This window comes from Coregonus lavaretus (genome assembly GCF_964263955.1).
Source record: "Coregonus lavaretus genome assembly, chromosome: 17".
NCBI classification, from domain to species: Eukaryota; Metazoa; Chordata; class Actinopteri; order Salmoniformes; family Salmonidae; genus Coregonus; species Coregonus lavaretus.
Window position 1 is genome coordinate 24,103,528 of NC_140004.1, and position 121,896 is coordinate 24,225,423.

General features: G+C 44.9%; 3 protein-coding genes across 3 annotated transcripts in view; 1 reads left to right on the plus strand and 2 right to left on the minus strand.

Moving 5' to 3' along the window:
* Positions 1–12,846, minus strand: part of LOC311144604 (tetratricopeptide repeat protein 28-like) — a gene marked incomplete at its 5' end in the record, with an annotated part of 335,073 nt that extends 322,227 nt beyond the window's left edge. Inside the window, 2 exon segments of the mRNA XM_084180641.1 lie at positions 9,910–10,209; positions 12,817–12,846. Of these exon segments, the coding sequence (XP_084036767.1) occupies positions 9,910–10,209; positions 12,817–12,846 (330 nt within the window).
* A 10,459-nt stretch (positions 12,847–23,305) lies between these two features.
* Positions 23,306–26,907, plus strand: LOC311144210 (L-serine dehydratase/L-threonine deaminase-like). The gene is made up of 7 exons (XM_084180217.1): positions 23,306–23,381; positions 24,039–24,201; positions 24,534–24,573; positions 24,737–24,968; positions 25,623–25,850; positions 25,990–26,114; positions 26,246–26,907. Exons 2-7 carry the CDS (start codon positions 24,043–24,045, stop codon positions 26,443–26,445), a joined length of 984 nt encoding a protein of 327 aa, XP_084036343.1. The 5' UTR covers positions 23,306–23,381; positions 24,039–24,042; the 3' UTR covers positions 26,446–26,907.
* A 5,581-nt stretch (positions 26,908–32,488) lies between these two features.
* On the minus strand, positions 32,489–99,470 carry LOC311145189 (putative E3 ubiquitin-protein ligase HECTD4). The gene is made up of 75 exons (XM_084181399.1): positions 98,819–99,470; positions 83,466–84,022; positions 73,657–73,746; positions 73,421–73,548; positions 71,498–71,606; positions 65,641–65,779; positions 65,356–65,526; positions 65,064–65,256; positions 64,691–64,852; positions 64,460–64,573; positions 64,211–64,351; positions 63,820–64,052; positions 63,577–63,719; positions 63,370–63,440; positions 63,130–63,235; positions 62,774–62,894; positions 62,500–62,628; positions 62,043–62,167; positions 61,633–61,786; positions 59,814–59,920; positions 59,456–59,660; positions 58,990–59,214; positions 58,689–58,852; positions 58,283–58,528; positions 57,811–58,003; positions 57,620–57,724; positions 57,444–57,532; positions 57,155–57,321; positions 56,825–56,960; positions 56,557–56,701; positions 56,273–56,439; positions 56,017–56,163; positions 55,660–55,844; positions 55,016–55,169; positions 54,591–54,871; positions 54,322–54,511; positions 54,151–54,232; positions 53,794–53,996; positions 50,544–50,679; positions 50,262–50,444; positions 49,902–50,066; positions 49,564–49,733; positions 49,320–49,435; positions 49,080–49,183; positions 48,764–48,925; positions 48,484–48,632; positions 48,276–48,355; positions 47,923–48,086; positions 47,576–47,813; positions 46,737–46,873; positions 46,496–46,622; positions 46,177–46,314; positions 45,813–45,949; positions 45,534–45,694; positions 45,270–45,451; positions 44,498–44,703; positions 44,253–44,383; positions 43,929–44,134; positions 43,611–43,790; positions 42,008–43,398; positions 41,676–41,883; positions 41,346–41,569; positions 41,070–41,209; positions 40,558–40,661; positions 39,653–39,776; positions 38,878–39,068; positions 38,546–38,692; positions 38,192–38,311; positions 37,948–38,103; positions 37,735–37,838; positions 37,254–37,475; positions 36,722–36,888; positions 36,317–36,512; positions 35,695–35,917; positions 32,489–34,607 (listed from the first exon to the last, which is right to left on the minus strand). The coding sequence occupies exons 1-75, from the start codon at positions 98,963–98,965 to the stop codon at positions 34,471–34,473; spliced, it is 13,350 nt and encodes a 4,449-aa protein (XP_084037525.1). The 5' UTR covers positions 98,966–99,470; the 3' UTR covers positions 32,489–34,470.
* Between the last annotated feature and the right edge of the window lie 22,426 nt (positions 99,471–121,896).

Sequence of the window (121,896 nt, forward strand, 5' to 3'; positions counted from 1 at the left end):
CTAGCCAAGTGCAAAGCTAGCCAATGAATTGACTCAGCCAGTTCGCGTCTGTTCGCTATATAGCTGTTCCAGCTATTGTTTAGTAGCTATCCAGGTAGCAACAAGCTAGCTACATTTCGAGCACAGTAGCCACTTACTACCTAACGTTAACGCTTTAGACAATGAGGTTAGAAAAACAGCTGAATGGTAGAAATTATTGTATGTAATTATTGTAGGCAGCTAGCTGGCGTAATTACAGGTACTCTCAGGCGTGAAACAACTATCCACAGTTGCTAATAGTTACCAGTAGCTACCCGCTAGCTAGTCCAGGTAGTGGGTTAGCTAGCTTCGTGCTTCACCGGGCTCAGCCGAATACAATACTTACCTACAATAATTACAAACAACAACCCACGATAACTACCTACAATACCTAACTACAATCTAAATACATAGTTTAAGCTTTACTCGACAAAGCTTAAACTATGTATATAAGCCATATAAGCCAAGCTTACCTCCCGCCAGAGAGAGACACAAACTCACCCGACCACGACCACGATCACGGCGTAGTGTGTTACCAATTGTTTTCTTGGTGACTATGGTTCACTAATAGTCACATTAGTTCGCATTCACAGTTGCATTCACAGTTGTGTCGGTATTCTAAGACAAACTGCTATTCAGTATTTTGGTTTGCATGCATGAATAACTAGGCTACTACTTTCAGCATTTAGTTTGCATTATTTTGGTAAGACAGCTGTGTGTACGGCTACATTGAATTCACATAGGCTGTCTGCAATAGGGTAATTGCCCTATCTATCTTGTAGCCTATATTCATTACCAAAACAGCCTAGCTGTAGGGTGCTGTCCATTGTGCTGATACAGCACAGCAGAGACAGGCTACAGATTTCAAAAGCACTCAATGATCTCGGAGTCTCTGCATTTTAATTTTATGTTTACTGTGGTATAGTGTGATTATATAAGCAGAATTCAATATAATTCCATTGCAAGAACCCCCCAAAATGTTGCCAGCTCGTCGATTTCAACTGCCCCCTTAGTCACTTTATCCAGGCGCCGGGTCTGCCTGAGAGGAAGGGCCAACACGGCAAGAAAAGGGAGCATGAGAGGGATCCAGGGGGCTAGAAGGACTGGGAACAGGTTCCTTCCTGTTGTGTTCCACTGTCAGAGGCAGGCCATTATGCCACAAGCACTGCACTGCAATGAGCAGCATTTCTCTTGGATTTCAACAGATCTGGTCAAATAGTAGCCAACAAAAATATATTGTTTCCTGCACTGAATGCATTGTTCTCTCGTCTATATCATATTTTGTCAAATTTTTTGTAGGCTTGCAATGTTTCATAGCTTCTTAACCTACAAACTAGCTGTATTTTAAGGACTGTGAATGCTCTCTGAAATGAAAAGATATCAGTTGATTCTTGAAAAACTCTAAGCTCCTTTTTAAGTGACAGGAGATCAAGCTACTCATAAGCTCTTCTCTGCCATAGGACTAAATAGATTCTCCTCAGGATGACATCAGCTCCCTGCTCTGACTCATCCGTCCCCTCTGGACAGTCCAGTCTCAGACAGCTGTGGGGTGGCTAAAAGGTCATCGCACATACTACGTCAAATCACATGACATCATCTGACACAAAACCCTTCCACTCTGGAAAGTGGTGGGCGTCAGAAAGCCCCCGTAGAGTCAAACACTTATGTGATTTATTTCATCCAGACATCAACCATGTCCAATTTTCCAATTTACTCGCCTATTTCAAAAGGTGATGTAACTAGTCTGGTCAGTGAAGACAAAACCAGACAGACAGGGAAGTGGTGCTGAAGAAGAGGGGAAGGAGAGGTGATGAGGAGATAGGGACCTTCAGACAGAAGGGCATGCAGACAGACAGTGTAGTGGTGTGAATTGAAATAGCAGACTTAGTGTGTGGTTACAGCTTCATCTCACCCAACATAAACATTCATATTCTGCTCAACTTTATTCTGCTCAATGTATAGAGTCCTATAGCCACACATGGCCCTCCACAGCAAAGAGCAGTACTAAGCTAGTCCACTTTTTCCAGACAGATAATTTGAGGTTTGTGCCCACTAGCGCCGACCCTCTGTCGGTCCTGCTTTCTCTAACCTGTAATTACATGCCATTCATTTGATTGTTCATTAGTTCAACCCTCGCATCGGCACAGCCAAACAGGAACCCCCTTATTAGTGGTTCATGACTCCTTTCTCTCTCTGTGCCGGGCTTTGGGCAGGGGTGGAAAAAAGCATAGTGTGTAGCGGAGGGGGAGTGGTTTGAGAAATGGTGGAGGGAGAGGTGTGGAGGGGAGAGATGTTGAGCAATGGGGGTAAGAGGGGGGAGACCTTGTTTTAACTCTTTGCCCTGGCACGGCTACAGGAAATCCGGGCCTGCACTGGGGCAAAGGAGGGAAATTATGTCATGGTCTGGCTGGAACTTCTCTTATCCAGAGCACACAGTGGATTGAATGGTTCCCCTTTATTTTCTACATTTACTCAACATAAAAATAATAAGATTTTGCCTAAGCACCAATAAACTTTTTTCCCTCTACAGAAAAACATCCAGTTACTCAAACTACAACAGGATGCTCAGAACAGGTGCAGGAGGATACCAACAAACCACTGTTCACAACCCTGGAGAAACAGAGAGTCCTTCCAAGTAATTAAAAAAATTCCCCAAAGCAAACAGATCCACACTGGATCTACATTAGGGCTGGTACAATTACAGTATAATCGCGTAACCGACAGCTACGAATGAATACAGTCATGAAAATAAAATAACCGTCATAACTGTAAAAAAATTAAACTGGGTGTGGAACGAACAGCTGACTGAAAACAAGATGGGTGTGGTAGAGTCTGTTTCTGCCATAACATGGACTCTTAACAAAGTGATGAAACTTTGTTGCTCCTTGTTGAAAGAAGCAAACAAGTCTTCGGTTGCCTAGGCAACGCCTCCCACAATGCAACAGCAGCACACATAGAAATATAATTAATAGAACAGGCTTGGAACCTCTAACCCTGGCAATTGACTCTTCGCTAAGCCCCACCCTAGAATTTTCGACAACCAATCGCAGCGCTCCAATGGATAGTAACCGTCATCAAGTCCGACACCTCAAACAAGCTCGCGTTTTAAATCGCATCCAAGCCAATGGGGGCTATGGCACAAATTGATAAATAATTGAACAGTGCACCAGGAGTACTTGCTACTGTGATTTGTGAAATGCAGAGCCTGTTGATGGAGTATTTTTCAAATCCTACTTTTGTTACATTATTTGCTAGCTCAGCTGGTTAGCTAGCTCTTAGCTGAGGAATGTTCAACTCCGTTCTCTTGAGCATTGGACCAGTAACCGAAAGGTTGCTGGTTCGAATCTCTGAGCCGGCAAGGTGGAAAAATCTGCCCCCTTGAGCAAGGCAGTTCATCCCCAACAACAACCGCTCCCAGGGTGTCGATGACGTCGACATCAATTAAGGCAGCCCCCCACACCTCTCTGACATTTCGGTTGAATGAATTCAACTGACTAGGTATCCCCCTTCCCTTTCTTATACCGAGGCTGAGTTGAGTATTGGTAACTGGTCGTGTGATTTGCTAGCAATAACATTGAGTCACCATCAGTCGATACTTATAAAAATGTCAATTCTAAAAACGCTTAAATCACAGGAGGTTGGTGGCACCTTAATTGGGGAGGACGGGCTCGTGGTAATGGCTGGAGTGGAATCAGTGGAATGGTATCAAATACATCAAACACATGGTTTCCATGTGTTTGATGCCATTCCATTTACTCCATTCCAGCCATTATTATGAGCCGTCCTCCCCTCAGCAGCCTCCACTGGCTTAAATGTACCTATGTTTGTCCTGTACAACTGCGGTCCTTCTACGGGGTGCTGAAATTAATAATTTTCATTAAAACTTTGATCGAATTCAACCACCGACTTTTTCCTCATTTGTGTTGCTCAACTCATCGCGAATGAGCTTGTGCCAATTGAATCTCAGCTTGCGTAGCTAGTACGTCAAGGCCGCTACGTCTCCTGTTGAGCAAAACACATTTTTAAAAAGTTGGTGGTTGTGTTCGATAAAGGTTTTTATTAAAAGTATGAATTTAAGCACCCCACCCACGGAAGGGCCGCAGTTGTACAGAGCAAACATAGACCTGTAAAGGTCAGCATTTTTAGAATTAGACTGCTGGTGACTCAACGTTGTTGCTAGCAAATCGCGCAAACAGTTATCAATACTCAACTCCGCCAAGAGAACAGGGTTGAGCGTTCCTCAGCTAGTTAGCTCTAAGTATCATTGACCACGTATGTATGTTAGATAGCTAAGTTAGCAATGTTATGAATACAACTCACATCTGCTGTTGACATCAGGATACGATTTGAGAGCAGTAGTTTGCTCCAAAGTCGTTATAGCTTTGACTGCATTCTGACAGTGAATTCAGAGCCATTCAGTGGCTAGCTACACTACAAACATAATTTTATCAGGTTCCCGTGAAGCAATTGTAATGACAGTCCACCACAACATACCAAAGAGTTTCCTGATTAGCAAGGGGTAGTCTGTGTTTAATGTCATTGTGTATTAGAAAGACAGTTTGAAATCATTGTGATGGGATTTTGCCAATGGTTGAATGGGGAATTGGGCTTCCCGTGACAGATACACTAAAACTCTAGCCAGTGTGTTACGGTATGTATAACTACTGCAGCTCTAAGTCCCACAGCTACAGTACTATGTGTGAAAATGCTGGGACAGGTAACCCCTGTGAGTGAAATAAATATTTCAGTCTGGGAGAATGAAAGTGTGAAGAAAGAAGTGGGAGCTCCATGTATAATAATTATCCCGGTGACATCTAAAGTCAGTTGTTTTATTATTCACACACACTGAGATCAGATGAGTGCTGATTTAACACTGTCATATCAGAAGGGCTGGATTACACCCTGCACTGGCACTTTCTCTTTCACATGAAAAGCAGAGCGGCGTTGAGAGGGCACGGGGTGAGGCGTTCAAATCGTTCCTTCATATTCCATGTAGCATCAACAGGCGGTGTCATCACCCTGCGGTGTTGAACAAAAGCGCCATGCCTTGTCAGGGTGACAGTATGGCGACACTGGCTACTACTCATACTGTATAATTACTGATGTGCTGCTGTAATTAAAGTCCCCCGTCACAGTCCTCATAGCCCTCCACTCCCTCCCCTCCCCACACACTGACCTTTACCAACGCAAACACCGTCTCATTGTCTCAGCTCGCCCTATACACCTTCCACAGGGATACAGGTAAATGTCTGTGTGCATGCGCACGTCCAAGTGCGCGTGCATGTACAGTATGATCAGATTTATGTATGCCAATACCATAAACCTCAACTTCAGCACAAGTACCAATCAAATGTTCTTCTTCCAACTGACAAGATGGTGTGTTGTCATTGTGAATTTAAGCCCTTTAGATTGGAGGAGATTGAAGACCCTTGATGGGCAGATCATAATGATGCAGAAGATGGAGTTGGATACCCTTGACACAGAGCACTGCCACTCTACCTCCGCTTCCCTTTGAGCTTTCAGTCCTGTCTGTCAGTCCTCAGTAGAGCAGACAGCCTGAGACAGGGAGTGGAGGAGTGATTCTGCAGAGGGCTGCTGTTTGTTTAACATGTCACTGAAGCAGCAGTGTTGTCTGTGAAGGGCCAGATGGAGAGGAGTTGTGGCTGTGGGCAGCATGCCAGCTGAAAAGACACTCCGACACTCCTACAGTGCTCTGACAACAGCAGTGCATGAGCAACGGGTCGCAAAGTACTAACTCACATCTACAGCTGTGCGGTTTCTACCTTTCATAGGCACACTACCACACACACACACACAGTATTTAATCTTAAAGTGTAGACGGGGGTTCAAGAGTGTGACAGAATTCCATTTGCAAAGAATGAAGCCTGGGAAGGCAAAAATGGAGTCACACTAACACACATTCATACAAATCGTTTCTCTTTCTCACTCATACAGACGCACACACACACGCATACATACAGTGGGGAGAACAAGTATTTGATACACTGCCGATTTTGCAGGTTTTCCTACTTACAAAGCATGTAGAGGTCTGTAATTTTTATCATAGGTACACTTCAACTGTGAGAGACGGAAACTAAAACCAAAATCCAGAAAATCACATTGTATGATTTTTAAGTAATTCATTTGCATGACATAAGTATTTGATCACCTACCAACCAGTAAGAATTCCGGCTCTCACAGACCTGTTAGTTTTTCTTTAAGAAGCCCTCCTGTTCTCCACTCATTACCTGTATTAACTGCACCTGTTTGAACTCGTTACCTGTATAAAAGACACCTGTCCACACACTCAATCAAACAGACTCCAACCTCTCCACAATAGCCAAGACAAGAGAGCTGTGTAAGGACATCAGGGATAAAATTGTAGACCTGCACAAGGCTGGGATGGGCTACAGGACAATAGGCAAGCAGCTTGGTGAGAAGGCAACAACTGTTGGCGCAATTATTAGAAAATAGAAGAAGTTCAAGATGACGGTCTATCACCCTCGGTCTGGGGCTCCATGTAAGATCTCACCTCGTGGGGCATCAATGATCATGAGGAAGGTGAGGGATCAGCCCAGAACTACACGGCAGGACCTGGTCAATGACCTGAAGAGAGCTGGGACCACAGTTTCAAAGAAAACCATTAGTAACACACTACGCCGTCATGGATTAAAATCCTGCAGCGCACGCAAGGTCCCTTTGCTTAAGCCAGCGCATGTCCAGGCCCGTCTGAAGTTTGCCAATGACCGTCTGGATGATCCAGAGGAGGAATGGGAGAAGGTCATGTGGTCTGATGAGACAAAAATATAGCTTTTTGGTCTAAACTCCACTCGCCGTGTTTGGAGGAAGAAGAAGGATGAGTACAACCCCAAGAACACCATCCCAACTGTGAAGCATGGAGGTTGAAACATCATTCTTTGGGGATGCTTTTCTGCAAAGGGGACAGGACGACTGCACCGTATTGAGGGGAGGATGGATGGGGCCATGTATCGCGAGATCTTGGCCAACAACCTCCTTCCCTCAGTAAGAGCATTGAAGATGGGTCGTGGCTGGGTCTTCCAGCATGACAATGACCCGAAACACACAGCCAGGGCAACTAAGGAGTGGCTCCGTAAGAAGCATCTCAAGGTCCTGGAGTGGCCTAGCCAGTCTCCAGACCTGAACCCAATGGAAAATCTTTGGAGGGAGCTGAAAGTCCGTATTGCCCAGCGACAGCCCCGAAACCTGAAGGATCTGGAGAAGGTCTGTATGGAGGAATGGGCCAAAATCCCTGCTGCAGTGTGTGCAAACCTGGTCAAGACCTACAGGAAACGTATGATTTTTAATTCCTTAAAAATCATACAATATGATTTTCTGGATTTTTGTTTTAGATTCCGTCTCTCACAGTTGAAGTGTACCTATGATAAAAAATTACAGACCTCTACATGCTTTGTAAGTAGGAAACCTGCAAAATCGGCAGTGTATCAAATACTTGTTCTCCCCACTCCACTCGTCTACTGAATGACACCTCATTTTGTTCTATTTTCAGCCTCTTTGCATTCTGTGGGAGGGTGAAGGACAGAGGGCCTAAAGCTGTCTCGGGTCATTACGCCACACATTTTCTCTTTTAGTTCAGAGAGAAAGAAAGAGCTCTGGTGCTTTACAACAGCGGGATAAAACTGACGGGTTAGACAGGGCTTCCTCTCTGAGCAGATCGGAGTGCTTTCTGGCTATGGGCTTCCAGAGGCCGGGCTGCTCAGCGGTGCGTGGGGCGGTGGGGTGGGTGCAGCCGAGCCAGCCGAGCCTGTCAACCTGACGGGCCCATCCGGAGGTGCAGCCATGGTGAGGGATGATTGATGATAAACATGTACTCACACAGGATCTAAATGCCAGCACGCTCCTGTGATTTAATTCCCCCTCCCTCAGCAAACACACAGCCTTTACTGATTGATCTTATGCCTGTGTAAACCAAACCCCCTCTCCTCTCTCTCCCTAAAGCCAATGACAAGCGTGTGAGGAGTGTGAGAAGAACTGCCATTATAATAGTCACAATGCATTTAGGTCTTCTAGACTGGTTGGTAACAGAGGTTAAGAAAAGTTGCATTACTTATTGATTACTTCATTAGGCCATGATCAGCTCTATGTCATTCCACTCAAGCACATATACCAATTGGAGACCAGCAATGTTCATAATTGATTATTACCACGTGTAACAAATAGATCCAGGCAAGCCAGTATTTCATACAACTGACTGTTGAAGAACTTAAGGCTGTTATATCTTTGTTTCTTTATTTTCTTTGTCTGTACCAGACGAGAAGAACTTGAATCTTGATTTTTCTTTATGCAATCATCATAGAATTACAAATGTATCATCACTGCTCAATCATCCATAACTAGCCAACTGTATTACTGCCACATCCCTATATCAAACACAGACTTGTAAAGCTAGGAGGGAGTCATTACACTTTTTTCTGACCAATTGGCAAGATAACATTGAATAAATGTATTTTGTATTTAATTAATGTAATATCTATTTCCTCATTAATTAGAGCACTATGGTGAAATTGCTACAGATCCCATGTAGCCTGACTGAGAATAATCTCAGAGCCATGTACTGTACAATGGCTCTGAAGAATATGTGACAAGACTGTCTCCTAGTGGTGATCAGGGAGAGGATAACAATTCAACCACTGCTTAATTGACTCACACCTGACCAAAAAGACTGATCCTTGACAATCAGATCTGGGACTAGACAGAAGCGGCAGTGTTGTAGTGCAAGCAGAAGCTAACCAAAGCATCAGATATAACATTGTGTGTAATAGGCTAGACTATGTGCAATAATCTGGCTCTGGATTAACCATCCCCCAATCAGAGACCACAAAGAGGTCATTGTGCTGGCCTATCAAAAAGAGAGAGGGGAGAGATTTTGGCAATGGTTTTCGAGTGCAGCTTGCAGGCCTGTTCTCTGTCTGAATAGTTATTTCACACTGTTTATTTAGATGCACCGATGTATTGTGATTTATCTGACATCAAACAGAACCACCACAATGTTTCTTCGCCTCTTCCATACCATTCCCATCAACTCCCACCGTGGAAATTGCTTTGACGCTGCTGGACTCTGTTCAATTTAAAAAGTACTCGGAAGTTTACGGACGAGAGCAATGTATCAACATTTTTGAGCCATGAGAATGTGTTGGAGAATTGATTGATACAATCAATATGATAAATCAATGTTACCTTTGTGAAACAAAAATAAACTTACCTAGAAATCAATAAAATACTTCCCTTGATCTCAGTCAGATGAGCTGTGACCTGTGACTTGAGATGAGCTGAGATGAGCATTAAAAATCTATCACACACACACACAGGCACACACACACCCAAACACATGAATGTACACACTTAAACACACACACACACTAAACACACAGCTAAAATACAGCTCTTTCTGCCTAATCATTCAGCCAAGATGCAAGTTGGGTGCTGAGAGGAATGGCCCCCCTACTCAGCCTCTGTGGGTGAGCAATGTGAAATCTATGGTAGGTCAAACCACATGCCCCAGACAATACCACAGATAAGACCTGGCAAATCTTCTACCTTACCTTCCTCAACCTTACATTGATCAACTCTGCTGATGCACAATCAAATCGAGAAACAAATAAATTATTCAGCAAGCCATTGCACATAGATACTAATACCAAGTGGACACCCATTTATGTAACTCAGACTTGTGCACAAGTCTCCCATAAATATTCAGTTCATGTGCAGATCTTTAACCCATTAACAGTATATGTGTAATACAAAACCATGCACTGTTCTGTTTTGGAGTGAACTTAGCTGTGTTTCTATTCTCACATATCCTCTTGTCCAGTTTGAGGTTAAGATGTAGTGGGTGGTTCAGACAAGACTCACCTTGGGCCACTTGGGGTTGAGTAGACGGGCCTTGACAGCGTCATCCAGGGCAGCCTGGTAGCGTCCCAGTTTGAGAAAGGCTGCTGAGCGGTTGCTGTAGAGGATGCAGTTCTGTGGGTCGGCTCGCAGGGCATCGCCATAGAGACTCACGGCAGCCTGGAAGTCACCGCGTTGGCACGCCTCGTTGCTCTGCTGAACTCTCTCCATGAACTCTGCCTTGCTGAGGCCACATCGGCCCCCTTCCTCTTCAGCTACACGCCGTGCAGCTCTGCCAACTGTCCGTGAGCCGAATATCGAAAACTGGAGATAAGAGGGCAAAGAGGTGGTGAAGTTCCATAATTAGGCAGGCTGAAAATGTTGCACCAGTAGAAAATTATAACCTTTCAGAGTAAGGCAGATCAAAAGGATTGCAAAGTGAAATCATTAAATACAATTTAAAGACGGAGATGAGAGCAGAAATGATAGTTTTCTGCTTTTACAGAGGATTTGGGTTTAATTTAACACTAAGAGAGCGCTTGTCCTATCATTGATTCAGCTAATTTCAAAGCCATGTTGGCAGACCAGCAGAACCCCCTGACTCAGCATGAAATAAACAAAGACAATATCTTCAGGGAGTAGTTCACAATAAAACAACTAAAGATTTAGAATTACTCCAGTACCATCGCAGATACCAAAAATACAGCTCTGTTTCTTTAAAACTATTTAGGAAGCAGAGGAGACCAAAGTCTTTTTAGAAAATGACTCGTTTGGAAATGTTTTGTCAGCTGACCAGAGATGCTTTGTTAAGCGCATTATTGAATGAAAAAACTATCTGGATTGTCAATCTGATGAAGCCGCTTCCACAATACCTCATTCATACCACACCTCCTCCAGCTGAATTCTGGGATAGGACAGAGCGGCAGTCGGCCTGCCTGGTAATTACTTCCAGAGGGTGAGAGAGTGAAAGGGGAAGATAGGAGAGGAAGGATAGACGTTGGCTATGACTGAACTACATTCAACATCACACTATTGTGGAAAGTGTGGTTTTGTCATTCCACACTTTGCATCCTTTTCTTCTGCAAAATGTTAATCACGGCAATTACAGCATCAGTTAAGGCAGTAAAAATGCATGAAGCTCTGATCTGAACAAACTGTACGCTAACTACTGTCCTCTGTTAAATGTCCTCCTTCACTCCCAGTGCTATTTGGTTGCATGCTGCTTCTGAGTGTTACAACTGGAGTGAAAGCACGTTGTAGAAGGCTAAGATTGGGGAAATGTAGACTAAGTGGGAGTGTGCATACAGTAGCTGGTGCAGCCACCCACTGGTAAGAGCTGTTTATGATCTAAGAATGCACATCAACCATTGGTTAAAAAAAACAGACTGGGGCCTAGTGTGGTTTGGGGGCTGTTTTGTTGCTGTTCGAGTGCATGTGTTTGTCATTGCATTTGTGTTGTGAGCTTGTGCATGTGAGCTTTTCTCTGGGTGTCTGAAGGGGGAGGAACACTGGAAGCACAGTCAATTTTAAACACTTACCCATCATCATCGGAGACAAATTTGCATGTTTGTTATCAAAAATAATATACTGATGACAAATACCATCGGCCGTCATTGTATTCTTATCAACCACTTTCAACACAATCTAAATTGGCTAATGGATTTGTGATTGAAGGTCCCCTCTGTGATCTAGACTAGGGTACGTTCTGGTCTCTGGCCCAACACATCCTGGGGTATCTGTGTGGGCACTGCACTGGGCAGGAAGGGTGGAGAGTGAGGGAGAGAGAGCTGAGATAATGAGAACCTAGACAAGTAGGGGTCCCTATAGACCAGATGGAGAAAACTCTCTAACATGTCATTCACAAAGGACTACAGAACAGAATGAAGGAACACATATAGGCTACACACACACTAATGGACCCACCCATGCACAACAGGAGGGGCTGTGTAACCAGTGAGAGAAAGCTATTCAGATATTGAACTCAGGGTGAGTAAGACGGACACCTCCACCAGAGCACCAGTGTGGTAGTTTATGCCTTCCGACCAAAATGAAAACATGCCACATGCCAGTGATCACTTGATCTGCAACAAATTGAGAGCATAAAAACTGGAGGGAATATGAATTGTTAATCCATCAATCTAAGAATCAAACTCAATTTTGAGGTGCTTAGCAAATTCCTTAGCTGTGAAATGTTGCATGTAGAATCAAGAGTCCCACAGGCATATGGTTCACCAAGACTCTGTATTTACATAGTAATAACATTGAAAGATATACATAGTGTGGCTACACATTTGTTGCGCTTGTAACGCCAAGGTAGTGGGTTCGATCCCCGGGACCACCCATACACAAAAAATGTATGCACGCATGACTGTAAGTCGCTTTGGATAAAAGCGTCTGCTAAATGGCATATTATTATTATTATTATTGTTAGGCTACTGTAAATGTATACATATATTATTATTACAGAGAACTGTCTGCAGTTTCAGTCATTTCGAATACTTGCAAATCAACTCACAATAACAGTGTAGAAATCAAACTAAAATGATGTAGGCTTTGTGAAAAAGTAATAGCTTTAACAATGTTTCCCTGCACTGTTTCACCCTTGTAATAACTTAGTAACAATGTTTCCCTGCATTGTAGTTACATCGTGTCTCGAATTCTGATATGCAGCATTAATAGCGTCATCCAGGACCATTGTGAGCATTGCCCTGCATCCTTTATGTTAAAAACTGACTTCGTCGACTCATTTCATCTGTAGCCTAAGCATGAAAAATCGATAGAACGTTTAAGAAGTTCTCGCAGTGACTATATACAGTCGACAGTGCAATAGTTAATGTGATAGCTATTTGACAACTATTCACTAACAAAACGTACCAATATGGTATATCGTTGTAAGTCATGTGACTTTATAGCAGTTTTTGTGCTCTGTACCTTTTCCTTAAAAGTTGCTTGCTTCTCCATCCTGTGTTTGTAGGCTACTTGGCTTCTGCAGCAGGCTTCTCTCATCCCATGATAAAAGTCACTAAATACAATGCCAATGTATTCTTCAATACGTCTTCAATTCTTTCCGAAGGCTGTCCGGTACAAAAGTATTTTTTTGCGTTCTATAGAAACTTTTCTCAAGGAAAGTGCGCCATGTTGTCAAATTCTTTTTCTTTTTTTCTTGCCTTTTCCCCTGTTGCCATAGCAGATTTCTGTAATGCAGACGTATCTCGAGACAGTTTACTGCTGGCTACCTCGTGACATCAGAGGGTAGTTAGTTAGCCTACATTTTCTTTATTCCCTACACCTGTGTTTTTATTGGTTTAATGTGTGCTATTTATTATAATCCAAACCACGTTGAACTTGAAATTCATATAAAGAGTCCTCAATACATTACATTTATCAATATCCCCATGCATGCCAGACAGTTAGCAATGGCATAGCAAACACCTATGGTCAGCCACCCAGCTGTCATAAGCATAGCCGCAGGGAGTAGGGGTGCTGAGGGTGCTGACCAAAGGTGTTTGCTGAAAAATCAGGATAAAATAAAATAATAAAAAATTAGAAAAACATATTTTCACAAAAGTAGTGCACTGGGCCTTTACTAGTATTAGCTGACCAATATAGACCTCTGTAGAGCTGGCAACAACAAAAAAATCTGCATCTCCACTTTGGCAAAAAGGTAGTTGTATAATTAAGAACAGGATCTTGCAGGATTCAATAGTTGGAATTGTAAGAGTTGTTGCCCTGGCCCTTTCTCTGAGATTGTCATTCTAATGGAATTCAGAAAGAACAAAACCCTGTCCTCAAACATTTACATCAAAAGGTGCAAAGTTATGGGCAAAGACACAAATCATCCACATCAAATTATATATGTTTCTTGATCAAATAACATGGAAAACAACCACCTTTTTGTGCTGTGTTAATTTACCATCCTTACAAACCACGTAATGTAAATGTACATTACTGTATTGTACATAGGCTGGTCAACTAGGTTTGTACCTGTAGACTTTCCATCACCATGAAGAAAAACAATGCACAATACAGTAATTGAGTACATTGAGACATCAAGTGGTTTGTGATGATGTGATGTGATGATGTGCCTCAGTTGGTAGAGCATGGCACTTGCAATGCTAGGGTTTTGGGTTCGGGGGACCAGTACGAAAAAGTATGAAAATGTATGCACTCACTACTGTAAGTTGCTCTGAATAAGAGCGTCTACTAAAATGGAAAAGGAATGAATAGACCATTTCAGTTTTCACACAGAAATAAGTTGCATTTGCAAAGTGTTTCAAGAAACTGGAAAACATACAGTACTAGTCAAAGGTTTGGACACACCTACTTATTCAAGGGTCTTTCTTAATTTTTACTATTTTCTACATTGTAGAACAATAGTGAAGATATCAAAACTATGAAATAACACATATGGAATCATGTAGTAACCAAAAAAGTGTTAAACAAATCAAAATATATTTTATATTTGAGATTCTTCAAAGTAGCCACCCTTTGCCTTGATGACAGCTTTGCACACTCTTGGCATTCTCTCAACCAGCTTCATGAGGTAGTCACCTGGAAAGCATTTCAATTAACAGGTGTGCCTTGTTAAAAGGTCATTTGTGGAATTTATTTCCTTCTTAATGCGTTTGAGCCAATCAGTTGTGTTGTGACAAGGTAGGGGTGGTATACAGAAGATAGCCCTATTTGGTACAAGACCAAGTCCATATTATAGCAGCTCAAAACAGCTCAAATAAGCAAAGAGAAACGACAGTCCATCATTACTTTAAGATATGAAGGTCAGTCAATACAGAACATTTCAAGAACTTTGAAAGTTTCTTCAAGTGCAGTCGCAAAAACCATCAAGCACTATGATGACCGCCACAGGAAAGGAAGACCCAGAGTTACCTCTGCTGCAGAGGATAAGTTCATTAGAGTTAACTGCACCTCAGATTGCAGCCCAAATAAATGCTTCACAGAGTTCAAGTAACAGACACATCTCAACATCAACTGTTCAGAGGAGACTGTGTGAATCAGGCCTTCATGGTCGAATTGCTGCAAAGAAACCACTACTAAAGGACACCAATAAGAAAAAGAGACTTCCTTGGGCCAAGAAACACAAGCAATGGACATTAGACCGGTGTAAATCTGTCCTTTGGTCTGATGAGTCCAAATTTGAGATTTTTGGTTCCATCCGCCGTGTCTTTGTGAGACGCAGAGTAGGTGAACGGATGATCTCCACATGTGTGGTTACCACCGTGAAGCATGGAGGAGGAGGTGTGATGGTGTGGGGGTGCTTTGCTGGTGACACTGTCAGTGATACAGTGGGGAAAAAAAGTATTTAGTCAGCCACCAATTGTGCAAGTTCTCCCACTTAAAAAGATGAGAGAGGCCTGTAATTTTCATCATAGGTACACGTCAACTATGACAGACAAAATGAGAAGAAAAAAATCCAGAAAATCACATTGTAGGATTTTTTATGAATTTATTTGCAAATTATGGTGGAAAATAAGTATTTGGTCATTAACAAAAGTTTCTCAATACTTTGTTATATACCCTTTGTTGGCAATGACACAGGTCATTTCACACACTGTTGCTGGTATTTTGGCCCATTCCTCCATGCAGATCTCCTCTAGAGCAGTGATGTTTCTGGGCAACACAGACTTTCAACTCCCTCCAAAGATTTTCTATGGGGTTGAGATCTGGAGACTGGCTAGGCCACTCCAGGACCTTGAAATGCTTCTTACGAAGCCACTCCTTCGTTGCCCGGGCGGTGTGTTTGGGATCATTGTCATGCTGAAAGACCCAGCCACGTTTCATCTTCAATGCCCTTGCTGATGGAAGGAGGTTTTCACTCAAAATCTCACGATACATGGCCCCATTCATTCTTTCCTTTACACGGATTAGTCGTCCTGGTCCCTTTGCAGAAAAACAGCCCCAAAGCATGATGTTTCCACCCCCATGCTTCACAGTAGGTATGGTGTTCTTTGGATGCAACTCAGCATTCTTTGTCCTCCAAACACGACGAGTTGAGTTTTTACCAAAAAGTTATAGCTAGGCTAGGGGTTAAGATTAGGGTTAGGGTTAAGGTTAGGGGAAGGGTTGGCCAACACTCTAAGTAGTTGCTAATAGGCTAAAATTATAAAGTTGTCTGTGATGTGTTTGGGTTGCTACACAAAAAAAAAGGTGCTATCTAGAACCTAAAAGAGTTATTTGGCTGTCCCCATAGGAGAACCATTTGAAGAACCCTTGTTGGTTCCAGGTAGAACCATTTTGGTTCCAAGTAGAACCGTTTTGGGTTTCATGTAGAACCCTTTACACAGAGGGTTCTACGTGGAACCCAAAATGGTTCTACCTGGAACCAAAAAGGGTTTTACCTGAAACCAAAAAGGGTTCTCCTATGAGGACAGCCGACTAACCCTTTTGGAACCCTTTTTTCCAAGATTGTAGACGTTCGCGTTATACGCCCACCCATCCTACCCAACCAACCTACCTCCTTTCATTTTTGGCTTAAAGTACATGTACTACATGTAACAATTCAACAACGAACCGTCTCTTGTTGTCTAATTTATATTGACTGGGGCCAGCAAATCTCTTGTTGTCAAATTGACTGGTCCGTTGTTGAATTGACAAAAATAATCAGAATCACCTTTATTGTCAAGTACAGTTCTAGTCGGAAGTTTACATACACCTTAGCCAAATACATTTAAACTCAGTTTTTCACAATTCCTGACATTTAATCCTAGTAAAAATTCCCTGTTTTAGGTCAGTTAGGATCACCACTTTATTTTAAGGATGTGAAATGTCAGAATAATATAATTATTTATTTCAGCTTTTATTTCTTTCATCACATTCCCAGTGGGTCAGAAGTTTACATACACTCAATTAGTATTTGGTAGCATTGCCTTTAAATTGTTTAACTTGGGTCAAACGTTATGGGTAGCCTTCCACAAGCTTTCCACAATAAGTTGGGTGAATTTTGCCCATTCCTCCTGACAGAGCTGGTGTAACTGAGTCAGGTTTGTAGGCCTCCTTGCTTGCACACGCTTTTTCAGTTCTGCCCACAGGTGTTCTATAGGATTGAGGTCAGGGCTTTGTGATGGCCACTCCAATACCTTGACTTTGTTGTCCTTAAGCCATTTTGCCACAACTTTGGAAGTATGCTTGCATTGTCCATTTGGAAGACCCATTTGCGACCAAGCTTTAACTTCCTGACTGATGTCTTGAGATGTTGCTTCAATATATCCACAATTTTCCTTCCTCATGATGCCATCTATTTTGTGAAGTGCACCAGTCCCTCCTGCAGCAAAGCACCCCCACAGCATGATGCTGCCACCCCCGTGCTTCACGGTTGGGATGGTGTTCTTCGTCTTGCAAGCAACCCCCTTTTTCCTCCAAACATAACGATGGTCATTATGGCCAAACATTTCTATTTTTGTTTCATCAGACCAGAGGACATTTCTCCAAAAAGTATGATCTTGGTCCCCATGTGCAGTTGCAAACCATAGTCTGCCTTTTTTATGGCGGTTTTGGAGCAGTGGCTTCTTCCTTGCTGAGCGGCCTTTCAGGTTATGTCGATATAGGACTCGTTTTACTGTGGATATAGATACTTTTGTACCTGTTTCCTCCAGCATCTTCACAAGGTCCTTTGCTGTTGTTCTGGGATTGATTTGCACCAAAGTACGTTCATCTTTAGGAGACAGAACGCATCTCCTTCCTGAGCGGTATGACGACTGTGTGGTCCCATGGTGTTTATACTTGCGTACTATTGTTTGTGCAGATGAACGTGGTACCTTCAGGCGTTTGGAAATTGCTCCCAAGGATGAACCAGACTTGTGGAGGTCTACACATTTTTTTCTGAGGTCTTGGCTGATTTCTTTTGATTTTCCCATGATGTCAAGCAAAGATGCACTGAGTTTGAAGGTAGGCCTTGAAATACATCCACAGGTACACCTCCAATTGACACAAATTATGTCAATTAGCCTATCAGAAGCTTCTAAAGCCATGACATCATTTTCTGGAATTTTCCAAGCTGTTTAAAGGCACAGTCAACTTAGTGTATGTAAACTTCTGACCCACTGGAATTGTGAAACAGTGAATTATAAGTGAAATAATCTGTCTGTAAACAATTGTTGGAAAAATTACTAGTGTCATGCACAAAGTAGATGTCCTAACCGACTTGCCAAAACTATAGTTTGTTAACAAGAAATTTGTGGAGTGGTTGAAAAACGAGTTTTAATGACAACCTAAGTGTATGTAAACTTCCGACTTCAACTGTACATTTACACATACCCGGAATTTGCCTTAGTGAGAAGATGCTGTCAGCAATACACAATATACAAACAGAATACAGACACAAGTCCACATAGACATCATACAGAATGGACAATATTGGAACAGTAAACATAAAACACAAAACTATAGGCAGATGACAGTGGGAATTTACAAAGGGGATATATCTTTATAAGCAGCTGGAGGGATGCTGCTGTGGCGAATATATATAGTGTTGTGTGGAGGTGTACATAGTGGAAACACAGTATAGTGCAGATTTGTATTAGAGGTCAAGAGATTTTCTGGCCCCAGTCAATTTGACAACAAAAGCCGGTCCGCCTTTTGTTGACCAAAAGAAGGCTGCACCATTAGAATGCAATTTTGTGGGGCCCAATAACATTTTTGGGAAAGACATATTGTGAAACACTATCATTTCACTTTTACTGTAGATATATTAAGGCCATTTTCTGAAATTACAATGCAAAAATATTACATATAGCTCCTTTAAGTAACCTTCCCAGCTAGCACATAACCCCAGCTACCACATAACATTCTGAGAACCATCTTTCTTAGAGCTTGGAGAAAGCTAGGTTGTCCTATGGTTATTTTGCATACAACCTTCCCACAACTTTCTGGGAATGGTGCAGGATAGTTGCTTGGCTTTGGAACATTCTCAACACATTTATGGAAATTGAAAAAAATTACATTACTTTCCTAAAAGTTCAAACTTGGTTACATTTAATTTCAATTTTGGTAATGTTCTACTAATGTTCTCTAACTGGTTTGACATTGGGAATGTTCCAAATAGTTCAGAGAAGAAACAACGTTCTTCTGTGGGAATTTCAGAACTTTAGCATAATGTTTCCTACAAGTTTCCTCATGGTTCTAAAAGTGAAAAATTAAAACTTTCCATTAAAAAAAACACAAGAAAACTTTAGTAACGTTCAGAGAACGTTCTAAGAAGGTTATTTAAAAACATATACATTCTGTTTTCAGCATCAACAAAACTCTCTCTATCCTCTATCTTGTTAAGCCACTCCCACTAATTGGCCACACCTGATCTTAATGAGTGCTTGTTTCCTTTGAAATGGGGTCTGCTTGAATAGACAAAAATGAACAGCTTTGTATAAGTAAAAAAAAACATGGCATGCTAGCTCCATCCTGGTGGCACAGTGAACTAATTCCATGGATGGTAAATAGAAGATCATCGTTTCGAATATCACTCACGCCATGTCAGAATGAAAAAGAAATGTGTTTGCATGATTAATGCCTAAGCAAATGAATTTCTATCTGTGCTTGGAGTTCAAAATAGTTAATCTAAGCTAGCAGTGTTATTAAAAGTCTTATTGAAATATGTTCTCAGAACGTTATTGAATTACCTTTAAATAACCTATAATTTCTTTTCTCAGAAAGTTAATAAAACCTCCCAGGAAAACTTTCAGGGAACCATAGTAAAACGTTCTCAGAACCTCACTGCAACCTCAAAATTAAGGTTCCCAGAACAGGTGAACATTTCACTTCTGTTCTCAGAACGTTTTTTGGACCCCGGGAAGAGCAGCTGCTGCCTTCAGCTAATGAGGATCCCTAATAAATACAAATACTGGTCAGGAAACGTATGGCTTCATTACCCAGAACCAATGGGATAAAGTAGCCTACACTGGCCACCAGAGGACGCTGCCAGCCATACACCTTGTCGACCTGTTGTAGATGTCTATGTCCTGAGCCTGGCCTCCCTCTCATTTTGCCATCCTGTGTTTACTGCATTGATTAAACTTCAAGATAAAGCTAGAATTGGGCTATATGATAATGAAAACCTCTAAACATTTGCCGCTGATGAATTTGCAGCCAGTTAGACCTTAACATTTATAAAATATGCCTACAGCCTAATATAAAATGGCTTTGAATAAAGCAATATTCAACCTCCCCATAGCATAATTCAGAGGGATTCAGGAAAAGTTCAGATTCTGATTCTGACTCAGCATTTCAGTTCACAAAGTTCAGACATCTAGCTCAGCTCAGACATCTAGGCCGGCAAAAGCCTAGTCCTACACATATGCAGTCATATTACACATAGCCCTAATCACTTGAAAGTAGACAGAAATCAGATTGAACATTCATTGTCATGAATTGTTTATGGAACTGTTTGCACAATGTATGCTCTCGGACTTTCCTAGAAATACTGAAACTAAAATGATGCGCTGTTGGGTAGCCTATTGCGCGTACTAGGCTACACAAGCATGGAGAGATCACAAGGAGAGCCTATTAGATCACTTTTTACGGTCTATTGGGATCATTACAAGTGTAGCCTATAACATACAATCAGTCAGAAACTTTTACATATTATTTTATCAAATGTTCTCATCATGGGGACAGTATTTGACAGAATGCCAATACGTTGTCAGTGATTGTTTATCTTTTTTCCACTGAACCTCTCCAGACGCACGTGAAATGTGCGCAGCTTTTACCTAGTTCTAACCGCACATAACGAGTTGTGATTTTAGACATTGATCACGTCTGCACCAACATGTATATTTTTCTAATGTTCATCGTGAGAGACTCATACATTTTATGCTGAGACAGAAAGTGCTTTGTGGAAGACTACATTTATGTGCGTAATCGTTGGATAGTGTAGTAGGTCTGTTCGTTTTCCATTATTTAGGACAATTTGCAGATGTCATTTGATACAATATAATAACTTTAGTTCAATGTTTTTATTTTAGTTAGAGGTCCATGCATGATATAACTTTAAAGATAATGCTTAGGTCTAAAATATGTAAGTACTCTGTGATTGCAATTAGTTAAATAGTGTAGGCTACAGCAATTCATTTCTTAAGTCTAATAGCATGATAGAGTCTATTTAACTTTGACATTTTGCGATAGGCAATTTTACAGCGAGATATACATGCGGACAGCGAGATTAGGGTTCATATGGATCATTAATTTATTTATTTTCAGCAAAAATGTATCTGAATATATAATAATATGTCATTTAGCAGACGCTTTTATCCAAAGCGACTTACAGTCATGCGTGCATAAACATTTTTTTGTGTATGGCTGGTCCCGGGGATCGAACCCACTACCTTAGCGTTACAAGCGCCGTGCTCTACCAGCTGAGCTACAGAGAACCACATAAACTTGGGTTGTTCCAACAATTCAGTGCCTTTTGAGAAGTGTAACTTGGTCAAAAATATCTTGATTTCACCTGATTTAAACATTCTGTCATAAAAAGCACATGTTCAACTTCATTAAAACAACTATTTCCCATCTCAAGAGGTTATTAAATAAAACAATTACTATAGTAAGTGCCAAATAAAGTAACAGGGTTGACCATAACAGGGTTGATGATTTAATCTTAAATCAACCATAAATCCCCTTGTGACAGGGGGAATGGAAGCTGTGTGCAACAGGGAGGCAATTGAACGCAAGTGTAGCACATGGGGATGTGTGAAACTTACTCCTCAACCTGAAGTGTCCCCACTTGCGCCAGCTAATAGCTAGCTTTTCACATGGCTCAGACTGGTAAAACGCTTCAGGAGGGCAGTCACGTGTGCTAAGGCAGAAGTCCGGAGTTCCCGCCAGATATCGGGAGGAAGTGGTACACACACAACAACAAAAAATGTTTTAAAATGTCTAGGCTGTCTATCTATGTGTAACAGGGTTGACGTGTTACGCTCTACCCGCTCAGTTTTTCACCACAAAACACCAGCAAAGAGTAGAACCAGCTGACCTGCTTTTACACTATTAGATGTTAAATGTTTATTTTGAAAAAATATATTTCAAAAGGATAGCTTCACCATATTAAAATAAGAGTTCAGTTTACATAACATTGACCTTAACATTAGGGACAGAAGTAAATTGATCACTAATCACATTAAATAAATACTAATCTTCAGAAATGACTTTGTCAAAGCAACAACAATAACTAGGGCTTTACAATGATGGTGAAAACCTGGAGAAATGTTAGGGTTAAGTGAGTTAAAAACTTGTCAAAATGCAGAATTTTTGCACTAGCAAGTCTTTATTCATATAAGAAATCTGATTGATTGAATTCTGCCTGTGATCTATATTAAAGGGCACTTACTTTAATATAACAGGCTTTTAAAATGCAATATTGGTGCACAGTTTCTACTTCAAATATCAAAGGGATGCAAAGGGAACTCTTTTTGTGGAACGACCCATTTGTTATAATGCCTAAACTCTCGGGCTTCTCTTTCCACTCCAAGCCGGATCAGTCAGGTTTGAGTCGTCAACATGACATTTGCTGCGGCTGAGGCGAGGCCACTCGCCTAGATGCGTTCGGTCGAACCCGCCGCTTTTGGTAGTGCAGAGTCAAAATAGTCGCGACTCTTTTGGTAAGGCCAATGATATGGACTCCTGCAGCAAAGCCAGCGCAGTCAGAGGACACCGTGTAAAAATGGTCAGTACACTTATCTATAGACTGACCCAATTTTTGACCCCATGTTTAAATAAAGAGTGGAGTAATTTATCACACGCTGTCAATAACGTAAAATGTGAATAAAACTAAAAGCAAGGGACATAAAAGCAAGGGACACAAACGTGCATTTGTGAATATAAGCAAGGGACGTTTCCTTTTGTATTGGGTATTCTCCTTCTAGGGAGGGGAATGTAATATAACGTTGTTTCCATTATCCAAATTATGACCATCATCATTTTAGCAATAGCTACGTATTTTTGTAGGCCTATCTAGGCTTATTTGATCATGCATGATATAAGTTGAGTTGCCCATTAAGAGTTACTACAGTTCACAGCCTATAGGCCCAGCAAATCTAAATAACATGTATCATAATGTGCAGGACAATTACTACATATTTCCTCTAATTTCGAAAGGCATCATGTTTATCCTATTTTGTTGAAATGTAGCGGTGATCATATGGGTTAATCAATTTGACTTCATCAACATGCTAGCCTAAAATCTATATATTTAACAGAAATGTACAAAATATTATGTTGTCTTAGACCTTATTATGGGAAGGGGGGGGGGGGGGGGGTTCCTTATTCGGTGACAAAAGCTCTTAAATCCCCACTTGTATCGTTTAAGGAAATTGGGCGTTGTGTGACAGCGGAAGAGTACCCAACGGTGATTGGTTCCCGCTGCCAAGCCCCCTACTGTAGCTATAAATCCATCTTCTAATTCCCATCAGGGAAACCTCTACTGGAACTGTCTATTGTCCCGCTTGACCTGACTGTTGAGAAGTTTGCATTTTACACTGAAACAGAAGTCTACTAAGGTAAAGTGAAACTTTACTTTGATTGTGTTGGGTCTTAAAACCTGCAACATATGTGCTTGTTTGGATTATTCGTATTTTCTATTTATAGGGTCATAATAATAGGCCTACAGAATTAATTTGGTGTAAGAAATATTATTATATTTAAGCACCTATTATAAGCACCTGTTTTACTTTTTTTTTTAAACTGTATTTATCACTACGTTTTTATTGTCTTAGAGTGGCAGTCTACTACCTTGCTTGCTTATAGGTTTATATTGATGTGCTTTCTGTAGTGCTAATAGAGTGATATTGAACTCAACCTTTAATGAGGGTGACATTCATTGATGTGAAGCTCTTCCTCTAATGCTTGTATCCACTGCTGATCTTTCTCTGTGAATTAACACTAAAGTGTAGCCTAGCGGTTAAGAGCATTGGGCCAGTAACCAAAAGGTGGCTGGTTTGAATCCCAGAGCTGACTAGGTAAAACACCTGCCTATGTGCTCTTGAGCAAGGCACTTAACCCTAATTGCTCTGGATAAGAGTGTCTGTAAAATGTGGTGCATGAACACAAGAGTACATGAATGTTAAGCTCTTCCTCCACAATTGTTGAAACATATGAATTCATGTGTGTTCACACTTGTAACACACTAATTAATCAACTTGTCTGTCCTCAACTAGAGAAATGAAGAGCCCACAGGAGAGAGCTCTTCACGTGGCCACCCCACTGAGGGAGAGCCTTGCCCTGACCAAAGTGGCAGGCACCTCTGTCTACCTGAAACTAGACTCATCCCAGCCCACAGGATCCTTCAAGATCAGGGGCATTGGACACCTTTGCAAGACAGTGAGTGAATCACCCATACCTACAGTCTTACGCTCATGAGTTAGAAAAGGATGTGGAGTGAGGGGGTGCTTGTGGTAAGATGGGGGGATGTTGTTACATAATGTTGTGCTAGAATGCATGTTAGGGGCCCCAGAAAAACAATGTGTATGTGCAGGGGGATTGTATATAGCATGTTCCCAGTAGGATCAGTCCAGACCAGTTTGAGGTGGTCAGTCCCTGTCTGAACACTGGGTTGTGATGGCATGTGTTCATTTCTGAGGGGGTCCTTGAACTCTTCTCGTAAAGGGGAACAGAACTGTGAGTCATATCATGTGCTCTTTGTTGTCTTTCAGTGGGCTGAACGAGGCTGCGAGAGATTTGTCTGCTGTTCAGGTGAGTAACCAATCACAGCCTTAGCTTGAAATGACCACTGAAAAATCTTTATCACAATACAAGAAGCATAACATATCTCCGAAATCTATATGCTTATGGGATCTTTCAGAAAAGCACTCTGTATAGTTTTCCTAAAGTGGCCAATGTCATTTCTCCATCACAGGAGGAAATGCTGGTATGGCGGCTGCCTACTCTGCCCGTAAGCTTGGGGTACCTGCCACCATCGTCGTGCCCAGTGTCACCCCCAAACCAACAGTTGAGAGGCTGAGGGACGAGGGCGCCAATGTGGTCATTCATGGCAAGGCGCTGAATGAGAGCATTGAATATGGACAACAGCTTGTAGCCAACAACCCTGGATGGATCTTCATCTCTCCCTTTGATGACCCTCTCATCTGGTGAGTGACAGATACCATATCAATACACTTCAGCAACATCAGTGTTGCTCTATTTCCTGTGTATGTAATATTAGTCAAAGTAAGAGTGTCTTCCATGAAATGATAAGGAAAGCTGATAAGGGATAATAAACATTCCACTCTATTCCAATCCAAATGAAACTTTGCATGGCATCTTTTCTTGTGTACATTTATGATGAGTAGTATCCTGAGTGTTACCATGCTTTACTGAGTAAAATTTGTACACCATTCTCTGTGCTATGATAGGATGATTGGCAGAATCTATGAGGATGTCTTATCTTGCATTTTTGTGCTGCAGTTAACAAGAGGAGGGATTGAAGATAATCTAATTCTACAAGGTTACTGAACCCTCATGGCAAACAAATGTTTATGGTTGATTTCACAGCCAAACCCTAACTATTTCAGCTGAATAGACTTCAATGTTATCAGCAGCATTATAGCAGAACCAGCAGGCTTTTCATGTCTCATGAAAATTACAACATAGCTTAGTCCAAAAGATTGTTAGTGTTCCATTCCAGTTAACATAGAACTATGTATACAAAGCAGATTCTAAGGACTGTTTTGCAATTCATCATAAAATGTTTTGTGAATGAAAACTGAAAACCTTTTCTCAATGTGTTTTCAATGTGTGTGTAGGGAGGGCCACACGTCTCTGGTGAAGGAGCTGGAGTTTGAGCTGCAGGAAAAGCCTGGGGCGATGGTGTTGTCTGTTGGAGGTGGAGGCCTCATGAACGGGGTTGTCGAAGGACTGCGTCGCGCTGGCTGGGACGATGTTCCAGTCATAGCGATGGAGACTGTGGGGGCACACAGCCTCAATGCTGCTATGAAGGCTGGGAAGTTGATCACTCTGCCTGAGATCACAAGGTAAGAAATCGTAAGAGTCACCCTCACACCGACAGACCAGGATTGCTGAAACATTACAGCCAAACAGTCATATGTTAGCACAAAAAAAGAAGGCAAAGCCGTTTGCCCAACAACAATTCTATCATTTTCATCTACACAGCATTGCCACAACGTTGGGCCTGACAAGAGTATCTGCACAGACTCTGAAACTTGCTGGCGAACACACCGTTTACTCCGAGCTGGTCACAGACCAGGAGGCTGTCAAAGCTGTCGAGCGCTTTGTTGGTGAGTATCACAAACAGTAGGCTACACCTGTGTAGAGGGTCATATGATTACTACTGTCTACCTAAACATGCCCACAAGCCTCTCTGATGCTGAATTCCTCTTCCTCACTTCTCCTCCTCCTGCATCTCCAGACGATGAGAAGGTCCTGGTGGAGCCTGCGTGTGGCGCTGCCCTGGCAGCTGTGTACTGTGACATCATCCCCAGACTGCAGAAGGAGGGCAAGCTGGCGCAGGACCTGGGCCCTGTGGTGATCGTGGTGTGTGGAGGCAACAACATCAGCATGGAACAGCTCCAGAAACTGAAGCAGCAGTTGGGTGTGTCATCTAGCTAGGCAGACAGACAGCTTTAGGTTCTGCTGACTCTTTCTCCATCACCCCGATCTTTCCAGTTGTAGATCCCCTACTTCATTGTGCACTACCAATAAGGGCATTTGAATAGGAGTCATGAACACCATTGGGCCAAATCATTCCAGACTGTGTGCAATATACTCCTGAAGGGGGCTGACTGGCTGAAGGATGAACTGACTTTGTATTCATCAATAGCCTACTGTTAAGATAGATAAGCATTGAAAGGCATTGATAGGCATACAGATAGTCTACTGCTCTGGCAGTAGTAGTCTTTGAATTGAATAGCCTAGATGATTAACTTCTTGGTTTAAAGTTGACCAAGTAGAGTTCTATTATTGTTTGTATTTAGTGTGTTTTATGTTCATGTAAAATATATCATTGGTTGTATTTTCATCACCCTCTTTTGTACTGTATGAGTGATTAAAAAAAATATATATAATTATGTACATTTTTCCTGGATATCCTGTCTGGAATACCTTTTTTTATAATCTGTGTTATGAATTTACTATTTAGATTATGGTGAGGCTTCTTTATAAGCCCACCCTGGGTTTTCAACTTCCTCAACTTATTTCTCTACTTTGTGCAAATAAATAAACTAAAACGACAAACTAAATTTTACGAAACGCAACTAAAACTTGAGGGAAAGATGAATGGAGCAAAGTACAGACAGATCCTTGACGAAAACCTACTCCAGTGCGCTCAGGACCTCAGACTGGGGCGAAGGTTAACCTTCCAACAGGACAATGACCCTAAGCACACAGCCAAGACAATGCAGGAGTGGCTTCGGGACAAGTCTCTGAATGTCCTTGAGTGGCCCAGCCAGAGCCCGGACTTGAACCTGATCGAACATCTCTGGAGAGACCTGAAAATAGATGTGCAGCAACGCTCCCCATCCAACCTGACAGAGCTTGAGGGGATCTGCAGAGATGAATGGGAGAAACTCCCCAAATACAGCTGTGCTCAGCTTGTAGCGTCATACCCAAGACGACTCGAGGCTGTAATCGCTGCCAAAGTTGCATCAACAAAGTACTAAGTAAAGGTTCTGAATACTTATGTAAATGTGATATCAGTTTTTTATTTGTAAGACATTTGCAAACATTTCTAAAAACCTGTTTTTGCTTTGTCATTATGGGGTATTGTAGTTGTGTAGACTGATGAGGAAAAAACAACAACAATTTAATCAATTTTAGAATAAGGCTGTAACGTAACAAAATGTGGAAAAAGTCAAGGGGTCTGAATACTTTCCGAATGCACTGTATATCATCTTGACAAGTCAGGATTTGGTTCAGGTGATCCCTCAATTTACAGGGTCATAAACCCCTTCTAAATGACAAGTTTGAATGGAGAGTTTTCTTGATGCCCTTGATAAGATGGTGCACATAAGGAAAGGCACTTTTATTGGCCACTGACAAATTATCAGAATAGTGTAGTCTGCCCATTGAATATACAGCTTTAGGCTATTTGTCAAATATAAATGGCAAAAACAGTTGCCATAATATTGATATTGAAGTACACAGATGGTTACACTTAGTGAGAACGTGCTTTGGCCTTGTTGCTCCTCTAATCTTATCTGTGTCCCTGCCTGAGATGAGCTGTTGCAGAGGAAGTCTTAAACTTTTTTCCCCCTTCCTTCATCCAATTGGCCGGTTATTGTGGGCTGTGACCCAATTCTGTTTCCTCATTGGCTGGCAGGTTTTTTAAAAGGAGGTGATCAGCCAGCTGTGAGAGGGGAGATTATAAGGACACAGCTGACCTGCAAAATGACTAAAATCAAAAACTGACCCTTACCTTAACCCTAACCAAACCCTGACCATTACCTAATTTTAACAAATTCTGAAATAAAATATTTTTTTCAGGTCAGGAGTGTCCATATAGCCCCTCTGAAGACAGGCTTCAAATTACCCAAAACGCCATAAGAGTCCCGGCACAAAACATTCTCAGAGTTCCTCACATGCAGCCCAAGATACACGCAGTCTGGGCTTTATATAGCATGCAACAGGTCACAATGTATAGCGTACCAAGGGTGGAATGGGGGGCGGTGACTGAGGAGAGGCACAGATCCAGCTGGAACTGGCCTGGCCCGGCACTTGCTGCTCTGAAAAGGTGTCTGGTTTATAGCAGGCAGGGGTGATGTAACACGTGTTGGAGTTGGGACTAGAGCGCTTACATAAAACACACGGCAGAGGGACGGAAATAAGGAACCAGAGCAGCCAACTTCATCCGTCATGGTCAGCACCCAACCTTTCACAATAGTCTGTGGGACCACAAGACAACCAGATCCTTTATCTTTCAACACCCTTTCAGTAAAGTTTTTATTTGTCACACGTGCCGAATACAATGGGTGTGGACTTAACCGTGAAATGCTTGCTTACGAGCCATTCCCAACAATGCGAAGTTAAAAAATACTAATAAAAAGAAAAACAGTAACACAAGAGAAATAAAATACACATGAACGGAGCTACAGTATTTACAGGGAGTACCTGTACCAGATCAATGTGCAGGGGTATGATGTATTTGATGTAGATATGTACATGACATGAAGGCAGGGTAACGTGACTAGGCATCAGGATAGATAGTAAAATAAAGAACAGAGTAGCAGCAGCATATGAGTGTGTGTATGAATGTGTGTATGTAATGTATGTGAATGTGTGTGGGTTTTGTGTGAGTGTGTCAGTGTAGTGTGTGCATATACCTGTATAGTTTGTGAGTGTGCTTAGAGTCAGTGCAAAATTGGGTCAGTGCAGATAGTCTGAGTAACCATTAACTATTTAGCAGTCTTATGGCTTGGGGGTAGAAGCTGTCTCTGAGCCTGTTGGTCCGAGTGCCGATGCACAGGTACCATTTGCCGGAAGGTAGCAGAGTGAACAGTCTATGGCTTGGGTGGCTGGAGTCTTTGGACATTTTTCAGGCCTTCCTGATATAGAGGTCCTGGATGGCAGGGAGCTCGGCCCCAGTAATGTACTGGGCTGTCCGCACCACCCTCTGTATCGGTTTACGGTCGAGGCTGGTGTATGTTTTCAGCCTCCTGAGGGGGAAGAGGCACTGTCGTGCCCTCTTCATGACTGTGCAGGTGTGTGTGGACCATGTTAAGTCCTTAGTGATGTGGACGCCAACAAACTTGAAGCTCTCAACCTGCTTCACTACAGCCCCGTCAATTTGGATGGTGGCGTGCTCTCCCCTCTTTCTCCTCTAGTCCACAATCAGCTCCTTGGTCTTAATGACTTTGAGGGAGAGGTTGTTGTCATGGCACCACACTACCAAGTCTCTGACCTCCCCCTGTAGGCTGTCTCATCGCCGTAGGTGATCTGGCCTACCACTGTCGTGTCGTCAGCAAACTTGATGATGGTGTTGGAATCGTGCGTGGCCACGCAATCGTTGGTGAACAGGGAGTACAGGAGGGGACTAAGCACACACCCTTGAGGGGCGTGGCGGGTTGAGGGTCAGCGTGGCGGGAGTGTTGTTGCCTACCCTCACTACCTGTGGCCGTCCCGTCAGGAAGTCCAGGATCAAGTTAAAGGGAGAGTGATAATGTGTGTCATGACCAGCCTTTCAAAGCACTTCATAATTACAGATGTGCGTGCTACAGGGTGATAGTCATTTAGGCAGGTTACCTTGGAGTTCTTGGGAATAAAGACAATGGTGTTCATCTTAAAACATGTTGAGATTACAGACTGGGACAAGGAGAGACTGAAAATGAACGCGCCCCGGTATTCCGTCTGGCCCAGCGGCCTTGTGAGTGTTAACCTGTTTAAAAGTTTTACTCCGGAACAACAGCGGCTTTCACGCAGGACTCAGTGTTGTATTCCTCGAAGAGAGCATTAAAGGCATTTAGCTCGTTTGCGAGTTCTGCATCACTGGGCATCTCACGGCTGGGTTTCCCTTTGTAATCCGTTATCATTTGCAAGCCCTGCCACATATGACGAGCGTCGGAGCCGGTGTAATAGGATTCCACCTTCTTCCTATATTGTCCTTTTGCATGTTTGATGTCTTGTCGGGATTTCTTGTACAGTCGTGGTCAAAAGTTTTGAGAATGACACAAATATTAATTTTCACAAAGTCTGCTGCCTCAGTTTTTATGATGGCAATTTGCATATACTCCAGAATGTTATGAAGAGTGATCAGATGAATTGCAAAGTCCCTCTTTGCCATGAAAATGAACTTAATCCCCCCAAAAACATTTCCACTGCATTTCAGCCCTGCCACAAAAGGACCAGCTGACATCATGTCAGTGATTCTCTCGTTAACACAGGTGAGAGTGTTGACGAGGACAAGGCTGTAGATCACTCTGTCATGCTGATTGAGTTAGAATAACAGACTGGAAGCTTTAAAAGGAGGGTGGTGCTTGAAATCATTGTACGTCCTCTGTTAACCATGGTTACCTGCAAGGAAACACGTGCCGTCATCATTGCTTTGCACAAAAAGGGCTTCACAGGCAAGGATATTGCTGCTAGTAAGATTGCACCTAAATCAACCATTAATCAGATCATCAAGAACTTCGAGGTTCAATTGTTGTGAAGAAGGCTTCAGGGCACCCAAGAAAGTCCAGCAAGCGCCAGGACCGTCTCCTAAAGTTGATTCAGCTGCGGGATCGGGGCACCACCATCTACACGCACAGAGAGGCGAAGACTTTTGGAGGATGGCCTGGTGTCAAGAAGGGCAGCGAGGAAGCCACTTCTCTCCAGGAAAAACATCAGGGACAGACTGATATTCTGCAAATGGTACAGGGATTGGACTGCTGAGGACTTGGGTAAAGTCATTTTCTCTGATGAATCCCCTTTCCGATTGTTTGGGGCATCTGGAAAAAAGCTTGTCCGGAGAAGACAAGGTGAGCGCTACCATCAGTCCTGTGTCAGGCCAACAGTAAAGCATCCTGAGACCATTCATGTGTGGGGTTGCTTCTCAGCCAAGGGAGTGGGCTCACTCACAATTTTGCCTAAGAACACAGCCATGAATAAAGAATGGTACCAACACATCCTCCGAGAGCAACTTCTCCCAACCATCCAAGAACAATTTGGTGACGAACAATGCCTTTTCCAGCATGATGGAGCACCTTGCCATAAGGCAAAAGTGATAACTAAGGGTCTCGGGGAACAAAACATCGACATTTTGGGTCCATGGCCAGGAAACTCCCCAGACCTTAATCCCATTGAGAACTTGTGGTCAATTCTCAAGAGGCGGGTGGAAAAACAAAACCCCACAAATTCTGACAAACTCCAAGCATTGATTATGCAAGAATGGGCTGCCATCAGTCAGGATGTGGCCCAGAAGTTAATTGACAGCATGCCAGGGCAGATTGCAGAGGTCTTGAATAAGAAGGCTCAACACTGCAAATATTGACTCTTTGCATAAACTTAATGTAATTGTCAATAAAAAGCCTTTGACACTTATGGAATGCTTGTAATTATACTTCAGTATACCATAGTAACATCTGACAAAAATATCTAAAAACACTGAAGCAGCAAACTTTGTGAAGACCAATACTTGTGTCCTTCTCAAAACTTTTGACCACAACTGTATACGTCCATCTCCGTGTCCCGTTTCTTTTAAGTGGTAGCTCTAGCCTTTAGCCCAGTGCGGATATCGCCTGTAATACATGGGTTTTTGGTTTGTATTAGTTCGTATTGTAACTGTGGGGACGAGGTCTATGCTCTTATTGATGACTCGTGGTAAACTCCACAAACTCCTTAATCTTCCCCCTTTGGACTTGCCCGATGCCGCATTCGTCCGATCGTGCTGCTGCAATGATGCCGCTGCAATGATGTGTGAAGAAAATCGTCAACATTTTATCTGCTAGAATAGCATATGCCAAACACACATCTAATCAAAGACTGGCAAATTAAGTGGATTTACGCTATGATTAAATGCCAGTGAATGTGGCTGGGGAAAAAACACTCAAATAGAAAAAAACGTTAATATATCAAATATTGATGTGACTTAATCCTTTCTCTTAGCCTCCTTGGGCGCCCACCATGTGTTTTTCCTGAGTGTGTCTCCTGACACTGACAAGAGAAATAAATCAACACAACATACATCAAGAAATGTTTTATTGTGACACAGAAATCTCAAACGCCATTTTATTCTTTACCCCTCTATAATCAATTTTAGAGATCTGTGTTATGTTTCTGATGTGCAGAGGTAAGACAGTAAAAAGTTAAGTTAATGCAAACATAAATAATTGTAATAAATATCAAGTAAATGTACAGCACACATTTTCTTATCGCAACACCCCTTTGTATGGATCTGTCCCTTTTGAATGGTCTATTCTAATCCGCCAAGAGGTAAGAACAGAAAGAGTGTCCTTGTTAGCAGCGATTTACCCTTTAAAAGAACAAAACCAAAACTAATTTGGCAAGCAATCCAAACATCCATCTTAAATATTTTGTGGTAGCTCTCATTGTGTTCTTCAAGTCCCATCCAAGTCAAATGTCTGTTTAAGTCACACAAGAAAACATGTTTCACCATCGAGCAGAAGAGAATGAGTGGTAGAATCCATCTGAGTTCCAAGACATTAAGGTGATATATAACTAGTCATTTCAAAATTGGTAAAAAATAAAACCCCAACAAACTGGATATCCAATAAAGAATATCCTAGCTAGCTCATTTTTATAATAATATTTTTTCCCTGGAAGAACAGCGCAGAACAAAACAAAAAAATAATTGGTGAAGTGAAGCAGCAATTTAGAAAAAACTGCCATCAAATATAACGTAGAAGTCTATTTACATGTTTTCTTCTGTGAAGTTTTTACTAAAACATTTTGGTTATGGGTCAAATAAAACAAAACAAAAAAACAGCAGAAACCCTGGTCATTCGTCACAGGAAATATATAAAAAGGCTAAACTAAAGTGAATCCGACCCCCTGGTGAGTTGATTGTGTGTGTTGGGCGAGGGGATTCGGCGCACATTCAGTAGTACACAAGCAGTGTGGGAGGGCAGTTCGGGAGAACAACATCTCCCTCCCATTTCACGAAGCAACACAAGTTTCGCAACCTGAAATGCAAGTATAGCCGACCTGGCAACCCAGAAGGCCAGACCTGACAACCAGGTAGAGCTTTAGTCTGTTAGTCCAGCTTCAGTGTACCTGACTTACCCTGCTGCTACAGCTACTAGCATAGTTTCAAAACTCAAAACTGCAACCTCACGTAATAGATTAATATGACTTTTTACATGACTTATATACATACCCTCTTTATAGACTTAAATTCACTGTATATATAGGCAGACAGTTAGTTTAGTCTTTTAGCAGTGCATCTTTACAGAGCACTTGTCAACGTTTTGACCTGGTAAGAAATCATAGAGTTCCTTTTAGATATTTAGTGGACTTCTATCTCAAACATCAAACAATACTCAAGCCTTGATTCCAGAGGAATATTTGGGGTTTCCTTTTCACACAGAGCCTCCCTCCCCTTCTTGTGGTAAAGGCATGCCTTTGACAGAGTACCCTCTGGAAGGGTGGGAGGAAGCAGTAGGGACTAGGCTTAAAAGACCACACCAAGTCTTCTGAAAGAGGGATGGGGAGGATGGGGAGAATAAAGAAAAGTGAGGGGAAATAAGGTGGAAGAGAGAGTAACTTTCCCTATAATCAAAAATGGTATGTGCCCTGTCACAGTTCCCTCCCACTATGTGTGTAGTGATCAGTCACCTCAAAACAGAAGAGATACCAACGTCAGTGTCAAGGCAAGTGGGGCTGAACACCCCTACATCAGCTCTGAAAAAAATTGTCAAAACACACTCCTGAAATGCTCAACCTGATTAGAATGTTATTGAAATTAAGCGCTGGCACAAAGCCAAACATAAAACAAGCAGAAAAAAGAAAAACTTCAGTGTCTTCTTGGTGAAGCAGGTTGGCCTTCTGCTGTGTGGGTAGTCCTAGCTGAAGGTCCAGGAGAGGGCGGAGGTAAAGTTGGGCAGGGGAGGGGTTGAGAGGGTGGGGCTGTATGGGTAATAAATAGTAGGGTTGGTGTTGAAGCTGCATCATATGGAGGTGGTGTACTCCATCCATCAGGTCCCTTTAGCCGCTGAGAGGGTCCTCACGGTAGTGGATGGCGTAGCGCAGCTTCTCCAGCATCACATCCAGGGAGCTGTACTGGGGAAGCTTCACCATAAACATACAGGTCTCCACCCGGATGTAGCGGGAGTCTGGCGAACCTGGCAAACACACAAATAGGTAAACATACTGTATGAAGAAAAAGCATCTTAAAACATTAAATGAGCAACATGTAATATTTACATTTGAGTTTTTTTTAAGGACACTGGCTTCTTACCTTATCATCATTTAAAAAACATCCATTGCAAGGATGTGAAGAAGTTTAGTATGGCTTATGTTTTTGCTTTTGTGAACTCGTGAAGTTGTCCACACAACAGCTGGATCAGCTAGTCACGGTAAAAACGTGGGTATGTTTTACTGGTGTTTCTATCCCTTTGCTACTACTAGTATGTCATTGGCATTTGGCACTAATTGCATGTGGAAATGTTACATGTATAATATAAAACTTTCAAACATTAAACATCTGCAGAAAGAGTCACTGCACTTCTACCATGTTCAAATTCTGTTCTGCTGAGAGTATTATGTGCAGTCTAGAAAGTTATTTTCCATCAATTCCATGTTCTCCATGTCAATAATGGCTCATTGTCTGATTGTTATTGCCTGGAACAGAAGCAGGCTGTCTTGTTTAGGGACACTAATCTCTAATCTATGGAAGCTACTGTACTCAATCTAGATTTACTGTTCATACTGCTGTGGTTAGAGTCTGACATTAGTTACGTTTTTTTATTGGTCAAAAATCCAAAACGTGGGGTAAAAAGTCCTTTGAGCAGTTCTGACACTTTGGTCTGCTCTAACTCTTCTTTGGAGCTTGATAAACAACAAGCCGATAAACAGTTCCCTTACATCAAGGCTATACAGTAAACCTAATACACATACGGTCTGAGGTCATTTGTTTTAAGATAACAGCGCTGCATCTTCTCCCCATAGAACATCCCCTACTAATTTACAGACATAATAAATCCAGGAAGGGTAAAAATAGCAAATACATTTTTCAAAGTCTGCCCAAGTTTTTAAGACAGTGTGCGCTAATAAGGATGATAAACACAATCCTTCCAAGAGTTTGTGCACCAACAGCACAAAGAGGACATCAAGCAGATAGCAACCCGCGTGGCTTTGACTCCTGTGTCTGATGTCCCACTACACTCTCCTTCTATGACACAAACCACTAGAACTTTTCCTGGCACTTACCTGCTGCCCCGTCCGGAGGGGCGATCTTCATGGGGTAGGGGGGTACGTGGGCAGTGTCCGGGCCCCCGTCCTTGCAGGGGCAGGTGAACGGGATGCGCTCCTGGTTGCAGGCAAACTTGATGAACTTGCAGAGCTCCTCCTGAGTGAACACCTCCAGGGCCGTCCAGAAGAACTCAATGTGCTGGTCTGTCTCCATCAGACCCACCTGATACATGGTGTGGGCCTACCGAGGGAGAGGTAACAGGGGTTCATGCAAAACAGGGACAATTATGGGACTCTTCTAGGCAAAGACATTCACTATTACTGCCCACCAAAAATATAATCTTCTCATTACTCTATACCGTAACTCTTACTTCTTAGTGGTGGATGAGGATGGTGGAGTGATGATTGAAGGTGTGAGTGTCCTAGGGTTTCAGAAGGGGATGTGTACAGTAGGTGTGAGGTGGCAGGGTGGGTGGCGTATATGCGTTAGCTACCTTGCACTCTCTGCAGGGTCGGAAGAAAGCGGATGTTTCCGGTTTTCAGGGATATAGTATTTTCAACTTAACTTCCGTTTCCCCTGAAAAACGGATGTGGGGACTCCGCTAAGGCATTTTTACGCTTGCTACGTTAGGATAGCTACCTTGAGGAACTCCAGGTTGATGTACGGCAGGCCACAGGTTCGTAGCTCCACCTCCAGGGGGCTGAGCATGGTGAGGAGCTGTAAAGGAATGATGGAGCCCAGGCCCGCTCGCACCGCTGTCATACACTCCACATTCTGCAGCTCCCGCAGACGCAGACCCCGGACTGCTTGCGCATACACATCCTTATTCTGCCAGCTACACAGACACACACACATACAGGACAGACAGTGTCGAGGGATTAAACAGAGATAACACATTCTGTGAAAGTCAGAAAGTACTGTACTGAAAGTACAGAATTATTTGGAGAAAAACTGACGGCTAAAGGGAATCGTATAGAGAACATCAACAGAGACCCATATGAACTAAACACGTCCCCGGGCCATAGAGGCAGAATGTCCCTGTACCTGACACCGAGGTTGTGTCCCCCCTGGCACAGGTCTACCTCCTCTCCGGTCATAGTGATGTAGGTGAAGGTGCAGCAGGGCCGGCTGGGGGAGTCAGGGCTCTCTCCTGAGTGGTGCTGGGATGAGATCTCTGCACACAGGGCCTCCAGATCGTCCTCGTCGCTCACCTGGGGTGCAGAGGCCAAAGGTCAGGTAGAGGTCAATGGAACACTGGGCTTGGGAACAAGGGTGGGAAGTGGTATGGCAAAACTACAGTCTGGGTTTGAACTGTAGAAAGCAGAAGTCAGTTGTGACTGTACTGGCGTTCACAGTAGAAAGGTCAACCAGCTAGCTATTTGCAGAACCATGGAAAACCTGCAAACCTTATCACCAGTTTTCGGAGTTTTCAAAATCTCCCTTCCTTTTTCCAGAAAGAGGAGTCATTACATTACAGTAATTTAGCAGAAGCTCAACTTACAGTCCTTTTACTTTCAATATCCCCAACTTCTCCTGAAACTGGATCCATATGAATGTCTAAATGACTGTCTCTTACACTCTCAAACTTCTTGACGTAGTTGTATGTGAGCAGGTCGGCCTCCTGCAGGTCCTGCTCTGGGTCCAGAGGCTCGCCCACCAGGCCCTTCCAGAAAGAGCCCAGCAGGTCCAGGGGCAGGGGCACGTCTGCCCGGATGGCGATGCCCAACAGCTGGCCAAAGAAGTGCAGCAGCTGCTCCTCCGCATAGCTGATCGGACAGGGCGTCAAAATATACTTCCCCTTTGGAACAAAACAGCACATAAGCACCACAATCAAGTTAGAAACTCTTCTAGCCTATCAGTAATGCAGTGATCACTGCCCATGCAGTGCCCAACTGGTTTGCAATCTAGACACGGTTTATACTCCTAGTATATACCGTGTGGAGCAGGATTAATACATATGTACACAAACTATTGAGGCATCATAATTTTCGTTCCTGGTGTTAAAATGGTGCTGCGACCAGGGCATACTGTGAAGGCAGATGGGAGGGTCACTGTACCTTGTTGCGGTTCGCTGCTGCACTGGGGCAGGGTAGCAGCAGGGAGAGGGCGGAGCTCTGGAGTTCCTTACACACCTGCCACAGGAAGTGACGGAAGGAGCCGCCTGGGGGAGTCACAGAGGTCAGGGGACAACTAAGACAGTGTTTCAGTCTGATCAAACATCAGAGTTTATTCCTAGAGGACAAATGTGGGAGAAGAAGGCTGATACTAACTGGTGCCATGGACCTCCTCTCCAGTGAAGCGGATGTTGAAGGCATAGGTGGGGTCTCCTCCGCTGGCCAGCTTCACACACAGCTGGGACGAGGGCACACAGGCCAGCTGGCGTGCCGCCTGGCAGAAGTAGGTGTTCTCTGAGGAACGGATCTCTCCTGGAGGAACACACCATCAACACTCAAAGTAAAAGGCATAATGTGAATGAACATAAAACAGGGCTTTGGGCGTGTCCTGTGAGCTCACCTCCTACAATCTCAAGGGGGTCCAGTGTGATCTCGGGGGCAGCGTGGTCTGCAGTCCGCTGTACTGTGGCGTTCAACACCTGGTTCATCACTATCACTTTGTTATCATAGAACACCAGGCCTGCATAGAGAAAGGGTGGATGTAAAATTGGTAGAAGGTCAGCAAGACTCTGCTTTAATCCAGTTCATATGCCCCAACTACAGCCTAAGAGGCAGTAAAATGTATTAAAAGATTTAACAACCGGTCAATTCCCTGATACAACACCACTCCTTAATGACCCATACAGCACATTGTTGCTGTGTGCCTTTGACCTGATAGAGCTGTGCTGAGATGTTATTTTTGTGTGTGTGTCACCTTTGGCCCCACAGAGCAGCGCTGCGATGCTGTTCTGGTAGGTGTGTGTTTGTCTCAACTCCACCAGTGGCAGGAAGAAACTCTCCAGGGTGTTGTTGAGAGACTGCAGTAGAGCAAAGCGCAGACGCAGGCTCTCCACAGGCACATCTACACACACACAGGGGAAATGTGAACACAGCAACACACATACGCAAATACACATACCCACCCACTCACTCACTAACATGCGCTTACACTCAAGATTACTGACGTCCAATACCACACAAACACGTGTAAAAATAGATTGTGTATGTAAACTGATGATGCGGTATGTCAGTGAGTAGGTCACATACTGAGAAGACAGGCCACGCGCGGGTCAGCGATGTCGTTAGGCTCCAGGTAGGCCTCATGGGGGTGCAGCCTGGCAGGTGTGATGGCCAGATGACCACACAGCCTGTTGATGTACTGCACCAACGCTACATCCATCTCCAGACTCCATCTCCTACAGGCCTTCTGGGCGTGCCGCGTGTCTATACAGGTACATCTGCAAAGCAGAGGAAAGGGGGGACAACAGAATGGTTAACCACTACATATGAACAGATCCTCTTCATACAGATGTAGGATCTTCATTTGATCACCATTGTTGCTGAGAATGTTCCTGCACCTCAGGAAATGCAAACTTGTAGTGTATTTGATGTTTAAAAGGCTTCTAAAGTTTGTCATTTCCACTTTAAAAATGTCAGACTTGATTTTCCCTTACGAAAAAATGTATCAGCCCTTACAAAAATGTAAATTAATTATAATCCACATTTCCTGTTGCAAACTGGCTCAAATCAAGATCCTACATCTGTATATAATATGACTTAATCTGGCACCAACTGGCTTTCTCTAATTACAGAGATTACATGTACTGTACAGTGCAGTATAGTGTGTGATTCAGATGATTAAACATGACATTTCTTAGAGTACATCATGTGTGTTGACGTAACAATCACAGTGTGTTCCATGCTCTAAATGTTTACAACCTGCTCCAGTCATGTGTGTTCCATTCCACACTCTGCTAGGAATGTGACCTACCAACCAAAGGCTGACTGCAGGGGCTGGAGGGGGGCGGGTCGCCAGGCTCACCTTTCAAAGTGAAGGTCGTAACCGCAGGCCAGAATGGCCCTCCACACGCTACGGATGTCCTGCTTGGCCCGGTCCACAGCAAATTTATGGAAGCCCTCCAGAGTCAAGTACTTCTCCTCTGGGACTACATGAGAGACGGGTGAGGGAGGAGATAAGACATACACTACCGTTCAAAAGTTTGGGGTCACTTAGAAATGTCCTTGTTTTTGAATGAAAAGCAATTTTTTGGTCCATTAAAATAACATCAAATTGATCAGAAATACAGTGTAGATTAATGTTGTAAATGGCTATTGTAGCTGGAAACGGCTGATTTTTAATGGAATATCTACATAGGCATACAGAGGCCCATTATCAGCAACCATCAGTCCTGTGTTCCAATGGCACGTTGTGTTTGCTAATCCAAGTTTATCATTTTAAAAGGCTAATTGATCATTAGAAAACCCTTTTGCAATTATGTTAGCACAGCTGAAAACGGTAGTGCTGATTAAAGAAGCAATAAAACTGGTATTTTTGAGACTAGTTGAGTATCTGGAGCATCAGCAATTGTGGGTTCGATTACAGGCTCAAAATGGCCAGAAACAAATAACTTTCTTCTGAAACTCGTCAGTCTATTCTTGTTCTGAGAAATGAAGGCTATTCCATGTGAGGATGTTATTTGATGTTATTTTAATGCACAGAAAAATTGCTTTTCTTTCGAAAACAAGGACATTTCTAAGTGACCCCAAACTTTTGAACGGTAGTGTATATAAATATATGCACATGCACAGACAGACAGATGCATGGACTTTATGCTCTCAGCTTCCATCTAGTCATCTACATTCTAACTGGGGGGAACTCTTACTCAGCTCCAGAGAGATGTTGGCTAGACAGACGGGTAACATGAGAGGGTACAGAGTGGTCAGTACCTTCAGGCTTCTTGGCAGGAGATTTCTCTGTGTCTTTCTCATCAGGCCTGGATTTCTCAGGGGACTTGGGCTTCAGTACAGTCTTCTTCTCACTCAGTGCAGTTCTGATAGAGACATGGAAAAAGGTCAGGGACAGGTGTCAATGGAAAATGTCGGTCCAAATGAGTACTGACGAATATCATAGATGACATGACAGCATACTGAACGAGTCTAGATTTTACGATTAAGCATAACAAGCAACATTACTCTCCATTTTCCTTCTGTAAGTGGATAAATAATCCATAGGGTACAGTTTCTATTGCTATTTTTGTGTTTCTAAACATGAGAAATTAATTTCAAAGACTTGCTATTTTAGTAACACATTTGAGCGTGGGAAGCACTAAGAGAAGGATCTTAGGGGGGATTGTAATTTTGAAACCCACTACTTTCCGTAATTACAGGTGTGGGTGGAAACTATTTAGGAAAATGGTGTTCAGGGTGGCATTGTGTGTGTGGTGAGGGACAAAACTGACCTGTTCAGCACAGACTTCTCCTTGGGGGGTGGTTTGGTGATGGGTCTCTTGGTGCTCACCACCTTGCCTGCGTGCTGTTCCTTACCTGCCTTACTGTATTTGTTCTTGTTGGGCTTGGGGGTGCCATATTTACGCAGAATCTGTGAAACATATAACAATGCTCAGACAAACTTGGTTGCAGATGCAAATAGATGAGTATGTGTGTGTAAAATCATGTGGACGAGGCAGGGTCAATTATGTGGACGAGGCAGGGGGGGGGGGGGGTAGTGTATCAACCTGCGTCAGTTGGTCCTCCAGCACCTTCTTGGGCGGCCGTACATTAGTGAAGAAGACGTGGAGGAGGTTTCCAGTGGTCTGGGAGGTGATCTGCTCCTTGCTCAGGTAGATGTCCGACACTTTGACAGGCTTGGCTGGTGTGAGGCTCAGCATCTGCTCTGAGTGGACACAACTCTTGAAGATGTCCATCAGCACGTCTCGCGCACTTGGAACCAACTTGTCCCCTGGGAACATAGGAGGAGAAAAGATTAAGACCCCTCCATTATGTAGGACTTTTACTGTATTGGTAGAGTACAGATGATTGAGCCATAGTTGGAGTAAACTACTTACCTCTGAGAGACTTGTTCAGGAAGTAGTCCTCAAGGGCGGAGCTACCCTGTGTGTCGAACAGGCTTTGGTTGACACTGGAGGCTGTGAGGATCTCCTCATTGGTCAGCTCCATCAGCTCCTCCTCACCCTCCAGGCTGGATAAGCCAATCAAGTCGCTGCTGTTGAAGAGGCTAGCGCGGATCTTCTCCACTTTGGCTCGGGCGCGAACCTACATTCAGGATGTGCAAAACAGATGAAGGACATGTAAGTCTATCTCAATCAAAGCAAATAAATAAATAAACAAACAATAGCAGAATTTCAAGTTTTCATTGTAAAATGCACTTGCGACTCACCTCTATGACAGCATAGCCCTTGATGGGCCGGGCCAAGATAGCGTTGCTGTCCAGAGAGGTGACGGTGTATATGGAGCCCCCGTCTGACACAGAAGCTGTTTCTGCGCTGTCCGGGGGCTCCCCCAGGCTGCCCAGGCTCCCCGTGCTGCACAGGGAGATATCCAGGCTCTCCTGGCTAGACACCGTGTGGGGATCCAGGGGCCCTTGCTGTGGGGAGGGGAAGGTCGAGGCTGCAGCCACGGGGGTGAGAGGTGGGGCAGCCAGCAGCTCCTGGTCCACAGATTCACTGGCAGTGCGGGACACGCCCCCCTGAGAGGAGCTGCAGATGGAGGTCTGGCTGGTGGAGGCCGAGGCCGAGACACTCATGGCTGGAGTCACGCTGCTGGAGCTGTCTGGGCTCTCATTGCCCCAATTGCTGGGGAAGGGGAGCCCAGTCTCGGGGGCTGCTTTGCCATCCATGGGGGTGGACACTCCGGCTCCTGCCTTGGGCTTCTTAGGTTCCTCCTCCTGCAGGGGGATGAAGATCTCATCCTTGAAGAGCCCTCCGTGGGCGTTGCAAGCCCTGCGGATGGCGCTGCGCACCACAGCCTCCTCCAGGTGGGTGGGGATGCCAGAGAGCACCAGCAGGCGGCTGTGAGCGGTAGGTCCCACCAGGGCCTGGCAGGCGTCCATCACAGCATCACTTGTCACACTCAGCCCCTGGGAATCCTTGTTGGCCAGGTGACGCAGGATCATGAGCAGGGTGAGGCCACGGTGGAACCACAGCATGTCCTCAGGTTTACTACCGGCCATGTTGAGCAGAGCGCTGTCGCTCTCTGACAGACGAGCCCCTCCAGCAGAACCCCTCTTCCCTGAGGCCACCGCCGCCACTGCTGCTGCCGCACGCTCCCTCTTCATCTTCACCTTCTTACGCTTGGAGAGCAGGCTGGGGCTCTGGGGGGTCTGGCCTGGGGAGGAGGAGGAGGATGAGGAGGAGTCGCTGAGGTTAGGGGCACTGGTGGAGGACAGGGCTCCCACTCCTGAGCACCCCATGTTGAGGGGGATGGTGACCTCAGCTACAGCCAGGCACACCTCCATCAGGGCATGGAAGTAGGTGGAGAATCTGCTCTGCTCAGCCCCCATGGCCAGGGCACTGCCGCCAGAGGAGCCCCCTGCTCCGGCCCCTGCAGCCACCCAGTTCTGGGTCTCCCGGTCATACAGCTTGCGGAGCTCCGTCTGCAGGGCCATGAGCACGGCCAGGCAGGGGTTGAGCAGCAGGGCGATGGAGCTGGACAGGCCTGCAGGGCTTTTCCGCTGCTCCAGATGGTGGATCTTACGGAAGAGCTCAGCCAGCAGGTGGAAGGAGAGTTCCTTGATGCAGGGGGCCAGATCTGTGGTCCATAACAGCCCACCTAGAACACCACAGACAGGAAGAGAGAGGGAACAGAAACACTCAGAAAATAGTGACCAACTTGTTGTCAGCACAAAACAGGATGCAATATTAGTCACATACAGCGAGTGACCGAAGGTTATGGAAAAGGTTCAGACATGTTGGACACCTCATGGATCGCCATGGATGCAGACATTTCAAAGAAAACAGATTTGATGAAAGTGTAGCACATACCCAGCAGCTCCACCACCTGTAGCAGCACAGACGAGGGCACAGTGTCCAGCTCCTCCTCAGAGTGCTCACTATTCTCCCCTAGCTTCCACGTCAGCAGCTGCTCAGCAAACGCCATGGCCAGGGGGAACTCCAGTGGCAGGGAGTGCAGCACCAGGACCGCACCAGGAGGGGGCGACACCCCTGAGAGAGAGACAGTGAAACAAACCAAGCTATTATAAATACATGTTAATCATGTGAAACAGAGAGAAATATAATTAACATATATATGCTGAAAAAAGCTATTACTGTATGTATGGACTAGGTTGATCAAGCACTCACCCAGTTTGATGTGGACTTTGTCGTTCGGGATGATGACAGTGGGGTACTGATTGGTGGTGGGAGGGGGGGTGAGGCCTGTGTTGGAGGGTGAGGCGTCCAGAGGGTAGCACACCGCCTCCATCAGGTTGAGCTGGCCATTCCTGCGCACCTTGTGACCAAGGCCATAAACCATAACCCGTGCCCATGGGGCTTTGTACAGGGAGGAGCTAGCGGAGAGGAGAGGGAAAGAGAGAGAGGCAGAAAATGGGGGCACTGTAAGACATCTAGGGTCGTCAAGGGTCATGGTTTTAACTTAGATAAAGGTAATAGTGTTGAATTCCTCACTCTTTGCGGTAGCCTAGTTGGCTCTCTTTGCAGGAGACGATCACGAAGGCAGCACCCGGGAAGTTGACATCCATGCTGACCTTTGACTCTGATACCGGGAAGTCCTCTGAGGTGAACTGCTCTGGTGCATTCTACATAACGGAACAAGGGAAATAAAGATTAACCATGTTAAAACAAAAAGATCTCCGTCCCTGGAGAAATATACATTCAGCCAGATTCCGGTCATTAGTTAACCCTGTGCCGACCTGTAGGAAGCAGCAGATCTGCTTGGTGAGCTCCAGCAGGCTCTCCTCCCCCTGGTGCAGGGCACGGGTGATGGCCACGGTGAGCCACTCCCGGATGGGCTGTGCATTGCCCTGGTAAAACAGGTCTGTGGGAGAGCAGCTCTGGCCCTGCAGGTTGTGGAGTAGAGACTGGGCCAGCAGGATGGAGCTGGAGCTGATGGTGCCATCTGCAGGACAAACAGAGAACACTCAGCACATAAATCAAGGAAAGGTTGCCTAATAAATCAGTCTGTGATCCCAGCTCTGGTAACACAGTCCGAAATAAAGCACTGCAAACATTTTGAAAGATTTCTTACAAACCAGAATGTCACGTGCCTTAGGTGATGAGCAAACAAATCATGATAGCCACACACAGAGACCTGCGTTTTGAAGTCGGTTTAATAATATTTTCCTGTGGATATTTTGTCATAAATTTCCACCGGCAGCAGGACAAAATCGGTGGACAATAGGTAGAGTAAGTTCAAATGAAGTTTATTCAACATTCTGACTTGTAAAGGGACTGTTTGGAATTTTGGAATCTAAATGTTAGAGACGATAATGGATGCTTGTGCAGTTCACACTCGGATTGTTAGAGGCTAGGGGAAAGGCAGACTCCAAATCACTCCATTCAGTCAATTGTACACCTAAATATCCATGTGTTAATTCAGTCCATTCCATTCCATTTTCTAACTTTATTCTATTTAACCCATTACTTTCCGTGGATCATCATCTCATCCAGAGAGGGTCCACTCACCAGGCAGAGGCGGAGCCAGCAGCTGATTGGACAGCAGCTGTAGGTGTTCCAGAGTGATGTCTCTAATGGCTGGGATGTGGAGGAGGCGGGTGAAGGTGTGGGGGCTCTTGGGGGCAAAGATGTTGAGTAGGGCCATGCGGCAGTAAAGCCTAGCCAGGGCACTCTCACAGCGCAGTAGCTCTCTGAAACACAGCAGGCCACAGGGGATGATTTACAGTTCATAGCAGTGTGTTATTTCACTGTGTGTGTGTGTGTGTCAGTTACCTATGGATCTGGATGTTACTGCTGTCTAGATTGACAAGGCCATTGGCAGCAGTACGGCGGGATCCAACAGGGGGACGCTCCAGCATCTCAATGGGATACCAGTACCTCACCAGCACCCCCTCACTGCGCAGGTACGTCTCTACCTGAACCAGCTCATTCACCTGGACACACACAGTAAGTCATGAGTGAGAGAAACCATTGACACACTATCAAGAGACAAAGCTTAACTTCTTATCGCTTTGTTTCTATGACAACTGAAGTTAAGTGTTCCACACTCACAGAGTCCACGTCCAGAACCACTCCGTGCAGGCCGAAGGTTTTCAACATGCCTCGGATGGCGAACTTGGGCAGGGCTGTTCCGCCTGTGGTGCTGTTGGTGTTGTTGCTGTCTGGACAGCGGATGACCACGGTCAAACCTGAGAAGAGGAAACATACGGTATACGTAAGGGCAAAGCCAGGTAACACTACAGCCTATCAGTGTTCATAATGATAATGTTTAGACATCTATATTACAAAAAATGCTAAAAATAAAATAGTGCTCCTGTGTTTACTAATGTGTTTACAGTGAGGGTCAAAGATGATGAAAACAAACGGTTCAATAACCGAGGCCTCTGGCATGGTGGTGAGTGCAAGTGCAGGGTACCTTTGCGGACTTTGTCGATGGTGAACTTGTTGGCCTCATCCTTGATGTCCTCGATGGTGGGGAGGTAGAGGTCCCTGGGGATACCCCCGTTCTCTTCATACAGGAACTCCACTGTCTGCCGGGCTATGTCAACCATGCCTGCACAACATTTCAAGCAATAAAAACACCACAAAGAACAAACGTCAAAAAACATCCCTCTCAAAAAGGTCAAACAGAGCTACAGGGTTGATCACCTCTTTTACCACCTGGTTTTCAGCGAGTGAGTGTCTCAAGCTGCTCAAAGAGCAGAGAAGCAGAAACGAGAGACATAATTCCTCACCCAGCTGCAGTGCTCCCTTGATCTGGTCCAGACCAGACTTCCTCTCTGCCTCGTTGCGGAAGCGTCGGCGGATGGTGGGGAACACCTTGGTCTCCCAGGCCTTCACCAGCAGGGCATAGTGGTCCTCCTGGGTGGGGGGAAACAGTACATTCATGCCAACAGTGGAAAAAACAGGATACCAAAAAGTTAATGTGTTATTTGAAGGCTCTTCTCAGAACCATAAGCAAGATCTTCAACTCACCCTGTGGACATCGTCATCATCTTCGTCATCACTTTCATCGTCAGCGATAAGCGGGGGGTGTGCTTCAGGCCCTGAGGTGACCAGGTTCTCGTAGCTCAGCTCTACCTTGTAGAGGCACGACGAGTCACTGTTGTACTCTGTCCCGACAGGGGAGGACAAACAACAAAGCAGTTCTTACAAACGCTACCAACTAGGAGACACTTATACACAGACCAGACAGTGAGGAGGGTGAGGGTTAGCACTGTGGTGGCAAGGTGGGGTTGACCAAACAGCAAACATGACAGAGGACTGAAATCACACCAGGTTAAAGGTCCAATGCAGCTATTTCAATATCAAATAATTTCTGGGAAACATTTGTAAGTACCTTACTGTGATTGTTTTCAATTAACATTTTAAAAAAGAGACAGAAATTGCTTCTTAGCAATCAAGCAATTTCTCAAGGAATAATTTAGCTAGGACTGTCTGGGAGTGGTCTGTGTGAGGAGGGGAAACGTTCTTATTGGTGATGTCACCAGGAGAGCCAAATCACCATCCCACCAAAACAGTCAAATTCATTTTCAAACATCTCTTACACTAAAAGGGCATTATCATCATTTACACAATTTTACAGTATTATTCCAACCTCATAGTGTGGTAATATATATAAAACACAGGAAAATCATGTTTTTGACAGCACTGGGCCTTTAAGTAAAACAATATACTTTATGTTAAGTGACCAGATGGGACCACTGTCCAGAACATCATGCAATCAGACAATGGCACACCAAACCAAATCAAAGGTTTTAACTGAGACACATGCATTTCGTGCAAGGGGAAGGGGGAAGGTGATAGGAACATACGTTGCTGGGCAACTGCTACCGCAGCGATCCGACAGGGGGGTCCGTGGGACCCAGAGTCAGATGCCACACTAGCACCCGCATCATTGTCGCTGTCGGATGCCATGGCGAAGGGGAGGGCCTCGAAGTTAGCACTGATTTCCTCTGCCAGGTCGACACAGAAGTCTGCAGCATTGCGGTGTGCTTGGCCCTCTGCGTACGCAAATGCCCGGCAACCAAAGTTGGCACGAATCTTTGTGTTCTAAACAAAATGCAAAACACACCATGATGACACACAGCAGCTGAATCAATTAGGCTTTATTTAGTTTAACTTTTTATCTTGTTTTACATGTCCAGGCATAAAGACCCACCTTCTTCTGAATGTGCACCAGAGGCCACATGCCCCCTGCTACGTCCTCCAGGAAGGGGCTGAGGCGCTGGCCACAGTAGGTGAAGTAGACCCGCCCTTTAGGGGCCTGGCCAGGGGGTGGAGGGGTGCCCTCGGAGCGCTCCCAGCCAATGCCCGCCACATCCCCTGTAAGCAGGAAGAGAATGGTCACCATCCAAGATACAGTACATGTTGTTCAAAATCAGATGTTTCACCAAAATGTGATAAATATGCGATACACATTGGTTCCATAAGCAAAAAAGTCAAATGAATGATGGAAAAATAGGAGGTAGGTGATATTATGAAACTAGATGAGAGGATTGTTTCCCATCTCACCAGGAAGTAGGGCCACGTCCAGCCTCACACTCTTCCACTGCAGCAGACTGGAGCCATTATAGTGTACCGCCCTACCATTACTGAAGGGGAGAAACACAGAGACAGAGGGGGAGGATGAAAAAGAAAGGAGAGAAAGGTCAGCACTCAGTCATAGACAGGGCAGTGGGAAACCTCACAGAGATTACATATGTAAAATAGGAGCACATACTTGTGAAAGAGGCAGGTGCCAACAGGGTTGGTCCATGCTCCGTCTCTCTTCTCCGCCTCTGTGGCAAAGCCAAAAGACGCAATAGGGCCGCTGTCGTCTTCCGAGTCTCCATAGGAGACAATCTCTATTTCCCAGTAAAAGGAAGGAGCCTACAGGAAAAAGAGGGAGAGGAAGATGAATTAGTCAGCCTGCTTCATAACCATGCAAAACTGAATTATCATTCATATAAAACCTAGCATGTGCCATTCCCAAGACATCCAGTAAATGCAGGGGTGCCCACCTGAACAGGTACAGGTGAGGTGGCATAGATGAAGGTTCCCCTGGGCAGGCCTCCTCCAGCACTGGGGTCGGCCAGGAAGGTGACGGAGGTGAGGCGGGATGAGAACATGCAGGCACGCACTGGAGGGAACACTCTGGATGGACTCCATGTAATCTCCTTGGGCTAGGGAGAGGTATGGAGCGGAGCAGAGAGCATAAGGAAGCCCCTCAAACTGAATCCCTTCATCCCTCAAAAATTCCTAGTATGGTTTTATGTCAGTTATTAGATCAGTAGACCTCAGTAGATCAATGAGTAGAGAGGCTTCAGTGACACCCACCTGGCACTTGTCTGTCTGGAGGGGAGGGGGTGGCGGTCGAGCGCAGTCTCGGTACAGCATCCTCACTCGCTCACACTGTGCCTCGACCATGCCCAGACGCTCCCCTGCACAACACAGCAGAATCAATACTATGGTCATATAGGAAAATATGGCCGGTAAAAGTACAGTCAGGCTGCATTGCAGAAGTTGTGTGTCATCATTGAGCACTATGCTACTGGGTGAGAGTGGGCGGTCACTCACCAGGACTGCACTCCTGGGCCACTAGGTTAAGCACCTCCACAGCAGCAGGACACTGCTGGATGAACTCTTCACAGAATGAGCTGTCCTCCAGGAGCTGGGCCATCACCAGACATGCCCTGGGAGCCAAACACAAATTTAAACCTCCATACTAAGCAAAACAAATATATGACGTACAGGTGCAGAGAGACACTTGGCGGAGCAGCAAAACTTCTTGACTGAGGTAATGTCCTCATTAGTGATTTACCTGGTCCTGATTTCAGCCAGCAGGCGGACAGCGGCCATGACAGGACTAGAGCCATCTCCTGAGGCGGGGAGGGAGGTGTGGATGGACAGACTGCCCTCCTGTGGCAGGAGCATGGAATGTACCGCCTGCACCACCTTCTCTGTGATGGACAGCTTGTAGAGGGGCAGCGCCTGGGAGAGAGAGGGGAAGGGGAGAGGGACAGGGATGAGAAGAGCACATTAAATGAGTCTACCATCATACATTAAAGCCTTATGTGCACTTGCATCATTTCCAGTCGAGTTACATGCGTTAGTCGCGTGCATTAGTCGCGTGTGACTTCTCTAACCTGCCGTCCTTACCTCAGAGCGGGGAGTGCAGAGGCGGGAGATGGGCACCGTCAGGATGTCGGAGGACTTGCAGGCCTTCCTGTACTCGCAGGAAGGGAACTTAACCGTGGCCAGGCCCTCCTGCTCGTTGATGGACATGACCAGGCCCACGCTGCCCAGCACTCCTTTCCCCACCACCTGGGGGAGCAGATGGACCATGAAGAGAAACATTCACTGACAGACCATTCACTGCTATAGGTCTTTCTGCCCACAGCACTGTTGGCCTGGTATAGTGTTGTTGGTAGCCAGCATGTGAATTTCACCAGAAACAGGTACAACAACTTATATTGCTAAGTCTTCTAATGGATCTATCAATTTATTCTCCTAACCCACCTGGACCTCTGAGCCGATCTTGATGGTCTCCTTAAAGCCTCCGAGGGCGCAGAGTGCCGCCACAGCCTGCCTGCCAATGGCCTGGAGTTTAGCCAGCTTCCTGCTGCTACTGCTTCCGTTCTCCAGGATGCTCTCAGCATACTTCCCCAGCTGAGGGATGAACATCAGCGCTCTAGACAGCACCTGGCACAGTCATCAGCAGCGTTAAGTCCATGTGTTATAACTATGACCTTAATATACAGTATATTCTTAGAATGACATGGAACTGGCATGGTGCTTTACCTTCTCTGCAGTGCTGGTCCAGATCTGGGCGGTGTTGGATTCGGGTGCTGTGAGCAGGCTGTGCAGCAGGGCAATAACCTCAGCAGCCATACTGTTGGCCACATGGCCACTGATGAAGGGCCTGATTGGGTCGGACCTGAACAGTGGAGGGAGAGAGAGGAGACTGGTCAGAACCACTCTCCCCAGTGGTTAACTAAAACTAGTACAGCAGATTCAATTCCGATAGTATTGATTTATTTAATTTTTTCCCCACCTCCACACATTTGGGGGACTAAACTATATTTTATTATTAAAAGGTTTCTTTATTATAAAAAATACTTTGACATTTTTGGGGGGGTATTTCTTTCCTAGGCTTTTTTGTAGTACCCTTCAAATCTCCCCCAGAACACCTCACCCTCTTCAGCCCACTACCTCGGTGTGGTAGACACACACAAGTGGACAAACAAGCAATTACCCTAACAAACTACAAAGAACATAAACATGAATTACATACAAAAAACAATATCACAATAAATACAACTAAACAAACAAATGAACCAACAACTGGAATTGCCATACAACTGGCGATCAAGGAGCACCTTTCCTTTGTCTATGAAATAAAATCAGGCCCCACGACCTCCCACTTTCTTTTGCAATCAATCATTCTAGTGTATAATAGTGTTTGACAGTTATTTTTAAAGAATCCAATACGTTTTTAAAATGAAAAACTTCCCCAGCTGAATCAAGAGATTGTATATCGTGTTGCATCTGTCCCTTAAGTCACCCAATATAACTGTTTATGAAGATGTCACAAAAACATGTAAAACAGGGAGTAACCACTCTTGTACTTTTGCACAAAAGTGAGCAACTATGGGTCAATACCAGAAGATGTGTAACAAAATCAACTTCAACTGAAACATTCGGATAGTGGAGTCTAATTATGTTTTATAAATCAAACCAAAAGCCTGTTTCCTAGGGATAGGAGTATCAAAATTATACGTCTTTATGAATTTTATCTGTAGTTAACCATCTGTGAGATTTAATATGTCTACAAACAGTTTCTCTTTTCTTTCCCTGAACTTTATCTTCCATTCTGTTGGTATTACTGCCAGTAACTGATTTTAATTATGATTTGTACATACAGCGCGTTCGAAAAGTATTCAGACCCCTTCCCTTTTTCCACATTTTGTTACGTTAGAGCCTTATTCTAAAATGGATTAAATCAATCTTCACACAATACCCCATAATGACAAAGCGGAAGCAGGTTTTTAGAAACAAAACAGAAATACCTTATTTACATAAGTATTCAGACCCTTTGCTATGAGTCTCAAAATTGAGCTCAGGTGCATCCTGTTTCCATTGATCATCCTTGAGATGTTTCTACAACTTGATTGGAGTCCACTTGTGGTAAATTATATTGATTGGACATGATTTGGAAAGGCACACACCTGTCTTTATAAAGTCCCACAGTTGACAGTGCATGTCAGAGCATAAGCCATGAGGTCGAAGGAATTGTCTGTAGAGCTCCGAGACTGGATTGACACAGATCTGGGGAAGGGTACCAAAACATTTCTGCAGCATTGAAGGTCCCCAAGAACACCGTGGCCTCCATCATTCTTAAATGGAAGAAGTTTGGAACCACCAAGACTCTTCCTAGAGCTGGCCACCCGGCCAAACTGAGCAATCGGGGGAGAAGGGCCTTGGTCAGGGAGGTGACCAAGAACCCGATGGTCACTCTGACAGAGCTCCAGAGTTCCTCTGTGGAGATGGGAGAAACTTCCAGAAGGACAACCATCTCTGCAGCACGCCACCAATCAGGCCTTTATGGTAAAGTGGTCAGACGGAAGCCACTCCTCAGTAAAAGGACTCTCAGACCTAAAGGACTCTCAGACCATGAGAAACAAGATCCTCTGGTCTGAAGAAACCAATATTGAACTATTTGGCCTGAATGCCAAGCATCACATCTGGAGGAAACCTGGCACCATCCCTACGGTGAAGAACGGTGGTGGAAGCATCATGCTGTGGGGATGTTTTTCAGGGGCAGGGACTGGAAGACTAGTCAGGATCGAGGGAAAGATTAACAGAACAAAGTACTGAGAGATCCTTGATGAAAACCTGCTCCAGAGCGCTCAGGACCTCAGACTGGGGCAAAGGTTCACCTTCCAACAGGACAACGACCCTAAGCACACAGCCAAGACAACGCAGGAGGGGCTTCGGGACAAGTCTCTGAATGTCCTTGAGTGGCTCAGCCAGAGCCCAGAATTGAACCCTATCTAACATCTCAGGAGAGACCTGAAAATAGCTGTGCAGTGACGCTCCCCATCCAACCTGAAAGAGCTTGAGAGGATCTGCAGAGAAGAATGGGAGAAACTCCCCAAATACAGGTGTGCCAAGCTTGTAGCGTCATACCCAAGAATACTCGAGGCTGTAAATGTTGCCAAAGGTTCTTCAACAAAGTACTGAGTAAAGGGTCTGAAAACCTGTTTTTGCTTTGTCATTATGGGGTATTGTGTGTAGATTGATGAGGGAAAAAAACAATTTAATCAATTTTAGAATAAGGCTGTAACGTAACAAAATGTGGAAAAAGTAAAGCGGTCTGAATACTTTCTGAATGCACTGAGTATACCAAACATTAGGAACACCTTCCTACTATTGAGTTGCACTATTCTAAGTGCTAAACATTTTGATAGAATACGGGTGTCACAGCACAATAAAGTGAGCAGTCTCCAGTTTTTTTTTGGCCATTTGCCTCCTGCTCCAATAGTAATGTAATCAGGCACTGTCATTGGGTTGTTGTTAGTTCACCCTGTTCGAATGAAAAACCAGGCGAGCAAAGGTTCTTTGATTTCTGTAAAAAATACCCTGTACACGTCCATTGGTATACCATCAAAGCCAGGAGATTTGCCCGTTTGGAAAGAGTTCATTGCCATTAGTAGTTCATCATCAGCGGTCAACCCCTCATAGGATGCTTTTTGTATTTATGTTAAGTGGATATCATCATAGTCTTCAGTGAAGATGACATTACAGTCAAGTTCTGATAACGGGTTTGGATTCTCCTTGAAAGAAAACAATTCTAATGAAATATTGTCCTTGCACCTGTAATATCTGGTGGGGTAATAATAAATTAAGCCCTTCAGAGGAAAGCAGTTTTGTGACAGTTTTCTTATGTTCTACTAGTGGAGCAGTTTTGTGACCGTTTGTAATTCCACTAGTATTACTGTTATGAAAAATGCATAATCTAACGTTTGCACAGCTCGAGTGTCAGACTGACCTGGCCAGTTCAGAGTTCCTGTCCCGACACACAGCGGTCTGAGCGGTCTTCTTCTTGTCCCCCGTGGTGACTCCTCCAGCGGCCTCCTGGGCCAGAGCCTCCACAGGCGGGCCCACGCTCACTATCAGCCCAGACTGGGACCACTTATTGGCCTTCCTCAGGGCGGCTGCAGCCTCCTCTGTGATTACCTCACAGCTCCCACTCTGGTGGGGTGAAGAAGGACAGAGAGAGAAGGAGCAGATCAGCCAGGAATAATGGTATGATTAATGAACATGCCTTCACAAGTTTTAATTCTTCACTATTCTTTCACTTAGTCACACCCAAATGACATATGCAGCCACATTAAACAGGCCTTACCTTGGTCATATCTCTGTCCATCTTCACCACCTTCTCCATGTTGGCTCCAGTTCCAAGGCGGAATGGCCGGCCCTCTGAACTGCTGCTGGCCACCAGAAAGAAGATGTCAGGGAAACTGCATGGATGGTTTGGCACACAAAAGGTGTCAGGAGATATTATGATGAGTCTTACCTGAGCAGTGGCTGGAGCACCTCATGAGAGGACTGGTCCTCCCTCTTGTGGATAAAGATGGACAATTTGCCATCCACAGCCTCGCTCTCCTCCCCAGCGTCCTTATCAGACTTCAGGGTTCCCTTGGGGCTGGAGCGGCTCAGGCTGGTGTCTGGCTCTGAGGAGCTGGGGGACAGCAGGGTCTGGCAGCCTGGTGAGGGACATGGTGTTAGAAAGAGCACTGAGACCAGAGATCTCCTGACCAACATGTCGAGACCAAAGGGTCCTACCTGGTACTACGTAGTCAGCCAGCTTGGCCAGCAGCAGGGCAGCGATGCGCGAGGCGGGGTCGGTGGCGTCCTGCTGCTCAGCATCCAGGGTGTTGATGGAGTAGCTCCAGGAGGGTAGTGCCACGTTACCACAGTCCTCCACACTCATCAGGGGCAGGGCAGCACGGCACAGCTGCAGGATGATCAGCACCAGCTTGGGAGACGGCCGCTGGTCCAGCAGCAGGGACAGGAGTTTGGACACACAGGCTGGCTGGCTCAGGATGGCCTTCCCTATGTGGCTCCTGGAGAAGCAACAGACAATCAGGAAGAATTAGAAGACAACACCCTAACAGTAATTTCTAAAACACAGTACACAAAATAACATCGAGCCCTCATGTTGATCGGAGTTTGTTTAAGGTGTTGTCCTGTTGTCTGGTGGTGTTTACCTGGACAGGTCGTTGAGCAGGCTGAGGACATCCTGCAGGGCGTCGTTCCCTGCTGCCTGGTTACCACAGCACTCTGTGGCTCTGGCCAGGTGGTTGGTCAGCAGGCTGGACACCTGCCGGGCCAGACCTGAATGCACCGCATCTGTTGAACCACCTTTAGAGAGGGGTAGAGGGATTTCTGTAGTAGCTAGAATCACCACACACTGATTGTTACTGTAGAAAAACACTGATGTGAGGTTGCATCTTAAAGTCTGATTATCTATATGCAAAGATCCTCAAAGATGAAGTCATACTTATGTTTTTGAACATAAGCTATTTTAAGTCTACCCATCTTTCCTCTGGTTTCTGAATTATTCGCCTAACTCAACTTTTGCCAAGCTTGCCTAACTTTTACCTGCAACTATTCTTCTGCATCTTGTCCTCACTTTGGTAGTAGACCCTAAAGACATTAAGACAGTCTTTCAAACTTTCCTCTTTAGCTAAAGGCTCAGTGCAGTATCAAGACATTGGAAACATCTGACTAAAATGTACTTATACAGTATGTTCTGCTTGAGCGCAGGAAGATCTCTTAATTTTTTAGAGTGAGCTACCTGCTTCACATGCTGATAAGTTCCTACCCTCCCAAAAAAAACAATATTGCATACCTTCCACCTTCTCCCACTCGATGCAGCGGTTGGCAAGCACCTGGAAGGCAGCCCAGGCCATGGTGGCCACCTTCTGCTTCTTGGTCTGCTTCTCATTGGAGCTGCAGTCCCTCTGGCCACTCAGGCTGCACAGGCGGTCCATCAGCTGGACCAGACCACTGCGCACCAGGCACTGCTCCTCACTCCTACAGGAACACAGGGCCAGACGGGTGGGGGTTTATAGGATGGCAATTCTTGGAAGTGAGGCATTTTTGGGTGCCAAGAGAATGAGGTGAGTTGTTTGTTACAAAAGCAGTTACAAAGCAGTTTTCCAAGAGTAACATGAGGATTTCAGAAGATAGAGAATAATTGTCTTGCCTGGTATAGGGGATGGTGCAGAGCATGCCGATACTGTTAGCACAAGCAATGGGGTAGCGGGCACATAGTGACACTACAGACGTCATGGTCTCCCCAAAGGCCTCCTGCACCTGCTCCACCATTCCCCCACATGTCAGCTCTTCGATCCTGCAGAGGACACACACAGATACACATACATTTATAAAACAGAATTTTCTTTCAGAATGTTATATTCATGGTAGGTTTGTGTGTGAGTGTGTCTGTGTCCATCCCTTACCTTGGCCCTCCCTGCAGCACCATGGTAACAGGGCCCACCAGGTGAGTGACCCCGCCCACCCTGACTGCAGCGGTGAGCAGCTCCCTCATGTGAACCAAGGCCTGCTTCCTCGTGCTGCCCCGCCTCCACCGTGTCTGAGCTGCAGATAGGAAACTGCTGCTGGACACCTGGAGGAGGCAGAATTAGGGTAAAATATGGGTAGACTCATCTTCTCTAATCATTTTGCACCAAAAACAATTCCAGTGTGTATGTGCAGTGACTTTGTGGAAGAGGGCTGGACTTACAGACTGGTTGGGCGTGGTCCCTATGAAGGCAAAGAGCTGTCCCAGCAGCACACTGTACGTTGGCTTGTCCCGGCTGTCCTCCATGGCTAGAGACTGCAGCAGTGTGAAGGAGCTGCTGCGGTGACTGGTGGGGTGGTGTCGCCTCCTACAGTAGGGGAGGACAACAAACTGGAGAGGTGAGTACTCTCTCCATTCATCATCAACTTAGTGTAGTTACACTTGTAATCCACTTTCTCTGTATCATCAAAAATGTCAGTGTACAATGAACCTTTGGCTGCTGTGTGTGAACTCCAGGTCCTGGTTGGCAATCATCTCCAGGTCGGAGGGTGCAGACACGCTGCGCAGGAAGACTGGCTGCTTCACCCCGGGGACCACCGTCTTAGTGTCTGACACAGACTTACAGGCTGCAACAACAACAAAAATAGTATCGGTTACCTCTATTTCATCATACTACATGCAGGCAGTCAAGGTAAATCAGGGGAGGGCTATAGAGGAGCAGGTGTAAGCTAGGGAAGTGTAGTAGGCTGGGGAGGTGCAGGCTGGGGTTGTGTAGTAGGCTGGGGAGATGTAATGTAGGAAGGTGTAAGCTGAGTTGTACCTGGTGTGCCAGAAGGCGTGGTGGTCAGGCTCCTGCAGTGAGGAGCGATGGTGACGTGGAGCAGCAGCTCTGTGCGGTTCATTAGGCTCTTCACCAGGGCTTTGGTTTTGGCCAGCGGCACAGCACCTTTCAAGTGGATGGAGTTCACCTCCTGGAAGAACTTCTCCCTGTGGACAAATTCAGATCACAAACCAGAAGACAACACGAAGGAAAATGTATCAACTAAGCAGTGTAGATGTTACCTCAGCAGACATCTGTATTATCAATTCGCTCTTCTCCAATGTCTTACCTCAGTGTGAGGACAACGTTTTCCAAATCACTGCAGTCCAGTGGGACCTCCTTTAGTGAACACAGCAATTCTAGTTCCTTCATTTTGTTCTGGGGAAACAAAAACGAATTATGTGAGCTGAACAGTGTACAATTTTAAGAGACTCTGTGGAGAATTAGCAGTAGAGGGATGTGTACCTCAAAGAAGTGGTAGTCATGGAAGAAAGGAGCATTGTTCTCCAGCTTTCCCTGCTGAGCTTCCTCCACCTCGTTCTGCCACTTCTGTTCCAGCTCTGCTACACTCTGGGGGGGGGGGGGGGCAACAGACCAAGTTATACACGCATACACAGACTTGGAGAGGGAAAAGCCGACTTGTGCCACCTGTGTACCTGCAGCTGGCGCTCCATGGAGTTGATCTTCTTGAAGGTCTCGGCCATGATCTTACAGAGCAGGTCATACTCCTCAGCGTGCTCCTCACGGTACTGGAAGTTGACGAGTGACTGGAGAGCATCCACCAGTGTCAGGTGCTTTATCACACACGACACTATGACTTCCTCCATAACGTCTGGCCTGATGACCTCCCTGACAGGCAAGTCAGAGAGAAAGGGGGAGAAAAGGATCAACAGTAATGACTGGTTAAAATGGAATTAGGATGGCAGTTGTGCAAGCCTGTCGTATATATAATAATAATATAATATGCCATTTAGCAGACGCTTTTATCCAAAGCGACTTACAGTCATGTGTGCATACATTTTTACGTATGGGTGGTCCCGGGGATCGAACCCACTACCCTGGCGTTACAAGCGACATGCTCTACCAGCTGAGCTACAGAGGACCACATATATCGTCACCCCTTCTTACTTGATGCTGGGACGGAACTGTGGCCGCGCCCTGCCGGACACCTCTCGTAGCCGGCCCATGATTCCTGGAGGCAGGCGGATACGGGGCAGGTCAAAGTAGGCCCCAGGCATGAGGCCCGGTGGAGGGATGAGGACGTTAGAAGGGTAGGTGAACTCCTGGTCCTCCTCAATGGTGAGGGGTAAGGGCGAGGGGCTGGGGGTGAGGGCTGGAGAGAGGGCACCATTAGCCTCCACCTGCCATTGGCACCTGAAGGAAATACAAAGCAGTTAGTCTCTGCTGTGTCACCCGTGTTATTTTACTCTTATTACGTTGATTATAGCCCTATATGACTGTACTGCTACATTGCAGTGTATTTGTGCCATCTATAGTGTGTGCTCTGTATCATTCTCCATTTATGCTGTGTCACCTTTGGAGCAGCTTGGAGCAGAGTAGGTCATGGCAGGCGTCCTCCTCTCGTGTTACTTCAGGTCCGTTGTAAAGGATGCGGAGCATGGAGCAGGCTAGTACAGACAGACCCAACGCCAGGTCTGCCAGGAAGGGGAGACCCCCAGAGACATCCTCTGATGACTCCTGGAGTGGGAAAACAGAAACTGTTCAATGTAACAATATAACAACGTCTGGGTGTGTATGTCCAACATGACAGCAACATGCCAGAACTCATGCTGTATTTACAACATTGTGTCAGTGATCCAACTCCACAGCTGTACCTGGGCTCGGACAGTGCAGGAGAACCCCCACATGGCTTTGTCTGGGGTGTTGTGCTCGCGCCCACTCCTCATCTCAAAGGAGAACGTCACTGTGTCCCCCTCCACCTTGACCAGGTCTTTGGGCCAACCTGTCCCCAGGACACTGCGACTGCCATAACCCAGAGTGTTGCCTCCATACTCAGTCACCTTGCGACTGTTTGTGTTGGGCCCGGCATACATCACCAACTGGAACACAGCAGAGAAAATATCAAGAAAATACTCTTCCTCATAGAGCTTTGCAATACAAAATCAAATCCAATTTTATTTGTCACATGTGCCGAATACAACAGGTGTAGACCTTACCGTGAAATGCTTACTTACAAGCCCTTAACCAACAATGCAGTTCAAGAAAGAGTTAATACTATGTTATGCCATAGCTTTAACAAGGAAATGTGATGTGGGGTGTAGAGGTGCAGGGATTGGTCACCTTGTCGTAGTCGTACTGTGAGGAGCAGCGGGAGTCGAAGCGCAGGTAGAGGCAGCGTGCTCCTGGAATGTGTACCGTCTCTTTGAACTTATAGTTGTCTCGCACCGGGTGGACCGTCTCCACCGTCTTCCCAGCAGCCCATGGGGCAGGGATCTTCAGGCCTGTTAGGAAGCCTGGCTCCTCCCGCTCATCTAGGATTCTAAAGCTGAAGTAGGACAGACCGTCATCGGGGACAGAGGAAGAGTCATCGGGGACAGAGGAACAGTCGTCAGGGACAGAGATACACAAACACACTTGGAAAACAAGGCTTCTGGTCCTGATAAACTTGGCCAACAAAGAGGAAAGTGAGTGCACTTACCTGTCATCAGCAGCAGCAGCAGCAGGCGTCTTTTGGCCCAGCGGCCCTCCTACCAGTGGAGTGCTGTCAGTGAAGAGAGGAGACTGGGTCTTCAGCAGCAGAGCAGTCTGGGAAATGACCAGGAGAAACCCATATAAATATACACTACAAACGTTTTAGACCACCTACTCATTCAAGGGTTTTTCTTTATTTTTACTATTTTCTACATTGTAGAATAATAGTGAAGACATCAAAACTATGAAATAACACATATAGAATCAAATAGTAACCAGAAAAGTGTTAAACATATCAACATATATTTTATATTTGAGATTCTTCAAATAGCCACCCTTTGCCTTGATGACAGCTTTGCACACTCTTGGCATTCTCTCAACCAGCTTCATGAGGTAGTCATCTGGAATGCATTTCAATTAACAGGTGTGCCTTCTTAAAAGTTAATTTGTGGAATTTCTTTCCTTCTTAATGCGTTTGAGCCAATCAGTTGTATTGTGACAAGGTTGGGGGGTATACAGAAGATAGCCCTATTTGGTAAAAGACCAAGTCCATATTATGGCAAGAACAGCTCAAATAAGCAAAGAGAAACGACAGTCCATCATTACTTTAAGACATGAAGGTCAGTCAATACTGAACATTTTAAGAACTTTGACAGTTTCTTCAAGTGCAGTCGCAAAAACCATCAAGCGCTATGATGAAACTGGCTCTCATGAGGACCGCCACAGGAATGGAAGACCCAGAGTTACCTCCACTGCAGAGGATAAGTTCATTAGAGTTACCAGCCTCAGAAATTGCAGCCCAAATAAATGCTTCACAGAGTTCAATTAACAGACACATCTCAACATCAACTGTTCAGAGGAGACCGTGTGAATCAGGCCTTCATTGTCGAATTGCTGCAAAGAAACCACTACTAAAGGACACCAATAAGAAAAAGAGACTTGCTTGGGCCAAGAAACACGAGTAATGGACATTAGACCGGTGGAAATGTGTCCTTTGGTCTAGAGTCCAAATTGGAGAATTTTGGTTCCAACCGCTGTGTCTTTGTGAGACGCAGTGTGGGTGAACGGATGATCTCCGCATGTATATTTCCCTCAGTAAAGCATGGAGGAGGAGGTGTTATTGTGTGGGGGTGCTTTGCTGGTGACACTGTCTGTGATTTATTTAGAATTCAAGGCACACTTAACCAGTATGGCTACCACAGCATTCTGCAGCGATACGCCATCCCATCTGGTTTGGGTTTAGTGGGACTATCATTTGTTTTTCAACAGGACAATGACCCAACACACCTCCAGGCTGTGTAAGGGCTATTTTACCAAGAAGGTACATTGAGATGGTTTGGGATGAGACGGACCGCAGAGTGAAAGAAAAGCAGCCAACATGTGCTCAACATATGTGGGAACTCCTTCAAGACTGTTGGAAAAGCATTCCAGGTGAAGCTGGCGTGCAAGTGTGCAAAGCTGTCATCAAGGCACATGGTGGCTATTTGAAGAATCTCAAATATAAAATATATTTGTTTAACACTTTTTTGGTTACTACACGATTCCATATGTGTTATTTCATAGTTTTGTTGTCTTCACAATTATTCTACAATGTAGAAAATAGTAAAAATAAAGAAAAACCCTTGAATGAGTAGGTGTTCTAAAACTTTGACCGGTAGTGTATACTTATTCTCCTTCCCAATTATCATCAACCTTCATTTAACAATCACCATATGTCTACCCATATTCCAACACAGAAACTAGAGATGACAGCCACAAGTTCTAAACCAGATAAGAAATATCTGCATTGAGGTGAGACTGGTCACTGTTTGTTTGAGCGCCCCCACCTGGCTGGTGTAGAGGACTAGCTGCACTAGTTGGGGCATGAGGGCGTCGGCGAGTGCGAGTGTCTGCAGGTTGGGGTGCATCAGAGAGGTGAGCAGAACCGGCAGCAGGTGCCCCAGCATTGTAGCCTTGGTAATCTGCTCCAAGCCCTTCAGCCTGCGGCCCAGGAGGAGAGAGGAAGAGGAGAGAGGGGGAGGAGGAGAGAGGAAGAGGAGGAAAGAGGATGAGAGAGAAAAGTGGGATGAGAGGTATGTAGAAGAAGAGGCAGATAGAAAGGGAAATGCAAACAAAGGAACTACACAGGCAACAGGTTGAGGGCTAGGGGTAGGCAGACAACGGGTAAAATGACAGGTAGATAGGTAACAGGTAGACGGGTAACAGGTAAAGCAGAGAGGTGGGGGGAGATGGTCACCTGGTCTCTCGGTCGGTGATGTCACTGTTGATGAGGGCGGTAGTCACCTGCTGCATGGTCTCCAGCACCTCATCACACCCCACCAGGATCTTGGTGGCCAGCGACAGGATGCTGGTCTGCAGCTCCTGGAAACCACACACAGAAAAGGCAACGCTTCCGTAACAGTGCCTACTTGCTTCCAACAGGAAAAACAACCACATATACTCTAACAAAATGTACACTCGCAGCTCTACTATGTGCCTGTGGGTAAGAAAACAAACACCCATAGATAAAAGCACTATCTGAGCAAAAAGGACTTACTGTTGAATATGCTAAATGGGGTGGCTATGCTGTGTCATGATTTAACATTTCCTCGCTCAGAGAGAGGGAGAGCGAGAGAAAGGTAGAGAAGAGAGGGGTGGACATATTGACTCCACATGGACAGACAGCAGTAGGGGTATTTAAAGGGGGTGTTTACCTGTACCTTCATTGTTTCCCCTTGTAGGGAGTTGTCACTGTCGTCGTTGTCGTCGGGGCGGATTAGAATGGTGTTGCTAAGCAGGTGGTTCTGAACAGCCATGAGGTAGCGCAGGCTTGATGAGGCCACCTGGTAGAGGGGAAGGAGGGAAGGGGACTACAAGTCAGTATACAAGAGCTAACACACAATCTACTGTTGATTAGACAACAGACGGTCTGACCAGACAAAGCCCAGCTGATCCTTGGTGTAGTTGAGCAGCGACAGAGACACATACTGGCACAGTGGAGAGAAGCTTCTGGAAGTCGTCCCTAGCGACAGTCTGACATTTGGTGATAAGGCAGCAGGATTCACGGACAACGGTCTTCAGGATACAGTGCAGGAGTTCATCACCGAGTCTGAAGGGGAAACACAGGAGAGAGATGTTCAGAATGATTCAGCTGAACAACCCTCTTATACAGAGAGACAGTGTCATATTGCATTATTATTAATGGGATAGAACATTTTATGGCATCAGGTTACTCAGTGAAACCCTTTAGCTCTGGTTAGGGGAGGAATTGGGAGTTATTTTTCTAGCAGGAATACAAGAAATTGCAAAGTGTTGAGCAAATCTCTGCAATAGCTGTGCTCTACCTGTAGAGGTCATCTTCGTCACTCCCAAAGCGATTTTTCTGCAGCTGGTCAGCCAGGTTGGTGAGGATGACATCACGGAGCTGAGACAGACCACTGTTCCTCTCACCTAAAGATCACACAGATGCATACACACAGACCACATTCAGCAACTCCATTGTACCAGATACAAGCACTATACGAAAATTATTAGTATGTGTTAAGAGTGTGCATAAAACCCAATGAGTAGGTTGCAACTATCACCTTCTGTCAGGACCAGCTTCAGCAGGTTGTTAAGTTCAGACTCCCCCTGATACAAGGTATTCAAACCCGAGCTACAGAGAGGGAGAGATAGACAGAGACGAGACCGTAGATGTCAATCAAGGGACTGATAGTTGTCTCAAAGTTCATGTCTTTATGTGTGTCCTGTGTTTACGGTTATGGCTTTGTGCTGTACTGAGTTGTGTTTACCTGATAGCCAGGCACACTTCTGCCTGGATCTCTGCTCCGATCTGATCCACAGGCGCCATGAGCAGCTGCCACAGGAGCAGACCTGAACGCTGCACGCTCTCCCTGTTCTTCGCCGACTGAGGGTTGAAGAACCTGAACACCACCTGAACAACAAACACCAATGTGTAAATATGAGTGATTTAGACGTCAGTTGGGCTACAGGTAGCATCACAGTAGCAGGCTGGATCTCCAGCTCCACCGTACCTGGAACACCACCAGGATGCAGTGGATGATGCAGGTGTCCCCATTGACCATGGCTTTCTCCATGATGTCACAGATGCTGCTGAAGTGGCGAGCATCGATAGGGTGCTGCTTGCCCAGGAGGGTGCCCAGGGGCAGGCTGCTGCTGGCTGCCAGCAGGTTGAGCTGGTGGATGCACATGGCGCCCACATGGTGAAGCAGCTGGTTGATCACCTCACCGGTGGCCACAGTCTCCTCTGCAGCAGGGAGAGAGGAAGGGAGGGTAGTAACTATTAACTGCCTGATCTGACATGAATGGAGAAGCTGGTTCAGACACTATTTAGCCTATGATTCTGCAGCACATCACTTGAGGTCAATGTTGATTGGTAAACAGGAGTAGGGCTGTTTTGGTTACCTTTGGGTTCTTTGATGACATGGCTGACGCCAAGCCTATGGCACACGTGATGGAAGGCCTGGTTGCCAGGGTTACACCACTGGTCCATGTAGTCACTGGAGCAGGTCCAGATCAAGTTGTTGAGGGCGTCATAGCAGGCTCCTACAAGCACATAGGAAATGGTGCAGGGGTTACAACACAAATAAGTGCTGCACTTATCTATACATTTCAGTTCACACTGAAAAAAATAATTCCTGAACAGGAGCTTACCTAACCCTGACACCTGGGCACCCCTGCCCAGAGAACTGCCAGGGGCATCAATGAGGTCTGCCCGGCTGCTGAACTGACCATCAGCTAGGTTAAACACCAGACTGGAGGAGAGGACTGGTCAGAGAAAGAGAGGAAAGCAGTCAACAAATATACCACTGACAGTAGAGAGAAAAGAGACTTGCTTAAAACACAACAGAGATTCCCAGTGAAGATGAAAATGTCTGATCTTACTCTTCAGGGAGGACAGGCCGCTGGTGCCTCCAAACAGGGAGCGTGTGGTAGAGCTGCCAGACACGCCGGGCGGAGACGCCAGCATCACCAGAGAGGTCCCACACACATACATGGGCGTCTTCCTCAGAGTCTTCAGAGGGAGGCCACAGCTAGTGTTCACTGCTATGGAAGAGGAGCAAAGACCTGCTTCAACACACAACATAAATATACAGGCCTACGGACGTGAAGTGTGAATCGCAGAATGTGCAATGTGATGAGGATAATGGATTCAATCATAATTTTCACTGCCTGGTTATTACACATTTAACTGAGTGTGAAACAATATTTATCTAAATAGTGTGAGCGTATTATGAGTACTGAGTGTGTGTATTACCGGACTGCTCCTCCTTGACAGTGTTGGAGATGGCAGAGCCGGTGAGAGCGGCCAGCGTGGCGGAGTGGGAGGCGCGGAAGCGCGACATGCGGCTCAGCAGCAGCTCGTTCAGACACTTGGAAGACTCGCCCTCCTTCCGTGTCAGGATCACCCTCTCCTGAAGGACGTCTGCCACACACAACCCTGTCTCCGTCTGCAACGGGGGGAGGAGGGAGAGAGGGGTGAGAGATGGGAACGAGAGAAGAGCTTTGCTGAGCATTGTTGAGAGGCTAGGGGAAGCATGCTCACTCACCGACAGCTGAAAGACATCCATGAAGACGGAGTGGCCTTTCTGGGTCTTCTCGTTAAGGCTGGCGGGAGACCACACCCAGTACAGGTAGGTTCCATCTGAACACAGGTGAAGCGTTGTCACGCTGCTGCCCACAGGGAAGTGGTGGGCTGGCATTGGCACGATCTGGCACACCTGAGACGGGTAGAAAGAGCACAGTCAGTATTTTAGTGGAGATACAGTATTAGATCACCCACTGTGTAATTGAGTCATGTCATGAAGCCTGTTGCTAGATGCCAGCTGGCGTACCTGAAGGGTGAAGAGGTCGATGACCTGGCACAGCTGATGGGGCTTGAAATCAAAGGAGGCTGGGCGGTGGAGAAGGCGGCCACTACTGAACACCACCCAGCCCGGCTCCAACTCCTCATTCCGACAGTACACAAACCCCCTGCACAAACAAAACCAGACTCTCCATTTCCTATGACATTTTGCTCAGAAAGTGAAATAAGTCAGAGGAGGAATACAGTAGGGCAGAAGAAGGGACAGGAGTTGTCCCTGTGGCTCCGGGATGCTGACCTTCTAGGCAGAGTTGCAAAGAAACAGACATATCTCAGACTGCCCATCTTAATCTTTAATTTTTATTGGCCAGTCTGAGATATGTATTTTTCTTTGCAACTCTGCCTAGAAGGTCAGCATCCCGGAGTTGCCTCTTCACTGTTGACATTGAGACGGGTGTTTTGCGGGTACTATTTAATGAAGCTGCCAGTTGATGACCTGTGAGGCGCCTGTTTCTCAAACTAGACACTAATGTATTTGTCCTCTTGCTCAGTTGTGCACCGGGGCCTCCCACTCCTCTTTCGATTCTGGTTAGAGCCAGTTTGCGCTGTTCTGTGAAGGGAGTAGTACACAGCGTTGTACGAGATCTTCAGTTTCTTGGCAATTTCTCGCATGGAATAGCCTTCATTTCTCAGAACAAGAATAGACTGACGAGTTTCAGAAGAAAGTTATTTGTTTCTGGCAATTTTGATTCTGTAATCGAACCCACAATTGCTGATGCTCCAGATACTCAACTAGTCTCAAGAAGGCCAGTTTTATTGCTTCTTTAATCAGCACAACAGTTTTCAGCTGTGCTAACATAATTGCAAAAGGGTTTTCTAATGATCAATTAGCCTTTTAAAATGATAAAGTTGGATTAGCAAACACAACATGCAATTGGAACACAGGACTGATGGTTGCTGATAATGGGCCTCTGTACGCCTATGTAGATATTCCATTAAAAAAATCAGCCGTTTCCAGCTACAATAGCCATTTACAACATTAACAATGTCTACACTGTATTTCTGATCAATTTGCTGTTATTTTAAAATGGACAATTTTTTTTCTAAGTGACCCCAAACTTTTGAACGGTAGTGTACAGTCGTGGTGAAAAGTTTTAAGAATGACACAAATACTAATTTTCACAAAGTCTGCTGCCTCAGTTTTGATGATGGCAATTTGCATATACTCCAGAATGTCATGAAGAGTGATCAGATGAATTGCAATTAATTGCAAAGTCCCTCTTTGCCATGAAAATGAACTTAATCCCCCAAAAAATATTTCCACTGCATTTCATCCCTGCCACAAAAGGACCAGCTGCCATCATGTCAGTGATTCTCTCGTTAACACAGGTGAGAGTGTTGACGAGGACAAGGCTGGAGATCACTCTGTCATGCTGATTGAGTTAGAATAACAGACTGGAAGCTTTAAAAGGAGGGGGGTGCTTGAAATCATTGTTCTTCCTCTGTTAACCATGGTTACCTGCAAGGAAACACGTGCCGTCATCTTTGCTTTGCACAAAAAGGGCTTCACAGGCAAGGATATTGCTGCTAGTAAGATTGCACCTAAATCAACAATTTTTTAGATCATCAAGAACTTCAAGGAGAGAGGTTCAATTGTTGTGAAGAAGGCGTCAGGGCGCCCAAGAAAGTCCAGCAAGCGCCAGGACCGTCTCTTAAAGTTGATTCAGCTGCGGGATCGGGGCACCACCAGTGCAGAGATTGCTCAGGAATGGCAGCAGGCAGGTGTGAGTGCATCTGCATGCACAGTGAGGCGAAGACTTTTGGAGGATGGCCTGGTGCCAAGAAGGGCAGCAAAGAAGCCACTTCTCTCCAGGAAAAACATCAGGGACAGACTGATATTCTGCAAAAGGTACAGGGATTGGACTGCTGAGGACTGGGGTAAAGTCATTTTCTCAGATGAATCCGGAGAAGACAAGGTGAGCGCTACCATCAGTCCTGTGTCATGCCAACAGTAAAGCATCCTGAGACCATTCATGTGTGGGGTTGCTTCTCAGCCAAGGGAGTGGACTCACTCATAGTTTTGCCTAAGAACACAGCCATGAATAAAGAATGGTACCAACACGTCCTCCGAGAGCAACTTCTCCCAACCAGCCAAGAACAGTTTGGTGACGACCAATGCCTTTTCCAGCATAATGGAGCACCTTGCCATAAGGCAAAAGTGATACCTAAGTGGCTCTGGGAACAAAACATCGACATTTTGGGTCCATGGCCAGGAAACTCCCCAGACCTTAATCCCATTGAGAACTTGTGGTCGATCCTCAAGAGGCGGGTGGACAAACAAAAACCCACAACTTCTGACAAACTCCAAGCATTGATTATGCAAGAATGGGCTGCCATCATTCAGGATGTGGCCCAGAAGTTAATTGACAGCATGTCAGGGCGGATTGCAGAGGTCTTGAAAAAGAAAGGGTCAACACTGCAAATATTGACTCTTTGCATAAACTTAATGTAATTGTCAATACAATCCTTTGACACTTATAAAATGCTTGTAATTATACTTCAGTATACCATAGTAACATCTGACAAAAATATCTCATAACACTGAAGCAGCAAACTTTATGAAGACCAATACTTGTGTCATTCTCAAAACCTTTGACCACGACTGTATATACACATTATATATACAGTGAGGGAAAAAAGTATTTGATCCCCTGCTGATTTTGTACGTTTTCCCACTGACAAAGACATGATCAGTCTATAATTTTAATGGTAGGTTTATTTGAACAGTGAGAGACAGAATAACAACAAAAAAATCAGGAAATACGCATGTCAACAAAGTTATAAATTGATTAGCATTTTAATGAGGGAAATAAGTATTTGACCCCTCTGCAAAACATGACTTATTACTTAGTGGTAAAACCCTTTTTGGCAATCAGAGGTCAGACGTTTCATGTAGTTGGCCACAAGGTTTGCACACATCTCAGGAGGGATTTTGTCCCACTCCTCTTTGCAGATCTTCTCCAAGTCATTAAGGTTTCAAGGCTGACGTTTGGCAACTCGAATCTTCAGCTCCCTCCACAGATTTTCTATGGGATAAAGGTCTGGAGACTGGCTAGGCCACTCCAGGACCTTAATGTGCTTCTTCTTGAGCCACTCCTTTGTTGCCTTGGCCGTGTGTTTTGGGTCATTGTCATGCTGGAATACCCATCCACGACCCATTTTCAATGCCCTGGCTGAGGGAAGGAAGTTCTCACCCAAGATTTGACGGTACATGGCCCCGTCCATCGTCCCTTTGATGCGGTGAAGTTGTCCTGTCCCCTTAGCCAAAGAGCTCGATTTTGGTCTCTTCTGACCACAACACTTTCACCCAGTTCCCCTCTGAATCATTCAGATGTTCATTGGCAAACTTCAGACGGGCATGTATATGTGCTTTCTTGAGCAGGGCGACCTTGCGGGCGCTGCAGGATTTCAGTCCTTCACGGCGTAGTGTGTTACCAATTGTTTTCTTGGTGACTATGGTCCCAGCTGCCTTGAGATCATTGACAAGATCCTCCCGTGTAGTTCTGGGCTGATTCCTCACCGTTCTCATGATCATTGCAACTCCACGAGGTGAGATCTTGCATGGAGCCCCAGGCCGAGGGAGATTGACAGTTCTTTTGTGTTTCTTCCATTTGCGAATAATCGCACCAACTGTTGTCAACTTCTCACCAAGCTGCTTGGCGATGGTTTTGTAGCCCATTCCAGCCTTGTGTAGGTCTACAATCTTGTCCCTGACATCCTTGGAGAGCTCTTTGGTCTTGGCCATGGTGGAGAGTTTGGAATCTGATTGATTGATTGCTTTTGTGGACAGGTGTCTTTTATACAGGTAACAAGCTGAGATTAGGAGCACTCCCTTTAAGAGTGTGCTCCTAATCTCAGCTCGTTACCTGTATAAAAGACACCTGGGAGCCAGAAATCTTTCTGATTGAGAGAGGGCCAAATACTTATTTCCCTCATTAAAATGCAAATCAATTTATAACATTTTTGAAATGCGTTTTTCTGGATTTTTTTGTTGTTATTCTGTCTCTCACTGTTCAAATAAACCTACCATTAAAATTATAGACTGATAGTCACTTTGTCAGTGGGCAAACGTGCAAAATCAGCAGGGGATCAAATACTTTTTTCCCCTCACTGTGTGTGTGTATATATATATATATATATATATATATATATATATATATATATATATATATATATATTTAGTCAGCCACCAATTGTGCATGTTCTCCCACTTAAACAGATGAGAGAGGCCTGTAACTTTCATCATAGGTACACGTCAACTATGACAGACAAATTGAGAAAAAGAAATCCAGAAAATCACATTGTAGGATTTTTAATGAATTTATTTGCAAATTATGGTGGAAAATAAGTATTTGGTCACCTACAAACAAGCAAGATTTCTGGCTCTCACAGACCTGTAACTTCTTCTTTAAGAGGCTCCTCTGTCCTCCACTCGTTACCTGTATTAATGGCACCTGTTTGAACTTGTTATCAGTATAAAAGACACCTGTCCACAACCTCAAACAGTCACACTCCAAACTCCACTATGGCCAAGACCAAAGAGCTGTCAAAGGACACCAGAAACAAAAAATTGTAGACCTGCACCAGGCTGGGAAGACTGAATCTGCAATAGGTAAGCAGCTTGGTTTGAAGAAATCAACTGTGGGAGCAATTATTAGGAAATGGAAGACATACAAGACCACTGATAATCTCCCTCGATCTGGGGCTCCACGCAAGATCTCACCCTGTGGGGTCAAAATGATCACAAGAACGGTGAGCAAAAATCCCAGAACCACACGGGGGGACCTAGTGAATGACCTGCAGAGAGCTGGGACCAAAGTAACAAAGCCTACCATCAGTAACACACTACGCCGCCAGGGACTCAAATCCTGCAGTGCCAGACGTGTCCCCCTGCTTAAGCCAGTACATGTCCAGGCCCGTCTGAAGTTTGCTAGAGTGCATTTGGATGATCCAGAAGAGGATTGGGAGAATGTCATATGGTCAGATGAAACCAAAATAGAACTTTTTGGTAAAAACTCAACTCGTCGTGTTTGGAGGACAAAGAATGCTGAGTTGCATCCAAAGAACACCATACCTACTGTGAAGCATGGGGGTGGAAACATCATGCTTTGGGGCTGTTTTTCTGCAAAGGGACCAGGACGACTGATCCGTGTAAAGGAAAGAATGAATGGGGCCATGTATCGTGAGATTTTGAGTGAAAACCTCCTTCCATCAGCAAGGGCATTGAAGATGAAACGTGGCTGGGTCTTTCAGCATGACAATGATCCCAAACACACCGCCCGGGCAATGAAGGAGTGGCTTCGTAAGAAGCATTTCAAGGTCCTGGAGTGGCCTAGCCAGTCTCCAGATCTCAACCCCATAGAAAATCTTTGGAGGGAGTTGAAAGTCCGTGTTGCCCAGCGACAGCCCCAAAACATCACTGCTCTAGAGGAGATATGCATGGAGGAATGGGCCAAAATACCAGCAACAGTGTGTGAAAACCTTGTGAAGACTTACAGAAAACGTTTGACCTGTGTCATTGCCAACAAAGGGTATATAACAAAGTATTGAGAAACTTTTGTTATTGACCAAATACTTATTTTCCACCATAATTTGCAAATAAATTCATTAAAAATCCTACAATGTGATTTTCTGGATTTTTTTTTCTCATTTTGTCTGCCATAGTTGACGTGTACCTATGATGAAAATTACAGGCCTCTCTCATCTTTTTAAGTGGGAGAACTTGCACAATTGGTGGCTGACTAAATACTTTTTTCCCCCACTGTACATTTTACTCTCACGCTGCATTATCACTCTCTCTACATATGTAGTCAGGGGTGCCATGTTACCTCAGTGTCCCGTGCAAACCGGAGCCCAGCTTGCTGATTCCTCTCCCAAAGGAGTTAGTGGTGTAGAGATAGAGCCCGTCTGTGGCCAGGCAGCGCCCCAGGTCTGTGTCTGCAACAGCAGGGAGGGAGGGAGGAAGAGACGGGGTGAGAAACAGCGGAGAGAGAAAAAACGGAAGGGGGGGGGGGCAAAGAAACAGGGAAGGGGGGAAAGAGGGAGGACAGTATAGAGAGCAAGGGACAATAACAGTGGAAGGGGTGAGACGACATGACATAATGTCCATCCATTTGCTTTCTCATATCTTCTCCCCAGTGTGAGGAACCATGGTGCAGACAGCAGGGACAGTCATAGTATAGCCCTAAATGTCCAATTGATAATTTGTGTTTGAATATAATATATAATAATAATAAATAAACTACATGACCAAAAGCTTTTTAATTCTGTAATAATTGTATTTCCTATTACCACGTCATTTACGATTTCTATGCCTTTAGTTTTCCATGTGGGCCAATTTATCGATTAATTCTGAAACGCTATCCAAGGATTGTTCCATAAAGCTGTGTTTTTAGGGAGTGATAATGTTTTTTGTAGAATCTGTTTAATTTTCTTCCATACTGTTATAGTGTTCTTAACTATGAAGTTGTTAATGTTCTTAGCTTTATCCTTTGAAAATAGACACGTAAAAAGATTCTGGGGATGCGCATGCGCATCTTCAATATGTACCCATAGTTCCTCTTTAGTGCATTTAACTATATGTCGCAAGTAAAAGTCTAGGGTGGCAAGTTGATACAATTCCAAGTCCGGATGGTTAAAACCACCCTCAGACTTAGGAAGATTTAAAACGTTCCTTTTTATTCTAGGAGTTTTATCTACCCATATAAAGTCTGTTATGACCAAGTACACTTTTTTAAAGAATGTCTTTGGTGGGGTAATTGGTATTACTGAAAATAAATCTAAAAACTTTGGGAGCCATGCCATTCTAAAAAGGTTTATTCTACCTGAAAGATTTATGGGAAAATGGTTCCATTTAATTAGATCTGTTTTCATGTTGTTGAGTAATGGGATAAAGTTATCTTTATATATTTGTTGTCACTTATTAAGCATCTTAAGTACTGTATATGCCATTTAGCAGACGCTTTTATCCAAAGTGACTTACAGTTATGCGTGCAGACATTTTACGTAGAGAAGGGATAAGGCCCCCAGCCCACAGCCAGCCAGCTCTAATATATTCTTTAGCTGCCATGTTTCTGCCTCTCAACTGGCCTCCTATAGTGGGAGCTGCTGAGGTCCTATCGCCTTACAGGGCTCTCCAAGGTCAGCCCATCGATTGGAGGAAACAAGCCATCACCCTCACTTCCTCTTTCTCCCCCTAACTTCTGCCAGTCACCAACACATGATGACCTCCTCAGCAGCCTCAGCCAATGAGACAGAATGAAATCAGCACATGATGACTCCATGTCTCCCTCTCCGGCTAAATGTTGGAGTTCTTACTGGCTCCAGACAAAGGATCAAATATAAAAGATCTAAAGAGGTGAATGAATAAATCATAATGAGAGGCAGTGAGGATTCTGAGGGCCAGCAGAGTCACCCCATGTCACCATCACACAATACTTGTCACTTAACAGCCAGAAAATCACAAAATAAACATGTCTAGGCCTATTCACTTCCTGTATCCACACAAAGGAAACACACCTAACAACTGCACATACAGAGCACTTCCATACAAATTACTCTATAATGGTACTGTGAGAATGGAGAACAATCTGACAGCACAAAAATGACCCATAGATCAATAGACCGGAATATCTTTTGAGCTTTCAAAAAAGCAACCTCTGTTGAAACCTCTCCCAGGTCCAGTTTAATTAAGGTTTTCCCCCTGTCCCAAGGCCAATGGAGCTATTGTTCTCATACACACACAGGCTTACCTTTGCTCTCTGCCCCTCCAGCGCTGCTGTCAGGCGTAGGCAGCATGTCCTCAAAGCCCCAGGAGACGCTGTGCTTGCCCCCTAGCAGACAGGACGGGGAGCCTGGCCCCCCCTCCAGCACTAGGAGTCTGGGTGGGACAGATGGGGAGAGAAAGAGGTCACAACCTCAGCAAGACAGGGAAGGGACACAAGGGAGTCTCATCAAGCACATCCAGACATGAGGATACTAGACTCACCTGTAGAGCACATCAGCCACAGGGAGCTGGCCCAGGTCTGTTTGTTTCTGCAGCAGGTGAACAGTGTGGATGAAGGTCTTCAGGGACCCCCTGGAAACACAAAGCACATGTGTTAAACCAGGGAATTGGAGGGAGTGAAAGTCAGTGCAGTTGAGAGGTCTCATCAGGTAGGTCTAGTTGTGTGCACTAAAGGGAATGTTATGCCATGCTTCAGCTGTGTCGTGTATGTGTGTGTATGCATGCTTCTAGGATAGTACAGTATAATACAACGCGTGTACTTTCTGCTTCAGCATTGTCCACAGTCATAGGAAAGTATTCAGACCCCTTGACTTTTTCCACATTTGTTACGTTACAGCCTTATTCTAAAATGGATTCAATTAAAAATGTTCCTCATCAATCTACATACAATACCCCATAATGACAAAGCGAAAACAGGTTTTTAGAAATGTATTACAAATAAATAGGTAGCTTAGTGGGTAAGAGCGTTGTGCCAGTAACCGAAAGGTCGCTGGTTCTAATCCCCGAGCAGACAAGGTGAAAAATCTGTCGATGTGCCCTTAAGCAAGGCACTTAACCCTAATTGCTCCTGTAAGTCGCTCTGGATAAGAGCGTCCGCTAAATGTATAATAAACAAATTAAAAAAAATTAAAAAACAGAAATACATTATTTACATACAGTGGGGGAAAAAAGTATTTAGTCAGCCACCAATTGTGCAAGTTCTCCCACTTAAAAAGATGAGAGAGGCCTGTAATTTTCATCATAGGTACACGTCAACTATGATAGACAAATTGAGGAAAAAAATCCAGAAAATCACATTGTAGGATTTTTTATGAATTTATTTGCAAATTATGGTGGAAAATAAGTATTTGGTCACCTACAAACAAGCAAGATTTCTGGCTCTCACAGACCTGTAACTTCTTCTTTAAGAGGCTCCTCTGTCCTCCACTCGTTACCTGTATTAATGGCACCTGTTTGAACTTGTTATCAGTATAAAAGACACCTGTCCACAACCTAAAAACAGTCACACTCCAAACTCCACTATGGCCAAGACCAAAGAGCTGTCAAAGGACACCAGAAACAAAATTGTAGACCTGCACCAGGCTGGGAAGACTGAATCTGCAATAGGTAAGCAGCTTAGTTTGAAGAAATCAACTGTGGGAGCAATTATTAGGAAATGGAAGACATACAAGACCACTGATAATCTCCCTCGATCTGGGGCTCCACGCAAGATCTCACCCCGTGGGGTCAAAATGATCACAAGAACGGTGAGCAAAAATCCCAGAACCACACGGGGGGACCTAGTGAATTACCTGCAGAGAGCTGGGACCAAAGTAACAAAGCCTACCATCAGTAACACACTACGCCGCCAGGGACTCAAATCCTGCAGTGCCAGACATGTCCCCCTGCTTAAGCCAGTACATGTCCAGGCCCGTCTGAAGTTTGCTAGAGTGCATTTGGATGATCCAGAAGAGGATTGGAAGAATGTCATATGGTCAGATGAAACCAAAATAGAACTTTTTGGTAAAAACTCAACTCGTCGTGTTTGGAGGACAAAGAATGCTGAGTTGCATCCAAAGAACACCATACCTACTGTGAAGCATGGGGGTGGAAACATCATGCTTTGGGGCTGTTTTTCTGCAAAGGGACCAGGACGACTGATCCGTGTAAAGGAAAGAATGAATGGGGCCATGTATCGTGAGATTTTGAGTGAAAACCTCCTTCCATCAGCAAGGGCATTGAAGATGAAACGTGGCTGGGTCTTTCAGCATGACAATGATCCCAAACACACCGCCCGGGCAACGAAGGAGTGGCTTCGTAAGAAGCATTTCAAGGTCCTGGAGTGGCCTAGCCAGTCTCCAGATCTCAACCCCATAGAAAATCTTTGGAGGGAGTTGAAAGTCCGTGTTGCCCAGCGACAGCCCCAAAACATCACTGCTCTAGAGGAGATCTGCATGGAGGAATGGGCCAAAATACCAGCAACAGTGTGTGAAAACCTTGTGAAGACTTACAGAAAACGTTTGACCTGTGTCATTGCCAACAAAGGGTATATAACAAAGTATTGAGAAACTTTTGTTATTGACCAAATACTTATTTTCCACCATAATTTGCAAATAAATTCATAAAAAATCCTACAATGTGATTTTCTGGATTTCTTTTTCTTATTTTGTCTGTCATAGTTGACGTGTACCTATGATGAAAATTACAGGCCTCTCTCATCTTTTTAAGTGGGAGAACTTGCACAATTGGTGGCTGACTAAATACTTTTTTTCCCCACTGTAAGTATTCTTGTATCCAAAATGGCGTAGCAGTGCGGTCGTGTACTCTTGTGTGTCCGTGTAAATAGCCTGTTTTTTTGTAATTTTTTTGTATTTTTCGTACATATTTCCCTATCACACTTTTCATCCATCTACTAAATATACTTTCCTGCAACCCGCCTCACTCAATGTGGAACGGATACTATTACTGACTTACCTTTTATCTAGAATATCCAGTTGAAACTAGCTAGCCAGCTAACTAGCTACTTGCTAAATAGCCACCGTTAGCGGTTTTTCACCCAGAACATACAGTTTCTTCTGCCGGAATCACTGAATCACTGGACCTTTAACACCGGATCATCGCAACTAGCTAGCTGCAACCAAATGGATGTTGTTGTTGGCTAATCAGCCTTGAGCTAGCCTTGAGTCAGGCCCATCTCCCGGCTATCTACCTCTCTATCAACCGGACGGGACCTCCTAGAGTCGACACGGAGCCCCGCCGATCCATCACGACTGGTCTGCCGACGTAATCGTCTGTGGTTTCAACAGGCGTTGCGACGACCACAACATCCATCTGCTAGCCCCGGCCGGCTAGCACACGCAAATAACAGCCGAGCTTCCTGCTCGCCTGTGCTATAGCACCAATTCGAACTGCTCTCGGACTCACATATTGCTGTTCACTGGACCTTATGATCACTCAGCTGCACAGCTGATGCCTGCTGGACTGTTCCTTTACACGGTACCGTGTCCTGTTTATCTGTTTAGCCTCAGCCCAAACTTTCATCGCCATTACCAGTTGTTGTCTTAGCTCGAATAACACCTGTGATTGCTTTATGCCTCTCTCCCATGTCAATATGCCTTGCCTATTGCTGTTCCAGTTAGTTCTTATTATACAATTTCACTGTAGAGTCCCAAGTCCCTCTCAAACTGCCTCAAATAGCTCCTTTTTCCACCCCCCATACACGCACCTCCACTGTACTCATATCCTTCCATATCCTTGTCTGTACATAATGCCCTGAATCTATTCTACAACGCACGGAAATCTGCCCCCTTTATTCTCTGTACCCAACGCACTAGAAGACCAGTTCTTAAAGCCTTTAGCCGTATCCTTATTCTACTCCTCCTCTGTTCCTCTGGTGATGTAGAGGTTAACCCCTGCAGCCCCCAGTATCACTCCTACTCCCCAGGCGCTATCATTTGTTGACTTCTGTAACCGTAAAAGCATTGATTTTTTTGCATGTTAACATCAGAAGCCTCCTCCCTATGTTTGAGTTATTCACTGCGTTAGCACACTCCGCCAACCCTGATGTTCTAGCAGTGTCTGAATCCTGGCTTAGGAAGGCCACCAAAAATTCAGATATTTCCATCCCCAACTACAACATTTTCCGTCTAGATAGAACTGCCAAAGGGGGTGGAGTTGCAATCTACTGTAGAAATAGCCTGCAGAGCTCTATCATACTATCCAGGTCTGTGCCCAAACAGTTTCAGCTTCTACTTCTAAAAATCCACCTTTCCAGAAATAAGTCTCTCACTATTGCCGCTTGCTACAGACCCCCCTCAGACCCCAGCTGTGCCCTGGACACCATATGTGAATTGATTGCTCCACATCTATCCTCAGAGTTCGTACTGCTTGTTGACCCAATCCAAACTAGATGCCCTCAATCTCACACAAATTATCAAGGAACCTACCAGGTACAACCCTAAATCCGTAAACATGGGCACCCTTATAGATATCATCCTGACTAACTCAGCGATCACTGCCTGCGTCCGTAACGGGTCCGCAGTCAAACGACCACCCCTCATCACTGTCAAACGCTCCCTAAAACACTTTAGCGAGCAGGCCTTCCTAATTGACCTGGCCCAGGTATTCTGGATGGATATCGATCTCATTCCGTCAGTAGAGGATGCCTGGTTGTTCTTTAAAAGTGCTTTCCTCTCAATCTTAAATAAGCATGCCCCATTCAAAAAATTCAGAACTAAGAACAGATATAGCCCCCGGTTCTCCTCAGACTTGACTGCCCTTGACCAGCACAAAAACATCCTGTGGCGTACTGCATTAGCATCGAATAGCCCCCGCGATATGCAACTTTTCAGGGAAGTTAGGAACCAATATACACAAGCAGTTAGGAAAGCAAAGGCTAGCTTTTTCAAACAGAAATGTGCATCCTGTAGCACTAACTCCAAAAAGTTTTGGGACACTGTAAAGTCCATGGAGAATAAGAGCACCTCCTCCCAGCTGCCCACTGCACTGAGGCTAGGAAACACTATCACCACCGATAAATCTACAATAATCGAGAATTACAACAAGCATTTTGCGACGGCTGGTCATGCTTTCCACCTGGCTACCACTACCCCGGCCACCAGCTCTGCACCCTCCGCTGCAACTTGCCCATGCCCCTCCCGCTTCTCCTTCACACAAATTCAGACAGCTGATGTTCTGAAAGAGCTGCAAAATCTGGACCCCTACAAATCATCTGGGCTAGACAATCTGGACCCTTTCTTTCTAAAATTAGCCGCCAAAATTGTCGCAACCCCTGTTACTAGCCTGTTCAACCTCTTTCGTAACGTCTGAGATCCCCAGAGATTGGAAAGCTGCCGCGGTCATCCCCCTCTTCAAAGGGGGTGACACTCTAGATCCAAACTGTTACAGATCCATCCTGCCCTGCCTTTCGGAAGGTTTTGAAAGCCAAGTTATCAAACAGATCACCGACCATTTTGAATCCCACAGTACCTTCTCCGCTATGCAATCCGGTTTCCGAGCTGGTCATGGGCGCACCTCAGCCACGCTCAAGGTCCTAAACGATATTATAACCACAATCGATAATAGACAGTACTGTGCAGCCGTCTTCATCGACCTGGCCAAGGCTTTCGACTCTGTCAACCACCGCATTCTTATTGGCAGATTAAATAGCCTTGGTTTCTCAAATGACTGCCTTGCCTTGTTCACCAACTACTTCTCAGATAGAGTTCAATGTGTCAAATCGGAGGGCCTGTTGTCTGGACCTATGGCAGTCTCTATGGGGGTGCCACAGGGTTAAATTATTGGGCCGACTCTTTTCTCTGTGTATATCAATGATGTCGCTCTTGCTGCTGGTGATTCTAAGATCCACCTCTACGCAGACGACACAATTTTGTATACATCTGGCCCTTCATTGGACACTGTGTTAACAAACCTCCAAACGAGCTTCAATGCCATACAACACTCCTTCCGTAGCCTCCAACTGCTCTTAAACACAAGTAAATCTAAATGCATGCTCTTCAATCGAACGCTGCTGGAACCCGCCCACCCGACTAGAATCACTACTCTCGACAGGTCTGACCTAGAGTATGTGGACAACTACAAATACCTAGGTATCTGGTTAGACTGTAAACTCTCCTTCCAGATAAACATTAAGCATCTCCAATCCAAAGTTAAATCTAGAATCGGCTTCCTATTTCGCAACAAATCCTCCTTCACTCATGCTGCCAAACATGCCCTCGTAAAACTGATTATCCTACCAATCCTTGACTTCGGCGATGTCATTTACAAAATAGCCTCCAACACTCTACTCAGTAAATTGGATGTAGTCTATCACAGTGCCATCCGTTTTGTCACCAAAGCCCCATATACTACCCACCACTGTGACCTGTACGCTCTTGTTGGCTGGTCCTCACTACATATTCGTCGCCAAACCCACTGGCTCCAGGTCATCTATAAATCACTGCTAGGCAAATCCCTGCCTTATCTTAGCTCATTGGTCACCATAGCAACACCCACCCGTAGTATGCGCTCCAGCAGGTATTTCTCACCGGTCATCCCCAAAGCCAAGACCTCCTTTGGCCGCCATTCCTTCCAGTTCTCTGCTGCTAATGACTGGAACGAACTGCAAAAATCTCTGAAGCTGGAGACTCTCCCTCACTAACTTTAAGCATCAGTTGTCAGAGCAGCTTACCGATCACTGCACCTGTACACTGTGGTCCTCTGTAGCTCAGCTGGTAGAGCACGGCGCTTGTAACGCCAAGGTAGTGGGTTCGATCCCCGGGACCACCCATACACAAAAATGTATGCACGCATGACTAAGTCGCTTTGGATAAAAGCGTCTGCTAAATGGCATATTATTATTATTTATTATTACACAGCCCATTTGAAATTAGCCCACCCAACTACCTCATCCCCATATTGTTTTTATTTTGCTAATTTGCACCCCAGTATCTCTATTTGCACATCATCTCTTGCACATCTATCATTCCAGTGTTAATACTAATTGTAATTATTTTGCACTATGGCCTATTTATTGCTTTACCCCCATAACTTGCTACATTTGCACACACTGTATATATATTTTCTGTTGTATTTTTGACTTTATGTTTTGTTTTAACCCATATGTAACTCTGTGTTGTTGTTTTTATCGCACTGCTTTGCTTTATCTTGGCCAGGTCACAGTTGTAAATGAGAACTTGTTCTCAACTGGCCTACCTGGTTAAATAAAGGTGAAATAAAATAAATAAATAAAAATTCTAACCCTTTGCTATGAGACCTGTTTCCATTGATCATCCTTGAGATGTTTCTACAACTTGACTGGAGTCCACCTGTGGTAAATTCAATTGATTGTACATGATTTGGAAAGGCACACACCTGTCTATATATAAGGTCCCACAGTTGACAGTGCATGTCAGAGCAACAACCAAGCCATGAGGTCCAAGGAATTGTCCTTAGAGCTCCGAAACAGGATTGTGTCGAGGTACAGATCTGGGGAAGGGTACCAAAACATTTCTGCAGCATTGAAGGTCCCCAAGAACACTGTGGCCTCCATCATTCTTAAATGGAAGAAGTTTGGAACCACCAAGACTCTTCCTAGAGCTGGCCGCCTGGCCAAACTGAGCAATCGGGGGAAAAGGGCCTTGTTCAGGGAGGTGACCAAGAACCCGATGGTCACTCTCACAGAGCTCCAGAGTTCCTCTGTGGAGATGGGAGAACCTTCCAGAAGGACAACCATCTCTGCAGCACTCCACCAATCAGGCCTTTATGGTAGAGTGGCCAGACGGATGCCGCTCCTCAGTAAAAAGGCACATGATGGCCCGCTTGGAGTTTGCCAAAAGGCACCTAAAGGACTCTCAGACCACGAGAAACAAGATCCTCTGGTCTGATGAAACCCAGTTTGAACTCTTTGGCCTGAATGCCAAGCGTCACGTCTAGATGAAACATAGCACCATCTTTACGGTGAAGCATGGTGGTGGCAGCATCATGCTGTGGGGATGTTTTTTAGCGGCAGGGACTGGAAGACTAGCCAGGGTTTGAGGGAAAGATGAACGGAGCAAAGTACAGAGAGATCCTTGATGAAAACCTGCTCCAGAGCGCTCAGGACCTCAGACTGGGGCAAAGGTTCACCTTCCAACAGGACAACGACCCTAAGCACACAGCCAAGACAAGTTGCTTCGGGACAAGTCTGTATGAAAATGTATGCACTCACTAACTGTAAGTCGCTCTGGATAAGAGCGTCTTCTAAATGACTAAAATGTAAATGTAAGTCTCTGAATGTCCTTGAGTGGCCCAGCAAGAGCCCGGACTTGAACCCGATCGAACATCTCAGGAGAGACCTGAAAATAGCTGTGCAGCGACGCTCCCCATCCAACCTGACAGAGCTTGAGAGGATCTGCAGAGAATTGTATAGTCATACCCAAGAAGACTAGAAGCTGTAATTGCTGCCAAAGGTGCTTCAACAAAGTACTGAGTAAAGGGTCTGAATACTTATGTAAATGTAATATTTCCATTTGTCATTAATAATAATAATAATAATAATAATAATATGCTATTTAGCAGACGCTTTTATCCAAAGCGACTTACTGTCATGTGCGCAGACATTTTTACGTATGGGTGGTCCCGGGGATCGAACCCACTACCCTGGCGTTACAAGCGCCATGCTCTACCACCAATTGAGCTACAGAGGACCACATTATGGGGTATTGTGTGTAGATTGAGGGGAAAAACGATTTAATCAATTTTAGAATAAGTCTATAATGTAACAAAATGTGGAAAAAGTCAAGGGGTCTGAATACTTTCCGAATGCACTGTATTTGAAAGATATTGAATGTATCATTGTGTGTCAGTGTTTTTGTCTGTGAGTGTGGCTTAGGTAACTGTATTCAAATGAGTCATGCTGGTTCCCACATGTAATAAACAACAGATGATTCAGCCTGGAACCAGCATCCCCCTTCCCACCGCAGACCACGTTACACTAAAACATAATTCTCACCAGCTGGTGACGTCACACTGACGAGAAACAGTTAGCATACTCTGCAGCGCTTACACAAAAACACAGTGATACGGCACACCAATACCATCAGAGGGGGAGACAGAGGATAGCCTAGCTCTTTAACTAGCCACCACTGTTGGTGAAAGACAGAGCACTAGGACTGGATGGTTCCCTGACACAATGGGCTCTCAGGCTCTACAGAGGGCACACAAAGGGGGATGGTTCTGGTTTTGACAAGTCAAGCTCAGTTGTCAACAGCAGAAGCCGGGCTGCAGCCAGTGAAAGAAAAGGGTGCTTTCCTATGTGACCTAGGTGAAACACAAAACACCCCAGTGCAACAAGCATCACGGACAGGGGCTAGCTAGGACACTGACAGGGGCTAGCTAGGACACTGACAGGGGCTAGCTAGGACACTGACAGGGGCTAGCTAGGACACTGACAGGGGCTAGCTAGGACACTGACAGGGGCTAGCTAAGACACTGACAGGGGCTAGCTAAGACACTGACAGGGGCTAGCTATGACACTGACAGGGGCTAGCTAGGACACTGACAGGGGCTAGCTAGGACACTGACAGGGGCTAGCTAAGACACTGACAGGGGCTAGCTAAGACACTGACAGGGGCTAGCTAAGACACTGACAGGGGCTAGCTAAGACACTGACAGGGGCTAGCTAAGACACTGACAGGGGCTAGCTAAGACACTGACAGGGGTTAGCTAAGACACTGACAGGGGCTAGCTAAGACACTGACAGGGGCTAGCTAAGACACTGACAGGGGCTAGCTAAGACACTGACAGGGGCTAGCTAAGACACTGACAGGGGCTAGCTAAGACACTGACAGGGGTTAGCTAAGACACTGACAGGGGCTAGCTAAGACACTGACAGGGGCTAGCTAAGACACTAACAGGGGCTAGCTAGGACACTGACAGGGGCTAGCTAGGACACTGACAGGGACTAGCTAGGACACTGAAAGTGAAAACAGAAATGGGATGACACTCAGTTGGTGTAGCTCAGTTGGTAGAGCATGGCGTTTGCAACGCCAGGGTTGTGGGTTCGATTCCCACGGGGGGCCAGTATGATTATTTTTTTAAAATAAAAAATAATGTATGCACTCACTAACTGTAAGTCGCTCTGGATAAGAGCGTCTGCTAAATGACGTAACTGTAACTATAGGGCTTGCCTAATCACCATTTGGGCAGTATTAGGAAGCTGGAGTAAATGAGCCAGACAGCTAAGCAGAATCAGATGATCCAGAATACTACTCTATCCTCTTATACATTTTAGTCACTTGTGGTGTCTGCTGGTGTTAAGGGTGTGGTCTCACCTGGCACATGCGAGGGCTACCAGGGCAGCGGCAGCGTTCTCCCTCTGCCTGTGTGCATGGAACATGTATGTTGGAGCCTGTCCCTGCTGTGTCTGTGCTGTCTGCTGGACCCCCTCCTCCAGCCAGGAGCAGAGCAGCCCCTCCAGGCCGTTGAGGCAGTCGGCGGGTTCCTTGCTGAGGCTGAGGGGCTGGCAGTCACGCAGGCAAGACAGCAGCACCTCCGCCGTGACCCCACAGAGCGCTGGGTCACTGCGTGTCTGGGACTGCAGCAGGGGGAAGACCAGTAGCAGGCCCACGCGGGAAGTGAAAGGCGCCTGTTCAGGCTGCTGCAGCAGGCCCTGTCGTTTTAGCAGGGCCAGGGCCTCCTCATCCCCACCTCCGGCCCCCTCCCGGTCCTGCTGTTCCTCCAGGGCCAGCTGACGCTGAGCCCCCCACAGGCCCCGCAGCGCATTCAAACGGTACTCAAACAGGCGGGCATACGCATTGCTTTGGTTACCACAGATGGCACGGAGACGCTCAGCCAGCTCCGCAGGGTTCTTCGTTTCGAATGTGAGGATCTAGAGAGAAAGAGAAGGAGAAAATGTGTGAGGGATACATCAAATAGTAATGAAGATTTGTAACCAACAGGAGAAAGTACAAATCCTTGGGGAAACAATGGGTAGAGATCTCAAAGTGATGACGGCATCCAGTATAGTGCACAGACTGTAAATCTCCATCTAACTGGGGTCTGGCTACCTCTAAATCCAATTTACAACAGAGAACTGCTTCACTATGAGATATCAAATCTCATTTGTCACATGATTCGTAAACAACAGGTGTAGACGAAGAGTGAAAGGCACACTTAAGGGCTCTTCCCAACAATGCAGAGAGAAAAATATAGAACAATTATAATACGAGGAATAAATACACAATGAGTAACGATAACTTGGCTATACAGTGCATTTGGAAAGTATTCAGACCCCTAGAGTTTTTCCACATTTTGTTACATTACAGCCTTATTCTAAAATTGATACAATTATCTACACACAATATCCCATAATAAGAGAGCGAAAACAGGTTTAGAATTATTTTGCAAATTCAATAAAAATAAAAAACAGAAATACCTTATTTACATAAGTATTCAGACCCTTTGCTATGAAACTCGAAATTGAGCTCAGGTGCATCCTGTTTCCATTGATCATCCTTGAGATGTTTCTACAACTTGACTGGAGTCCACCTGTGGTAAATTCAATTGATTGGACATGATACTCCTGAGTGGCGCAGTGGTCTAAGGCACTGCATCGCAGTGCTAACTGTGCCACTAGAGATCCTGGTTCGAATCCAGGCTCTGTCGCAGCCGGCCGCGACCGGGAGACTCATGGGCGGCGCACAATTGGCCCAGCGTCGTCCAGGGTAGGGGAGGGAATGGCCGGCAGGGATGTAGCTCAGTTGATAGAGCATGGCGTTTGCAACGCCAGGGTTGTGGGTTTGATTCCCACGGGGGGCCAGTATAAAAAATATATATACAGTGAGGGAAAAAAGTATTTGATCCCCTGCTGATTTTGTACGTTTGCCCACTGACAAAGACATGATCAGTCTATCATTTTAATGGTAGGTTTATTTGAACAGTGAGAGACAGAATAACAACAAAAAAATCCAGAAAAACGCATGTCAAAAATGTTATGAATTGATTTGCATTTTAATGAGGGAAATAAGTATTTGACCCCTCTGCAAAACATGACTTAGTACTTGGTGGCAAAACCCTTGTTGGCAATCACAGAGGTCAGACGTTTCTTGTAGTTGGCCACCAGGTTTGCACACATCTCAGGAGGGATTTTGTCCCACTCCTCTTTGCAGATCTTCTCCAAGTCATTAAGGTTTCGAGGCTGACGTTTGGCAACTCGAACCTTCAGCTCCCTCCACAGATTTTCTATGGGATTAAGGTCTGTAGACTGGCTAGGCCACTCCAGGACCTTAATGTACTTCTTCTTGAGCCACTCCTTTGTTGCCTTGGCCGTGTGTTTTGGGTCATTGTCATCAATACCCATCCACGACCCTTTTTCAATGCCCTGGCTGAGGGAAGGAGGTTCTCACCCAAGATTTGACGGTACATGGCCCCGTCCATCGTCCCTTTGATGCGGTGAAGTTGTCCTGTCCCCTTAGCAGAAAAACACCCCCAAAGCATAATGTTTCCACCTCCATGTTTGACGGTGGGGATGGTGTTCTTGGGGTCATAGGCAGCATTCCTCCTCCTCCAAACACGGCGAGTTGAGTTGATGCCAAAGAGCTCGATTTTGGTCTCATCTGACCACAACACTTTCACCCAGTTCTCCTCTGAATCATTCAGATGTTCATTGGCAAACTTCAGACGGGCCTGTATATGTGCTTTCTTGAGCAGGGGGACCTTGCGGGCGCTGCAGGATTTCAGTCCTTCACGGCGTAGTGTGTTACCAATTGTTTTCTTGGTGACTATGGTCTCAGCTGCCTTGAGATCATTGACAAGATCCTCCCGTGTAGTTCTGGGCTGATTCCTCACCGTTCTCATGATCATTGCAACTCCACGAGGTGAGATCTTGCATGGAGCCCCAGGCCGAGGGAGATTGACAGTTATTTTGTGTTTCTTCCATTTGCGAATAATCGCACCAACTGTTTTCACCTTCTCACCAAGCTGCTTGGCAATGGTCTTGTAGCCCATTCCAGCCTTGTGTAGGTCTACAATCTTGTCCCTGACATCCTTGGAGAGCTCTTTGGTCTTGGCCATGGTGGAGAGTTTGGAATCTGATTGATTGATTGCTTCTGTGGACAGGTGTCTTTTATACAGGTAACAAACTGAGATTAGGAGCACTCCCTTTAAGAGTGTGCTCCTAATCTCAGCTCGTTACCTGTATAAAAGACACCTGGGAGCCAGAAATCTTTCTGATTGAGAGGGGGTCAAATACTTATTTCCCTCATTAAAATGCAAATCAATTTATAACATTGTTGACATGCGTTTTTCTGGATTTTTTTGTTGTTATTCTGTCTCTCACTGTTCAAATAAACCTACCATTAAAATTATAGACTGATCATTTCTTTGTCAGTGGGCAAACGTACAAAATCAGCAGGGGATCAAATACTTTTTTCCCTCACTGTATATGTATTCACTAACTGTAATTCGCTCTGGATAAGAGCATCTGCTAAATGACTAAAAATGTCAAATGTAAATTTGGAAAGGCACACACCTGTCTATATAAAGGTCCCACAGTTGACAGTGCATGTCAGAGCAAAAACCTAGCCATGAGGTCGAAGGAATTGTCCGTAGAGCTCCGAGACAGGATTGTGTCAGGGCACAGATCTGGGGAAGGGTAACAAAACATTTATGCAGCATTGAAGGTCCCCAAGAACACTTTTGCCTCCATCATTCTTAAATGGAAGAAGTTTGGAACCACCAAGACTCTTCCTAGAGCTGGCCGCCCGGCCAAACTGAGCAATCGCGGGAGAAGGGCCTTGGTCAGAGAGGTGACCAAGAACCAGATGGTCACTCTGACAGAGCTCCAGAGTCCCTCTGTCGAGATGGGAGAACCATCCAGAAGGACACCCATCTCTGCAGCACTCCACCAATCAGGCCTTTATGGTAGAGTGGTCAGACAGAAGCCACTCCTCAGTAAAAGGCATGACAGCCCGCTTGGAGTTTGCCAAAAGGCACCTAAAGACTCTCAGACCATCAGAAACAAGATTCTCTGGTCTGATGAAACCCAGTTTGAACTCTTTGGCCTGAATGCCAAGCATCACGTCTGGAGGAAACCTGACACCCTCCCTACGGTGAAGCATGGTGGTGGCAGAATCATGCAGTGAGAAAATGTTTCAGCTGCAGTTACTGGGAGACTAGTCAGGATCGAGGGAATGATGAACGGAGCAAAGTACAGAGATATCCTTGATGAAAACCTGCTCCAGAGCGCTCAGACTGGGGCGAAGGTTCACCTTCCAACAGGACAACGAGCCTAAGCACACAGCCAAGACAACGCAGGAGTGGCTTCGGGACAAATCTCTGAATATCCTTGAGTGGCTCAGCCAAAGCATCTCTGGAGAGACCTGAAAATAGCTGTGCAGCGACGCTCCCCATCCAACCTGACAGAGCTTGAGAGGATCTGCAGAGAAGAATGGGTGAAACTCCCCAAATATAGGTGTGCCAAGCTTGTAGCGTCATACCAAAGAAGACTTGAGGCTGTAATCGCTGCCAAAGGTGCTTCAATAAAGTACTGAGTAAAGGGTCGGAATACTTATAAAAAATAAAAGAACGGAAATATAACATTTACATACATTTGCAAATATTTCTAAAAACCTGTTTTTGCTTTGTTCTTGTGGGGTATTGTGTGGAGATAGGTGAGAAAAAAAAGGATTTCATCCATTTTGAATTCAGCCTGTAACAACAAAATGTGGAATAAGTAAAGGGGTATGAATACTTTCTGAAGTCATTGTACATATAGGTAGGGGTAAAGTGACTAGGCAACAGGATAGACAAACAGTAGCAGCAGAGTAATATTTTTATTTATTCAACCTTTATTTAACAAGGTAAGACCCATTGAAGTTAAAAACCTCTTTTGCGAGGGCGACCTGGCAAGAAGGCAAAATTGGGAAATAGCAGCGTGTACATAAAATCTTACAAAAAAATACAAAATACACAGAAAAGAAAGTGTCACAAGTTATGGATACATTTGAAGATTAGAAACGACTGCAGCTATCAAAAACAGTGTCGTCAAATCAGAGTCTTCAAAACAGGCAAGGACACTTACTTCCTTAACTTTAAGGGGCATTATGGGAAAAATATTGTTTCCCCATCTCAGTTCTAGCTTTAGGAACAAACAAGGACAGCAGCGACTGCGAACGAAGACTGTATTGAGTGACTGATCTGGTCAGTAAGGAACAGAGTTACAAAGGGAGTTTCCCTATCAATGCTTTGTACACAAAAGTGTACCAGTGCTTTAGCCTCCTGGTGGAGAGAGAGAGGTCCATTGCATCATCTTGCTGAGGCATGCTTATAGACAATATCAACATAATCCAGCACCGATAAAAAAGTGCTTTGAGCAAGATCCTTTCTGACTGACATTGAAAAGCAAGATTTGTTCCTAAAATAGAAACCCAATTTCAACTTCGGTTTCTTGGTCAAGTTATGAATGTGCTGTTTAAATGTGTAGCTACATTGAATATGAGGGAGGAATAAGAGGTTAGACCCTTTAAACCCAATGATATGCATTCAAGAATCAGAATGCATTAGTGTGGAAATAAACTACTCCTTGTTGTATTACAGTAATTTCACATCACAATTGTATTCATGTTGCAGATGTTCTTACCCAGAGAAACAGTCAAATACAACACTACATAATTTTCCTAAATAAGCGGTATGAAAAATTTAGATTGTGGGGTTATTTCAGAGATAAAAATAACAATTGTGCATCATCTGCACTTAGGCAGCACTTCAGCCAGGTATCGATTACAGTGTGTAGCCCAAGACTCCATTACACCATTTAGCAGGCACTTTTTTATTGATTCAATTTCAGATATACGACTAACGTTACGGTAACATTCATTAACTGGAGGCTGGGATTGTGCGCCAACCCTCTCCACCTTGCTCTGCAGAAAGGCTTCTCCTCCATGATACTGATATAAATAGCCAGCATCTAAGCACCCATGGGGCTGGAGGGATGCAGGATGACCTGATCAATCATGAGTTTGGCTACGTTAGCCCAAATAGAGGCAGGTCTTAAATGATCCACACTAGACCATAAGGTCACATGACATAGGGAAACGTAGCCAACGTAGCCTTAAACGTAGCCTTAAAAACGCCCACAAAAGTAGAAATCCACTTTTTCAAGCGGAAAGACCACGGCCAGAGTTTACCCATGATGTTGTACAACGATTTAAGTAAATAAGTCATCATTTTAGTCAAAGTATGATATATTTGGGCTTGTGACCAATCCAAACTACCCAATTCGTGCAAATCTGTGTGAAAGCGGTGTCTTTTCCTATGATATGACATACAAATTATGTTTTGCCTACATTTCGTTTCAGGGCTGGGTTTTATTTTTATGTTACCACCCACCAGCATGGCATTGTTTATTAATCAGAAACAGCTGCAAAGTTATTCATCTCCGTGACTGTGAGGAGCCAAACAGCCTTGTGTCCACTTGGCCACCTGAGCCATGGAGCAAATAAAAACTTTTTTTTAACCAGAAAATTATCCTAATCCATTGGATAATTGATATATTTTCACTTACTTTTGGTTTAGTATATATATAAAAATTAATATCTCTGAGCATTTTATAAATGGTATAATTGCCTGATATGATAGCATTTTGCAAACCCGGTCCCCCACTCACCCCAAGATGAATGGTTTTGTCCACTAAAGTTTTGCTTCTTTTTTTTTTTTTTTTTTCACCTTTATTTAACCAGGTAAACCAGTTGAGAACAACACTTCACTACACGCTCCACTGCTTTGATTAGTATAACATTAGCTAGAAACAACAAGTGTTTATCCAGATAATGAAAAGGCACCTGCGAAAGAAAATTCAAGGCTCTTATAGTTACATGTCATGATCATGAGCCAAGTAATTGTAGCCTATCATTTCACTTCCCCTGTGAGAACCATGAGCACGGGCTGACTTGGCTTTGCTGTAAACACAGCCGAAGCCTGCCAGCAGCCTACCAAAGGTTGCACCATGTCCAATACAATGTAGAAAAACGTATATCAGCTAGCCTATCTTTCAATAGTTATCCATATTACCGGAGCTTCATCTTATTCTTTCTAACTATTTCTATGACGGATTCGGGGCCACAATTTATGGAAGATGCCAAAACTTGAGATAACAATAGATGGTGAAGTCAAAGATAGGCCAGTGGTTTCCATCTAGATACTCTCGACAGTTTGACAAGAACATGTGGTAGCTAACTAGCTTGTTTACTGTTTACAAACAAAATGTGTGAATGTGTTAGAAAGATAAACAGCTACCTAGCTAGCTAAGTGACTGCTGTGGTTAGCCAAAAAGGAGTCGTTTTGAAAGTTGGATCATCTTATCCTTTGAGGCTTTAAAGTGTTCTTACACTATGATTTTGAACATTCAAAGCAACTGAGAAACTCCATGGCAGGCATTGTTGTCCCCTTAGCTTACTACATATATTCTAAGGGATAGGAAGCACGAGCACCACCAAGCAGCATACACCACAGCACACACCCGCCGTTACTATAACAACTAGCGTAGTCATGTCAGCAAATCACTGCTGTCTGACACACACAAATCCGATTTGGTCACTTGTAACTTGCTGTTTGGACAGTCAGTATTCGAAAACGGATTTGAAAAACAAAACTGATTTGAGCATTAAGGCCTGCAGTGTGAACAAGGCTATAGAGCGAGCTGGCTAATTTTGCCCTATTTGTCGATGTTTATCAACTCCACATGGAAATTCCCACACCCAATTCGCAAATATGTATAAGCAGCCTTTGTTATTCTTTGGAGGTAGAACCTAAACATGCATTTCATCTCTTGGACACGAAATAACGTTGAAATAGTGGCGGCAACTTCCTCGGGGGGGGGGGGGGGGGGGGGGGTCCTTAAATGCATTTCCTCTGGCTAATGGCCCATGTAGATGGCCTCCGGAGGGACTAGAGGAAGCTGCTTGGAGAGGCTGGAGGACTTAACCGAACCACACATTTTAATGCTTACACTTCCTGTTAGGAGAATGACAATGTCCACAGACCACCCCAACAACCCCACCTCATCATACAGTAACTCGTGCAGCCCTGTTTACCTCCTCACATAAGAATGAGGTTAGTGAGAGCAGGGGGAGGGTGAACGGTGGTGACAGTACAATAACCAGAGACACACTGCAGATGCTCAGGTTACATTCCATCCATACTTCCACTGCAGAGAGGACAAGCAACACATACTTGTCCTGTACTGCCATTGAACCAATGGTACTGGGCTATTCTGAGGAGTGGCATGGGCAATAAGGGTTTTGCTTTGACCCAGAGCTAATCCAGTCCCACTATGAAGCAGCAGAATCAAGATGTCACACTACTGCGCCTGGGGCACAGGTCTAGAGCTAGCTATCATAGCTGCTCCATCGCCCTGTCATTGCTCCATCGCCCTGTCATTGCTCCATCCTTACAAAAAATAAGAAAACTTCAGAAGCAGGAGATGTACGCAGTGAAGTCTAGTCCTCTCAGGTTAATTCATTCTCAGTGTCGATCTGTAGCATGCCATCTGTCTGTTACTCACTTACCATCTATCAATCTCTGTCCCCTTTATTTGTCTATGTTTAGGTCTACCATCACTCCTCCTTGTCTCACGCTCCATCTGTGCACCCACAGTAGCAAACCCCAATGTCCTTGTTCTCAATCATTATTGAGCTCAAAGCACACTGTTTTACAATCACGATATCTGAAATGGCTTTGAAATAAGGAACGTGCGAAATTGCGCATCGTCCATCACACGTGCACTAGGCTTCATTGCAAAGTTTATTTAGGGACATTACATTTACTGTTAGATTAATACATGGCTACTAGCAGTAGGTGTTCTAGAGTTAGTGATCGAGCTAATGTGTTTTGAGTTTTCACTTCCTCAGGTGGTGAATTAGCACCAATTGAATTAGGTCTATATATAATATTAATGCAAATAAAGATGAAGGCAAATTCATGTCTATTGAACAAACAAATCTGACCCTAATTTGACAGTAAAATAACTAAATTAACCTAATTGTCAACCCAAAATTCATGACAATCACTGGATTAGTTTGCACAACAAAATATTTTGAATAAAGCATTCCTGCTTGGAAATGTTAGATGTAACAGCTTATTTATTGAATACCATCTCAGTAGTCTATTAGACTTCTTAAAGTATTGTGAATGACTTTATAAGATGACTGAAATTAATTATATTGTGTGACGCTGCAAAACTATTTTTTGGGTGCCACCAAATCATGGGCTGGTCCCACCAACTGAAAAGGTTAGTGACACCATTGACACCAGGGGAGAATGTTAGTCTGGAGCCATGATGTCAGGGTTGACCTGGACAGGGCCTTTTAACACTAGAACCGCCTGGCATTTCAGCCTACAAGTACCCGCTAGAGAACGTTGCTGGGTGTCCCATTTAGCATATCAGATGCACATCAACCCGCAAGTTGCGCGAACATAAGCACCAACACTTGATAAATAGTGCATAAACTATTGTAAAGGATTAATTGAATGAAGAAATATCAATATAAAAATATAGTTATTTGTTTAGATCGAGTCAGATATGTTACGTATAATTCTACAAAGTCCTCGAAAAAAACGTAGGCCTATAGCTTATTTTTGTTTCCCTTACAAAAAAAGGGAAATATCCGATCCTCCATCCTACTCCAACTCATCTAAATGCTGCAGCATATGCAATGCTGTCAGTGCGTCCATTAGTTTGGTTGGTCTTGCCATTGTGAACTACACACATTGTGTGTTGTACTCAGTGTCTGATTTGATTCGCCGAGGATAAATTATATACAATTTCCAGCCTTTCATAATAAAATAATTAGACCGCCCACAATTCTTCATCATCATTACACTATTGTTCTAAATTCAATCATCCTCTTCACCCTCATCATTCAGATCAATCAAATTCAAATAACTCTTCACCCTCCTCAATATCATTCAGTTCATTGAAGTCACATGCACCATTATCAGTTTCTATCTGGTTTCTATCGCCCACTCATCCATTGACAACAGAATAGCATATTTTAATTGTATTATGTTACTAGTTTTTGCTTAGTAGCCAGAGCAATGCTACCGCACGAGTGGTCATGTGCTGAATGCATGGACAGCATGGATATTCTTGCAAAAAGTGACATTTGGAAATAGAATTACACCTCTTGAATTTTGAGTTATTTGATAAAGGTAAGTGTCATAGAAACTGCAGAATATGCTCTTTCTGATACTATAGAAATCAAAATATTTTACCTGCATGTGACTGAAGGAGGATTTGATAAAGTGATGCTCCTTTCACTGCATCTCTCAATTACAAGATGCGACAATTTCTTCATGTACAATTTGACAACTGATAGGCCTAATATTATCAGTCATTAAATTATTGTCAATTGAATCTTGTCTACAGGCTAACTCATATTGTGTGTGAAAATAGTTTGGGTATAGTTTGTGTAGTTTGGATGGGCCGGCTGTGCAGGCTGACTGGCATCATTTGTTTCCTGCTCATCAACTTGGATAGAGTCAAGGATTTGTTTTGCATGTTTTCGCATCCCTTACAATACATTTGATTAGTAAGAGTTACAGTAAATAAAACAGTCCTGTAACAGCTTCTTTTTACAAAGTAAAACATAAAAGAGAACGGTATCAACACGTAAGGCACACGGTCAAATTATTAACATGAGCGCCAATGCTGATAAATAGGCATAACAAACTCATCATTACACTATTGTGGTTCTAAATTAAAATCAACCTCTTCACCCTCATCATTCAGTTAGGCCTAATTTAAATTTGATTGTGAAGTAATATGCACAATTAATCGCCCATTCATCCATTTGTCATTCATTCAGTGAGGAGTGAGAGAGACGCATGTGCGCCTGGCTGGGTACCAACGTCCTACAGCACATCGTTTTGGCGGGTTAAGTTGGGAATAGGTGGGAAAAAAACTAACAGGTAAATACTTTTCTGTTTGTGATTTCAAAATTCTGACAAATGAGCAGTGTAAAATACAAATATTTAGGTAAAGTCAGGGAAGGAGCAGGACATAGCTTATTTTTTGGTCAGATTTTTAAAATTTACAAAATCAAACTTCAGTGGCCGTTGGCCTCTGTCGGTTCTAATTTTAAGAGTGAAGCACATAGTAGGCTAGCATAAATCAATATTTCACTGTTTACGGTTGAGTAACAGGTGTAAACACCAGAGGACGCTCCCTCTCCTTTCCACACAAGAGGCTGGGTATTGAAATCATTACAATGGCTGACTTCATAACTGGGTTTGGGGTAATCCCTCACAAAATAAACCAAATGAAAAAGGAACACTGGAGTTGTACCAGCTTTCATTTTATTGATGTGAATGAGTATTGTAATCTGACTTTCAGAGATAAAACTGCATGTGAGGAGGGTGTGTGAATATTGAATAATTAAAAAAGGCTTAGTGAGCAGGCCATTGAATTGTGGCAGTTACTGCCTTCAGAAAGAATTCATACCATTGACATATTCCACATTTTGTTGTGTTACAGCCTGAATTCAAAATGGATTACATTTATTTTTTCCCCCTCACCAATCTACACACAATACCCTATAATGACAAAGTGAAAACATTGAGAAATGTTTGCAAATTTATTGAAAATGAAATACAGAAAAATCTCATTTACATAAATATTCACACACCCGAGTCAATAATTTGTAGAAGCACCTTTGGCGGTGATTACAGCTTTGAGTCGTCTTGGGTATGTCTATCAGTTTTTACGCATCTGGATTTGGGGATTTTCTCTAATTCTTCCTTGCAGATTTTCTCAAGCTCTGTTAAATTAAATGGGGAGCGGCGGTGAACAGCAATCTTCAAGTCTTTCCACAGATTTTCAATGGGATTCAAGTTTGGGCTTTGACTGGGATGCCATTCCAGCGTTGCTTTGGCTGTATGCTTGGGTCATTGTCCTGTTGGAAGGTAAACCTTCGCCCCCAGTCTAAGGTCATTTGCACTGAAGCAGGTTCTCATCAAGGATTTGCCTGTATTTGGCTCCATTCATTGTTCCCGCTATCTTTACCAGTCTCCAAGTCCCTGCCGCTGAAAAGCATCCCCATAGCATGATGCTGCCACCACCATGCTTCACGTTAGGGATGGTGTTAGACGGGTGATAATCTGTGCCTGGTTTTCTTCAGAGAGCACTTTGCATTCAGGCCAAATAGTAACATTTTGGTCTCATCAGACCACAGAATCTTTAGCTTTATGCTCTTTCACGTGCCTTTATGCCCACTCCAGGTGTGCCGTCATGTGCCTTTTTCTCAGGAGTTGCTTCCGTCTGGCCACTCTCCCATAAAGCCCAGATTGGTGAAGTGCCGTAGTTCTGTCAGAGTGGTCATTGGTCACCTCCCTGACCAAGGTCCTTCTCGCCCGGTTGCCCAGTTTGGTCTGATAGGCCAGTTTGGTCCACCAACCACTGTGGAAGGTAGATTTACAAATCTAACAGCCACTCAGATTTCTTACCAGCCAAAATATTTATTTTTTTCGCTACAATTACACAAAAAAACCACAAAATAACAGATGAGCATGCTTTGTAATGTTTCTAAAACAATACATGTATTACTTGTAAGTAGTAATGTGGTATATTGTTTAATTTCATATTTTGTGAGCTGAGTCTTTTAACCATAATATCACAGATGAGACAAAAATGTTCACTTGCCCCTCTAAGGGCGGGAGGTTACCGTGGTAACGCGACTTGAGTCATGTTTGTGCCTGTGAGATCGAGAGTCTGACTAGTAGCTGCATTGTCTTCTCTTCCCTAGCAGTTGAAACTCAAACTTTTAAAAACAACCTAGCTTGTGAACAAAACAATATATACCGAACAAAATATAAACACAACATGCAAAGTGCTGGTCCCATGTTTCATGAGCTGAAATAAAAGATTCCAGAAATATTCAGGTACAAAAAGCTTATTTCTCTCAAATGTTGTGCACAAATTTGTATTTCATCCCAGTTAGTGAGCATTTCTCCTTTGCCAAGATAATCCACCCACCTGACAGGTGTGGCATATCAAGAAGCTGATTAAACAGCATGACCATTACACAGGTGCACCACTGCACCTTGTGCTGGGGACAATAAAAGGCCACTCTAAAATGTGCAGTTTTGTCACACAACACAATGCCACAGATGTCTCAAGTTGAGGGAGCAATTGGCATGCTGACTGCAGGAATGTCCAACAGAGCTGTTGCCAGATAATTGAATGTTCATTTCTCTACCATAAGACGCCTCCAACGTCATTTTAGGGAATTTGGCAGTACGTCCAACTGGCCTCCCAACCGCAGACCATGAGTATAGAGTCGTGTGGGTGAGCGGTTTGCTGATGTCAACGTTGTGAACAGAGTGCCCCATGGTGGTGTGTGGTTATGGTATGGGCAGGCATAAGCTACGGACAATGATCACAATAGTATTTTATCGATGGCAATTTGAATGCATAGAGATACCGTGAAGAGATCCTGAGGCCCATTGTCGTGCCATTCATCGCTCACCATCACCTCATGTTTCAGCATGATAATGCACGGCCCCATGTCGCAAGGATCTGTATACAATTCCTGGAAGTTGAAAATGTCCCAGTTCTTCCATGGCCTGCATATTCAGACATTTCACCCATTGAGCATGTTTGGGATGCTCTTGATCGACGTGTACGACGGTCTCAGACGATCCCGCAGGTGAAGAAGACGGATGTGGAGGTCCTGGGCTGGCATGGTTTACACGTGGTCTGCGGTTGTGAGGCCGGTTGGACGTAATGCCATAATCTTTAAAACGACATTGGAGGTGGTTTATGGTAGAGAAATTAACATTCAATTCCCTGGCAACAGCTGTGGTGGACATTCCTGCAGGCAGCATTCCAATTGCACGCTTCCTCAAAACCTGAGACATCTGCGGCATTGTGTTGTGTGACAAAACTGCACATTTTAGAGTGGCCTTTTATTGTCCCCGCACAAGCTGCACCTGTGTAATGAGCATGCTGTTTAATTAGCTTCTTGATATGCCACACCTGTCAGGTGGATGGATTATCTTGCAAAGGAGAAATGCTCTCAAAAAGGAGTGTAAACAAATTTGTGCCAAAAATCTGAGAGAAATATCTGGGATCTTTTATTTCATCTCATGAAAACATGGGGCCAACACTTTACATGTTGTGTTTATATTTTTGTTCAGTATACATAAGTATTCACACTCCTGAGTCAATACATGTTTTAATCACCTTTGGCAACGATTACATCTATGAGTCTTTCTGGGTAAGTCGAATAGCTGGATTGTATAATATTTGTACATTGTTATTTTTTTTAATTCTTCAAGCTCTGTCAAGTTGGTTGTTAATCATTGCTAGACAGCCATTTTCAAGTCTTGCCATAGATCTTCAAGCCGATTTAAGTCAAAACTGTAACTAGGCCACTCAGGAACATTCAATGTTGTCTTGGTAACTAACTCCAGTGTATATTTGGCTTTGTGTTTTAGGTTATTGTCCTGCTGAAAGGTGAATTTGTCTCCCAGTGTCTGTTGGAAAGCAGACTGAACCAGGTTTTCCTCTAGGATTTTCCCTGCGCTTAGCTCTATTTTGTTTTCTATCCTATAATAACTCCCTAGGCCTACTAAGTGGTGCAGTGGTCTAAGGCACTGCATCGCAGCGTCACTACAGACCCGGGTTCGACCCCAGGCTGTGTTCAAGCAAATGTTTACTCCTGAACTTATTTAGGCTTGCCATAAACAAAGGGGTTGAATACTTATTGACTCAAGATTTCAGCTTTTCATTTTTATTAATTTGTTAAAGTTTCTAAAAACATAATTCCACTCTGACATTATGGGGTATTGTGTGTAGGCCAGTGACACAAAATCTAAATGTAATCAGGCTGTAACACAACAAAATGGGGAAAAAGTCAAGGTGTGTGAATAGTTTCTGAAGGCACTGAATATACTGTCAAGTGTGCCAATGACGAAGCATACTGTGCTGAACTCTGAACTGTAACAAGACCTCCTGGCTACTTACTGGCTTGAGGAGCTTTCAAGAATGCCGAATTTACTGTTTCCTATTGTATTTGTCCAGTTTGTGTGCCATGCCAATGTGCTTTGAAGAATTTAAGTGAAACTTAAGTGAGCTGATGAATACAACAATAGCCAGCCAGCACTCAAGAGCACCCAATGTCTGGGCCAGAGGGGACACGGTTCCCACAAAGGGGTGGGGATTTAAAGGCCATGATAATAAGCTACCCTAGCTAGCTAACTACGTCGTGAGTCATCATGCCGACGCAGTGTTATTCGTATAGCAACTAACATTATCTACCTCTTCAAAACTAGTTAGCCAACGTTAGCAGACAATGTTATCTTTAGTTAGTTCGCGTTGCTATTGATTAGCTATCTGCATGTCATGACCTGCTGCTCGTCAAGCCGACGTTGGCGTCCTTAGCTAACTAACGTTAGTTGGCTAACGTTACACATGGACATGACTAGCAAAAAATATGTCTTGCTATAAATGTGACTTTATTCATATGGAATTATATAACTTGCTGCTTGGCAATCCCTACAAGTTAATGTTGAGCAGGTAGCTAGCGATTGACAATTTAGCTAGCTAAGTTAACTAACGTTAGCTACGCTGTTAGCTTTTGCCAAGAAAATATTCGAAATGCAACCGTTGATGCAGAGTAACAGTACTAACCTCCTGCTCAGTGTCCCCCTGTTCAGACACACCGATTTCACTGGGCAGTTCAGCCAGATCCGTGACCCGAATCAGTCCATCGTGAAGGAAAATAGTCTCTTCCTTCACTGACAACCACTGGGACGAATCCACGGCCCCGGAGCCCATCTCTCTCTCCTCCAAGAAAAATGCCAGAGAGGTCGAACATTAAAACAAATCCAATCCGAAATGACAACAACACTACCCGACAGACATGCTGTCAGTCAGATGACAAACTCAGACCTAGTCCGATCCCGCAAGCTAGCCAACGCAACTAGTACTAACAAATATTTTGGGGTACTACTTTGCTGCTACGGGTGCCAACTATCGAGGCTTGCTAGCGAACATTGGTCGGCCAGCTGATCGCACTGTGTGGGGCAGGTTCTCTCTTCAGCTACCATTACCAACTGTACCATTGACCGTTCGTACTGTCTTTACAGAGCAGAGTGGGCGTGACACTGTCGCTAAACCGTAATATTTAGATCAAAGTTTAGTAATTGACTGCCTTCTCCAGCTGAACACGAAGCCTGAGCACAACCAAAACACGATAAGAATGCAGGAAAAAACGGCTCCGATGATGGTCCAACAACCGATTATTAGTGGCCGGACAGATAACGGAAACCCCACAGCTGTCTGTGAGACGCCATGTTTCTTAGGCCAACAGTTACTGTTCCCAGCATACATTGCGCCTTATCCTACAATAAACATGTCAACAAATTGAACCGCAAAAATATGAATTTATTATCAATACTGAGATTGAATGTATGTATGTATCATCATGGTTTGTTTAATACTCATGGTTTCATTTGTACCTTTTCTGATTGTGGTGACAATGTAGATACATTATGATAATCTGACACAATATTCAAAACAAAAGCCTTTAGGTATGAAGTGCAACACTGTTTACACTACACAATTCAACATTATCCATTGATGACACTCAAATTAAGAAAAACGAATTAATGTGTAAAGGGAGCTGGTCAATCACCTTACTGTTAAAGGTACTAGGGCGCCACCTCCTGAGCAATTTTTTTTTAACGCTCTTGACTGAAAGATCAAATCAAATCACATTTTATTTGTCACATACACGTGTTTAGCAGATGTTATTGTGGGTGTAGCGAAATGCTTGTGCTTCTAGATCCGACACTGCAGTAATATCTAACAAGTAATATCTAACAATTTCACAACATATACCCAATACACACAAATCTAAGTAAGGAAAGGAATTTAAGAATATATACATATATGGCAAAGCAATGACAGAGCGGCATGGACTAAGATACAGTAGAATATTATAGAATACAGTATATACATATGAGATGAGTAATGCAAGATATGTAAACATTATTAAAGTGACTAGTGTCCCATTTCTTAAAGTGGCCAGTGATTTCAATAGGCAGCAGCAGCCTCTAGTGTGCTAGTGATGGCTATTTAACAGTCTGATGGCCTTGAGATAGAAGCTGTTTTTCATTCTCTCGGTCCAAGCTTTGATGCACCTGTACTGACCTCGCCTTCTGGATGATAGCGGGCTGAACAGGCAGTGGCTCGGGTGGTTGATGTCCTTGATGATCTTTTTGGCCTTCCTGTGACATCGGGTGCTGTAGGTGTCCTGGTGGGCGGGTAGTTTCCCCCCGGTAATGTGTTCGGCAGACCGCACCACCCTCTGGAGAGCCCTGAGGTTGCCGGCGGTGATACAGCCCGACAAGATGCTCTCAATTGTGCATCTGTAAAAGTTTGTGAGGGTTTTATGTGCCAAGCCAAATTTCTTCAGCCTCCTGAGGTTGAAGAGGCTCTGTTGTGCCTTCATCACCACGCTGTCTGCGTGGGTGGACCATTTCAGTTTGTCGGTCAAGGAACTTGAAGCTTTCAACCTTCTCCACTGCGGTCCCGTAGATGTGGATAGGGGGGTGCACCCTCTGCTGTTTCCTGAAGTTCACGATCATCTCCTTTGTTTTGTTGACGTTGAGTGAAAGGTTATTTTCCTGGCTCCACACTCCCAGAGCCCTCACCTCCTCCCTGTAGGCTGTCTCGTCATTGTTGGTAATCAAGCCTACTACTGTTGTGTCGTCTGCAAACTTGATGATTGAGTTGGAGGCGTGCTTGGCCACGCAGTCATGGGTGAACAGGGAGTACAGGAGGGGGCTGAGCACGCACCCTTGTGGGGCCCCAGTGCAGAGGAACAGTGAAGTGGAGATGTTGTTTCCTACCTTCACCACCTGGGGGTGGCCCGTCAGGAAGTCCAGGACCCTAGTTGCACAGGGCGCGGTTCAGACCCAGGGCCTCGAGCTTAATGATGAGCTTGGAGGGTACTATGGTGTTGACTGCTGAGCTATAGTCAATGAACAGCATTCTTACATAGGTATTCCTCTTGTCCAGATAATGCACCTTTAGAACATTAGGGAAGCTTGTAATCTGAGATAACAGAGATTGGTTATATTTAAGTGCTTTATTCGAGAAGTACACAGACTCGATATAAATATATTAAATTAAAACCATTTGTCAGGGGTCTTGTCACAATTCACAACTCTAGTTGTGGATCATTATTTACAGTTGAGGTCAAAGGTTTAGGGTTTGGATCAGGATGGTATTTCGAGCAGCAAATCAAGTCCATTTTGCATAAGGCTTGCAAAACTTCCAGGTTGATGTTAGACAGATGTATTTTATTTATTATTTATTTCACCTTTATTTAACCAGGTAAGCCAGTTTACAACTGCGACCTGGCCAAGATAAAGCAAAGCAGTGCGATAAAAACAACAACACAGAGTTACATATGGGGTAAACAAAACATAAAGTCAAAAATACAACAGAATATATATATACAGTGTGTGCAAATGTAGCAAGTTATGGAGGTAAGGCAATAAATAGGCCATAGTGCAAAATAATTACGATTTAGTATTAACACTGGAATGATAGATGTGCAAGAGATGAAGTGCAAATAGAGATACTGGGGTGCAAATGAGCAAAATAAATAACAATATGGGGATGAGGTAGTTGGGTGGGCTAATTTCAGATGGGCTGTGTACAGGTGCAGTGATCGGTAAGGTGCTCTGACAACTGATGCTTAAAGTTAGTGAGGGAGATAGTCTCCAGCTTCAGAGATTTTTGCAGTTCGTTCCAGTCATTGGTAGCAGAGAACTGGAAGGAATGGCGGCCAAAGGAGGTGTTGGCTTTGGGGATGACCAGTGAGATATACCTGCTGGAGCGCATACTACGGGTGGGTGTTGCTATGGTGACCAATGAGCTAAGATAAGGCGGGGATTTGCCTAGCAGTGATTTATAGATGACCTGGAGCCAGTGGGTTTGGCGACGAATATGTAGTGAGGACCAGCCAACAAGAGCGTACAAGTCACAGTGGTGGGTAGTATATGGGGCTTTGGTGACAAAACGGATGGCACTGTGATAGACTACATCCAATTTGCTGAGTAGAGTGTTGGAGGCTATTTTGTAAATGACATCGCCGAAGTCAAAGATCGGTAGGATAGTCAGTTTTACAAGGGCATGTTTGGCAGCATGAGTGAAGGAGGCTTTGTTGCGAAATAGGAAGCCGATTCTAGATTTAACTTTGGATTGGAGATGCTTAATGTGAGTCTGGAAGGAGAGTTTACAGTCTAACCAGACACCTAGGTATTTGTAGTGGTCCACATACTCTAGGTCAGACCCGCCGAGAGTAGTGATTCTAGTCGGGTGGGCTGGTGCCTGCAGCGTTCGATTGAAGAGCATGCATTTAGTTTTACTTGTGTTTAAGAGCAGTTGGAGGCTACGGAAGGAGTGTTGTATGGCATTGAAACTCGTTTGGAGGTTTGTTAACACAGTGTCCAATGAATGGCCAGATGTATACAAAATGGTGTCGTCTGCGTAGAGGTGGATCTGAGAGTCACCAGCAGCAAGAGCAACATCATTGATATACACAGAGAAAAGAGTCGGCCCGAGAATTGAACCCTGTGGCACCCCCATAGAGACTGCCATAGGTCCAGACAACAGGCCCTCCAATTTGACACATTGAACTCTATCTGAGAAGTAGTTGGTGAACCAGGCGAGGCAGTCATTTGAGAAACCAAGGCTATTTAGTCTGCCAATAAGAATGTGGTGGTTGACAGAGTCGAAAGCCTTGGCCAGGTCGATGAAGACGGCTGCACAGTACTGTCTATTATCGATCGCAGTTATAATATCGTTTAGGACCTTGAGCGTGGCTGAGGTGCACCCATGACCAGCTCGGAAACCGGATTGCAAAGCGGAGAAGGTGGGATTCGAAATGGTCGGTGATCTGTTTGTTAACTTGGCTTTCAAAACCTTTCGAAAGGCAGGGCAGGATGGATATAGGTCTGTAACAGTTTGGATCTAGAGTGTCACCCCCTTTGAAGAGGGGGATGACCGCGGCAGCTTTCCAATCTCTGGGGATCTCAGACGTTATGAAAGAGAGGTTGAACAGGCTAGTAATAGGGGTTGCGACATTTTTGGCGGCTAATTTTAGAAAGAAAGGGTCCAGATTGTCTAGCCCAGATGATTTGTAGGGGTCCAGATTTTGCAGCTCTTTCAGAACATCAGCTGTCTGAATTCGTGTGAAGGAGAAATGGGGGGGGGCATGGGCAAGTTGCAGCGGAGGGTGCAGAGCTGGTGGCTGGGGTAGTGGTAGGCAGGTGGAAAGCATGGCCAGCCGTAGCAAAATGCTTGTTGAAATTCTCGATTATTGTAGATTTATCGGTGGTGATAGTGTTTCCTAGCCTCAGTGCAGTGGGCAGATGGGAGGCGGTGCTCTTATTCTCCATGGACTTTACAGTGTCCCAAAACCTTTTGGAGTTGGTGCTACAGGATGCACATTTCTGTTTGAAAAAGCTAGCCTTTGCTTTCCTAACTGCTTGTGTATATTGGTTCCTAACTTCCCTGAAAAGTTGCATATCGCGGGGGCTATTCGATGCTAATGCAGTACACCAAAGGATGTTTTTGTGCTGGTCAAGGGCAGTCAAGTCTGAGGAGAACCAGGGGCTATATCTGTTCTTAGTTCTGAATTTTTTGAATGGGGCATGCTTATTTAAGATTGAGAGGAAAGCACTTTTAAAGAACAACCAGGCATCCTCTACTGACGGAATGAGATTGATATCCATCCAGGATACCTGGGCCAGGTCAATTAGGAAGGCCTGCTCGCTAAAGTGTTTTAGGGAGCGTTTGACAGTGATGAGGGGTGGTCGTTTGACCGCGGACCCGTTACAGACGCAGGCAATAAGGCAGTGATCGCTGAGATCCTGGTTGAAGACAGCAGAGGTGTATTTAGAGGGTAAGTTAGTCAGGATGATATCTATGAGGGTGCCCATGTTTACGGATTTAGGGTTGTACCTGGTAGGTTCGTTGATAATTTGTGTGAGATTGAGGGCATCTAGTTCGGATTGTAGGATGGCCGGGGTGTTAAGCATATCCTAGTTTAGGTCACCAAGCAGTACGAACTCTGGGGCAATCAATTCACATATGGTGTCCAGGGCACAGCTGGGGGCTGAGGGGGGTCTGTAGCAAGCGGCAACAGTGAGAGACTTATTTCTGGAAAGGTGGATTTTTAGAAGTAGGAGCTCAAACTGTTTGAGTACAGATCTGGATAGTATGATAGAGCTCTCTACAGTAGATTGCAACTCCACCCCCTTTGGCAGTTCTATCTAGACGGGAAATGTTGTAGTTGGGGATGGACATTTCTGAATTTTTGGTGGCCTTCCTAAGCCAGGATTCAAACACTGCTAGAACATCAGGGTTGGCGGAGTGTGCTAACGCAGTGAATAACTCAAACATAGGGAGGAGGCTTCTGATGTTAACATGCAAAAAACCAAGGCTTTTACGGTTACAGAAGTCAACAAATGATAGCGCCTGGGGAGTAGGAGTGATACTGGGGGCTGCAGGGCCTGGGTTAACCTCTACATCACCAGAGGAACAGAGGAGGACTAGAATAAGGATACGGCTAAAGGCTTTAAGAACTGGTCTTCTAGTGCGTTTGGTACAGAGAATTAAAGGGGCAGATTTCCGGGCGTTGTAGAATAGATTCAGGGCATTATGTACAGACAAGGATATGGAAGGATATGAGTACAGTGGAGGTAAACCTAAGCGTTGGGTAACAATGACAGAGAGAGCATCACTGGAGGCACCGATTGAGCCGGTCTCCGCGTGTATGGGGGGTGGAACAAAGGAGCTATTTGAGGCAGTTTGAGAGGGACTTGGGGCTCTACAGTGAAATTGTATAATAAGAACTAACTGGAACAGCAATAGGCAAGGCATATTGACATGGGAGAGAGGCATAAAGCAATCATAGGTGTTATTCGAGAGAGCTAAGACAACAACTGGTAATGGCAGTATTGCATACTGTATACACGTTACAAAATGATTCCCCTTCCGGTAACTGGTAAGGGTGCTGATGTTTGGTTTTTTTGTGGCTCAATGATCCTTAGACATCACTTATAGAGGCGAACAGGAGGGTCTCTTTTTGTATCTTTACTTGTGCTCTGAGCATTGTCTTCCTCTTTCCTCCATGTTTTAAAAGACTTGAATTAGGTCAGTGGCTAAAATATATATGTTAATACTAGATCCCACGAGCACTGTTTCAACTGTATACAGTATACTGCTATAGCCTATTTATTATTGTTATCACATTGGCACTACGTAGGACAGTGACACGTTGCATGTAACAATTAGCAATAATCAGCTTTGTAAAGAGATCAAATGAAAAAGTCTAAGAGCCAGTTGTGGCTCTTTGCAAATATATCTAATTTGAATTTGAAATTGAGCCACCAAACTTTTTCCCTAATGACAGTGTTTTAAACTTGACACATTGAGGCAGAATAGAGACACAAAGTCCTGCAGGACAGATAGGAGAATCTGGGTCCTCTCCAAGTATCTGATCTGACCAGCCAGCCAGCACTGTGGTGGAGGAAGCGGAGAGAGATGGAGGGACAGAGGAGACAGATGGTCCAAGTAGACAGTCAGTGGATAAGAATTAAGAGATGTTAAGAGAAATACGCAAACAATTTCAGAAAGGGAATAGGGGGTACACAGTTTGCTGGTGTGTGTGTATACATACGTGTGTGTGTATACATACGTGTGTGTGCATGCGTGCGTGCGTAAGAGATGTGTAAATGCATAAAGTAGTTATCTAATCCATTTAAAGGAAGGCAACTGCAGGTTAGAGCAGTTCCTCTTAATTAATCACAGTAAATCTAAGAGTGAAAGAGCTCAGGATAGAGCCACAATGTCAAGGTTGGCTGTAGGTGTGTGTATGGGTGGAATCAAGCGCAAGGACACCGAAGTCAATAATCCAAAAGACTTTAGTCAAAATACCAATAAGGCAAACAGGAAAACTCGCCCGAAGGCGGAACGACGCACGTAGGCGACCAAAGTAAAGGCGCACGAAAACAGGTGCGTAAATACGCTCCAGCGCAGTGGAGTAGTAAGCTCAACCGAGCTAAATAGTCAAACGACCAGCACATACGACAGTACACGAAACAATAACACACAACACCTGACAAACACAACGAGAACTAAATAGGACACTAATGACACTAAATGATAACAGGTGTGAACACAATCAGACAAAAGCAAACGAACATGAAACATACAACGGTGGCAACTAGTATTCCGGAGACAACGAACGCCGAAGCCTGCCCGAACAAGGAAGAGAGGCAGCCTCGGCCGAAACCGTGACAGTACCCCCCCCTTGACGCGCGGCTCCAGACGCGCGCCGACTCCGGCCTCGGGGACGACCCGGAGGACGCGGAGCAGGGTGCGTCGGGTGCCCACGATGGAATTCCGTCAGGAGAGACGGGTCCAAAATGTCTCTCCTCGGCACCCAGCACCGCTCCTCCGGACCGTACCCCTCCCACTCCACTAGATACTGGAGACCCCCCATCCGACGTCTCGAATCCAAGATGGACCTCACGGAGTACGCCGGTGCCCCCTCGATGTCCAATGGGGGCGGAGGAGTCTCCCTGATCTCACTTTCCTGGAGTGGGCCAGCTACCACCGGCCTGAGAAGGGACACATGGAACGAGGGGTTAATGCTTTTATATTCAACAGGTAGCTGTAATTTATAACACACCTCGTTCAACCTTCCCAGGACTTTAAATGGCCCTACAAACCGCCGACCCAGTTTCCGACAGGGCAGGCGGAGGGGCAGGTTTTCTGGTAGAGAGCCAGACTCGATCACCAGGTGCGTACACCGGTCCCTCACTGCGGTGGAGATCGGCGCTCGCCTTATGACGTCGGAGGGCCCGCTGCAGGTGGACGTGTGCAGCGTTCCATCTCTCCTCCGAGCGCCTCGCCCACTCATCCACCGCAGGAGCCTCGATCTGGCTCTGCTGCCAGGGTGCCAGAACCGGCTGGTAACCTAACACACATTGGAAAGGGGTTAGGTTAGTGGAGGAATGGCGTAGGGAATTCTGGGCCATTTCGGCCCAGGGAACGTACCTTGCCCACTCCTCCGGCCGGTCCTGGCAGTATGTTCTTAGAAACCTACCCACATCCTGGTTTACACGTTCCACCTGCCCATTACTCTCCGGGTGGTAACCCGAGGTGAGGCTCACCGAGACCCCCAACCGCTCCATAAAGGCCCTCCAGACTCTGGAGGTAAATTGGGGACCTCGATCAGACACAATATCCTCGGGTACCCCGTAGTGCCGGAACACATGGGTGAATAAGGCTTCGGCAGTTTGCAGGGCGGTAGGAAGGCCCGGCATGGGGAGCAAACGACAGGCCTTAGAAAACCGGTCCACAACGACCAGTATAGTGGTATTCCCCTGTGACGGAGGAAGGTCAGTAAGGAAATCCACCGAGAGGTGGGACCATGGTCGTTGTGGCACGGGCAGGGGTAGTAACTTACCCCTAGGCAGATGTCTAGGCGCCTTACACTGGGCGCACACCGAGCAGGAGGAAACATAAACCCTCACATCCCTTGCCAACGTGGGCCACCAGTACTTGGTACTAAGACAGTGCACTGTCCGGCCGATACCCGGATGTCCAGAGGAGGGTGACGTGTGAGCCCAATAGATCAATCGATCCCGAACCTCGAGCGGAACGTACTTCCGACCCTCCGGGCACTGTGGCGGACTAGGGTCGGTGCGTAACGCCCGCTCGAGCTCAGCATCGACCTCCCACACTACCGGTGCCACCAGACACGACTCCGGCAGTATGGGAGTGGGCTCCACGGACCTCTCCTCCGTGTCATACCGCCGAGACAGCGCATCTGCCTTACCGTTCTGGGACCCAGGGATGTATGTGATCTTAAACGTAAACCGGGTCAAAAACATACTCCATCTAGCCTGCCGAGGGTTTAGCCTCCTCGCTGTCCGGATGTACTCCAGGTTACGGTGGTCCGTCAAAATGAGGAAAGGGTGTTGAGCCCCCTCAAGCCAGTGCCTCCACACCTTTAGGGCCTGTACCACGGCTAACAGCTCCCTGTCCCCTACGTCATAGTTTCGCTCCGCCGGACTGAGCTTTTTTGAATAAAAAGCACAGGGGCGGAGTTTAGGTGGCGCGCCTGACCGTTGTGAAAGCACGGCTCCTATACCGGCCTCAGACGCGTCAACCTCTACCTGAAATGGTAAAGAGGGATCCGGATGCGCCAGCACCGGAGCCGAGGTAAACAGGTCCTTCAGCCTCCCAAACGCCCTGTCCGCCTCGGCCGACCACTGCAGACGCACCGGACCCCCTTCAAGAGAGACGTGATGGGAGCTGCCACCTGTCCAAAACCCCGGATAAACCTCCGGTAGTAATTCGCAAACCCCAAAAACTGCTGCACCTCCTTCACAGTGGTTGGTGTTTGCCAATTACGCACGGCCGACACACGGTCTACCTCCATCTTCACCCCTGACACAGACAACTGATACCCCAAAAAGGAGACCGACTCCTGGAAAAACAGACACTTCTCTGCCTTAACATACAGGTCGTGCTCCACCAGCCTCCGCAACACTCTGCGCACCAGGGCCACATGCTCGACACGGGTAGGCGAGTACACGAAAATGTCATCAATGTACACAACGACCCCCTGCCCCTGCATGTCCCTGAAGATCTCATCCACGAATGATTGGAAAACTGACGGAGCGTTCATCAACCCGTATGGCATGACAAGATACTCGTAATGGCCCGAGGTGGTACTAAAGGCTGTCTTCCATTCATCGCCCCCCCTGATGCGCACCAAGTTGTAAGCGCTCCTGAGATCTAATTTCGTGAAGAAACGCGCCCCATGCAAGGACTCAGTCATGGTCGCAATCAGCGGGAGTGGATAACTATACTTCACCGTGATCTGATTGAGACCACGGTAATCGATGCACGGGCGCAAACCACCATCCTTCTTCTTCACAAAAAAGAAACTCGAGGACGCAGGGGAAGTGGAAGGCCGTATGTATCCTTGTCTCAGAGATTCGTCTATGTAAGTCTCCATAGCTTTCTTCTCCTCCTGAGACAGAGGATACACATGACTCCGCGGGAGCGCAGCTCCTGCCTGGAGGTCTATCGCACAATCTCCCTGCCTATGGGGCGGCAACTGCGTCGCCCTCGACTTACTAAACGCAATAGCCAAATCCCCATACTCAGGGGGAACGTGCAATGCGGGCACCTGGTTTGGACTCTCCACCGAGGTAGCCCCTACGGAAACGCCTAAACATCTACCCACACACTGGGCAGACCACTCCATCAGAGCCCTCTCCTGCCACGAAATAGATGGGTTATGGGTACTCAACCAGGGCAGGCCCAGCACCACCGGATACGCAGGAGAGGCAATCAGAAATAGCTGAATCATCTCCTGATGACCCCCCTGCGCACACATCCTAAGTGGCGCAGTGACCTCCCTGATCAAGCCCGCCCCCAACGGACGGCTATCTAGGGCATGAACGGGGAAAGGGACATCAACAGGAAGAAGGGGAATCCCTAAAGCTAAACAAAACTTCTTATCAATAAAATTCCCAGCCGCGCCTGAATCTACCAGCGCCTTATGCTGGGAATGAGGTGCTACCTGTGGAAAACTCACAGGCATACAGAAATGTGTAGCAGAGAGCTCTGGGTGAGTGGGGCGCCTACTCACCTGGAAGGAATCCCCAGTGCGGGACCTGTCGTCCTCTCCCTTAGGAGGCCATCCCCAGCACCTAGCCGCGGTGTGTCCTCCCCGACCACAGTTGGTGCAGGGGATGGACCCCCTAGTAAGCCGACCCCTCCTCTCTCTAGCGCCAGCCCCCCCGAGCTCCATGGGGCACGGCTCGGAGGCGCTGGAGGGTGAAATGGACGGACCCCCCTCGGGACGTCCGCGGGTAGCTAGCAGGTTATCCAGCCTGATGGACATGTCGACCAACTGGTCGAACGTGAGGCTGGTGTCCCTACAGGCCAGCTCCCGACGGACGTCCTCTCGTAGACTACATCTGTAGTGATCGACGAGAGCCCGATCATTCCACCCTGCATCCGCCGCTAGAGTACGAAATTCGAGAGCGAACTCCTGGGCACTCCTCCTCCCCTGCCGGAGGAAGACCAGACGCTCCCCCGCCGCTTTCCCCTCCGGGGGATGTTCAAACACCGCCTTGAAGCGGCGGGAGAACTCGTCGTAGGTTATAGTGTCCGCGTCGATCCTCCTCCACTCCGCGTTGGCCCATGCCAACGCCTTCCCGGACAGGCAGGAGATCAGGGCGGACACGCTCTCATGTCCCGAGGGCGCCGGGTGCACGGTGGCCAGGTACAGCTCCACCTGGAGAAGGAAACCCTGGCACCCGGCCGCGGTCCCATCGTAAGCCCTCGGGAGCGAGAGTCGGACTCCTCGAGGTTCCGGTGCGGAAATGGGCTGACTGGCCGATGGTGCTGGCAGGGAGGGTGGTGGTGGCGGCGTTCCCCAGCCTCTGATGGTAGTGATCACCTCCTGCAGTGCGGTCCCCATCTGCTGGATCTGGTCGCCTTGTTGGAGGACCCTGTCCTCCAGCGTCGCCTGGGCTGCAGCGGCTCCTGCTGATTCCATACTGTGGGTGTGTTATTCTGTCAAGGTTGGCTGTAGGTGTGTGTATGGGTGGAATCAAGCGCAAGGACACCGAAGTCAATAATCCAAAAGACTTTAGTCAAAATACCAATAAGGCAAACAGGAAAACTCGCCCGAAGGCGGAACGACGCACGTAGGCGACCAAAGTAAAGGCGCACGAAAACAGGTGCGTAAATACGCTCCAGCGCAGTGGAGTAGTAAGCTCAACCGAGCGAAATAGTCAAACGACCAGCACATACGACAGTACACGAAACAATAACACACAACACCTGACAAACACAACGAGAACTAAATAGGACACTAATGACACTAAATGATAACAGGTGTGAACACAATCAGACAAAAGCAAACGAACATGAAACATACAACGGTGGCAGCTAGTATTCCGGAGACAACGAACGCCGAAGCCTGCCCGAACAAGGAAGAGAGGCAGCCTCGGCCGAAACCGTGACACACAAATGTGCCAGAGTGCAAGATTGTACTGTATGTACCGGTATCCGGTTACTGTCTCACCTGCGGGTGCAATCACAATGGTACAGTCTTTGATTCCATGTTGTGAAGATCTCTTCTCCAGAGGGGGAATGTTGTATTTACATTAATCCAAATGCTTGAGGGTCCCACAAAGGAGCAGACTATCTGTAACACAGAGAATAAACAGAACATGCTACATGAATCATGATGACATATCAATAAATTATGACCTTTCCCTTCAATCAGATCAATACTGCTGTAATAGCTACTGTAAATTGGACACTGCAGTTAGGTTAACAAGAATTTAAGCTTTCTGCCCATATAAGACATGTCTATGTCCCGGAAAGTTGGCTTTGTTTACAACGCCATTCTAGTCACATATCGCATATTGAGCAGCAACCGTCCCGGTATAGGGACACCGATCCCGTTGAGGTTAACCTCAGTGATGCCACTGAAATGTAACAACTCTGTTCCCTCACCCTCTGAATGGCACACACACACACACTCCACCCTTTGTTCAGCATGTCAACAACCATTTCAACAGTAACATCTGTTACCCCCAATATCTCTTTTGCCGTCTCCACAATAACCTTCAACCTGGCATTTCTGCTTTCCACAACCCGAGTCATATTGATAACCTTACCAATAAAAGCTATGAAGTCAACTATATTAATTGTCAAAGTGTCCTTTGACACCGCACATTCATGAGTGCAACATTTCTGAACAGTCCTCCAAACCATGCCAGGACCAGCAGAAGCACTAGCCCAGACAGTAGGTCTACTTACTACAGGAGCAGCCATGGAAGCTCCATCATTCCACACTGTAGTTCCACCAATCTGTTTTACAGCCTCTGCATACGATACATCATGACTAATTCTAGATCTCTGAGCCTCTCTCTGCACCTGGCATCCACCAAATGTTGCACTATGTTCCCCTCCACAATTACAACACTTAACCTTCACATTGCTCCCACATTCACCATAATCATGTTCCCCTCCACACTTAATAATAATTAGTCATTTAGCAGACGCTCTTATCCAGAGCGACTTACAGGAGCAATTAGGGTTAAGTGCCTTGCTCAAGGGCACATCGACAGATTTTTTCACCTATTCGGCTCGGGGATTAGAACCAGCGACCTTTCGGTTACTGGCACAACACTCTTAACCACTAAGCTGCCTGCCGCGCACTTGGCACATATTTTCCTTCCTTTACATTGAACAGCTACATGTCCCATTCTTTGGCATTTTTAAAAAATGGTGATGGGCCAAATTCTCTGACATTGAAACTAAGGAATCCTATCTGTACTTTCCCAGGCACAACCTTCTCAAACCACTGATAGGCTTTCACTTATTTCCTACTGATCAACCTTTTGGCCTCAATCACTCTTCCTCACGTCACATTTTCTTTAATATCATCTATGGACATAGATATTGGGACCCCAGTAATGACTCCCTTCAATCTAGCATAAGCACAAGGGACATGTATTTTCTCTTGCTGAGCCTGGCTACCACAAACTATTAACAATCTACCATTTCCAATGAATCAAGCTAATTTCACTTCACCTACCTCTTTCTCTACAGCATTAGTTAGTCGGACAGGGTGTAAGTGAGGCCCTGTGGTCTCATCAAACACTATCACCACTTTCCATTCCAACACATCATTACTCTTGCTTCCTACCTTGGCCCTCTTTATGCTTTCTTTACTAGACGCTCCACTGTTTCTCTATCATGATCTCTCTTCTTCCTGTGTCTTTCCAATACCGTCCATTCCGGTCCTTGACCCTCATCCTCCCGCTCCATACCATCAGAACTGACACCCATATTGTTCGCATTCCAGCTGTTGCTTCACCAACTTTTTCTCCATTTCGTCCGCACTACTCGCCGCCATTTCTGACTCCTCGGCTCCAGCAGTCACCTCATGCCTTCTTTCCCAACCACGAGTGGGCAGATGTTTCGCACTGCTCTAATAAGCTTTATGGAATTGTTTTTAAAAGGTCATACCAAGGATCATTTTGCTATTTGATTTTGAATTTTAAGACCCCTTGAAATATAAAAAAACGATATATCCCAAAAATATTTTGGGCCTTACTGCTATTAGCCCATACAATTTGGTATTTGGTATTTTATTAGGATCCCCATTAGCTGTTGCGAAAGCAGCAGCTACTCTTCCTGGGGTCCACAAAAAACATGAAACATGACATAATACAGAATATTAATAGACAAGAACAGCTCAAGGACAGAACTACATCAATTTTAAAAAAGGCACACGTAGCCTACATTAAATACATACACACAAACTATCTAGGTCAAATAGGGGAGAGGCGTTGTGCCATGAGGTGTTGCTTTATCTGTTTTTTGAAACAAGGTTTGCTGTTCATTTGAGCAATACACACATTGAATAACAGATTCACTACATGGAGCAACAGATAGTCCCCCCAACAAATCAAAAGGAAGTTTGTGCTGAAGTGTTTGTCCTATATCTTAGAGATTTAAGAAAGATAAGGAAACATTGGTAAAAAATTACATGTATCTCACCCCTTATTTTTGGCACTAAACAGTCTCCATTTATACTTCCATAATTTTTTTCAACTGGTAACGGAGGACCTTCAGACGAGTCTTGTGAGGCCTGTGGGTGAGCAAAACAACCAACACGTAAGTGTTCGTGAGAGTCTCACCTTTTCATAGAGGGGTCATAATAGTTTGTAGGCCAAACCATTCAGACGCTACAGCTGTGAGAAGACCAATTTTCGGGATGTCTCATGGTCTGACAAACATCCTCTAGCTCTGTCACCTTTCACCGCAGATGCGTAAGCGTGACATAAGCGGATGCGGTGGATTGAGACGCATCCAATGCTGAGACCAGCCTCCCGAACAGCTGATGAAACTGTGGGTTTGCACAACCGAATAATTTCTGCACAAACTGTCAGAAACCGTCTCAGGGAAGCTCATCTGCGTGCTCGTTGTCCTCACCAAGGTCTTGACCTGACTGCAGTTCGGCGTTGTAACTGACTTCAGTTTGTCCGTTTCAGTCAGCTGACAAACACCGCTCTAGCTCTGTCACCTTTCACCGCAGATGCGGAAGCGTGACATAGGCGGATACGGTGGATTGAGACACATCCAATGCAAAATAATATCTCTAGCACTGACAGATTTTTATGGGGGGTTTTGTATTGTGCTAATTAGATTTGTGGATGTCCATCACCCATTTGCAAAACGTACTATATGTTACGAATCACCAAAACTTATGATATGTTACAAATTCTAGCTAGGTGGCTAACGTTAGCTAGCTGGCTAACGTTAGCTAGGCTAGGGGTTAGGGTTAAGTTTAGGAGTTAGGGTAAAGGGTTAAGGTTAGGGTTAGCTAAAAGGGTTAAGGTTAGGGTTAGGGGAAGGGGAAGGGTTAGCTAAAAGGGTTAAGGATAGGGTTAGGGGAAGGGATAGCTAACATGCTAAGTAGCTAAAAAGTCGTAACTAGTTGAAAAGTTGCTAAAATGCTAAAGTTGTCCATGATGAGATTCGAAATTGCAAACTTTGGGTTGCTAGACGTTTGCGCTACACCCACCCCGACCAACCACCCTACTTTAGTTTTTGACTTAAGTAACCATCTGTCTTATGTAACCATACCAAACATAACATACTAATCTCAGTGTGCTGGATTTACATTTACTATGTTACATCTAGTCTATGAGACCAGGCTGAATAGACACATAACAATTTTTACATTTTTACATTTTTAGTCATTTAGCAGACGCTCTTATCCAGAGCAACTTACAGTTAGTGAGTGCATGCATTTTTCATACTGGCCCCCCGTGGGAAATGAACCCACAACCCTGGTGTTGCAAGCGCCATGCTCTACCAACTGTCTACTTGCTTCACCTGGTAGTTTAGAATAAAGTCAATAAACAAGAGTTTGGGGTGGAAGAAGTCGCCACTGGTTGGAGAAATCAGAGAAGCCTACAGATGTAAGGTGAGGTGATCGGTGATGTATTAAAATTACACACCCTCCTCACTTTATGATTGAATAAGAGAAACGGTATGAATGCAGTAGCATTCAGCAGGTAAGTACAGTAGCCTATACAGTTGACTCCAATAGTCATCAAGACATTGTAGCCTAAAACCTAGTAGCCTACAACATCTTCAAGGAATGGAACATTTCCATTCAACCTGTCCCTACAATAGACTTGCATAGGCTACCACACAAAACATTTGACCTATTATTTTTGGAATCAACAGCCTTTATTTTCATGGGATCTAAAATTTTCATTTGATCTTTTAATTGCGGTATTGATATTCAAATATGGTTTTGATATCAATGCCAGAGGCAAGTGCCAGAATCATCAGTGACACAACACTGAATAAAACTTGGCTTCAAATGACAGGTATGCTATTACCATTTCCAAACACTCAAGATTTGGTTTAGTATTAAAGGATACTATTTGGGGTGTGAAAGTCATACAGTATGCCTATGGGGAATCAAGACCGTTTATAGGCTACAGTAAAAATACTTTTACTAGTAGTGCATTTATTAAGCGGAAAATGTAACTTACATTTTTGTTTTTCTTTATATGTACAGTGAGGGAAAAAAGTATTTGATCCCCTGCTGATTTTGTACGTTTGCCCACTGACAAAGACATGATCAGTCTATCATTTTAATGGTAGGTTTATTTGAACAGTGAGAGACAGAATAACAACAAAAAAATCCAGAAAAACACATGTAAAAAATGTTATAAATTGATTTGCATTTTAAAGAGGGAAATAAGTATTTGACCCCTCTGCAAAACATGACTTAGTACTTGGTGGCAAAACCCTTGTTGGCAATCACAGAGGTCAGACGTTTCTTGTAGTTGGCCACCAGGTTTGCACACATCTCAGGAGGGATTTTGTCCCACTCCTCTTTGCAGATCTTCTCCAAGTCATTAAGGTTTCGAGGCTGACGTTTGGCAACGAACCTTCAGCTCCCTCCACAGATTTTCTATGGGATTAAGGTCTGGAGACTGGCTAGGCCACTCCAGGACCTTAATGTGCTTCTTCTTGGGCCACTCCTTTGTTGCCTTGGTCGTGTGTTTTGGGTCATTGTCATGCTGGAATACCCATCCACGACCCTTTTTCAATGCCCTGGCTGAGGGAAGGAGATTCTCACCCAAGATTTGACGATACATGGCCCCGTCCATCGTCCCTTTGATGCGGTGAAGTTGTACTGTCCCCTTAGCAGAAAAACACCCCCAAAGCATAATGTTTCCACCTCCATGTTTGACGGTGGGGATGGTGTTCTTGGGGTCATAGGCAGCATTCCTCCTCCTCCAAACACGGCGAGTTGAGTTGATGCCAAAGACCTCGATTTTGGTCTCATCTGACCACAACACTTTCACCCAGTTCTCCTCTGAATCATTCAGATGTTCATTGGCAAACTTCAGACAGGCCTGCATATGTGCTCTCTTGAGCAGGGGGACCTTGCGGGCGCTGCAGGATTTCAGTCCTTCACGGCGTAGTGTGTTACCAATTGTTTTCTTGGTGACTATGGTCCCAGCTGCCTTGAGATCATTGACAAGATCCCCCGTGTAGTTCTGGGCTGATTCCTCACCGTTCTCATGATCATTGCAACTCCACGAGGTGAGATCTTGCATGGAGCCCCAGGCTGAGGGAGATGACAGTTATTTTGTGTTTCTTCCATTTGCGAATAATCGCACCAACTGTTGTCACCTTCTCACCAAGCTGCTTGGCGATGGTCTTGTAGCCCATTCCAGCATGGTGTAGGTCTACAATCTTGTCCCTGACATCCTTGGAGAGCTCTTTGGTCTTGGCCATGGTGGAGAGTTTGGAATCTGATTGATTGATTGCTTCTGTGGACAGGTGTCTTTTACACAGGTAACAAGATGAGATTAGGAGCATTCCCTTTAAGAGTGTGCTCCTAATCTCAGCTCGTTACCTGTATAAAAGACACCTGGGAGCCAGAAATCTTTCTGATTGAGAGGGGGTCAAATACTTATTTCCCTCATTAAAATGCAAATAAATTTGTAACATTTTTGACATGTGTTTTTCTGGATTTTTTGTTGTTGTTATTCTGTCTCTCACTGTTCAAATAAACCTACCATTAAAATTATAGACTGATCATTTCTTTGTCAGTGGGCAAACGTACAAAATCAGCAGGGGATCAAATACTTTTTTCCCTCACTGTATGTACAATACATACCCATCATACCCACCAATGGCACCACACCAAGTAAATCAGTTTGCATCAGAGGAGACTGGTGGGGGGAGCTATAGGAGGACATACTCATTGTAATGGCTGGAATGGAATAAATGGAACGGAGTAAAGTTTGATGTGTTTGATACCGCTCCATTAATTCCATTCAAGCCATTACAATGAGCCCATTCTCCTATAGCTCCTCCCACCAGCCGCCTCTGGTTTGCATATAACAACTTTATCACTCGGATTCCAAAGACTTGTCTTCACTTGGTAAAGAGTAGGATAAACACCTGATGCAAAACATTTTTTTTACAAGCAAGTAGAATCAAAACAAAAGAAACACAACCTACTTATTATCACACCACAAAGACCATAGACAGTACACAAGATAATGATCTCAAGTTTGTCCGTTTCAGTTAGCTTTTATTGATCTGTGTAAACCTAACTCCTTGTAAAATCTTTACATGCAAATTCATTTGCAAACATACATAGATATTTATATTTATTTTCTCTCCAGTGCATGCACTACTTATTTACAGTTACATAAATAAAACCAACAAATCATTTCATTAAATACAGTAGGCAGAAAAAAAATGGAGAACACTTGTATCCTCTTTAGGTTTAGAGATACTTACTATCCAGAAGAGAAAATACAAACTAATGAAGGTTAAAGACCACTGAACTGGTTCCAGAACAGAACAGGTAGGCTACAGTAGTACTGTAGAACCAGTGAAAATCAAGTGCATACGCAACAAAATAATGTTGAAATTGTGGCCACTGGTGGACAGCAAGACAAGACAGTTCAGACAGGCTCTCATTGCTGCGTGAGCCCCTGGTTTTACCCATCAAAGGAGGAGACAGAGCACTTGGTGAAAAGGCATCACTCTATGGATGAGATTAATCTCCATTAATATTCTGCCTTCAGGAACTAGTCGGAGAGATCCATTTGTTAATGTGCCCTCTGAGTGTCATCTGAGCTCTGGGTACAGGGTCCTAGCTGTGCTCTCATCCCTGTCACATTAGCAAGCTGAGGATGCTCCGAAGAGAGGCTAAAGTAGCCCGTCACATCAACTCATTTATAATCATTGGAAACCTAATGATAACAATAATAGTCCTAATACTCATGCAATATAACTTAATGTACAGTTGAAGTCGGAAGTTTACATACACCTTAGCCAAATATATTTAAACTCTCTTTTTCACAATTCCTGACATTTATTCCTAGTAAAAATTCCCTGTCTTAGGTCAGTTAGGATCACCACTTTATTTTAAGAATGTGAAATGTCAGAATAATAGTAGCGAGAATGATTTATTTCATCACATTCCCAGTGGGTCAGAAGTTTACATACACTCAAATAGTATTTGGTAGCATTGCCTTTAAATTGTTTAACTTGGGTCAAACGTTATGGGTAGCCTTCCACAAGCTTCCCACAATAAGTTGGGTGAATTTTGGCCCATTCCTCCTGACAGAGCTGGTGTAACTGAGTCAGGTTTGTAGGCCTCCTTGCTCGCACACGCTTTTTCAGTTCTACCCACACATTTTCTATAGGATTGAGGTCAGGGCTTTGTGATGGCCACGCCAATACCTTGACTTTGTTGTCCTTAAGCAATTTTGCCACAACTTTGGAAGTATGCTTGGGGTCATTGTCCATTTGGAAGACCCATTTGCGACCAAGCTTTAACTTCCTGACTGATGTCTTGAGATGTTACTTCAATATATCCACATCATTTTCCATCCTCATGATGCCATCTATTTTGTGAAGTGCACCAGTCCCTCCTACAGCAAAGAACCCCCACAGCATGATGCTGCCACCGCCGTGCTTCACGGTTGGGATGGTGTTCTTCGGCTTGCAAGTTCGCCCTTTTTCCTCCAAACATAACGATGGTCATTATGGCCAAACAGTTCTATGTTTGTTTCATCAGACCAGAGGACATTTCTCCAAAAAGTATGATCTTTGTCCTCATGTACAGTTGCAAACCGTAGTCTGGCTTTTTTATGGCGGTTTTGGAGCAGTGGCTTCTTCCTTGCTGAGCGGCCTTTCAGGTTATGTCGATATAGGACTCGTTTTACTGTGGATATAGACACTTTTGTACCTGTTTCCTCCAGCATCTTCGCAAGGTCCTTTGCTGTTGTTCTGGGATTGATTTGCACTTTTCGCACCAAAGGACTTTCATCTCTAGGAGACAGAACGCGTCTCCTTCCTGAGCAGTATGACGGTTGTGTGGTCCCATGGTGTTTATACTTGTGTACTATTGTTTGTACAGATGAACGTGGTACCTTCAGGCGTTTGGAAATTGCTCCCAAGGATGAACCAGACTTGTGGAGGTCTACAATTTTTTTTCTGAGGTCTTGGCTGATTTCTTTTGATTTTCCCATGATGTCAAGCAAAGAGGCACTGAGTTTGAAGGTAGGCCTTGAAATACATCCACAGGTACACCTCCAATTGACTCAAATGATGTCAATTAGCCTATCAGAAGCTTCTAAAGCCATGCCATCATTTTCTGGAATTTTCCAAGCTGTTTAAAGGCACAGTCAACTTAGTGTATGTAAACTTCTGACCCACTGGAATTGTGATACAGTGAATTCTAAGTGAAATAATCTGTCTGTAAACAATTGATGGAAAAATTAATTGTGTCATGCACAAAGTAGATGTCCTAACCGACTTGCCAAAACTATAGTTTGTTAACAATAAATTTGTGGAGTGGTTGAAAAACGAGTTTTAATGACTCCAACCTAAGTGTATGTAAACTTCCGACTTCAACTGTATGTTGCTGTGGCTTCAGTGTTTAAAAAAAGCATTTGGACCACTGTTAAGTGTTAGAGACGTAAATCATCAAATTACAATAGAATTTGTTTCTTAAAAAGTCAATGTATATATCATGAACCACAAGACGTCTCATGCATAGGGTTTTTTGAGAAACTTGCAAACAGCTGTATAAATTGAGGTCATTCCATTGTATAAGGTGTGCTTTGCTTGAATTGCGGTAATTGGTCAACATCCACACGCCAAAGCTTTGAGTGATTTGTGCAGCAGAAAAGAATGGAGCAGGAAGGGAGGGGCCCAGTGTGGGTAAAAGGAGTGCAATGGGGGGGAGCGGTTGGGGGGGTGTGACTGCTCCAGGCACAGAAAACACAGGGGTCACGAGCACAGTGCATGCAAGTTAAGCAGCACATTCTCTTATGACAGCCTTACATTGTCTTATTTAGTATGTCTAAGGTGGAGCAGGCTTTAAGTGTCAGTGAAAAATCTGTTAATGTGCATTCAATGTAAAAAATGTCAGTCAGTAGACAACCTCTGTAAACTTTCATTGTAAACCATGTGCATTAGAGAAGTACACACCTGTCATAGTAGACTTCTCATTACTAGCCAGGGAAATAATATTTTTTCCTGTCTACTGTCTCCCTTCACCGTAAACAAAGAACTGAACCAGATGGTCAACTTTTCAGTGCAAACATTCTCATAAAAAATTTCACATTTCCTAACTACCTCTATAAACCAACCTGGTCTCAGAGCATTTTGTATTTTCTTGATGAGACACTCCATTCAGTTTGATATGTTACGTTTAGTTTGGTATGTATTAATTTATGGTTTTCCATCACCCATTTCGTATGATATATTACGAATTACAATTCTTATCATATGTTACGAATTAGCAAAATGTACAATATGTTATGAATTTGCTAAACATATGATATGTAAAAAATTCTAGCTAGGTGGCTAGGTGGATAATGTTAGCTAGCTGGCTAACGTTAGCTAGGCTAGGGGTTAGGGGTTAAGGTTAGGGTTAAGTTTAGGAGTTAGGTTAAAGGGTTAAGGAAAGGGTTAGGGGAAGGGTTAACTAAAAGGGTTACGGTTAGGGGAAGGGTTAGCTAACATGCTAAGTAGTTGCAAAGTAGCTAAAAAGTACTAAGTAGTTGAAAAGTTGCTAATTATCTAAAATGTTAAAGTTGTCCGTGATGAGATTCAAACTCACAACCTTTGGGTTGCTAGGCGTTCGCGTTATCTGCCCACCCCACCCCACCCCACCCCACCCCACCCCACCCCACCCCACCCCATCCCATCCCACCCCATCCCATCCCATCCCATCCCATCCCATCCCATCCCATCCCATCCCATCCCATCCCATCCCATCCCATCCCATCCCATCCCATCCCACTCTACCTTAAGTAACCATCTGTCTTATGTAACCATACCAAACATAACATATCATACTAATTTGAGTTTCCTGGATTTACATTTACTATGTTAAGTCTAGTCTATGAGACCAGGGTGCTATAAACAGGACTCAAATAAGGACTAAAAGTGAACACTTGACAGAAAGTGAGTACATTTTCTTCTACCTGGAGTGCTATCATTCAAAATCTTTAAACTGATACTGAAATAAATAAATATGAGTTCCTTAAATTGCCTATTTAGTAAGTAAT

Excerpts from the sequence above, each read along its gene's own strand:
- LOC311145189 (XM_084181399.1), bottom strand. The coding sequence starts at position 98,965 with ATGGGCTCCGGGGCCGTGGATTCGTCCCAGTGGTTGTCAGTGAAGGAA. Across the intron at positions 64,352-64,459 it reads TGCCCAGGTGTCAGGGTTAG|GAGCCTGCTATGACGCCCTC; the intron begins GTAAGCTCCTGT and ends ATGTGCTTGTAG. Across the intron at positions 46,874-47,575 it reads GGTAGCAGTTGCCCAGCAAC|AGTACAACAGTGACTCGTCG; the intron begins GTATGTTCCTAT and ends CTGTCGGGACAG.
- LOC311144210 (XM_084180217.1), top strand. The coding sequence starts at position 24,043 with ATGAAGAGCCCACAGGAGAGAGCTCTTCACGTGGCCACCCCACTGAGG. Across the intron at positions 24,202-24,533 it reads TTGGACACCTTTGCAAGACA|TGGGCTGAACGAGGCTGCGA; the intron begins GTGAGTGAATCA and ends GTTGTCTTTCAG. Across the intron at positions 26,115-26,245 it reads AGCTGTCGAGCGCTTTGTTG|ACGATGAGAAGGTCCTGGTG; the intron begins GTGAGTATCACA and ends CTGCATCTCCAG.